Source organism: Toxotes jaculatrix, chromosome 13 (assembly GCF_017976425.1).
Source record: "Toxotes jaculatrix isolate fToxJac2 chromosome 13, fToxJac2.pri, whole genome shotgun sequence".
In the NCBI taxonomy this organism is placed as follows: Eukaryota; Metazoa; Chordata; class Actinopteri; family Toxotidae; genus Toxotes; species Toxotes jaculatrix.
Window position 1 is genome coordinate 11,654,655 of NC_054406.1, and position 133,630 is coordinate 11,788,284.

General features: G+C 43.3%; 9 protein-coding genes across 17 annotated transcripts; 6 read left to right on the forward strand and 3 right to left on the reverse strand.

The window, feature by feature from the left end:
• The first annotated feature begins 730 nt into the window (after positions 1-730).
• arpp21 (cAMP-regulated phosphoprotein, 21) lies at positions 731-11,770 on the forward strand. Of its 2 annotated transcripts, none has more exons than XM_041054110.1 (20): positions 731-881; positions 5,132-5,304; positions 5,442-5,607; positions 5,736-5,774; positions 5,877-5,942; positions 6,040-6,151; positions 6,345-6,483; positions 6,978-7,115; positions 7,212-7,311; positions 7,425-7,520; positions 7,612-7,649; positions 7,744-7,800; positions 8,132-8,322; positions 8,881-9,021; positions 9,119-9,237; positions 9,350-9,424; positions 9,570-9,725; positions 9,884-9,986; positions 10,982-11,088; positions 11,235-11,770. In XM_041054110.1, exons 3-20 carry the CDS (start codon positions 5,446-5,448, stop codon positions 11,391-11,393), a joined length of 1,998 nt encoding a protein of 665 aa, XP_040910044.1. In that variant the 5' UTR covers positions 731-881; positions 5,132-5,304; positions 5,442-5,445; the 3' UTR covers positions 11,394-11,770. The 2 variants fall into 2 exon arrangements, with proteins under 2 accessions (XP_040910044.1, XP_040910045.1); XM_041054111.1 differs by having other exon boundaries at positions 10,985-11,088.
• A 3,288-nt stretch (positions 11,771-15,058) lies between these two features.
• Positions 15,059-21,023, reverse strand: cyhr1 (cysteine/histidine-rich 1). 3 transcript variants are annotated; one of them, XM_041053966.1, is made up of 7 exons: positions 20,539-21,023; positions 19,943-20,263; positions 18,534-18,628; positions 17,873-18,016; positions 16,459-16,670; positions 16,156-16,334; positions 15,059-15,707 (listed from the first exon to the last, which is right to left on the reverse strand). In XM_041053966.1, exons 2-7 carry the CDS (start codon positions 20,228-20,230, stop codon positions 15,495-15,497), a joined length of 1,131 nt encoding a protein of 376 aa, XP_040909900.1. In that variant the 5' UTR covers positions 20,231-20,263; positions 20,539-21,023; the 3' UTR covers positions 15,059-15,494. The 3 variants fall into 3 exon arrangements, with proteins under 3 accessions (XP_040909900.1, XP_040909899.1, XP_040909898.1); XM_041053965.1 differs by having other exon boundaries at positions 19,943-20,386; XM_041053964.1 differs by having other exon boundaries at positions 19,943-21,023.
• Positions 21,024-22,684: 1,661 nt separating this feature from the next.
• On the reverse strand, positions 22,685-28,540 carry dclk3 (doublecortin-like kinase 3). Its single transcript, XM_041053756.1, has 7 exons — positions 28,474-28,540; positions 27,146-27,366; positions 26,706-26,837; positions 24,806-26,014; positions 23,927-24,059; positions 23,568-23,735; positions 22,685-23,421 (listed from the first exon to the last, which is right to left on the reverse strand). Exons 1-7 carry the CDS (start codon positions 28,538-28,540, stop codon positions 22,685-22,687), a joined length of 2,667 nt encoding a protein of 888 aa, XP_040909690.1.
• A 6,238-nt stretch (positions 28,541-34,778) lies between these two features.
• On the forward strand, positions 34,779-39,061 carry fabp3 (fatty acid binding protein 3, muscle and heart). Its single transcript, XM_041053050.1, has 4 exons — positions 34,779-35,005; positions 37,141-37,313; positions 38,381-38,482; positions 38,579-39,061. The coding sequence occupies exons 1-4, from the start codon at positions 34,933-34,935 to the stop codon at positions 38,630-38,632; spliced, it is 402 nt and encodes a 133-aa protein (XP_040908984.1). The 5' UTR covers positions 34,779-34,932; the 3' UTR covers positions 38,633-39,061.
• Positions 39,062-41,212: 2,151 nt separating this feature from the next.
• On the reverse strand, positions 41,213-44,531 carry zcchc17 (zinc finger, CCHC domain containing 17). Of its 2 annotated transcripts, none has more exons than XM_041053047.1 (6): positions 44,393-44,531; positions 43,225-43,325; positions 43,050-43,141; positions 42,863-42,963; positions 42,569-42,727; positions 41,213-42,210 (listed from the first exon to the last, which is right to left on the reverse strand). In XM_041053047.1, exons 1-6 carry the CDS (start codon positions 44,529-44,531, stop codon positions 42,140-42,142), a joined length of 663 nt encoding a protein of 220 aa, XP_040908981.1. In that variant the 3' UTR covers positions 41,213-42,139. The 2 variants fall into 2 exon arrangements, with proteins under 2 accessions (XP_040908981.1, XP_040908980.1); XM_041053046.1 differs by having other exon boundaries at positions 41,214-42,213; positions 42,573-42,727.
• Positions 44,532-44,951: 420 nt separating this feature from the next.
• On the forward strand, positions 44,952-70,510 carry snrnp40 (small nuclear ribonucleoprotein 40 (U5)). 3 transcript variants are annotated; one of them, XR_005895130.1, is made up of 11 exons: positions 44,952-45,509; positions 46,266-46,395; positions 46,512-46,605; positions 46,947-47,112; positions 47,340-47,462; positions 48,396-48,516; positions 48,615-48,697; positions 49,097-49,158; positions 50,443-50,546; positions 50,684-50,821; positions 70,459-70,510. XR_005895130.1 is itself a non-coding variant. In XM_041053045.1 (10 exons), exons 1-10 carry the CDS (start codon positions 45,399-45,401, stop codon positions 50,731-50,733), a joined length of 1,044 nt encoding a protein of 347 aa, XP_040908979.1. In that variant the 5' UTR covers positions 44,952-45,398; the 3' UTR covers positions 50,734-51,029. The 3 variants fall into 3 exon arrangements, 1 of the variants encoding a protein (XP_040908979.1); XR_005895131.1 differs by lacking the exon at positions 70,459-70,510 and adding an exon at positions 66,372-66,389 and having other exon boundaries at positions 50,684-50,820; XM_041053045.1 differs by lacking the exon at positions 70,459-70,510 and having other exon boundaries at positions 50,684-51,029.
• Positions 52,299-59,603, forward strand: nkain1 (sodium/potassium transporting ATPase interacting 1). 2 transcript variants are annotated; one of them, XM_041053048.1, is made up of 8 exons: positions 52,299-52,447; positions 52,773-53,179; positions 54,026-54,163; positions 54,285-54,365; positions 55,274-55,471; positions 55,636-55,696; positions 57,208-57,289; positions 57,728-59,603. In XM_041053048.1, exons 2-8 carry the CDS (start codon positions 53,126-53,128, stop codon positions 57,735-57,737), a joined length of 624 nt encoding a protein of 207 aa, XP_040908982.1. In that variant the 5' UTR covers positions 52,299-52,447; positions 52,773-53,125; the 3' UTR covers positions 57,738-59,603. The 2 variants fall into 2 exon arrangements, with proteins under 2 accessions (XP_040908982.1, XP_040908983.1); XM_041053049.1 differs by having other exon boundaries at positions 52,431-52,566.
• Positions 61,019-82,017, forward strand: pum1 (pumilio RNA-binding family member 1). 2 transcript variants are annotated; one of them, XM_041053043.1, is made up of 23 exons: positions 61,019-61,112; positions 64,505-64,677; positions 66,249-66,371; positions 66,777-66,845; positions 68,093-68,198; positions 69,111-69,304; positions 69,702-69,874; positions 69,996-70,260; positions 70,356-70,449; positions 71,288-71,386; positions 71,527-71,669; positions 72,098-72,236; positions 72,448-72,582; positions 72,955-73,254; positions 73,430-73,672; positions 75,186-75,456; positions 76,344-76,473; positions 76,731-76,865; positions 77,603-77,740; positions 78,846-78,971; positions 79,184-79,305; positions 79,473-79,665; positions 80,260-82,017. In XM_041053043.1, the coding sequence occupies exons 2-23, from the start codon at positions 64,516-64,518 to the stop codon at positions 80,389-80,391; spliced, it is 3,492 nt and encodes a 1,163-aa protein (XP_040908977.1). In that variant the 5' UTR covers positions 61,019-61,112; positions 64,505-64,515; the 3' UTR covers positions 80,392-82,017. The 2 variants fall into 2 exon arrangements, with proteins under 2 accessions (XP_040908977.1, XP_040908978.1); XM_041053044.1 differs by having other exon boundaries at positions 68,096-68,198.
• Positions 82,018-84,307: 2,290 nt separating this feature from the next.
• sdc3 (syndecan 3) lies at positions 84,308-119,191 on the forward strand. The gene is made up of 5 exons (XM_041053820.1): positions 84,308-84,773; positions 109,514-109,601; positions 111,967-112,793; positions 113,919-114,108; positions 116,200-119,191. The coding sequence occupies exons 1-5, from the start codon at positions 84,720-84,722 to the stop codon at positions 116,364-116,366; spliced, it is 1,326 nt and encodes a 441-aa protein (XP_040909754.1). The 5' UTR covers positions 84,308-84,719; the 3' UTR covers positions 116,367-119,191.
• The last annotated feature ends 14,439 nt before the right edge of the window (positions 119,192-133,630 follow it).

A 133,630-nucleotide genomic window follows, 5' to 3' on the forward strand; every position in this document is an offset into this window, starting at 1 on the left:
TTTACAGTTGTAGCTAGTGGAGGGTGTGCTAATTTTAACTACTTCATAAACTATATATCAGTGCGTCATAGGTTGTGTGTGTAAAATCTTAATGATAAGTATAAAGCCGTCAAATAGAGTGGAGTTTAAAAAAAAAAAAAAGAACAATTCCCTCTGAATTGTAATGGAGTACAAGTAAGGATGGATTACTGAACAGGCCTATCAACACTGAAAGTAACGCAAAACTACCACAAATGGGCATAAAATGACCACAGACTTTGTGTCTTTCAGACTTGGGGTCTGGCACCTATGTGGTGAGGGGGCCCTTTTCTTGTCTTGTGTTCCTGTTGTCTCATAATCCGTCCATGAGCACAACAGATTATGCAGTACAGTCGAATCTGCACTTAATTTAAAGGACAGCACTTGAGGAAACTACATCCCACCTCTAGAAGAAAAAGGAAGTATTTTTAGCTTTGATAGAGGCATAAGAGAGAGAATTTCTTTTCTGTGTCCTCACGTGTTGAAGTCGGTTATTGCAGTAGTAAAGGAACCTGAGCTGAAACGAGATGGAGGACAGAGAGAGAGAGAGAGAGAGACAGCACAGGAGCGAAAGACGGGGACAGAGATAGAGATGAGGGGGCTGTTGGAGCACTGGCTCTCGTGCATTCCTCGCGTGTGTGTGTGGGCGCGTGGCTCAGGGTTCAGAGCCCTCCTCCTCCTCCTCTTCTTCCCTCCCTCCCTCCCTCCCTCCGCCCTGCTCCTCCTGCTCCGACACAGACAGGCAAAAGGCGGAGGAGGAGGGACGGACTTCACAGTCAACAGACGCTGGGTGTACGGCAGTCCGTCGGTCGGTAGGCTACACCGGCAGAAGCCCCACGCAGGGAGGGAGACATCAGCTCACGGTAAGATAACGGACACTCTCACCGCGGTGACGGTTGGGTACATCACGTCGGTTAGCCTGATTAACGGTTACTCCGGCGGCTGACATCGACGCTCCTTGCTGTCTTTTGGTGGTGTTTTTTTTTCCCTCTCTCTCAACGCCGCGTTCCCTCTTGTTAGTACTTTTGCGATATTAGACACGCCGGATTATGAAGTAGAGTGATAAAAGGACACACTAGGTTAAGACATTTTGTGTAATCAAGCCGAAAGTCCACTGTGAAAACGGCTAAATTAGGAGATCCAACTAGCTAACTGCGCCCCGGAGCGCAGCTATCAGTCGCATTTCCCCCGGGTCGGTAACGTTAGCGACACCGCTGAATGAATGATAGCGGTCATTTACGAGCCCCTAAATGTGTTGTATAAATATATACTTTTTAGACTAAAATATTTCTTTACTTGGATGAAGAGGTTAGATAGGTTTTTACCTAGAAATTTTTAGATCGGCTGCTTCTTTCTTTATATTTCTGGTTGCTTGTTTGTGTTTGAGAGCAGAGATGTGAGTTTAAAGGCGATTTAAGTCGCCAATTCCTCCGTGTTTTTGTCAAAAGTCAAAAGTCCCTTTTTCTGTTAGCAGCTATAAAGCTGAAGTCATATCAGTCTTCCTGCTGTGTATCCTTCGTCCGCCGTCCTCCGCTCTCCACATGCAGCTGACAGCACGGTGAAGTCCCGTAGCAGGAGGTCCACTCCCTGCCCGTGTGTAAAAATAGACCGGTGTTTCAGCTTAGCCTGGGTCACGGTAATGCGACACACACACAAACACACACACATACATACACACACACCCAAGCACGGCTCCCACCAGCTTTCTGTTTTCAGTTATTCAAGACCCAGAGCGTCAGATCCCCAAAGTAGATCGCACATGCCCGATCGAGCACCGTTACTGGTCGGTCCCGTTATGTGGGTTAACAGGATGCAGCAAAGTTGTGCATAGCGATGCCACCTGTTAGTTTTAGCCTACTTACCGCATCCTCCCTTTAAACGTGAGAGCGGTGCTGCACAGTCGAGGTACCATCAGTTTTTTTTGTTTTTTGTTTTTTTTTAGCGTGAACTACGAGGAGTTACGAAGCGCCAATTTGTGTGAAGTAGCCCTTTAAGACCACCACCACCACTTTGTACTCTCACTGTGTTCATGTATGTGCAGGTATTTCCGCCGTCTCAGGTTTGAGTTCAGCTGCAGCGCAGCACAGCTGTCGCACCCACAAGTCACTTTGATAATAAGGCTTCTGTGGCTGCCCAGGTGCTCATGACTCAAAGGACGCTATAACCCGAATTTCACCAGTAGCCTACTTTCTGTTCTTTGCTTGTCTTATAGTGAAGGGTGAAATAATTCATCACCTGTTTTATTTGACTTAAATATGCTGCAGCAAGGAACTAAAATAAAACCTGCCCAGAGAGTAAAGATTTCAGCTGCAAATGTAAAATGTGCAAGCACAGAAGATGCAACTAACCAAAAAAATAAAAAAACTAAACTAAAAAAAGGTTTAAAAAAAAAACCTAAATACCCTATATAATGTAAAAGGGAAAACAAATCCAGCCCAATTAGAGGCTTGGGGGCAAACCCTGTGTACATATGGGTATACAAAGTGGTGGCGGCTTTGAGTTTGCCTCAAAATTCTCCATTATTGTTTTAAACCAGAGAGACCTGCTCTCTCGGTTTTTAGTCTCTTGCTGAATCATGTCCTAATGAGCTCCGAGTTGAGGGAGAGAAAACATAAAATCTCCTTTTAAATTCAGCTGCAACCTCAGAGACAAAACACAAACAGCAGCTTCTGTGACCATAGGCAATGATGTTTTCCAGTGTTTATCATGATTAGGTTTTCTCAAGATGGAAGGGTTAAAAAAAAAAAAAAACATAGCACACTGTCCTTAGAAATGGCAAAATGTGAAGTGAAGAGGGCAAGATTCTAAACACAATCATACTGCAGACAGTGGCAGACCTCAGTGTTAAACAATACAGCACCCACTGATAATTACAGTACTGGTATTCAAAAAGAGTTTTCAGTGGTCTTAATTACAAACTGGATTATTCTGGGCTTAAGGACTTAATATAACTTGCTTCAGCTGACAATGACCATCTAAAGTAGCTTTTGGATATTTTCCCACTGGCCTGCCTGTGTGTCAGTGTAGATGAGCCAGGCAGCTTTTGGCTGGAGAAGAAAGGTGTCCTGGTGAGTAAGTGGCTCCGAGGCTGGAGGCTTCAGGGAGAGCAGCAGATGGATGATGATGTAGCGGGTACTGGCGCTCCCTGCCTCCCGCCGCCATCCGTCACGCGCTAATGATCGTGTCACACCTTCTCCCCGGGCGGCCGGCCGCTTCTGCAGCGCTCAGCTCAAAAACTGGTAGCTCCACTCAAATCCCCTCTTCACGGCCGTCGGCTGAGAAGCCTGGAGACAGACTGTGCTGCAAGCCTCTCGATCACTAATTCCTCACTTTTTTCTTTCTCCATCGCCTTCCTTCACCCCTCTTCACCTTTAAAGTCCCCACAGACTGTTTCCTCATCTCTCCTCTTCCGCTGCTTCCCTTGCCTCCCATTCATCTTGTTTTCTCTGTAGTGAATCTGTCCCATGCCATTCTGTCCCTCTCTGTCTTCTTAAGCTGTGTTCCCATTCTACTCTGATTGCTGTAGATACACAGCTCAATACCAGCGTGCTCTCTTTTATTTTACACACATTTTTCTTTCATTGTAATGACCAAAGGACATGTTTTGGGGTTTTCCCCTCCCCCCTCCCCTCTTCTGTCTGAGGTCTGAGGTCAGCTACAGTGCAGCACATGTGGTGCTTGTCTGTTTGGTTAAAGGACACCTTAGCAAGAACCTGTCGACCTCACATTAGGGAGCCTCCCAAGTTATTATGTGCTTTTGAGTGTTTCTATGTCTCCGGACTGTTTCCTCTTCCCTGGGCTGCAGTAGACCACCATGCTAAGCCTGAGATGTACATTGTTCACAGCATCCTGCTCTAATGAACAGCAGAGCCACAACTAATGAGAAGTTTCATTATGTATGAAGCTGCTTATTGTTTTCTCGATAGATTTTCTTGTATATAAAATGCCAGCGAAGAGTGAAAAAATGCATCACGATTTACCAGAGCCTAAGGTAACTTCTTCAGCTGAACAAAAAGCTGAAAATTTTAACATTTGAGAAACTGGAACCAGGAAATGTTGTTAAATTTTTGCCTGAAAAATTACTGAAAATGATTAATCAACTATCAAAATAATTTTAGATGACTTTTCTGTCCATCACATCTTTTCATTTTATAGTGAGCAATGTCCCTTCCTATAATCCCTGATCTCAAACAGCTGTCACAGTGTGATTTAATTCCTTTATAAATGTAGTAATATTTACACCATCAAATTTTACAGCAACACATGCAAAGATTTCAGACGCCTCTCTTCCATAGTAAGAATATTTTTTCTGGGTGGAATCGCTGCTGTCGCGTATTGTGTTTCGTTGTGGCGGTATAGGAAGTAAACACCACTTTGGTCGTCCATGGACTGACGGCGATCTTTTTTTAAAAACTGCTATTATCTCCAGTCGGGTGTTAAATAACCATGTTATGGGACTCAGCATCCTCAGAGCTCGTTATTCTGTCCCAGGTGTTACAGGAATAAGTGTCCCCTTGAGGTCTGTGTTACAGCGGAATGTGTCCCCACTGAACACAGTTGGCCCTTTGGAAAAGACGGCGGAATGCCACTTCCTCTCGTGTGTGTGTCTATCTCTTTGGTCTCGGCAATATTCTCACCACAGGGATCACAGACTCAGCTTGGCATTCTGGGAATATCAGTGCTGGCGGATCGGATGATGCTCCCCACAGCTGCTGTTTCTAAGAAAAGCTCGAGGACACACACAAACACACACACACACCAGACATGCGTTTACATAAGCTACACACATGTAAATACACAAGCAAATACCACATCCAAGCACAGGCCTGTATGTTACCGTCACAGATGCACAGGCACAGTTACAGTAATACACTTAAAGCAGTAATTAACAGTCAAGCCTGGACAGCATTTGGGAAGCCTAGACAGAGGTTAACACACACACATACGCAGACACACACATAAGCTCAGCTACTTGATGTCGTTTCCAGCAGCCATTCTTTTATGGTCTGGCAACTGTTTGATATGAGTGTGTGTGTGTGTGCGAAATAGTGTAGTGATGTTTCTGTTCTACAATGACCACTAACACTGTTTTTTTTTCTCCTGTGTTTTTCAGTCTCTTCAGGCTATTTTCCATTGACCAGTAAAGAGCCAGCAAAGAGAGGAACAGTAGAGAAAGCGAGCACAGGCGGAGAGAGGATAATTGCATTTCTGGCTGCCCTGTGGGAACATGGGATATATGACCTCATCATTCACCTGTGAGGCTCTCCAGTAAACAAGTCCAGATAGGTAGGAGCAGCATACACACATACACAGACGCATGCAAATGCAGGCGAGGACATTTTCACACATAAAATATACAAATGCGGAAATTATTTAGGTAAACACACGCAGCAAACAGACAGTTCATGCTTTGTGTTGTTTAGAAGGATGACTGAAGCTGCTGCAGAAAGTGCTGATGTTCTCCTAAAAACCTGTGATGTGACGTCATCTGATGTCGTCAGCTGCTCCTCCCCATCGCCATGTCTGCCCCTCTGCAATCAGAGAGAGGATGAGGAGTGTCACCATGACAGCAAGAAGCTGGAGCAGCAGGTAAGTGACGCTAACATAGCTTCAGCTATGTGCCACATTAATGATATACCACTTTAAAATTATGCACCTTCCCCCCACCACCACTCCTCACGTGCTCACTTTATGACAAATTGTGTTCTCGCTTGCAGAAACATTGTAACCAGGTGCAACCAAAGAAAAAAGTTAAGGTAAGCTAAAATTATTCCGCCTCTCATTATTCATTCTTACTGAAATATCGATTGCATTACACTCTATGAATTCATAATATTGCTTGTGTGTGTGTATTTCAGGGTAAAAGAAAGTTAGTGCGCGGTACGGCTTTCTGCGAGGAATCCTCACCATTTGAAGAAACCGAGGTAACACACACGCACAGACACACACACATTATCATCCACCTCCTCTTCTCATCATCATCATCACACTCAAATTACTCTTTATTTTCCTCCCTCTCAGGCATCTCCAGACACAAACATCTCATCGAGCTGCCATGACAACGAAGGAACGTCCTGTAAGGAGGAAGATCAGGAGAGGAGCACAGATCCAAAGAAACATTCACTGTCCAAAGGTGTGTGTGTGTGTGTGTGTGACTGATGTCTCATAAAAGAGAGACAAGAGAAAGCAAATAAAATGTAATAAAATGGGATTCTGTGCCGCTATTTAGATGTAGTTCTCCTGGGGTGTTTAATATTGCCGTGTGCTTTTTGTACTTTTATTTTTATTGTCTCGTAATGCATCCCGCCTGCTCATGTTGCTCTCAGAGTCCAGCGTGGAGTACACCGACTCCACCGGCATAGACCTGCACCAGTTTATCGTGGACACCCTCAACAGCAACCCCAGAGACCGCATGATGCTGCTTAAACTGGAGCAGGACATGATCGACTTCATCCCCAGCAATAGGTCTGCATGTTTGTGTGTGTGTGTGAAGGAGAGTACATAACCTTGGGTTGTCATTGTGGTATCTACCTGTTTAAATGTGCTGAAATTAAACTTGTATGCAGGCTAAATCCTAAAAAAAGGTTAAAAAGATTGGAAGAAAGGTTTTATGCTAATTTAAAATATGTTTTTAGCTCATATATTATAATTCTGTCCATACAGCTCAGTTTGTGGACTCATCAATATATTGAGCCAGTTATGTTAGTGTGGGTGTGTTTGGACCACAGGGGATAAAACTGGCCTGAAGCCAAAAAATACAACCAGTCTCAATCTACATCCTCCGTCCCTCTCTGTCTCTTTCTCTCTTTCACCTTCCTCCCTCCCACTTTCTCTTGTCACTCCCTCGCTCCGTCGTTGTCTTCCTCTCTGCCTCCTTCCTTCTTTTCTCCCTTTCACTCACTTCTCTTTTATCCCACCTCTCTCTTCCCACATCTTTCCCCCGTCTCTACCTCTCTCAGCCCCTTTAAGAAGTTCCCTCACATGTCGTCCTACCACCGTATGCTGGTCCATCGGGTGGCGGCCTACTTTGGCATGGAGCACAATGTAGACCAGACAGGCAAGGCTGTCATCATCAACCGGACCAGCAGCACACGCATGTAAGCATGCCTAATGTGATTGTGAGTGTACGTATGTAAATCCTTGCCTTTTAGTGTGAGCTGGCTACAATGGCTGTTATTTGTTTGTCTACCAAGACCGGAGCGGCGTTTCTTGGATGAGGTGCAGAAGGACATGGCAGAAGACATCCACTGTTGGAAAATTATTTTGAAGAGAGACAGCAGCTCAGATGAACAGGTCTGTCTGTCCTCCTATATCTATAGCTGCCTGTCTCTCTGGAATTTCCTCTATAATTGACATTGATCGTATTCTATCAGCGATTTGACCTGTTCTCGTTTCTCTCTCTACAGACCCGGCTCCACCCCTTACGGGAGAAGCAAAGTAAGTCAATGGAGGAGAGAGAGGAGGAGTACCAAAGAGCACGAGACCGAATCTTTAACCAAGAGGTGAGACAGGGAGACAGAGGGAAGACAGACAGGCAGATATGACACAGAGACAGAGAGGAGACTCACTAATTTCTCTGCTGTTCTTTTACAGTCTCTCTGCACCCAGGAGATCGCCCATGCAGAAACCAGGTAACCTTGCCTGCAGTGTATTTTCTCCATGTGCCTTTTCAGCTTATTATATTTAGATGAGAACATTAATATATGTCTGTGTGTGTGTGTGCAGGGCTGTGGAGGAGTGCAATCCATATGCTGAGACCCAGAGGAGAAGGCAGCTCTTCAGGTAGAGCTCTGTCTGCACAGATATGTAGTCATTTATCATCTTAATCTGGTCAGCCTGGCTGGCACAGAGTCTGCAGAGGAAAAAGAAAGAGGACATAGATTTTTTTTGTGTGTGTGTGTGTGTGTCAGGGCATTGCAATCCTGAATGAAAATAACTCAAAGAAAGTCTTTCTAGATAATTTACTTCAATGAACGTGGCATAAAAGCTTCAGCGCTTCGTTCTGTGTGGCATATTAGCAGGTGTGGAAGCCACTTCTGTCGCCCATTCACATAAACGGCATGGCTCTCATGCAGTAATAAGGTTGTAGGATAATTCTGGATCTGCCTCACAGGGGGAGCCGTGACAGCTCGGGCTCCAGTTGGACAGGCAGCAGCAGGCAGAGCAGCACTGAGACCGACTGCCGCTATAGCAACGACCCCCGACCTTGGAGCAGCACCGACTCTGATTCCTCCTACCAGTGGACAAACCCTGCGCCGAAACCCCATCAGCCTGCCAACCACAGCTGGGAAACACGAGGATCAGGTGCCTCTTTTCAAACCTTGCGTCAGAATAACATTTAGTGACTTTTTAACACGTCTTATGTCACACCTTCGACGTGTAAATTCAGTCAGCGAGGGTGAGACACTTCACTCCTCTACACCTGTACGCAAACTTATTCCCAGACTTCATCACCACACCACACTTGGGGAAAATCACTGTTTATAAATTATCTGTTTTTAATTCAGTAGCATCTAATTAACAAAAAAAACAGTGGAAGTTCTTCTGGTGTGAAAATTTAACCCAATCCATGAATCTTCACACCATAGCTGTAAATTTTCACACAACACCTCCAGACTTCTTCGCATATTCAGGAGGAAAAATACATCATCGCCAAAACTCCGCCGAAGGGCTACACGCAGTATGTTTTTAGCACAGATGGGTGGAGTGTGTAGCTCTTTATCAGATTGAGATGTTGAAATGTGAATTTGTTATGTGCCGTGATAATAAAGCTGCCTTCTCTCCTCTCTACCTCCTCTGCTCTCACTCTTGATTTTCTCGTCTCTACTCCTTATTCCACATTTCACTCTCTCTCTGTCTCAGGCTCCATCTCTCTGTTCAGACTGCCATCCACTTGTCCCCACCCCTCCTCTCCTTCTGTCATAGAAGAGACGGCTCAGAGCTCTGCCTACATCATGGAGAACGGGATCCCACCGGGAAGCATATTAATGAACCCACATACTGGTACATAACACACACACACACACACACATATATATATACACTAGTGAGATTGCAGTACACATACACATTTATCATACTCAACCCTTCGACCTCTCAGGGCAGCCTTTCCTGAACCCTGATGGAACCCCTGCTGTGTACAACCCCCCGGACAGTCAGCAGCCAATCAGGAGCCAGACTCAGCTCCAGGGCCCTCCCTGTCAGCAGCAACAGCAGCAGGTAGCACACACACAGCAGGAAGCGTTTGACATCCAAGATATGTTCACACTGCCACACATACATGTCACTGTTTGCGTCTTTATCTCTGTCTCCATATGTATGTCTCTCACAGGTGGTTCAGTACCCGTCCGTCTCTTACACAGCTCCACAGATGTTGCCTGTCACTCCCTCACAGCCATACACAACAGTATGTATCGCCGCACAGTGTGGCAGCTGCTTTACATATGTGTGTTTACCGTATGTGTGTGTGTGTGTGAGTGAGTGAGTGTGTGTGCGTGTGTGTGTTTACCGTCACCCGTGTGCGTGTTGACCTTCTTTACCTCGGCCGACAGACTGAAGACCTCTCCTCGCAGTTTGCTCAGATGACAGTGAGCTGTCAGTCAGCGGGTGAAGCCCCACCTCTCTACTCTCCCAGTCAGGGTTACATCTATGCAGCTCCTCCCCCTCCCCCACCCAACCCCCCTAGCTACTGCCAACCCTCACCTCAGGTAGGGAAACACACGCAAATACACAATCATCTTGTGTCGGATGTGAAGCATTAAATGTTGCCGTTTTAAGATTTTGTCACCAAAATATTTAAAGTAAGAATTTAAGGAAAATGCTCAGAGGAAAAATAAATAGTATCTTGATTATTATTTTCCTGTAGGTGCCTGTGTATTATTACGGCCAGTACCCTACCTCAGCTCAGCATGGATGCAGGCCTGTCTCACCCAGCCAGCACATCCACAGCCAAGTAGCACAACCAACAGGTACCTACCACCTGTGTGTGTGTGTGTGTGTGTGTGTGTGTGTGTGTGTGTGTGTGTGTGTGTGTGTGTGTGTGTGTGTGTGTGTGTGTGTGTGTGTGTGTGTGTGTGTGTGTGTGTGTGTGCGTGTGAGATAGAGAGAGGGAGAGAGAAGGGCACAGACTGTGGCAGTAGAGGAGGGGGCCGTTACACTGTCAGAGATGTAGTCTGAGGGTCTCACAGTGAACCGGTCTCTTTTCCTGCTGCTTCTATTCAACACAGGGATAAAGACGACGCACACATTTCAACACTGTCGTGTGTTAGACTTCACACTATATCACACACCGCTGCATCCTCAGTTCTTAATGAGCAAACGCATTTGAAACAGCTGCGAACGATCAGTCAGCACCTTCTAGTCACCAGAGTCCGTTAATGAAATAAAGTAAAATTAATGTCTAAAATTAAACAAGACACAAAAAACAGCAAGACTGGAACAGAAATACAAATGGCTCCATCAACAGCTCTGCACGAATGATTTGAAATTTTAAAAAAAACGGTGAATATGTTTCTCAGGCAGGGTTTTTTGTTGTTTTGTCATGATATGCATCCAACCAAATCCACGAACACAGCTACTATTTTTATTTTTTTATATTAATCTTTAAAGTAAGTAATAATAAAAACTGAAAACAGAAAAATACCCAAGTTCTTATACAGCCACAAATGACACAACACAATAGGTTAATGAAATGTACAGTATATGTATAAATGTTGTTTTGTGGATGAATTTTTTTATTTATTTATAAACAAACAATTTGTCGAACATTTGCCTTCTCTTATTTCACAGTGGTTTGCTAATGCTCTGTGTAAACTTCACATTGTTCTTCACAACTCCTCCTTGCATGTTCTAAAATAACTATAGAGCTCTCTCGTGGCTTTTTTCTCATATCAGGCTTTTGCCAAACAAATTGCAGTGATGAAATATGTTGTTAATAATCTTTTATATACATATGTGTTTGCAGCAGGTTATGCCCCTACTGTGGGGGTGCAGCAGTCTTCCCACACCCAGGCTCAGGCTGTGCTGGGGACCTACTCATCAATGCCCTCTCATCAGTGTAGCATGGTTCAGGTAAACTCAGAGCACCCAAAGGTCTCGTCGTCAAACATCTCGACCCTCCCCCCCCCCCCAAAAAAAAAGCGTTTGGCAGTTAATAAAGTGCTTGCGGAAGCAAATTCTTTGCTCCATCCTTCTCTCTTTTCTCTCTCCCTCTGCAGGGAGGTGTTTCATTGTCCTACCCCCAGAGTAAAGTTGTGACCGGGGTCGGTGGGGAGGCGGGTTACTGCTGCATGGTGCCCCAACCCTCCCAACACAACAGCTGCCATCCTCCCAGCTGCACCAACCTCAGCGCTCCGCCCTGGAGCGTGCAGTACTGATGATGCCTCGGCGGACAGAGTGACGTTACTTCGGTTCCCGCGTGAACTCACCACACATACTTAACACAAACACCTTTTCTTCACTTCCCCTCTCGCCCCTCCCTTCTCACTTACACCCACCTTCTTTCTCGATGATGCCCACCGGGAGCACCGTTCACACAGACACACACACACACAACGAGCATGTACACACACACAACATACACCCACTCACGTACATAAATGTACCACTGTACCAAAGCTTAATAGTATATATCAGAGCTGCTGTATTGAATGCATAATTTATATACACAAATGGAGTTTTATATTCATATTAAATTATATATTGTGTTTTAAGGAAATGCACTGTGTGAAGAGAATAAAGTGCTTGAGCTGGATTGATGAGGTCACATTTCTATATCATCCTGGCTCTTTATGCCTCTGATGTTGATGTTGATGCTAATGGGAGTGGATGCAGCCGTGATGAGATGCATACATCAGGAGAGAAATTGATTATATGAGGATATGCTCTCTGTTCATAACATGAAATAGAAACCGTCATGGTTTGTGCGCTGTGGGAAAGCACGGATACGGATTGTTAACCTACCACTGAGTTTATAAATGGGAGATGAATGGCTGATCATTATGGGCGTTTAGTTTTTTAGGGTATCTTGGTTTTATTAGGAGACTTAAGACGTTCACACAAGAAAATGATGTTCGGATTTTTACATTTCAATTCACTGTGACATCTGTTAAAAATTATAGCAATAGCAAAAGAACATTTCCAGTTACCATACCCAACTGCGCTGCTGGAGGATGATCACATTAAGACTTTAGCGCCACCCCCTGTTCAAAGACTCTCAGTACATGGTCCTCACATGTAAAGCAATACAGGTAATTGTTTTTTCTATGTATAAAAGCAGCTACAATTGTTTCCCTTATTATTTAATCTGCTGATTATATTTAGAATTAATTCATTAATCACTTAGTCCACAAAATGTTTGCTTTGTCCAAAAAAATCCTCCCAGATCCCCCACCTTGTCCGTTTATTATCACAGAAAGCAAAGAAAAGCAGATTTTTTTTTTTTTTTTTTTTTTTTTTACAAATTTAGAAGCTATTTGACTAAGAATTCTTTCAGTCCTGTTTCTATTTGTCCAGTAGGTCTTTTTCACAGACACACACACATTTTGACTTTTCATAGTAGAAAAAGCACAGCTGTTATTAATAACATTAACAGATGCCTCAGTTCTACTGCAATTCAGTCATCATTCCTCTTTATTATTTACACCTGTGCTTTTTCTGCTATCACAAATATAAATGTCTAATCAACTATACAGATCAACATCCACCTAAATACAACTCCAAACTACATGAGTCTTCACAAATGTACAGGAGCACTGAATCGAATAAAACGCTTTCCCTTCTGAGTCATCTGGCAACCGACATTTTACACCACTGTGATAAAACTACTGTCACTTTCATGCGAGCATTAACTGATAAGCCAGTGTGTGTTATTGTTCTGATGCTGGGTAATTCATTTTGTACTGAAACTGATTCATTTTCTCCCCAATCAAATTCAATGAAACATATCCATCATCCACGCAAGGCTTTAAAATTAAATTTAGGTTTCATAACTGCGGTACTGAATGCATAATTTATACCGACCGGCGGTTTCACAAAGCTGGCTCTATTTTTGTCCTTTCTACATTCAGACACGCACAGACACACACACGAGAAGCAGTGCAGGTTCCATGATCTTTAATAAAAGGCACATGTACAGCCATAGTGAGATGAGTGAGTCCACTGGCATAGAGACGAAGCATTAAAACACAGAAATACAGGAAGTAGAGGTCAGGAGGAGAGAGATCTATCTGCTTTACAGTAGAATCTACGTAAGTAACATCTTCTCGTTCTTGTTCAAGTAAGTCTAACACTAATATGTCACTGTGGTAAGGTAAACGCCCCCAACCCCCCCCCCCCCCCCCCCTGCCACACACAGATACACACCATCCATCACCACCCAAAGTCTGATCTTCCAGGAAAGACCCTCTCCAGAGGGCTGTTAAACTCCGAGCACACAAAGAAGTCCAGATCGCCCTGAGACTCTGCGCTCACACTTTAGGTTCTGTTCCCTTGCTGTTGCTGAGTAGTCCCTGTGGCCGGATTAGCCTGTTTGAGAAAAAGAGTTACAGCTGGGTTCCTGTTGTCCTCAGCTTCTCATTAGCTTCATTATATTTCCACAAATACCCAGAATCCAACCAGTATTCCCATGCTGGAATACTACCTGGGCCCAGGTTTTCTGTATGTCACTGAAACACAAATTTATTTAGGAAAAATGCAACAAAAAAAGTAGGGTTTTTAACACGCGATGTTTAACACGAGATTTTTAAAACTGATTATTCAATCGTTCATAATGAAAGTGATAGTTCCAGTCATAACTAACTCATAACCTAGGAATTAAGAATGTCTGAGCAAAAAATTTAAATAAACACAAATTTATAGAAAAGAAGGAAAAATGCACCATGTGAGTAGAATATAAACGAAACAAATAAAGATGGTGGACCTAGATTTTGACACAGGGCGATAAGATTGCACTATTCTGACTATTCTGATAATGATAAATATGCCAAACATTTGCTTGTTCCAGCATTTCAAATATGAGGATTTGCTGCTCATCTTTGTCATTTATGATAGTAACTGAAATGTCATTTGGTTTTGGACTGTTGCTTGGACAAAACAAACAATTTAAAGATTTCACTTCAGGCTGTGCGAAGCAGTGAGGGGCGATTTACAGTACTTTTTGACATTTTATTCACTAGAGATAATTCGAGAAAATAATTTGCAGATTCATCGATAAAACAGTTGCAGTCTGACACACAGTGAACCTGGGGCCCCCTGAAGGTCTGTTGGTAAACCAGTCTTGCTGGTCCTGTCCTCTGAGGATTGTACTCTGGTTCACATCAGGACACGTTTACAGGGATCTCACAGTTATGATCCGTTTACACGCACACTCACACAGGCGGCCGTTCACACGCTAAAACCCAACTAAAAAGAAAAAAGTTCACAGATACTTAAATATTTAGGGTTAAGAAAAATAAAAACGATAGTAGTGTTGAAGGTTAAATATAACCACAGCTGGAGGAATAATTCGAAGAACTAAAATATGCATGCAGCCAGGCCATCTCTCCTCTAGTTGAAAGGTAAAAGAGGGTTAAAGTGGGGAAGCCGTCTTTTCGTCCATTCTGGCAAAGTCTGAGACGCAAATTGGGAAACGTTGGCCACAACAGGGGGACATTGGTGACGGAACTGTGCAGAGGGAGAGGAAAAAGACACACACACACACACACACATACACACAAACACACACACGACATCCTCGACATCCCTTCACATGTCCAAAGAACAGCTCAGTAGAGTCAGACACTCTATTTTCACATTATCACACGTGTGTGGGACATCGGAACATGCAGGCAGAGTGTGGGCCACACAGGATCCGTCACTCAACTCTCTCTCTCTCACACACAAACACGCATGTGACAAACGCACCAAGCAAATCCTGCTTTGGTTGGTGTGTGTGTGTGTGTGCTACCTTTGGCTGTGGGTGTCAGGGGTGAAAGGTCAGACACAACCTGACCTCAGGGAGCCTCTTCAGGTACACACCAACCATCTCACAACCCCCACCTCCCCCGCTCACTGTCCCCAACAACCCCCCACCTGTGCTGTCGCAGGTGTCACCCCACCCCTCCATCCCATATCAATGCCCACCCATCTCCATAGCAACTCACAGCTCCCCAAGCAAGGGGTCTCACTATCTTGTAAAAGGAGGTAAGTGTAATTAGTGATGTGTGTGTCTGTGAGTGTATGTATATATATGTGTATATGTGTGTGGAGGCGTGTGTACCCTGCATGATTGTGTGTGTCTGTGAAAGTGGGTATATACGTGTATTTGTGTGTGTGTGTGTGTGTGTGTGTGTAGGTGTTAAGAGGTATCAGTGGTTCAGTGGTGTCTCTCTTTAATCTTCATCACAGCCTCTCTTTCTCCCTCTGCCCCTCGTCCTCCATCACCCTTCTTCTTCCTTGTCCTTTCTATCCTCCTCCTCCTCCTCTTCTTCCCTCACTCTTTATTTTTGGACTTGGAAGATGAACAGGCGCAGGTTGATGTTTTTGGCGGCCAGCAGTTTGTTGCACTCCACCGAATCGGAGATGGGCAGAGGGACGTAGTCGGTCTCGTTGGCGTCGTTGCTGAAGGAGTGGTGGTGGATCACGGGCTTGATCCGCACGTCGTCGTACGGCCCCTTCAGCAGCAGGAAGGAGCACTCCAGGGCAGAGTTCACCTGCACATACAGAAACAGCGTTTATCAGCCAGAGCATCAGTTGAGTATAGAGCTCAATATTCATTTTTCCCCCCATAAACGCAAAATAATCTTTTGATGAACCTGTCAGTAATAATTAATTGTTGCGACCAAGATATGTATTATCTTGTAACTTGCTCACATGTTCCTTTCCCCAACCAGATTCCTCACTGTCATAATGTTAATTAATGTTGGTGATCTCAGATGTTACTGCTGTTCAGACACCGGCAGCACTGGAACTGGCAGGGCAGCAATGTCTTCCTGTTAAAATCACTGGCTTAAAACCCAGGACTTACCCTCATCTGTCACTTAACAGACAAACATGCTGCAAACTTTCAGAGACTGGTGCACAGTGACGCACCTTAAGCCCTGAAAACAAGCACCGAAAAACTTTAAAAATAAAAACAGGCAGACAGGGCGACGCACGTACCTTGCTCTTGAGGATGAGCTGGAAGGAGAGGGTGCGCTTGCAGGAGAGGTTGGGGTTGCGCTCGGAGTCGTTGACGCGGGCCTTCAGCACCCACGTCTGGTTGAGAACAGTGAAGCGCGGAGTTTCATAGTACAGACGAGTGATGAAGTCATCAGTGCGGTACGGCCTGAACTGCACCTCTGGATGGACACAAAAGCGGAAGACAAGTTTTGAAACAGAGAGAATGTTCCGACTTCATCCTCCAAACTTCAAGTTCAGGATCATCTCTTTGTTGTGTATATATATATATATATATATATTTACCTGTAAACCCGATCTTTTCGTAGCAGAGCAGGCTAAAGATGCTGTTGTAGAGCTGCATGTCTCTGCGGTGGTTCTGGTCCATCTCTCCCAGGATCCCCATCAGCTCTGTACCAGTCTTGGTGGGATGGGAGCACTCGCTCTCATGTGCTGGCAGCTCGTGGAACGGACCTTGCCAAGGGCAACCGATCCTCTTGTACTTACACTGTGTCACCCTGGCAACATAATGGCATGTGTGAGCTCAAAGACAAAACTCCAGGAAGGAAAGACGTGGCTTTATATAAATTAGTTCCTTCACAGAGGTGCTCTGTGATAAATACATGCTACTTTCTTGCAGCGAGTGGAAGGTACTAATAATATCAAAGGTGCTAATTAAACTCGGTTGTGGACCAGGGCTAATTAACAGTGTAATGATGATAAGTGTTCGCTTACAGCCAACCTCAAGGAGAGAAGGACTTAGATTCATATCAATTACATCCTGGATAGAGGTGCTTTTAAATGAATACCTGCTACTTTACTACAGTAAAAGTGAAGCATTAATAACTTGAAAGGTTGAAAAGAACCAATAATAATTAACACCACACTGACGTTTTAAGCTTTAAGTTTTATACATTTTACCCAGTAGCTGCAAGAGATTAAGCATTTTGCTGAGGTGTAAAACACCTGTAATCTCTAATCTATCTATCTAATCACTGATTGTAATTTCTGCACAATAAATGCTGAGGTTCATCTTCAGGAATCCCACCATCCTCACAGAAGCGATGGTGGGATTCCTGAAGATAACAGCATTACATTTATGCCAGGAGCAGCCAGATCCTCACAGGAGACCCGCACGTTTTTCTGTCTGACCTGACCGAAAACACCTGGTGACTGCCACCGCTGTTGTCGTGGCAACGGCAGCACAGGCACTGCTGTCCTGAGCAGGGTCACCCGTTGTTATAGCAACAACCCCACAGGATTTCACGCATGCAAATTCAAATGGCCCGAGCGTCACAGACAACAAACACACAGTCTGTAATCACATCAGCGGCTTTGCCTCCGCAGAAGTTGCGTGTCACACGCTCCTCCATCTTCCCCAAATTGACCCCACGTGACAGGCAACTGCAGGCACACAGCCGTGTATGTACAATCATTTATGTGTGTTAGGTATATGCACAGCTTTCACGTTTCATGTTTCTGTTTCACTTCTTTGCAGCTTCAAAGAGCCTGAAGTCAGTCAACAATGTAAGTGTCTGTAGATGTTTGATAGTTTTGGCACATTTGTTGAAAACTGATTGGAGTTCATTTTCCAGACACTTTCCATTCTTGTAATATTACGTGAATAGAAATATGGTAGCTTTCTTGTTTTGGAAAAAAAAAAGTGATTTTGTTTTTCAATGAATTTGTGAGCATGTGAGTGTGTGTATGTGCTGTATACCTGTCTTGACACTCCTCTTTCTGGTGTCTCTCTAAGCTGGAGCGTGGGAACTGTTTTAGGCAGAAGGTACATTCTGTCGGCAGCTCACTGACAGCCTTCTCCACTGCAAGGTTCCTGCAGCATAGGTTCTTGCTGATCTCACACCTACACAAACACAGAAAACCACGAATCATACCTCAGTGCTGCGGCATATATAGAATATGTTCATACAAGTTTGGGAACAATGAGCAACCATGAGGAGCTGTCAGGGCAGTGGAAAAGTTATATTATGCTTTTGCCAAACATTAATGATGAGTGGGAAACATGATTTTGGAAAATCATGATAGAGCATAATTTGTCATGTTAAGTAAAACCACTTTAATAATTGGCATCAACAAAAAACATGCATGTGTGTGTAAATGTCTAAAAACTTTGATTCTGAGAGTGGCATTAGATGTCACCTGCAGTCAACACTGCATTTTTGTTTTTCCTGCTGGAGATCACCAGGTATTACATGGTTCCTAATGCAGCACATACTGAAAGATTTAATCAATGTGATCAGTGTTATTTAATCTGACAAAATGTATACCATCTAAATTATTTAGCCACAAAAATAACTGTCTGATGTGTAGTTGTCTTAACACACTTTTCTGTGTTCATGCCTACAGTGAACTTGGTTTACCTGCAGTTGGGACACGTGGCCTGTTCCTCCTTCAGGCGGGAGTCAGCCAGGAGGTGGATGAAACAGCCTGCACACATCAGATGTCCATTGGTACACTGCAGTGGAGAAAAAACGTAAATGGGTCAATAAAAGCAAAATGTGTGGGGAAAGTGAAAAACATGATTAGTGAGGTTTTTAAATGGGACGAGGCACAGGGACTATGGCAAAAATATCTGAGCGGTGGAAAGGATTAAGCTGGAAAATCGGAATAAGATACTTCAACTTTCTCTGTCAAATCTTATGACAAAATGCCTAAATAATTTGTTACAGGGGCTGAGGTATATTTGAAGACTAGAAATTGGGGCCGCTTAAAAATTGGTATTTTAGGAAAATGTTTATGAAGAAACAGGGACTATTTTAAGATTTTAGACTTAAACTCAAATAAAAACACATAGTTTGGGGAAAATTATATTACACATGTTTGGCTAAAGCTAGTCATATCTCCTGAGAGTCTATTTTCAGCTAAGTAATAACAATGGATTGGCTTCAGTTGCCAACACAGTGGAGCAATGGCAAAAGAAAGACTGTCTGCACCTTTGGAAATATTACAGCATGATTACAACTTAATAAGTAAATGTTACTGAGGAGAGACCTGGAAGAGTGCACTTTTCTCTGTGAATAATGGCCAAGTTCTGCGGGATATATGGACTAAAAGGCCTAATGTTATTTATCAGTTGTATGTGACTTAATCAATATGGTTATATATATGTGTCTATGTGAACAGCAGAATACTGTGTGTATGGAAAGAATGTGAACTTGTGTTTACACTGTATTGTTAATTAACGTTAAATAATTGTTTAAAATATGTGTGTGATGTGTGGCACAGCAGGGCATGTAAATGTTTAGACTAACTGAACAATCATTAATTACAAATGTGTTCACTTGACATTGAGGAGACCAGTTTGAGGTCATTAAGGAGAATACTGGGGTGGGCTGGAGGGGTCAGAAATATATAATTACAATTTAGATATTTGTTGAATTCTGGATGTCTGAGTTCTGGGAGAGAGGGGCTGGGGATGTGGCTTTTGCTGAGGGTTGTTTGAGGATAATTCACAGTATAATGTTATGAACTTGAGCCTGCACAGCTGACCACCAGGCCTGGGTGTGTCTGGTCTCAGCCTCGTGGCTCAATTATCAGTATAGACACATGGGCCTCGGTTGGATCTAGTTTCACTAAAAATAAATGGAGCTGGCCAACACATTCAACAGGTTGACATTGGACGATTGGGCGTTGGGACACATGGGGGGGGGGGGGGGGGGGGGGGGGGGGGGGGGGGTCTTGTAGTATGAGGTCCGGTTGGTTTGCTGTTGTTTGACGGTAGGTTTAGGGGTTATGATGGGGGGAGGTTTATGATTGACACCACGTTTACCTGGTATACAGACGCCTTGGGCAAGTCTAGGCACACGGTGCAGCACAGCACTGAGTACAGTCTCTCCTCCAGCTTTCCTGACTCTCCCTCGGGCATTTTCACCCTCTTCTTGGGTGGCTCGTCTGGGTCAGGCTCGGGCCCTTCTCGTCGTATCCCAACCTCCTCCTGCATGGCAGCGACCCCGGCGACAGCCTCCACCGCTGCCCCCACGGCCCCGACCCCCAGGCCGGCCGAGGAGGAGCCAGGGGCGGCCGCAACGCCCACGTCTCTCTCTTCCAGTGAAGACATGGCGATGACTGTCTAGAAATGTCTGAGATGTACCTGCCGCGACCACGCCGAGTCCGAAATATTAGCAGGTTAGCTCAGGGCTAGCTCACAACCTGTCAAGCTAACGGTCAGCTGACAGCTAGCTAGCGTTAGCCAGGCTAACGCTTCGGCAGCAGGCTGTCAGAAAGGAATGCGGACGAACTTATTATTAATGCTACCCTACACTTAGGAACTTGAACATGTAACAAGCCAATGATTGTGTAATAACGAGATCATGTGCAAAATGTAATTACGACTCAACTGAATGTTGACTAGTTTTGTTGACTTACAGTGAGGCTAGCAGACTATGTGCTAGCTACGTTGACAAAAACACAGCAGTCCTCTCCCTTTGCCCAGGCAGAACAAAAACAACTCAGGCGTCCCTCAGCTGTTGTTGTGCTCTCGACGCCGTTATTCGCAATGACAGCAGATTACAACGATGTGCACCCCTGGCCCAGCTCGGCTGCTCGTCTAACGTCCCTGCTCCGGTACCGACTGACTGTCCTCGGGACCCACTGGACCTGTCGGTGATTAGAGCCGCGGCTAGAGACAGTTGTGTTGGGACTCGTCTCTCTGGCTACACAGCCATCTTTGTTTTTTTCCTGTCCGTCTCCCCCGACTTCACCCTGCACAGCCTTTACGACTCCGGGTCAAATTCGTTATTACTCGTGCAGGTTCTCGATCGTGGCTAATAATAGAAGTTGCGTATTTAAAAGTAAATATTTCTGAAACGGCCTCTGTGTGCCTGTAACTACCTGGGCACAGCCGTGAATTGGCTGACAGCGGAATGTTTTGTTGTGGCAGATGACTTGGGGTATTTAAAGAGTTTGTAAAGGCGCATGCGTAGTGAACACTTGCGGGTCAGTGTATGGCAGGACTTGAAAGGTGACCAAAACCTGATATGCGACAAATTTAGGCCAGTCCACCAAGGGACGCATCCTTTGTACATTTGCAATGTTTATGAGCCACGTCTAAGCATTATAACACCTTAGTAACGCTGTTACCTCTCTGTGACAACTTTCAACAAAACTTCCTAACAGAATTAACCTTATTTCTGCATCAGAGTGGTTCAACTGGTTGTAAGCTGGCAGTGTGTGTGAGTGTGTGTTAAGGATGCATAAATAATTCAGGCAGAAAAAGAGGGTGATCGAAGAAAGCCCTTGGCCAGTGATACTAGGTCAGAAACATTTATAAGCTATTTCATCCTTTCAATGACCCAGATTTATGGCTTAGCAGCCTCAATGGTTGGGAGGGGTGCCTGTGTGTACAGGACAGGGGGGTTGTGGGAATGTACTTGGGGGTAGGTGGGGCAGGATGTCAGAGTTTCAGCTGTCTGCAACTGGGAGGGACAGGGCTAACCACTCCCATTGGACGGACAGATATGCCTTATTTGGTCTGTGTGGAATGGCAAGGGAGCCATACCACCCTCAGCTATGTACACACGGTTTACCCAGGAGCTCTGTGTGGTCACACGCTGTGTCCTGAAGGCTGGGCTATTCCCATTATTAGCACCTGGATCTTAGCACATTCATTTCTCCAAATACAGCCACAGATTGAAAATTTCCTGGTTGTCTGTCATTGCACAGATATGGTCTTACCGTTATATTGAGAAAACAGTGATGTGTTACAGGCCCTTTACAAATTATGTATAAATATATATAATCAGAAAGCTGACACGCAAGAATGTGGTAACTATGGCAAACATTTACTATGACGAAAATAAAAAGCTCTTGGTACAGGTATTTTTAGTTTATGAATGTATAGTAAACAAATATTGCCAGAAAAATGATCCTAAGACAGACTTCTAGGAGTATAAAAGGAGAATGGGTCCGTGTCGCCATACAATTAATACAAGCAATCAAAAATATCTAGGACTAGGGATGGCAGACATGATAACATAATCATATCCTCAAAGTTAAACACAACTGGCTGTGAAAAACAGATGGTCAACCAAAACAAAAACACTTCAGAAATGTGCTAAAAAAGTATTTTTCATTAATACACAACAGTGTTAGAAACAAAACTGAAAATCTGTTTGAATCCAAATTTACTTCTACCTGATCAATTCTATTCCATTAATTTCAATATAGTCTTCTCAGGGATTCGCTACTTCCCATCCTCCTCTTACAATCCTAGATAGACACATACCTTGGTCATTACACAACATCTCATGATCAATTTGTGATTACAACATAAATGGATTACACACATTTATGAGATTTATCTAGCTCCATTAATCAGATGTTGCTCAATCCCAGGAGAGCCCTGAGCCATCTGTGGGTCATTTCAAGGATTCAGCTGCCAAGAAATAAGTGATATTGTCCGGAACAATGAACGTGATGACCCTGATCTAATCACACAGCTAAACAGGAGGATTGACAACGAGCTCAGGACTGTGTGGGTGGGTGGATGGTGGTGGTGTGAAGATTCGTCTTGTCACGGTTCTGCTGATGGAGAGTGAGGTGAAGAAGCTGCTGGGTTGGAGGATGGGGGGTGTTGCGTTGAGTGACCTGCTGTGGTTTGTTCAGCTGTATTGGTTGAAGGCGGTGATTCTGGAGGTGACTGCTGTTGGCTCTTTTGTTTTGACAGTGTCTTAATCTGGGATGGAGGTTCAGTTTGGGCTGCGGTGGCACCAAGTTGATTGAGCTCGCAGTCTGCATTTGACACCTTGGGACCTAGATCCTGTATTTCCTGTCTGCTGGGCTCCCTGCTGGGTGAGCCGCAGTCTGGAGAGGTGCACTCTGGTTTTTGTTGACCAGGTGTGTCCTCTGACGTTGTGTGCACTTTCATCTGTGTAGATATGTTGTGAACTGGACTTGTCTCCTTTGATTGTTGCTGTGGTGGTTTGTCCTCATATCGCTCTCCGTCTTTCTTCATCTCAGCCTGTCTCTCATCAGTTCTGCTGAGCTCTTTGTGTGCGATTTGTCCCTCGCTGCTGGTGTGTCCTGGTCTTTTGTCTGTCATTGTTTCTGCTGCATTGGTCTGAGCTGGTGTCTGAACTCTCTCTCGTTCTGCTCCAGTGTCCGCTGTGCTCCTCTGAGCTTTGTCTGTGAGCGTCCTCTGCCTGCAAATTGAAGCCATAGCCTTCACCCAGGGGTGCAGCAGGGTCTGCTCTGCTGTCAGCCTCACTGTGGGATCTGGCTGAAGCAGAGATCTGACAAGGCCTCTGGCTTCTGCACACATATACACACACACACACAAAATAGCATACAAAGTGGATTGTATATTTTTATGTGAATATATGTATTTGTATACAAAGCTATACATAGCTATACATAGCTATTTGTGTCAGCATATATTTTATTTCTGTGCTTCTCACCCTCTGAGATGGGGTCCCAGTAGGGGGACAGGAAGTGGAGTTGTCCCTGTTTTATTAACTGGAACAACTCTTCCTGGTCTCGATCCCGACTGCGGAACGGGGGGAAGCCACACAGCAGGATGTAGAGAATAACCCCCAGAGCCCACACATCCACTGCTACACCATAACCTGTTGGGTAAATGACAAATAATTCCTTTTCAGAATAAAAAATACTCTGCATATTCAGCCAACAAAGTGACAAAATAACCTCAAGGGGAGTGTTTGAATAAGAAAAACACCCTTATGATGTGTCAAAAAAGACATTTAAAAGTAAAAGAGAAGGTAAAGTAGTGTTTGACACTGCAGAAAACAGCACTAACCTGTCTCACAAAGAATCTCTGGGGCTACATATGTGGGTGTGCCACATATGGTAAAGACTGGTTCAGTCACAACCATGGCAAGACCAAAGTCTCCCAGCTTCAGCCTACAGATGTCAGCTGCCACACGCTCTATCTAGAGGAGAACAAGAAGGTACAGACAGAAACAGAGTCAGGCAGGGAGGCAGAGTCGAGATTATATTTTCAAAATCCAAACAATTCCAATTACACCCACATAGTTGCCACACAGATAGACTGAGAAACTTAAGTCACTGATATTTTTGTCTTGGATTTTGCAAAATACAGACCTGACTTTATATCAACAACTAATAACTGTATGCTCACATTATGTTAAATCATTTGAATTGGACTGTTTGATGATACCACAGCGTGGGAAACTGCAAGTATGCTACAAACTCACATACTTTTTGTCTTTGCCTATAATCAGTGATTAAGACAACCTGTATTACAATCAAATTTTATTCAGATCTTGTGTCTGGGGACAGAAGAGTACATATCTTTACTTTATAAAAGGAACAATCCAGAATAGGAGTTAATTGTGATTTTAGGTGAGAGTCACTGTTCAAAAATCTATAGATGTATGGATTGTCTTTCTTTAAAACATCCATGTTGGACGGGATATATCATTAGACAAAGAAATAAATTGGTAACCAATCTTTATTGTTTTATTTTATTTCAAAAATATTAAAGCTACTATGCAAAGAATTTTAGAGACTGTTCTTTGGATCCCCCTAGTGATAAGATAAAAAAGAGGCACAGCAGCAAAGACAGCAAAGTATGCGTATACCACAGATCTAATCAGGAGACACTGGGATTACTGGTTATTATCACATTTTTTACACATTACTCCCTTATACCCACCAGCAGGTTCTCTGGTTTGAGGTCTCGGTGGACAATGCTCTTGCAGTGCATATAATTCAGTGCTTCACTCACGTCCGACACCATCAGTCCCGCCTCTGCCTCTGAAAATTTCCCCCTCTCACTGATGGCCTCAAACAGATCCCCGCCGCTCACCAGCTCCATCACCAGGTAGGAGTGAGAGTGCGTGTGGTGGTGCGCAAACAGCCGCACTATGCGAGGGTGACACAGGCTACCCAGAAGGCTCAGCTCGTTCTGCATCATGTGCTCTCGGCCAATCAGCTTGGAGCGCTCGACTATCTTCACAGCAAGGGTTTGTCTGTTGTCACGACGGCAGCATTCTCGCACCACTGCAAAGTTCCCATCTCCAACCACACGTCCTATTTCATAGCAACGCTCAATTTCCGACAGAGTGACATCTCTGCCATCTGAAGGAAGGTCAAAGATTGTCCTATGCTGTATGTCTTTCTGTGCTGGACCAACGTCTGGAAGTGGTTTTAAAAGTTGTATCTGAGCAAGGCTCTTCTCTTCATTCCTGCTGACTGGCTGAGAAGGTGGAGGGCTGAGAGGCGCATCCAGCTTCCTCACCTCTTGTTCATAAGAACTACCTTTCTGTTTTCTCGACACAGGAGGAAGTGGGACCCTCCCTGTTAGGGGATTGACCCGTTCTGGACCCTGATGTTTAGCTCTTATTGCTAAGCAGTTTTCACACAGCGTAGCAGAGTTTATTTCTGCCTCTCTAAGACCCTCCTCATGTTTAAATGGACCAATGATAGAAGGCTGTCGCTCTCTGACCCCGCCCTTCACATGTAGTCTCTGCAGGTGGTTCGGAGGGTAAACCGCTTTTCTGCAAGAACTCTTTTTATGAGACTTGTGAACATCCGAGTTATGATTTTCAGGTTTGTGTGTGTCTATGTGGTGAGGTGTGTGTTTAGCAGTGTGATTTTTTACATGAGTAGTTGTGTCCAGGTTTGTCTCTTGGTTAGTCTCACTGCTGTCTCCCCCCTCACTGTAGCCACTGTCAGCCTTAGCAGCTTTGTCTGGTGCTGGACTAAGTCTTTTCTCCCAGGCCCGCAGTGCACCAGCCCGGTAATGGGAATGTTGTGGAAACAGCTCCTCCAGAGCCTCCTGCACAGTGCTCAGCTCTGGACGAGCCTTACCCAGTGCCAGGAAGGCCACCTCGCCTCGGAAGAAGTCGCATACACCTTTCACCTATGAACATAAAAGGCAAATAATGAGTATTTTAAGACAGGTATGGGGGACCAGATCCGGACCACAAGACAATTTCTGACATGTTTAAAATCAACTTCTACATCCAGTCCACAATGTTCATTTTTGGATTTTAACCTTTTTTTTAAAATTTCATTTTCTAGCAATGCTGAAAGCAAAGAAGATGCACAGTGGAGCACACAGAAGTTTCAAGACGTCGAGGAGGAGGAAAAAATCTCAAGCGGTGTTACACTTCTGACCATGTAGGGCAGTATGAAAGAGATGAGTAGCTCCCTTTATTTCACCTTCCTGCATGTACTTTTATTTTATCTGCCCCAGTCAATAGATGGCTGTCAACTCAAGATCAGCATCAGCTGTTTTGAGCCCAAGACTGAACTACCAGCTGCACAAGCCCATAACTACAGTGGCCTCGAAAGCGCCAGGTCTACCATGTATCAACTTGTTTGAGCTAATTCTTTTGAACATTTGTGTGGGAGTGCTGTAGAGCACACTAACTGACATGAAAAGGGCCTAAATGTGTGTCCCACCTTATTACCTAACCTTGAGGCCCTGTTATAAAGAGTGTCCTTGTGTCCAGCATGGAAAGAACTAGAGGGTAGTTAAAAGGGGCCCACTAATGTATTTATGCCCCGGGACTCCCTTGCAGGTTAACGTGTCTGTGTTTGAGCCTCACCTCTCGTGCGTGGGTCGTGTACAGCCGTGTGACTCTGGATCTGTGCCAGCGAGGAAACCCCAGTGCCTCTGAGATATCCAATAGCAGCTGCTCGAAGGACACCACACCCCTACGGTTCAACAGCACTGTTACCTATAGACACAAAAATGACAGTTAAGTTATGCAATTCTTTCCATGTAAATTACCACCTCGGGTACTGGTAATTTGGTACCATTTTCTAATAAGGAATCCTTTGGAAAAGGTTTATAAGATGTAACTAATGGCTTTATTTATGATTAATAAATCAGTTACTAATGTTTTAAAAATTTGCGAGAATATTGCGAGTGTATATGTATTATAAATGCATTATCACCAAATACAAAGGATTTTTCTCAGCCACTTCACAACATTAGTAAATTATTTATTAACCATTTAATTAAAATTATAAATACTGAATTCACCTTCCTCAATGTACTCTGACCACAGGGGCGGACGATGGTGACCAGATGGGGCCGCTCGGCGCTCTCTTCTGCATGGCGGGTGTGGAAAAAAGGCAGGTGAGGAGGAGGAGGAGGAGGAGGTAATAAGTGGGACCTGTGGACCTGTCCCGTAGGGTGGGGGTGGATGGGCCAGGGCTGGGGTATCCCACCAGCACGCTTCAACAAGGGGATATTAGGGGGAGCTGAAGCAGGGAGAGAGGAGGACAGGGGTGGAAGAACAAAGACAGAAAGCAAGAGCTGGATTATTTAAGGCGCACTTAACAACACTGACGTCATCACCCCATTGGTGCGTTTCTTGTAGACTTGTATAGAAAGCAAAACTCATAAGTAATACAACACCAGTTCCTCATCCCATGTGAATGTGTGTGTGTGTGTGTGTGTGTGTGTGTGTGTAAACAAATCCGGCTGATCAGATTTGAGTGTTTTCCATCACATGGAGTGCAAGGGCCATTTGAGATTCCTCAAGCACCTTGCCCCGCCAGCTGAATTATTTAGACTTCCTTAAGTCATGCAAACCCACACACACACACACCTAAACAAAAGCTTGCATGACCTGGTTAGAGCTCAGCTGAATCTGCATGATTAATGAAGCATTAGAGACACACAGCATCTTTGACGTTTCACTTTCTGGCACTGAGGGAGATAGGTAGATGTTATCAGTACAGTCAGTAAGGGTTTGTCTTTTGTTTTGTTTCCAGATGCAGAACAACAGACAGAAACACAAGACCTTAAACCTCTAACATGAACAGGGCCCCCCTTTTAACAAGACACCACTGGCCCCCTGTGAGTGAGGAAAAGCACACACACACACACACACACACACAATCACACACAGAGAGTCCCACACACTTAACAATAAGAGCTTTTCACAGTGGACACAGAAAACCTCAATGTCCTTTAGCTTAAACAGCTCATAAAGAGCCAGCTGTGGCCAGTCAAGAAAGACTGAATCAGCCTTTCTCTGGGGTCCTGGGACCTTCAAGGGCCAGTGTGTGTGTGTGTGTGTGTGTGTGTGTGTGTGGTGGGTTGATGGGGGACAGATTATAATTAATAGTAATAACGCGTCACGTAAATCATGATATTTAACATTTTTCACCTCTCAGATGGGGTTAGTCTTAGCAATCTTGTTTCTAGTGTAGCCAGCCTAATTACAGGCAATTTCATGATGCCAGTTTATTATTATTATTTGTAACGTATATCATTTGTAATTGACTCTAACACTCAGTAGAGTTTTTCATTATTTTAACTGTAGGTTGAGTAAAATCCGTTCAATCCCGCCCTCAACTCACCTGCCGTTCTCCATTTAGCGTTGCGCGCCGCTTCGCATCCATACCGTGCTCTCTGTGAGGGAGTCATGTCTTTCCAAAACAAAACATCAGAACTGGCGAAAAAAAATCAGCGACGCTTGTTTATTTATTTAGTTCGTTCACTTTTATTTCTCCATAAGATGCTGCTGTCATATCCTCGGCTGTTAGCTTCCAGGAAAGGTAACGGGATGCGCTGTGAGCTGAGCGGACCTGGTGTAGCTACAGGGGTTGCCATGGATACACGTCAAGTTGAAAGCCTGAAGAAAGAGAAATGCCGGAAGCTCAGCGATTTTACCATCGAAATAAAATACTTTCAATGGCTTTAAGATGTCCGATCGATTCAGTAGCACACTTTTCTGACCAAACCCGTTGTTGTCATCTACTTCAGATTTTTTATTAACGCACCTATGTTCACTCACTGACTTACTTTAAGCCACTAAATAGCCAACGATGTTGTAATGTGATTTTATTCTGAAAGAGTTGACCGGAAAAACTTGGTTTTATTTTGTGATAATCAACACTTATGAGAGGACAAGTCCCGTGTGTGAGGAGTTGCTGGAGAAAGTTTTCAGAGAAGTGAAAAGAAGCAAACGGCACCTCTACATTAAGGTTGCTGCTCTTACGTAATAAACACACCTGTTATCGGTAGGCGGGCTATAAGTGCCACGTGTCATTTGATGATAGTACAGTATATTAGTATAGTCTTCATCCAGCATACGATTACAAAGTAAATTTATCAGTTTGGTATTGCTACTGAAAGGGTTTTATGAAAACAAACCAACAAATAAATAAATAATTGGTTGCCATTTCTAGCAATGGAAAGTATACTATGTGATAAGAATTTGTAACCAGGATAAGATGTGACCACAAAAGCCCAGAAACCACATTGCCAAGATAAAGATATAGCTGACTGACAGGGATGGGTTTTGAGTGGAGGGTAAAAAAACAGTCCTGAGGCTAGGATTTGAGATGTGCTGAAGTCCAAATTCCCCAAAGAAACCCCACTCCCCTTCTACATTTCTGACTGTGCTGCCAGAGTTTTTTGTACATGAGTTTTGTATTTACATTGATCTATTTAAAAACTCTGCAAAGGTTTTGATGCTTTAAAAGAGAAAACATTCATCATGGGGCCAAATATTTTTGTTACAGGGCCAAATTTTGCCTACAGGCCTCTATTTTCCTACCACTGATCTAAAGGTTGTTTTAAAGCCCCCTGCTTATTGCCAGGAATGTATAAATACTAAATCAGTCAGATGTAATTATATGTAATGAGCTCATCAGTGGTATTTTATTTATTCATTCATTTAGTGTTTTAACCTAAAAACAATCACATTTATAAAGTCTCATCAATACGAAAACACCAGGCCTGAAGGAGCACTGCTGTCGGGTCTGGAACCTCACAAGGATAATAAAGATTGATTAAAGGGGCCTTAAGATGCTAAACAGTAGAGCAAAGGAAGAAAAGGGCCCTTGAGAGAAATTTGTGACTTTGATGTAATTCCTGTAAATTACTGGATATTATTTCTAATAAATGCTAGGAAAAAACTCAGGCCCTGGTTCATCTAGATTTAACTGTTAGACACATGCAACCATTGATGAGAGACTGCAAGAAGATGTTGCTTCATTTTACGTGGTCACAAGCCAAAGCGGTTTGGAAACATTGTTGAAACACTGATAAAGGCCTATAGGCTGACCATGTAATCGCATGTCATCATCTCTCACTTTCTCACTTTCTTCATTTCCCATCAGCTCTCTATTCTCATTATCTAACAAAGGTAAAAAAAAAAAAAAAATACCCTAAAATTTGTCAAAATGATTGAGCCTTACAAACCCAGAACATTACATAGTAATTGTGTGTTTGTAAAAAGTAAACTTCTCCTCAAGTCATTAACAACCAGTGAATTCCCAGAAACAGTACAGAGGACATGACCTCGGTTCTGTGGCCTCACTGGCAGCTACTTCCCTTGTTAAAGCCCTTCTCTGTTTGGACTCGGGAGATAGTGAAGGAGAAAAAAAAACCCTGAAGGCTCACACAAAACCTTTTATATCACAATGACTGGAGGAAAGTTATGGTTGAAAAATCACCCTGACAGTGGGGGCAGAGAAACTGCCAGTCTCGGGGGCAGTTACCATAGTTTCACTGATGGAATCCAATACTCTGCTATGGACACAGAAAAACACTCACAAGCACACACACAGTGTCCATTTGATCTTTTAATACGCTGCCCCCCCCCCCATGGCTCTGTCTCCAAGGATACTGTTAATATTGGATCAGGAAGCAACAACTCCTATTGCGACTCCATATCCTGGACTCACCACTGAGACTTAACACTGTGTTTTCTCCAGTGAAAACAAACATGCTGACAGTTGTTAATCCATAATCGTTCAATCATTTTTTTCCCCTTAAGTTTCCATTATTTGTGGTGTTTTTACATGTTGTTTAAAGGTATTTTCCAGGGGAATTTAAAGCACCTTAACTACAGAGGGATAGTTGGGGACTGGGAGGTACCAAGGAGAGGAAGGTCCATGTTTTCTTCTTTTAACATTATGGTGGAAACAAGCAGAGCTCCTGCTGGATTAATGTTGATTAGGCAACAGAAAACTTTAAGTACCCCTGAACTTTTATATCTGCTTAATTACATTATAGTGTGTTTTTTGTTTCTTCAGTTTACACACTGCTTATGAATGGTAAATAGGGGAACTTAAATGAAAGTGTTACCAGCAGCACTGAGATCATTACATACATACAATGGTGGAGATGTTGTGGCTGCAGTGTTTTGCCCACAAATGACAAATCAGTATGGTGCCGGCACCCCAGGGCTGATATGCTCACAGTGCACTACTGGTGTCTGACCAGCAGAGGAGGGAATTGTACCTATATTATGTCCCTGAAGCTCGAAAGAGTTGCACTCAGGCGTGGTGATTCAAGATAGGGCCACGTGGTTCCCTGGAAGAGCTATCCAGCTAGAAAAACATGAATCACTTTCACTTGTTCTTACCTCGTAGTAGTAAGTTTACATCTGGAGATTAAAATGTGAAATCAGTCAGCGGCATGCAGTGCTGCAATGCCTGCTCAATTCTGACGTCTTTGTGTATAGTATAGAAATTCCAAAGAAGAGGGAGGGAAATCTGCCACGCTGACTCAGAGGATTCATGAAACAAATCAAGGAATGCACTGTTGGACCCATCTGTAGAAGTATAGATGTATTGTTGTTAAAAAAAACTTTATTAGGAACTTGTTAACATTTAAATGTTGCTTTTTAAATTAGTTATTAGCCATTAACCATTGATAAAGCACTGAGGTACAGCTTATATTCTCTTTATTAAGGGAGCTTTATTGAAAGTTGGTTCCCAATAAATAAATGCTTTCTGTATTCTGAATTATGCACAGTCACGATGCTGTTCAAGCTTTCATTCTTCCATTCACGTAATTAACTTTATATCTTGTTACTCAAGCTCCGTATGGACAGGAAAGATAGAATGAGTGCAGATAAATGCAGCCTGAGACACAGAAGAGTAGCTAGCCAAATGAATGAATGAATGAACGAACAAGTGTATGTTAGAGAAGGGAGTGGCAATGTTTATTTAGCTGTATTGTTCACTCAGTCACACACAGATGCACAAGAAAGCTGGAACAAATATCAGCATTCCTTGGTTTATGGCTTTCCCAGTCTGCTTTAGCTGTTCGGGGATTGGACCCCGTTCAGCAGTCCAGGCCCATCAGCTTTCTGTTTATGTCACCTTGGTGTATATTTGCACACACACACCAATACGCGCACACTTACAGATGCGTACTTGGCTGAAGTCCTGTGTGTAAAGGCTAAACACGTTGTGGAGGATTTGCCTGGATAGTATACGGCCATAATCACGTCTTCACTCAACAACCTCAGCATCAGTCCAGCCTGAAGAATTGATTTTGTTACATACACACACAGTTCAAAGTTGAACCCAAAAGAAAGTAAAGTGAGATAATCACATTCTGCCCAAACAGGATAAAGATAGTGTTCATGTACTCATCAATGCAGATATTAGTCTACTATCTGTATTCATCTATGTGACAGATAATGCTTGTTTAGGACTCGAATGCATGGCTTTATCCTGCCTGGCTAAATCTTTGTGTTAGAAGCAATTATGAAGGGTGTGTGCAGGGAGTTTCTTGCCGGATCAGACTAAGCTTAATGTGAGCTACAACCACAGTGGCATCTCAGAGAACTATATCGTAGGATTACATAAGATCGAACATACACCCACAGACATGTTAAAATACACTCACACAGCCGAAGGAAGCCTGTGAACATATTGCGGGCCGGAGCTAAATGATTTCGACCTTTCACCTCCTCTCTCTCTCCCCCCTCTCTCCTTTTCCATGTGTCTGCCTCACACCTGTTTATGTCAAATGTTAGACCCACACACGCCACAGATTCATTCCAACACACACACACACACATGTGCTAGTTTAGACACAGTAATAGACAAGGGAGAAGGGAGGCCACTGGAGGACAAGGGCAGTGGGACAGGGTGTGTAACATGGTGTGATGTGATGTAATGGCATTGAGTATTGACTTTTTTCCCCCAATTCCCTCCTTCTGCTGTTTCAGAGCTGTGTGTGTGCGAGTGTGTGTGTGTGTGCATGTGATAGGATGGGGTGTTATAGTGTCTGTGTGTGTTTGTGATTACACAACTTCCAGAGATCATCTGACCATCTGCAAATAGGGGAATTTCATCAGACAGAGACAGACAAATGATAAGTTCACATTTATGCTTGTGAATGAGTACTGTTGTGTATATGTGTGTGTGTGTGTGTGTGTGTGTGTGTGAGGTGAGCTCTTGTACATCTGTCTTTGTGAGGAATGATTTGAATTTTAGCCTTGGGGAGTGAGGACATTTTGGGCAGGTAAGGACGCATTGGCCTGTCCTCGCATCTTTAAGTGACTTTTTGGGGGATTAGGACGTGGTTGTAGGGTTACAGTTAGAACTGGTTTTAAAGGAGAGTCTGAAGTACATTTGGTTCTGTAGTGGAAAGGTGGATTTTATTAACTTTCGACAGAGCCTCAAACACAGAGGCCACTGTCGTTTTTAGCGAGTGTTACTCAGACTCTAAGAAATGGTGCATTTATTTGCGACTATTTTTAGCCATGGATAAATGCACATTTGAACAACAACAATCTAGGTGTGTGGTGCAATGGAAAAACCAAAGGCTTTGGCAATAACACATTGATTGAGAAACACATTAGCAGGACTGACTCATTGTGTGTTTTAGCCTTTTCGTAGGATTTGTTGACTATAAGAAAAGTAAGTCTCCAGGGAATGATTTTAGCTTGATGCAGCATCCTCCTAAATATCAAAGACAACTTTCTGTGTGTGTGTGTTCAAAACAAGCTCTGTAGTAACACACCAACTTTCCAACACCCTTATCTTTGCACTCATGACTACAGCTCACTCTTCCATCACGTGCCAGTGAGCCTGTGTGTTTACAAGTGTGCACACAACACACACACAGACACAAACACACACTTTTGGTCACTGTGCTGTGTCAGTGGCAGGCCAGATTGAGGTCAGTAAAAGTCAAACAAGCACACAACCAGGTGGAAAACCAGAGGAAGAGGAATCAGAGAATAGTAGTGGGCCAAGAAGAAGAAGGGGGGACACAGAGGACTATCATGACATTCCTTTGAACCCCACACCCCTGGAAAAAAAAATCAATCATCCTCCCCTCCTCCCCTCAAGCTCAATCTGTTTTTCTTCTCTTTCTCTATTTCTGACAGCAGGGGGTTGCTCATCAACGCCTCCTCCCCCTCCACGCCCCTCTCTTTTCCTTACTCTGCCTATTATTCTCTTAAGCTTAAGCTTTTTTTTTCACAGTGCCCCTGTTGCTCTGTCTGATCCTTCCTCTCACACTCTTTCTTAAACATTTAAATTCAAATTTGCTTCACTGGCATAAACCCAAGTACTTTTTTAAATTAGTAAATGTAGGTTTTCTCATTCAGAATGTAAGAAAATACAACATACCTGTATACTACACTATGCTACACAATTAAGTACATTACTACACTACCTAGAATACAACACAGACAAAACAAACAAATCATTCACAAAAATTCTAATTCACATTCAGATAAACTTTATTTGCATGGTCGCCATTGGGGGTGCAGAAACGAATGCATCACACGTCCCTCTGTCTTTGTCTCTACACCCTCCCCTCCCCCATCCCTCCCTCCTCTGCTCTCTGCACAGTCTGATGACATCACGAACAGCCGGTATAAATCCAGCCAGTAAGATCGCAGCGCAGTCTGTGCCGCTGACTACACTGCCTCTCTCCCTCCTTTACCCCCTCACTCTGCTGCTTCTCTCTCTCACTCACTCACTCTCTCTCTCTCTCTCTCACACACACACGCCCTCACACCGTCTCTCGTACCCTCATTCCTCCACACCGCTGCAGACATGGCCGAGACTTTCGTTGGCACATGGAACCTGAAGGAGAGCGAGAACTTTGATGAATACATGAAGGAGCTGGGTAAGTGTGTGTGTGTATGTGTTCCGTGTGCACGGTAATGCGCGTGTGGGCGTGTGCGCATGCGTGTGCAACAGGAGAGGATGCAGTGCCGCCGCCGCTGCTGCATGTGAGCACATGTGGAGGGAAAAAGCTGCAGGAAGATAAAGGTGTGTGTTTGTGTTTGTGTTTAACCCGTTTAAGCTGCTGTTAATGCGGGCCGTGGGAAAAAAAAATTATAGAGGCAGAGGGAGGCAATGAAGAGGCGAATGAGGGAGGATTCAAAATGGAGAATGAAAAATTGAGGTAGTTGAAGATTAAGGGTGGAAAGGGAAGAGAGGAGCGAAAGAAAGAAAGCGAGAGAAGATGGGAACCAAAGGGGAATGGAGCAGATCAAGAGTGATTGACCACATGGCCTAAGTGCTGGAAACGAGGGTGGGGCTCTCTTCTAGTGGAGAAAAGAAAAACCAACCCCACTGTGAGAAACTCTGAATGGCAGGCAGCTGGCAGGCATTCACACACACACACACACACACACACACACACACACACAAAGTAGCCCATGAACATACACACTTGAGCCTAATGTGGCTGACCTTCACTGAAAGCTGTTCATTGTTTAAGGCTATGGGAAGAGTTGAATATTAAAATGGTGCAAATTCCAAGGAGCTAATGGGACGGGACGGTACAGATAAAGTGGACTTCAAAACGTCCCCCACACATATGGTTTTAGTGCTTTTGAGTGTGTGTGTGATGGGGGCAGGTGGCTTGACCTTTGCAGTTGTGAGGAATGACACTAAACTATTTGACTTTGTGTGTGTGTGTGTGTGTGTGTGTGTGTGTGTGTGTGTGTGTGTGTGTGTGTGTGTGTGTGAGAGAGAGAGAGAGAGAGAGTTTCATGCCCATTGACCTCAGAGCCATGTTACCATCGACCTGTCTGTTCTGGTCACCATAGAAACCAGAGACCCCTCAACCTCTAACCCCAATCTCTTTGATCAATGAGGCACACACACACACACACACACACAAAGTGCCTTTTTGTTGTATTGATTGTGGGAAAGTAGCTGTTTCAGCTCTTGGAGATGAACTGGATTGTCAGACTGAAAAATAACAGCTTTTCTCCTTTGGTAGCAAAGGGAGTGAGCCACTGTGTGCCAGTGAACCGAAGCCTTTTCATTCTCCATACAGTCTCACACATACACACACACACACACACACATACACACCCTAAAATGAAAGCAAGTAATCATTCGCACACATACATGCCCAGACAGGCAGTCAGGTCAATGGGACCCTGCAGTGTTTGAAGAACAGCAGCAGGTTTGGACAGTAGACAAATAGAGATTAGAGAGTATGTCAGATGAAGGAGACCCAAAGGGCAAATCCAAGCTACTGCTTCCAACTTTTATCAACACATTCCACTTAATATCCTCAGCCTGGTAATGGCAGTCATGGAAATGTTTACTTTATAAGTCAGTTAATATTTTCAACAATGTTTTAGCACATATAAATTCAGGACTCTGGGGATGGCAGTATCTATCAGATGGTCCACCACTTTGGTCCAGACTGAAATGTCTCTAACTACTGGATAGATTTGTACAGACATTCATGTTCCCCAGAGGATGAATCATCATCAAAATATGTTAGAGTTATACACTTGTTATCACAGGATGAAGCCTACTCACTGTGGTGATCCCTTGACTTTTCCTCTAGCGCCACCTGCAGGTTCACATTAGATTTTGAGTGAATTATTTCAGCATTTTTTTTATGGATTTGTATGAAATATTTAAAAAAAAATTTAGCGCCACCATCAGGTCAGACGTTTTACTCTGTTCAGGAATTTGGTTTATGACTTAATTACTTGCAACACTGGTGTCATTCCCATCAGCCTCAACTGTGTTTTGTGTTCACAGCTAATTTGCATGTGTCTGGCAAATGTTAGCATTTAGCCTAAAGCATGTTTGTGCCTACGCCCCCTCCCTGAGGGTGTTGTCTATTTGTTTGATCTGTGTCTCTGTGTGTTGAGTATTACAACCTCACAGAGCTGCTAGCATGCCTGTAGTCTTGTTCATGAATGTTTGTGTGTCAAGACAACAATGCTTTTTCATGCGTTATCACCCCCGGCAATTTACATTACCAAACTGCTTTTCTTTCTACAGGTGTGGGCTTTGCTACACGTAAGGTGGGCAACCTCACCAAGCCCACCACTATTATCTCGGTGGATGGCGACAAGGTGACAGTGAAGACCCAGAGCACCATCAAGAACACAGAGCTCTCCTTCAAGCTGGGAGAGGAGTTTGATGAGACCACCGCCGATGACAGGAAGGTTAAGGTGAGAGCTCAAAGGACAGGTTGCTCAGACAGGAGACTGTTGACAGGAGACTGTTGTAATAACACTCAAGGGCAGAACCTCAGTTGTGTTGTCGATGATTTTGCTCTGATAAAGAGTGGCTCTCTATGAGGTGAGAACAGTGTCTCTATGAATCTCACTACACACAACATGCTGAAGTATCCATAAATATGTGACGAGCAATGAGTGATAATTAAAGTCATGAGGATGATGGATGGCTCTACAAACAACTGTGGATTGTGACAGTTGGAAGTTTGTTTTAAATGTGAACATGAGAAGGGAGATCAGAGAGGTGAGAGGTGAGGGTCAGAGTCAGAGAAGATGACTTGGTCCTAATTCACAAAAGTAAAATTAGACCTGATCCACAGGGTAATGAACTGTGGTTAAAGGGTGCAGTTGAGAAATAAGTAGAGCTTAAAGGGAAAGTGTCTGGGGAATGGAAAGTCTGGGGGAAATATGTACTGTGGAGAGGAGGTCATATTTTAAAATAAAGATTCAGTGAGAAAGAGAAGCAAAGATAAAGAGACAGAAAAAAATGGTGTATTTGAACTGGGTGTGCAGAGTAGGGGAAAATTTACAAGAAATTAAACACACCCTTAAACAAAACAGTTTTGCTGCTACAACCTGTCTGTTGTGACCAGGAGCTTGTGGTGGCTAATGTTAGCAAATATCGGTAAACTTCAGATACTCCTGTAGGATATAACCGACAGTACCGAGCCAGTTTGCTGACTTTACGACTCATCTCTACTCACGCTACTTTTTTTAAACTATCATTTTGTAAAAGTTCGGCTAGCAATATAGGTGGAGGTGGGGCTAATTTGAAGTACCTTATATAGTTTGGGATAGCACGTCACATTTTATAAGCTCATCATATTGTTTGCATTTGAAAATCGGTAAAATTAAAGTACCTCAGAATTGTACTTAAAAAAATACACAGAATTTGATTATATTCAATGATCCAAACTCTCATTCATGGAATGATGGGATCCTGTTTGCACTCTTGTGTGCAGGTTGTATTAACTACCTCTGTTTGTCTCTGTTGCCTGCAGTCCATTGTAACAGTAGAGGATGGGAAGATGGTGCACATACAGAGGTGGGACGGCAAAGAGACCAGTCTGGTCAGGGAAGTCAACGGAAATGCCCTCACACTCGTGAGTGTTTACACAAAATGCATACGTTTAACATCAGTATGTGTGTGTGTGTGTTTGTTGTATCATATCTCATCTCTGTTTTTCTCTCCATCACAGACACTCAAACTGGGGGAAGTTGTCTGCACGCGTCGCTACGAGAAGGCACAGTAAAACCCAACACTGAGTCCCTGCATCATTGACTTGCATCAACTAAAGCCCTGCACCACAAACTCCTTAACACCACCTCAACCCAGGCCAAGTGGACCCCCAGTATGGCCGCCGCAGATACCCCTCAATGTCCCTTCATACTGTATGCTCAGTATTAACATTACTGATGACTGTGACCTCTGTTTATCCCTGTCCTTCTCTTTATACTGTTGTTCCTTCTACTGTAAGAAACACTGAATAAATTCCAATGATGTGTTGTTGTTTTTCTTCTCTAAAATTTCAGGTCTGCAGATTTTTTTTTTTAAGAAAATGTGTTATGCATGGTGCATATGATAAACCTGGAAAAGTGTTTGAAAAAAATTGAAAGTTTAACTTTTGAGACCTGAAAATAAAAATAAACAGTTCACACTGTTGGATGAACTGGTAAAACAATGAAATTCTTCTGTGATGTTTGTGTTCAAATGTGGCAGTTGGTAGGTCTACAAACAGAAACTTTACTTTCTAAACATGAAGTTTACTTAACTTGCCTGAACGAGCCTGAAGTCTATAAACACTCAAATGAGCAAATGTCCTGGAGGAAAATTTCACTTAATTCTCATTTGAATACTTTAGTATCATTGAAATAAATTTGTCAGCGGCCGCAATCAATAGATAATCATGCAAAGTTTCATTCAGCTCAAGGCCTCAGTAAACATTACAGTTGCCTATTGTGAATTCAGTGTGGTGAGTCTAACGTTACTCAGGTGTGAGCTGTTTTTAGTTTTGTCTCCAACCCAGAGGTGTCCAAACTGTTCCACAAAGGGCCGTGTGGCTGCAGGTTTTTGTTCCAACCAAGCAGCAGCACACCAGACTTCACTCGTTTAATCAACTGATCTCAGTCTTCAGACAGTTGATTGGTCAAACTGTGTGCTCTTCATTGGTTGGAACAAAAACCTGCAGCCACACCGGCCCTTTGTGGAACAGTTTGGACACCACTGCTCTAACCAAAGAGTGTGACCAGTTTCCTTCACAGCTGGTTGTACTGGGACTCATCAGGAATTTAATTATAACACCTGCTACTGTGTGTTTGTGTATGTACTAGTGTGTGTCTTGCCTTTGCCCTGGCTAGGTGAGAGGAAAGTTTTGTTAATACTATGTGAGTGTGTACTGTTATATCCTGGACTTGCACATAAGGTGTGAGTTTGTGTGTGTGTGTGTGTCTGTGCGCAATCTAAATTTGGATTATTCCATCACGCAGCAGATCGGTGTCATGGGTTTCAGACAGACTGCCAACTGGAAGCAAGGTGAAGGGGTGAAAGGGCCCAGGACAAGTCAGGTGACCCTCTGACACCACCTCCTATGGTGACCTGGAGCTGAAGAGTCCACAAAAAAGGATGAAACGTACTGCAGGCAATAATAGAAACTGTGAGTATAGCCTTCTTGTATCATATATTTAAATATAACCACATTTTATATTTAGGAGAAACGGTCATAGATGTTTAAATGGCAAAAATGTCCAGCTTTGTCACGCCAAGTGGTAGAACTACTATGCAGGGACTGTAGTAAGGCCATCCCATCTACAGTATATGAATGAATAGTATATCTGACAAAAGTGAGTTTTCACATCACCATCCATACATGGTGGTTTTGTCAGTTCAAAACATTAAACATCATGTCCGGATTTTATTAATAAAGTGATGACTAGTTTCCTCTATTTGTTTCCAAAGGACAGATCTCTGCCCTGCAATTATGCTGTTTTTTTTTATTTTTTACAAATCATTCCAGCACATTGTGCAAAGATAAATTGGTTATTCCCTTATGGAAGCAGAAATGTTACATATTTCAAGGACATCCTGTATGGGAAAGAAAAAAAGACCTCCAGATCCCCAAAGGTGAAGTTAAACCTTGAATAAATGGGAGGATTCCACTGTTTTACTTTTTTGGACAGCTGATTGTTGTCATTGTATTCAGAATTATGTGCGATAATGGAACATCGGCTCACACTTCTGGTTATGCGAGCTCTGGTTCACGCTAAATGTTTAACCAGCCATATGAAACTAATCTTGTACATCTGTTTGGTGCAAACATAAGAAAAGGAGGGGGTAAGAAAATGAAGAGGAGGACCGAGGCTGACCAATAAACTGGAGTCATTACCAGGGGAGTGCACTCGCTGGAGCTGTGTCAAACCACTGCAGCTGGAAACAATCTACCACTCCAAAATCTTTACATGTAGAAGCATGGAAACTAGGTCAAAAACAGCAAATAAGATACAAGATGATGATTTCCTCATGTCACCTCATCTTGTTTTACACTGACAATGGCTCATCTTTTTTAAAAGAGTAGAAAACATCATGGTGTTTTTGTGCAGCTTTTCACCTCACGGGACATGACCCAACCTGAGATCTATGTTGTGTAAATCCCTCAATCCAGCCCTGAGACACCTTACCTCACTTGAAAACATTAACTTAATATGACCCCAGGGTGGACCAGACCCAACCTGAAAATTTCTGCTGTTTGTGTGTGTGTTGTGTGTTTGTGTGCTTTGGTTCCCCAAGGACTGACATTAACCAGCAACATTATGAGTTCAAGGTCCAAGAACAAAGACATCAATAGGCATTTTTTTGTTTTCTACCTTTACAGATAAAAACACCTTTAATGAACTTAACAGTTGACATGCAGAAAGAGCGGTGTGTGAACTGTAAGCAGCTCCCTGGAGACAAGATACACAAACACACACGGATGTATACACAGATAATACAATAAGCAGCAAACAACCTCAGGAGATCCCCATAGCATGAGGTTCCTGTCACACTCATTTGTGCCACATTACATTTCCTGTTGTACTGTTACCTCTTCCTATGAGGGAGTGTGTGTGTGTGTACGGCTTTCTCTGTGTGGTTTAATATCAAATATTTTGATGTCAGACCCTTCCTGAGAGTTGGCTTTACTGTCTCATGTCTGCTTAATGGATTTCCCAGAGCATCAGAAACCGGATAGCCGTGAACAATATCTGGATTTCAAGAGGGATAGCCTCTTACTGCCATATTGCTTACACGTATCTGGTTTCGTATGATGTATAAACTCCTCCCTCTGTGGGTGAGCAAGAGGTTTCTTTAGGACAAGTGGAGCTTGCCATCTCATTTTTTGTATTTGCAGCACTTTCCTTCTTGACTATTTAGATTTTTTTGAACTTGATAGGAGGTCTAAATGTGCTTCCGATAACTTGGAGAGACTAACCCTAGGCAAAACGTTCCTTAACTTAAATGGATGAGGGTTTCTATAATAAGCTTTTGGTGGGGAAATTATTTAAAGATACACAGCTGGAAGTCTGTCACTCTGTCTGTTGCTCCCCACTTCCCCTTCTGCGTCTGTGTGAAAGCTGCAGCATGCGTGAATGTGTATGTGTCTGTGTGAATCTTGCTGTGTCAGCTGTGTTTATGAGATTTATGTTTCTTGTGTTTCTTCTTCTTTTTGTCCTCTCTGTCGCGACTGTGGTCGTGGCGCCTCCTCTTGGTTTTGCATTCGCTACTGTCACTGCTCCTGCTGCTGCTGTCGCTCTCTGACTCCTTCCTCTCCCTCTTCCTCTTCTTCTTCATTTTCTTCTCCTGGAGGATAAACAAGAAGAAGAAAATGTGTTCTCTGTGGCAATAAAAGGAACAGGAACAATGGCGATGAAGTAATTTTGTAAAAAGAAGGCAGCAGTTTCAATACCTCAAAACCAAATGTTTTTTCATTATATCAGCACTAAACCATACTGTAGGCTTTCAAACAACGCCACTAGCACTTCCCATGAAATTGCCTTGTATCTGTCAGTATATGCAACCACAGTCATGTATTGTCATACAGAGACGTGGTTTGTTGCATCAGATGACTCAATAGCTGAGGGACACAAAAAGAGAAGTGGAGGAGAGCCGGAATAAAAAGAGGTGACAGCCACGCTGAACATTAACTGTCACACACTCACCTTCTTTTTCTTCTTTTTGTCTGAGTCTTTCTGTAGAGTAGCCGTGGAGGTCTGCTGCTGTTGCTGCTGCTGCTGCTGTGGCTCTTCATCGTCCTCTTCAGGTAAAAGTGCGTATTGCAGGCCCGGAGCAGAGAAACAGTCCTTTGTAAAGTGACCTGAAAAAAGTAATCATTTGTTGAAATGGTTGTGTATCTTTTAAGTGATTTCAACCTGATTTCCCAGTAGGAAGTTGTAGCAAGCAAATGTTCTTTTAAGATGTGTGAGTGATTTTGTTGATGTTGTTGTCGTACCCTTGCAGCCGCACTTTGAACACGTAGTGTTGAGCACAGCCTCCAGTGTGATCCTGTTGCCAGTTTCGTCTCGAAAGTGCTTACGTCGTCTCGCATCCTGCCTACACATCCAATCACATGCAGGTGATAATGACACACACACGTACATGCACAGACACGCACATATCATATAACTGTTAGCACTTACTCTGCCATGACATTGTTGGGGTCTAAGTCCCGCCCCGTTCCCTGGTTGACAGCTTTCATGGAGAAGGACAACTTCACCTTGTCACCCTGAATCTGACAAGTAGAGGACAGAGCTTCAGTCATCCTGCCCTGACCTTGGGTTTTACATACAATACCGCGTGTGTGTGTGTTGTTACCTCTCTTCCAATTACTTTAATCCACACCTGTTCCCCAACATCGACAATCTCTGAGGCATTTTCAACCCGTGATGCTGACATTTCACTCACATGTACCAGGCCTGAGGAGTTTAGACGTTGAACACAGACATTTATTTCAAAGGATCTAGACACACAAATACATCTTTCTGTTGCTGATGACGAAAATTAGAGCCTGACCAATATATCAGCCGACTTTAACTCGTTACAAATAGACTGGTGTCTTCGTATATATGTCAGATGATAGATGACAATAAATTTAAGTTCAATTGTTTGTCCACCAGAAAGTACTGACAAGTTTATTTTTTTAAACTAAAATGTCTTGAACCTTACTCTTTTCACAGACTTTCAATTCATGCTTGGTGTCAGCAAGTAATTTCACACATTTCAAACATATTTGCTGCATTTTTGTTGGTTATGTGGTATGACAAAGTTAGAAACTACTGGTGCAGAATTTATCCCAGTAAACTTTGCTCAGTTCGCCCTCCAGTGGAGAAAATGAGCAGCTGGTGTTCAGTTTGACATGCAGGTCAAGGACAGCTGTGTCACAGTAACTCATTTGGTTAAAGAAAATGTAACCCTAGCGTAAATATAGATTTGAGACATTCCGTTCCATCAGTCTGTTGCTCTTCTCGGCAACCCTGTCCAACCCCAAACCCTTCCTACTCTTGCATTCTCTACATGCACATTATCTTATGTATTTTACTAGAAAGTCATAGAAAATTATTTGCAACAGTGGCTGTGCTAACATGTAAAAAAAATCTGTCAACATACTAAAACATGGGCTTGCATTGTAACATTTACTCTTCCTCATTGTCTGTTATATGTTGTGTCGCACCCTCAAATTACAGGATGCTGGCAACCTCACCTCCCTTGCAGTCTCCTCTCCTAACTCTGGCTGAGACATCACTGTTCACAGACTGACACACACTATGGATTAGACTTTGGGAACCAGGACCCTGCATCATATGCACCAATTCTGCATTGCTTTTGGCTCTACTGTGGCTCTGCAATATTTTCCTAATAAGGTTTTCTAATTTTTATTGCATTATCCTTTTCCTTTCTGCAACTGTTTTCTCTATGAGTAAGAAATCTTTGTCTGTAAATTCTTCCAGTAAAGATCTACACAGATACATGAACTTCCACCCACCTTCCTTCTTGTATCCTGGCAGACGGACAAAAGCTCCGTAGGTTTGCACAGAGACCACTTCTCCCTTGGAAATGCTGTACAGTGGCGGCAGACCATCCAGCCCAGCAGGCTCTGGTGGTGGACGATCCCTGTTGGACATCGTCTTAGTGGAGGCAGACCACAGTTTTCAATAAGTGGATCTAGAAGACGGATAATGACATATTAAATTACTTGTAGTGTCTTAAAATGGAGGAAAATGAATGAAGAAATTGCGTTCAAGTGTTCTGTGGTAAGAATTGTAGAAAACACACATAACATCTGTATTAACCTTAAATATTAGTATAGTGTGTGGATTAACTGGACAAATTCAAAAAACAAGTTTATAAGAAACCTCTTTACCCTTGCTTACATTACAGTATCTTTTTGGTGTGAGTAGTCTGAGTCCCCTCGCGTAAAATATAGCAGATTGCCTTGACTTGATTAATTTATGAGTTTCAGATTCAGAAAGTGTGCAGAACTCGACAGAATAAAAAAACTGTCGCAGACTGATTTTACATCTGCTATGAACAACGGCAGTGAGGCTAACGTTAGGCTAACGTTAAGCTAACGTTAGCTTGATATTAGTATAGTATTGTCTTCTACCAGGCTAACCCTGTTCAATCCGAAAAACACACAAACAGGACAATCTGTCGATGCATGAAGTATAAATCACAGTTTTTACAAGGACAGACTTACTCTTATTCAGGAAAAAACGTTAAAATAAAACATTACTACCTTTCGTATTAGCCGAGCTGATTCTGTTTCACATCCGGTGCAAATCATGCTGACAACAAGCAAAGCAACCAATCATCGCAGTCGGTTCAAACAAGACAGCCAATCACACAACTCAAGAGCGGCGGAAGTAGTTCCTCTGTTCTTCGTTGGTGTTACTCTACTGGACGTCCATGTATGGAAGACGTCCGTCCATTTTTGTAAATTAAAGCTTTGAAATTCAACGTTTTCGCTGTTTTTTGTTCTCTAACTCGGGATGATTGAACCTAAGAAGAGAGTGGCGGACATGGCGGTGGTTCCTGCTGCCGTGAAACGGCCCCGGACGGAGCTAGTGGCGGCGGCTCAGTCTCAGCAACTCGTGGCGATGGTACGGAGAGAATAACCTGGTGTGATCAGAGAAGTAGAGGAAGAGACCTGTTAGAGGTTTCATCAAAACAAATACACTGTCCCTTTTCCCTTTATAACTGCACAACTTCTTCTGAAGTGCACTAACTAGACTAGAAAGGTGTTTTATGTGTACAAATGGGACAGGGCTGCAAAGCTGCCCAAGGCCACCGGCTGTGTAACTAAGCAAGAAAATAAAGTAAGATTAACTAATGAAGCTTAAAAAGGTTCATTTTGTTATTGCTTTGTACACTGAGTTGCCAGTCTTAGGGACCACCAGCTTCAGACGCTTGGGCTCTTATACAAGCGTCTGAAGCTTATACAACATTTTTATGAGGGCTTAGTGTTCAGTTTTAATGAAACTGTTTTGGAGATTCTTTGATTTAATTTTCTGCTCATTTTGGATGCTGTGACTTTTGTTTGTACATAACATTGCTGTTTGAACTCTTATTACCGTGCAGTCCATTGTGATAAACATGAACTGGACAACGTTTCTAAACAGATAATATGAAACACTATTTAAACACAGTATAGCCAGTTGTGGATCTTTGTGGCCAGTATTGATATTGGAGAGCTAAAAACTTCTATGAGCTTATTTGTTTTCTGATATAACGTATTTGTGCTCTCTCCTGGACAAACTAAACTTGATATTTTTCCATATATAACCTTTATAAATCATCCAGCCCTAACTTCAGAGTCACACAACCACAATATTTGATCCCTGATGTGTCTCCCACAGGGCCCCCCACGAAGCTCCAGCATGCAAGCTCCTATCATGCTGATGTCTGGCCACGAGGGCGAGGTCTACTGCTGCAAGTTTCATCCCAACGGAGCCACGCTGGCTTCCTCAGGATTTGACAGGCTCATATGTAAGTTATTAACAACTAAGCTACTCTAAACAGTCGACAGCACATCTCTGTTAAAACATATTCATACTCCCGGTTACTGTGAATAAATTGTTGTACACTGTGTTTCTCTGTTGTAGTGCTGTGGAATGTGTATGGAGATTGTGAAAATTACGCCACTCTAAAGGGCCATAGTGGAGCAGTGATGGAGCTGCACTACAACACAGATGGCAGGTATGAACAATCATTGATGAAGTAAAACGGTATAATTAGCTACATTAATAAAATGAGGAGCACTAACTTGAAGTGAATTATTTTATATGCATGCAACAATTACAGCTATTCATCACTTAGATTGGTCTAAACCAAACTACCAAGCAAATGTGACAGTTAATTCTAGTGTCTGTAACCACTGAAGAGCAACACATATTTCCTATATTTCCTGAAAGATTACTAGCTGGTTGAGATAATTGGCAAGAGACCTGTCAAACTCATGTTTCTTAATTAATGGTTTAATCCACTGGGCTGATGAATGTGTCTTAGAAAGGACTATGTTTTCTTGCTGTGTATTTCAGCGTGCTGTTTTCAGCAAGCACAGACAAGACTGTAGGTGTGTGGGACAGTGAAACAGGCGAGAGGATCAAGCGTCTGAAGGGCCACACCTCCTTCGTTAACACCTGCTACCCGGCCCGCCGTGGGCCTCAGCTTGTCTGCACCGGCAGCGATGACGGGACAGTCAAGGTGAGATTTCCAGCTGCTAATTAGTGTAAATGAATTAAGTGACATGTTTGGAAATTGACATGTTATTGAGTTTTAGTGTTCAGATGTTTAACCTCATCACACTTGCTGGTCACAGTCTTGGGCCACAGTAATACCCCTCATCCTAAATTTGGGATATTGCTCTGTGGTCATGGTCCGATAGTGCCAGTGTTAATGTCTTTTTCTGTATGTGTTTGTCGCCACGATAGCTGTGGGACATTCGTAAGAAGGGGGCAATCCACACTTTCCAGAACACCTATCAGGTGCTGGCCGTCACCTTCAACGACACCAGCGATCAGATCCTGTCAGGAGGCATCGACAACGACATCAAGGTACTGGGTTTCAGAGTTGGCAGGGAACCTGGAAACGAAACAAAAATACTATGCACTGCAAAATCATGTGCCGTCACAATGATACACACATATAACTGTCACACATATACACATTATAAATATTGTAACAATACACTGACAGTGATAACTTCTTGGCTATAATTTTTGAAAGCACCTGAGAAATATTTTTACCCTACATCACACACATCCAGTTCCAGACAACAGTGTCGATAGATTTTGTTGCAGCTTGCAAGGATTGCTAAGGATTTAAAATTCTGTGATCGCAACAGAAACAAAGGATCTTTTAAATCTTTTAGTTTCTATCTCATGTTGCAGTTTTCTGCCCCCATGCCTCACCTCGAAACATCTGATGAAGGGGATGAGTTGGGTCATCTTGTATGTAAAAATAAGTTAGTAAAAAGCTGCGGATTTAAATCTGTAGTTGATGAAACACACTGCAAATTTAATACATTTGAAATAAGGTGCTTATTTAAAGCATTTAGGTTATTGTCTGTGTGGTGTGAAACTGCCTCCCCCAGGTGCTGCTAAGCCCATAAAACACTGAATTCAACACTTCCTCTTTTTTTGTGCTCTTGCATCTTTTATAATGATGTTCAAGAACCTCACTGGTGTTTTTGTGCATCTCTCTGTCCTACTTACAAACCCAGTTGCAGGCTCCTTTGTGATTTCTTTTTTTTTGTAGCTGATGTGTTGTGACGTTGTGTGTTCAAGTGTTGTAAGAACATCAGTTTCTCTATTCCTTTTCCCCCCTGGCTCGAGCCACAACTTTGACAACAGCTTTTTGTCCTCTGAATATGGATATGTATCTGCCGGTGACTTATCAGGTCAAGACAGTTCCCTGCTCTCTATCTATAGGCCTATATATTTCCTTTTGTAAAAACACTGTCAGGAGCTGTTGTTTCTGTTGTGCAGGTGTGGGACCTGAGGCAGAATAAGCTGATCTACAACATGCACGGCCATGGTGACTCAGTAACTGGACTCGCACTGAGCTCTGAGGGATCATACCTTCTCTCAAACTCCATGGACAACACAGGTAAAGGATGTGTATAAGAAAGTATATTTCTTTTTCGCAGGCCATGAAACTTCTGCCGCTGAAGCTTTTATGTGACTTTTGCCTTTGTTTCCATGCAGTGCGTATTTGGGATGTTCGACCATTTGCGCCCAAGGAGAGATGTGTGAAGATTTTCCAGGGAAATGTTCACAACTTTGAAAAGGTAACATGAATAACTTTTCAGCTATGGAAAGGGAACATGCCGTATGGTTGAATACAGAACTACTTTCCACTGTTGAACACACCCAGAGTGCCAAACAGAAAATACAGGGCAAATAGGGTTTTTTTTAACATCAAAACATGTCACTCTCTGGCTGATGATAAACAAAGCAGTCTGTATCTTTGTACATAAGTGACTAACATCTGCACTCCTGCTGGGAGAGTTTACATCTGCTGTCAACCACAGTTGCGTGACATTGCCTTTCATCCTGTCCTGCCTCTCTCATCACTCTCTGCTGTCCGTTCTAATAAAGAAAATCTCATCTGTCATCTAATTATGGTAATAGTAGCTCACATGTAGAATGGTTGTGTCATGCTGCTAACATCTGTTCCTGTCTTTCAGAATTTGCTGAGGTGCTCCTGGTCTACTGATGGCAGTAAGATAGCTGCAGGCTCAGCTGACAGGTGAGAAGAAACCACACACACACACACACATTAGCTGGAAGCCAGGGTATACTTCATTGTCAGGTCCAGGGAAATTCTTGTTGTCACAGTGACTGTAGAGAGCCAAAGTCACCTCAGGGCTTGCTCTCAGGTTCCACTAGCGCTCTCAGTGAGCACTTCTTTCATCTGCCTTTTTTTCTAAAAAAGTGAAGCTCGCTCTCAGGGGTTTCGGATCTATACTGGAAGATAAATGAGAATTTACTGCAGGACTGGCTGTATCTTATGATAGAATAGAATAAAATACAACTTTATTGTCCACCAGTGGGTAAAATTGTCTTTAGCTCACTAAAACATGTAAGCAGCACAAGAACGTGCAACATATAGAGCAAATGTGGCAACAAATACTGATTCATTTATTAATCGTTATTAATTTGTTACCAGACAACAAAACCCAACAGTTCCCATGAAAATGTACCCGTCCAATAATGCACTTACTTACATCATCACTGTAACTCAGTTATGTCCATTTCTGTAAAATCCATCAACGTTCTCATCTAAAGTAATTTTCCGGCCTTTTAGCTGTAATCTCTGCTGTCTCAAATGTCTTCACTCTTTGGCCTGTTATTACAGCCACATCTGACCTGTTTGTGGCCACTCGACTCGCTCATGGACTTTAAACCCACAATGGTCAAAGGCTTGAGGGAGATGGTCTTCATTAAAGGCAGCTGAAAACATAAATATTAGATGAAGAATGATTTTTTTAAAAAGAAAAACAAGGTTAGAGAAGCAGCTTGGGACCAAGAGGTCGCTGGTTTGATTCCCTGGACAGACATGAAACAATGCGGTAGGAGGTAGTGAATGAAAAAAAAAATAGCCACAGCTGATGTGTGTGTCAGTTCATTTCTCACCAATGGGTTAAATGAGTTAAATGAAAAAAACATACTTGGTGAATAAAGAATTCTTGTTCTTCTGTAGTTAAAAAAAATCACCCCTGTCTAGACAAATGTAATGATCTTAAACTTAATTGAAATGAACTTGAACTTAATTTAATGAACTAAATGACAAATGTTAGTTGACAAGGTTCTGTTCCAGGGCTGGATTTTCAGTAACTTGTCTTATTATAAGTGTTATTGCCATTAGGATGATTTTGAATTATTTCTGGAAAAACAACATTTAAGTTCTGATTTCTCTTTGGCTCTCACATTTTCTGTTTTAAACCACAAACAGCAGCATGTCTTCAAAGAAAAAGAAACTAAACATAATACCCATTCTGTTTCTTACTAATGACTTTATCTCTGTTCATAGATTTGTGTATATTTGGGACACCACATCACGTAGAATCCTGTACAAGCTGCCGGGCCACGCTGGCTCTGTCAATGAAGTGGTCTTCCACCCAGAGGAGCCTATAGGTGAGTCAAACAGCAGTTTTGTTTTTTTAACTTGAAGGACACACTTATTTTCTCACATCTGTTTGATTTCATTTCAGCTTAGTTACAAAGACATGATTTAACAATAAGGGTTTAACCATCTTCTCCTCTCTACACAGTGCTGTCTGGCTCCAGTGATAAACGACTCTACATGGGAGAGATTCAGTAGAGCTTTTATGTGTGTAAACTTGGATGAGTGAGTGTGAGGGTGTGTGTGTGTGTGTGTGTGTGTGTGTGTGTGTGTGTGTGTGTGTGTGTCCAGCAAGCGAGTGTCCTGCCTTGGAAGTGGATGGGTGGTGATAGACAGTGGGTCAGGAGTCTCTGTACTTTCATGTGCTTCAGTTTGTCTCAGAACAACCTCAGGACATGTTTAAAGTTTATTATGCTCAGTCACAACAACATCTATGATGACATGTTTTGTATTCTGATTTGTTTCTTTTTAATAAACTTGGGTTTTCTCTAAAACAATATTTGCCTGATTTTTTTGTCATTATGATGCTTTCCTGGGTTCACAGCAGTTTTTACATGTTACCGCTGGGATTATCCATCAAAGCTGAGTAAAAATGTAAAATGATTTAGTTTTTGTTTTGGCCAAAAAATCACACAAAAAGCAAAATCTATTTTATCCATTTTGGACCATCCTCTCCTAAAGAAATTTTACATTCTCTCTCTGGTCAGAGATCTGGGCTTCTGAAGGAAAATTAGGTGAAGAAAGTTCAAATTTAATTTATTCCAAGTGCAATAAATGTATTTGATTCAGATCTACCATCAAATCTCTCTAGGTTCCCCCACACAACCGAGCCATTATCCTGCACTATATCTTCTTATTTTCAGTTTTTTTGCAGTTTGCTCCAAACAGTTTCAAAAAGAATTTCTGCTTGTTGGACAGAACAGAAAGAGATTAACTTAACTGGTAATGTAAAATATAAAGGGATGGAGCAAAAAAAACGAAACAAAACTATAAAGTTTCATTGTCTTTTTTTCTCCATCTTGATATTGCCTGTTTAAGTGCAGGAAAAGCTGAATTGGTCCAGATGTGTAGTGTTATATGAAGTAGGTCAGTTTATTTAGCACTATGTAGTGGTTCTGGCATGTGACTGCAGATATTTCTATTTATGAGTTCAAACTGAATAAAATGAAGTCTAAATGGACAAATTACAATAGATATAGTGTGGTTATAGTGCAGGTGTAAGTTAATCAGTCAAAGGCACAGAAGAAAAGCAAAGTAGGGTCCATTAAAACAAAGGGTACAATGAATAACAATGTAAGGTGAGTTTGACTCAAACTGTTGAATCATTTTTGTTTTATAGTTTGTCGTAAACTGGTTATGACGTTAAATGGCTTTGTCATATAGCCCAGTGATAACCGCCTTGCGGTCGTTATCTGCCGTTTGATCAGTGGAAGCTGACTTTATTTATGTACCACGCTGTCGCACTGCTCGTGATAAGTAGCTGAGATTAAACATGGTTATTTGTGCTTTTTTCCGCCCGGAATAACCCGCGGGCTGAGGAGACGAGCAGTACCGCTGGCCAGTGCTCTCTCCTCGGTCTGTATCCGCTCTCCGGTGGCGGAGGGAGGCGGCAACAGATTTTGTTATTTTCGACTGTCTGAGCCTTCTCCACCACCACGAGCCCCCGTTTTCTTTTGTGCTCATTTTGAACGCCTCGCGGGGCTGCCGCTCGGCCGCGCGCACGCACGCGGGTCTGCAGAATCCATGCAGCTCCTCCTCGAGGGGGTCGCGGCGACTGAGAGCCCCCACCCCCTCGTCTCTCTCCCTGTCTCTCCCTCTCTCTCCCCCGCGGCTCCTCCTGCGCCCGCCCCGGCACCGATTGTTGACAAAAGACGCTGCTAGACGGAGCGAAGAAGTCCAGACCCCGGTACCGGTGAGCAAATCTGCCCGTTAACTTGACTTCTATCCCTGAACAGCTCGAGGAGGAGAAGAACGGGACGACGCTGGTGGGTGGGTGGGGGGAGGCGAGGACTCTTCCGCTCCTAGAAAACCGTGAGTCACAACGGGCTGCTTTGTGTCCGTAGCGGATTGCATGTAGCCAAACGTTAGCCGTAGTAGCACTGCGGGGTCGGTCCCCTCCTCCCCACCGCCCCCGTGTGATCCGGTATCATATGATGCTCATTTCTTTCTGTAGCCCGGGGCCGATTATGACAGCTTTCCGTCTCTCTTTGTGCCTTTGTGTGTCCCCTCTCCGGAAGGTGTGGCCGAGGTGATTCGGTTGTCGGTGGTGGTCGGACCGCAGCGGGCCGGCGTGAAGTGGACGCCACCCCCCACCCCTACCCCAGCCCCATCCTCCTCCCCTATCCTCTCTCCTTCTTGAAAACCACCCGCGACTGGTATTTACCGACAAAACCAGCGGCCAAGATGGGTCATTCACTGTGAGTGGAAGTGCCACACCAGCGTTGCAGGAGGAGGCGGCGGAGGGCCTTGGTCAGGTCTATTCAGCCGGGAATGGTGTGAGCTGAGACGGCCAGGCAGTCTGGATCTGACCGGGGACCCGTCATTCCCCCGGAGCCTCCGCGGCTCCAAGCCGCGTCCTGAGCCCTCCAAGATGGGGAAGTGCGACGGCAGATGCACGCTGCTGGTGATATGTTCACTGCAGCTGGTGAGTGTGTATATGTTTGTTGTTGTTGTTGTTGTTGTTGTGTGTGTGTGTGTGTGTACGCGCGCGGCCAAAGCTGCCTCTCTACTTACTCACCATGAAGATATAATTAGAGCAGTGTGCTACAGACTTCCAGCCTGTAGCACCAGCCGCTCTGTACAGTCACACTAAAAAAGCTTTGAGCTGCTGCAGCTGCTGGGGTTCCATGCCACATTACAGGCGAGGGTGTGTGCCTCTTTGAAGCAGAGGGAGCAGGGCAGGGGAGGGGGTACTTTGGTGTCAGGGTGGTCTGCATGTCTGTGGAGAGAGGGGTGATAGCCCCGTTCTGGCGAAACCATATGAATGTTAAGCACAAGAGGGACAAGGAGGCCCTGTTCACCATCTGGTCTCCATTCTGGAGTTAAAGTTAGCTGTTCTTTGTGCCCACAAATAGCTTGAGACTATTCCTCTAAAATGTAATAAGTGTGTAATATGAGACAGTATCATCTATTCCTGTAGTGAGCATGATGTAGTCAGGGACCACGGCAGTGTGAGGGCTGGTTGTCAGCGCTATTGTTTGCGCGGCTGATGAGTTGTTGTGTAGCAGGGGGATTCGGCCCATAGATTCTCATTAATTTGGGGGAGCTTTTAGGGGGTGCTCCTCTTTTACAGTCACTGGACTGGCTGGTGCTCCAGGCAGTTACCATGGAAACAACTGCGGCAGATCTGTGTATGTGTGTCCCTGTCACTGTGTGTGTGTGATTTTGTGTTTGTATGTGTGCTGTATTTGCATACACATCCTCATTTGACTGTGCGCATGTGGCCATTCCTATGTTTAATGTGTGTGTTTGTGTGACCCCTGTCCCCTAGGTGGCAGCCCTCCAGAGGCAGGTGTTTGATTTCCTGGGTTACCAGTGGGCTCCCATCCTGGCCAACTTCCTGCATATTATGGCCGTCATCCTGGGCATGTTCGGCACCGTGCAGTTTCGCTTCAGATACCTCATCTTTGTGAGTGTATCCCTCACCTTCTGATGATGCCACAGCTCCTCTTCACTTTTAATTGATAAAGCATGAGTCTGTGAGTGTAGTTACTTTCATTCAGAAACTGACCTCTGCGTCTGTTTGGCAGTATGCAGTGTGGCTGGTCCTTTGGGTGGGCTGGAACTCCTTCATCATCTGCTTCTACCTGGAGGTTGGAAACCTGTCTCAAGTAAGTTCTGTGTGATACTTGTGGTTATGTGTGGTGCCTTTAGGTTGACAGAAAATGAATTGCCAACGATTTTGATAATTATTAAAGGCACTGGTTCCCCAGGTTGGTCACCTCTTACAAAAATGCCATATAGATCTGAAGGAAGCAGTCAGTTGATCAATTGGTTGATCAACAGAAAATAATCAGTCCATCATTAAAGTCATTTGTAAGAAGAAATGTCAGATTACATTCTCCCTTCTTCTTGTGAAAAATGTGAATATTTTCATATTCATATTTTAGGCCTCTGCAATACTTAACTTAATATTTTTATGGTTTTTGGACTTTTGGTTGGACAAAACAAAATATTTGTAGATGTCATCTTGAACTCAGAGAAACCGCAATGGACGTTTCTTAGACCAAGCAATTGAGAAATATTGAGAAAATAATTGGCACATTAATTGATAATGAAAAGTTAGTAGCAGCCATAACTTGCAACTCATCACTGCACACATCTACACACACATCTGCTGTTATCAGTTTAACCTCAAAGGGTTTTTTCCTTTCCTCATGTTATATCAGATGAATACTTATCTGAGGCCTAAAGATGTAAAATTATTGAGTAATTCATATGAAATGCTGCTGTCTTTACGTAAGCCCTCAGATTTACTTAGCGACCCCAAGGTTGGGAACCCCCGGTAGACATATATCATGCAGAACTGTCAAACATTCTGTGTTTCTAGATTCTCAAATGTGAGAATTTGCTGCTTTTTTTTGTTTATATCATTGTAAATTGACATCACCTGGGGCTCAGGGAGATTGTGATTAGCATTTTTCACTATTTTCTTGACATTTCTTAGACTAAACAGTTAATGGATATTTTGAAAAGTTGTTGTCCTTCCTTTATGAACATATATATATGTGTGTTACAGGACAGGGACTTTCTCATGACGTTCAACACATCCCTCCATCGTTCGTGGTGGATGGAGCATGGTCCTGGTTGCCTGGTAACGGCAGTGCCAGACTCTCGCATGGCTCCTGATGACCACCATGTCATCACTGTCTCCGGGTGTCTCCTTGACTACCAGTACATCGAGGTGTTGAGTTCAGCCATTCAGATCCTGTTGGCTGTATGTATTACACACACACACACACAACACACTGTGCCCATAATTTTTCTGACCCTTCTGCTAAAGCATTTTTTATGAAACACTGTCCAGACACTCTTAAGTCAGCAGAGACACAGTCTATACAACAACAGTCATCTTATTTCTGACCATCTCTTCTCTAACAGCTCTTTGGCTTTGTATACGCCTGCTACGTGAGCAAAGTCTTCCAGGATGACGAGGACAGCTGTGAGTGCTTTTTTCTTCTCCTAAAAGCTTGTTGATCCTCTCCTAGCCCCTTGTTCAGTCGATTAGGTTCACTGTTTGTTAAACCGTGGAGAGGGCTTTAACGTTAGCGAGGCGTTGCCTTGGACGTGAGTGCCGTTAGCACGGTGTTTTCTCCTGCCTGAGCCATATCATCGCAGAGGATTCCCTCTGGGTGATCTTAGCGCTCCATCTGTGGGGCGTATTAGAGATGTCTGCCGGAATATTCCCACTGTCAGAGTGCTCGTCTGTCAGCCTGGGTGTGCCATCTGTGTGTCTGAACGGTTCTTCTTCTCATCTGTCTCTTGTGAGTGTTTTACGCTCACTCAGGGGAGGAAATTAAGTCCTCTAGTTACAATATGACACCATGGGTTTGATTTCCTGTAAAAGGAAAGGCATGCTGTGTCAGGTTTATATACATGTCATAACATAATGCTAATGATGAAATCACACTGATGTGCAGTATCGTTATTTTTTTATCGATACATGAATAATATATATTGGTATATTGGTATTGGTATTTGCCAGCTGAAAATATCTGATAATAGCATATTGATTTATGTTAATCCTTTTTTACATGAATAAAATATGTTTACATAATATAAACAAACATGGTTGACAATCATATTTTAGAATCCAATACATCTGCAGTTTTGCTAACAATGGCCAATATTTTGCCTTGGTTTATTTATCTGTCAAATTAAAACATGCACCAGTATATTGCATGATATGTGTGCGTATGTTATAAATTAAAAGAACTAATGCCACTTTTCTAACAAGTTCATCCCTTAACTTTAAAAAAAGAAAGACTTGCAACGATACAAATCGCGGGCAAAAATGAAAATGTTGCATCTTGCCACTTGAGAAAAAAATGTAGGTCATCTTTGTTCGCCTAACCCCAGCTGCTTGTGGTCTGTATCTCCACTGACGTAGAACATTTGTTTCTCCGAATCGATTGAGTAAGACTAGAACAATGTATCCATGACACAGAGGCGGTGAGAAAGATGATGTATAGGTGCATCTCTGTAGATTCTCATGTCACAGTGGCCTTACAGTGTTATAAAGGTACACTGAAAGCTTTATGATACCATTCATCTTATATGCCTCTTGATCCGTCAGGGTCGCGGGGGGCTGGAGCCTATCCCAGCTGACTATGGGCGAGAGGCGGGTTACGCCCTGGACTGGTTGCCAGTCAATCGCAGGGCCAGCACACAAAGACAGACAACCACACACGCACACACTCACACCTAAGGGCAATGTAGAGTAGCCAATTAACTTAATGTGCATGTTTTTGGGATTGTGGGAGGAAGCCGGAGTACCCGGACAAAACCCACGCAGGCGCAGACCGGCTGTGAGGCAACAGTGCTAACTTAATAGATTTTCATGTCAAAATAGAATCTGATAGTGAAACACAACACTTTTTAAATAAAAAAAAAGAAGATAATAATTTAAGGGACAGTGGAATGATGTCAGCTCTCCTCTTTCTCCTTTTGAAGTTGATTTCATTGGTGGCTTTGACTCTTACGGCTACCAGCCTCCTCAGAAGTCCTCTCATCTGCAACTGCAGCCTCTTTACACGTGAGTTACAAATATAACTTTCTCCATATTTCATCTTGTTTTTTTTTTTTTTGTTGTTCTTTTTATCTTATTCTTGAACATTTTTTTGTCAGGGGCCACTCCAGTAATTTTTGTATTGCACTTCTTCTATAAAGACAGGAGACTCATAAGAGACAGATTATAAAAAGCTCTAGAATCACTGGACCCTACATTTACATAAATGCTCTCATTTTCATCCCACACCTGCACTTTTTTACACTTGTTAAAGCTCCTTCAAGAGCCATAGAATATGTTACAAACTGTTTTCACAGGGTGAGCAGTACAATAATGAGTAAACTAAACTTCAGTGTAAAATCCATAGACTGCCCCTTTCATGCAGTTATATCAAAGTGTAGTATACTTTACAGTTAAAGTCTAACAATATGAATCCCCCTTGATCTCTTCCCCTCTGCATCCCAGGGCTGGTTAATTGTTGGTAGCGCCCCCTTCAGGCCAAACCCTGACGGCGTCACTGTGGATGGAAAGCAGCGGTCGCTCCGATTACACTCAACTCTGTGTGTCACAGTTTACCCGAGGAATGGACTTAACCCCACCCAGAGGGAGAGACGTCTGTGCGTGTGTGCATGTGTGCTTGTGTCTGAGAACCAGAAATACAGCCCTGATTAGAATGTACAGAGCTCAGGGAAGAACCAGCATGCCAGGGGGTGTGATAGGATGAGGGACGAGCAGGAGACAGAGGAGGGGAGATACAGAGAACAAGAAATAGAGACACCTCTGTCAAATCACCGAGGACACACTTCACTAAACTGCCAGCTCTCAACACTCCCACGTGTGTGTGTGTAATGTGTGTGTGAGACTGTGTAACTCCACAGGACTAGCTGGTGCTTTGTGGTTGCACCCTGGACTCTTACCACTCAGTGCCGTTGTGAATTTTGTTGTTTGGGGTGCTCGAGTGTGTGTGTGTGTGTGTGAGTGAGTGGGGGTGGGGATGTGGGTGGGGTCACATAATAAAAAGAGGCACGGCTCGTACCTGTTGTCGTTTTAGAATGTGGTGATGTCAAACTAGAGCAGTCTTATGGTTCCCGTTCCCAAAGCCATCTTTCCCTCCTTCCTGTGCCGTTACAATCACTGTTGACATTCAAGACGTTACAGCCCAGGCAGAGCAGGTGGAATGGAAAGGGTGAATTGTTAAAAGGATCAGCCTGGCAATATTTTATGTATTTTTTATTATTATTTAAAAAAATCCCATGAAAACGACCAAAACGAGTAATGTCTTTGTGTGCAAATCTTTGGAAAAAAAAAAAAAGACTTGCATCTCCAACTTTAATTTTTAAAAAAGGCTAAATAATCTCCTAAAACATCTGGGCACTGTAGTTTTAAGCAGCGCCACTCAAACAGCAGTAAATAGTGCATTTGTTGGGGACTGTTTTTAGCTGCGGATTCTGTCCTCTAGCGAGTACTTAGAACAGCAGAACAGTGCATGTGGATCTTCTCAAAATAAACTACAGTGCCCAACTCTCACTCATGTGTTTTTAATAGTGTCGGACAACGGAGGTAAAAGCTATGTCAGGCTTTGGCTATACAGACTTCTCTCATTTGTGGGATCAGTTCATTGCTGATTTCGGTCTTTTCATCAGATTTTAAGAAAAATTCGTCAAAAATATCGCCAGACACATCCTTTACATTTCTGGGATACAACAAAAATTTAGTCAAATGTCCAGTGCTAGGATATTTAGTTTTCAGGAAAATAAATTCAGCCTACTGTACATGTGACACTGTCAATTAGGGATACAGATGGCTTTGGGATCAGGCATTAGTGTGTCTATGGGGAGGGGGGGAGCAGTGGGGATACTGTGCATGTAAATAACCAGCCAATGATTGTTTTGTTGGTTTCATTTAGAAAAGGGGGGTTGCATTAGGGGGTGGGTGGGATTGGGGGAGAGGGGTACACATCAAAGTTTTCTTCATACCTGTTTCTCTTGTTCTCTCTTTTTGGGTATCCTCATGCTGCCCTCTTTTAACCCGTCTTCAGCTAATTCTGCCCATCATGTTGCTGACTAAATACATAATCCCCTGTAGCTCATTGACTGATCTCCACTGGGGCATGGTGATAAAGGAGAGGAAAATATGTCATGAACATTCATGGTTACATGCTCTGAGACAGGAAGAGGGAAGGAGGGGGACAGGTATGAGGCGAAGACCTTATAGGGTGTAAGGTGAAGTTTGAAATAATAAAAATACACTTTCTACATTAAATATGACTTCTGTTGTCATCTGTAGACACACATCTGTCTCATAGAGAGTGACTTCATGTTTAATAAACTGAATGCTTTCATTCCTCGCTTTGATTACAATTGCATTTATATTAGGATTATGAGGCACAGAATTACTTGTTTGCCAGATTAGTAGATTATACAGATGATGCACTCTGTTGAGCTGAAATTGTACAATGAGGATTTGATTTGTCAAGATAATTTGATGCACTTTATGGAGAGACAGCCCAACATTGCAAAACTGGCATTATGACACTCACAGAGGGACTTGTTTTATACCTGCAGGGCTAAGCAGTGAGCTAACTGTGACCCTTTAAGTTCAGTTCTTTTTAATGGTATTAAGTTGATATTCTACAGTGAAGATTTGATTTTCCAATATAATTTCATAGATCATGCAGTGTGACAAAAGTAGTACTGTGGCATTAATAAAGTGACTTATTGTTTATGATTTTAAAAATTAGCCATAGCCATGTGAAATATCATTGTGTATTCATATTTTACTAAGGGTTTGACACAGTAATAATTGTTTAGTTGGCTATAATTAGTGTGTAACATCTATTTTCTGCCAGCAACAAAACATAGTCAACAAATATCATTAACAATGAACAATACAGGAAAAAAACCCTAAATATATCTTAATAAACTTTTCTGTGAGTATAAATATATGACTATGACTTTCTGTGCAAACTTTGTACACTTCACGGCTGTTTAATCCAGTATCATGCGATCATATTAGTATGTTTATCCTATATCATCCCCATCATTTCCATATTATTGGCATAGATTTTCTTAACAGGGCAGCTGTAATCTATTGCATCCACATTACGTCATCCACACACCGGTTCAGGACTTCTCTCCGGTCGTGCAGCCTCGGGGTCACTGTTGGCACTTTTCCAAAAAGCCACCGAGGTATTTTTGTTATCTGGGCCACACGATCCCCTTTTCACACCGTCCACTTACATTCCGGAGGTGTAACGGAGCGACCAGCAGCCACACACTCGCTGACCGTGTGGCGCAGCACGTTGCCATGGCTGCCAAGCACCCTGTTACCGTAGAGACCTCGGTACATTGTGTACGGCCCCCCGCCCCCCCCCGTCAAAAATCACTTAACATATAATCGGAGACAACGACACTATTTATTTTAACTACCACTAATATCATGTGATAGAATTATGGTTTATTTTGTGATATTTGTTCTGCAGTTTATTTATTTTTTGTACTTTATTTTGGTGACGTCCGCTGTTAGTCACACAAGCGGCTGTACAACGAATGTCCGTTGATACAAATCATATTTTTTACTCCATTGACAAATATGTGAATGGGGTCAAAACGTTATAAATACACCCCACAATACCAACAGACTACACACACATATAACAAAGGGACCGGCCTGGTATGGCCCTCCCTCCCCTCCCGGTTGGCGCAATGAACCGCACGCTCTCTCTCATCCTTTCCCGTCATGCAGCGCTCTTGCCTGCTCCTCCGTCGAGCCGCCATGTTGTCGGAGTGAAAGCCTGGGGTGTCAGAGAGAAACTGGGGCCGAAATCCGCGACCATCCACCCTCTCCGCCGGTGAGTATCATCTATTCCGCGGTCGCAGCAGCACGGGACATTGTTTATTCGCGCATCGGTGCCGGTATTGTAGTAATGGCTTATTAGAGAAGGGTTATACGGGCGTATTTTGTGAGGCTGAAGCGGCTGTCTCCCTTTCTGCTGCCTGCCTCCTTCCTCCCGTTGTGTCGGTCTTCCGCTCCAGACAGCTCTCGGGCCTTTGTTAGCATCCGCGTCACGGGGACCCGTGGGGCTGCAGGCTCGGCAGACAGATAGAGACCTCCGGGTGTATATTTATAACAAGATAATGATGTTATGGAATCGTCACTGCTGTTAAAACATTGTGTGGAGCCAGTGTTTGGCCACCGGTTTGCCCGGGCTGAGCTTGTGTGGGGAGGCCGTGTTATTGTTGGTAGACATGGGCAGCGAACCCTCCATAACAGATCCGAGACTTGGCGTGAGTGGACGGAAACGCATGAAAATGAAACCCGCGGTAATTGTCACGACCCATTTCACGGAACGTATACATATTACTTTTCGTGTTGATCTGTCATGTCTGCTAGGGGAGAAATATTTGGTCCATGTTGAGACACCCTAACGTTGTCTCCCGCTAGCTGCAGGTTGCCTGCTCGTATTGTCACACCCCTGTCTGTGCCTGGTATGCGGTGGATTGATCCCCGGTATTGAATAATGATTAACCCAGTTAGATTATGGAACACAGTGCCTGTTTCCGGGTGCTGAGTTAAACTTGTAGCATAACAAGCCGCGTGCGCTTCGCTTTGGGGAATGGCCACACGGTTGTGGATTTCCGGGTGTTTCTCTACCTGACTTCGAGCTGTAGCAAAAGAATAAAGAGCTAACGTTTCCTAGTTGCTGAATGAGGAGTGGAGGAGGAAAACAAACACAAGACTACACATGTGAACGATCAGTTGGCAAGCTGGTTTGTTTTTATCTTTTGGGACTGTTCAGCTGGTCTGCTCGTGGTTTTTGTCTTTATGGAGGGGGTGTGTTGCAGAGTGGTTCCAGCAGACTTGAGAGAAAGCTTCATGTGTTTGAAGAGTCAGTGTCAAACAGTCTCTTGCAAAGGTAATTACTGTATATGGCTCAGTGTAAAAAGAACCGCTTGTAATTTCCTCATGGCCTGTAGGGACACTAATGTGAAACTGGTAATTTTAACAGAGATTAGCTTGTTGGGTAAGGAGAGGCTGTAAAATACAAATTATATCCCTCTGTCTGCTGAAAACCACAGAGGTTGTTGTGCCCACTGTTGACCACAACTACCAAAGAGACAGGGCCATACACATTACACATTTCTTGGGTTTATCACTGCACAGATAATGACAGCAGCAGGTTATATATTCTGGTTATATGACAGTGTTATATGTAATGCGATCTGTTCAAAATAAGGAACACCAGTTGGTCTCCATTTCTTGGCAAATAAAGTCAGTAACATCCTCCGTGCAAACTTTGTGATATGATGTTACTTCTAATGGGTGCACATATCTTAAAGTGATTGAGTCTAATACAGTTAATAACTGAGTTAAACCTTATTTAAACTTTTATTTGGCTGTAGTTTGTGGTTTTGTTGCTGTATTGTCTTATTCTGAGATCCAGTGTTAGAGAACCCTCTCAGTATAGTACAGTACATCTTAACAGCACCACAAACCCCAGTGGCAATAAAGTTTAAGGCCTCTCTTTTACAATTTACCTTCAAGGTTTATTGTAGCATTGTTGTATTATACTGTATTAGTTTTAGTTCGCATGTTCATAATAAACTGATTAATGAGTGTGTGCTGTATCAGCATGTAATGGTTTGAGCTTTTGCTATAACCGGTAGCAGTGATCTGCAACAATGTCCCTCATAAAGCCATGTCTGTACAGACTTTCATAACTACCAAATTCTGTGGGTACACACAGACCTTATGGTCCATTTGATTGGAGTTGGAACCAGTGTGTTTTGTTCCAAATAAATACAGAGGAACAGTAAAGTTTACAGTATGCCATGCTCACTACAGGTTGGCAGTTAAATTCACCTACCTCCCGGGCTTGCTTGTAAAGTGATTCCCTGGTTTATATCTATAGCTGTTGATCCCAGTTCTCGTTCTGATTATCTGCATCTGTTTGTTGGCAGGTTGCCACTTTGCCCGAAGACTGTTAACCCTACAGTGTGATTAATATTAGCACTGTCCCTTATGTGGCTGCAACCTACAAACTTCATGTGATTTGGGTTTTCCATGTTATTAATTTAATTAGGTTAATTTGATATTTACATTTAATTCAGTTTAGTTGTTGCTGTGCTGCAGAAGAATATGCAATTCTGCAGTCAAACTAGATGTTACACCAGTTAGTCTAACAAATTAGACCATTTTCAGCCAAATGAGGGCTGTTAGTACAGTGATCTGCTGTGGTGATAAGTTGGGATGAAAGCATTGCACTCTGCTATGACAGTCTTGCGCACAGCCGACTCAGAGGGAAAACTGTTCACTACACGGCACTGTGCAGTTCACCCTTTGTTGTTAGTTTTATTAGGTATACCAAGCGAAAACAAATACATCAGACCTGCAAGAAATCCTACCCTTTTATGACTCTTAAAAAGTTTGTTTTCAAGACTATTTTCAAGAGGTGTTTTTATGATTACTTTTGAGGCTGTAGTTTGTGGTGCTGCTGAAAAATATTGCGTTATATGCACACTGATATAAAAACGAAAGAACAAATTATTAGAAACACCTTTTAACCTCCATTAAGATAGGATTTATTGAAGTGCAGTTATATGAATTCATTTTAGGAAGGTGTACCAGAAAAACTGACAACTGAGAGTAGTTTGACGTGAAAACTAGCTCAAGCTACAGCTCTCGTTGGGCCTGTGGAAGTCCCCTTCCTAGTCTAAAGTGACTGAGAGATATTAGCCTCCTTTACGTTAGATCACATTGTTCTTATGTCTTTCATTCATGTAGGACTGATGTATTGACTTATAGGGGAGTGACACTGACTCTGGACTTTGATCATAAACCGTTTGACAGTCAAATGATTAGATGAGCATTTTGTTTTACTATGTCTGCTGTCACCGCAGTTTTTCATGAAGTATGGTTGCAGAACATGGACCATAGTTTTTCTTTGTTGTGATATAATTCCTGGAAACATTAGTTCTCACATCGCACCAGCAAAAGGACTTCAGAAAGTTGTCTACATGTTTTATTGTGGGATACAGTTACAAAGGCTTTATTAAACTGACTTGCTTCTTCACTGAGCATTAGTTTTAGTTTAGGTGTACCTAAAAATCTGGTAACTGAATGTAAGGTCCCCATTCTCAATGAGTAAATTCCAGTCAGAGCTTATCAAACATTTTATTTGTTCAACACATTGATCCAGTTTGCCACTGTTTGCATATGACAGATGTATTTCTCTCTGGACAGGCTGTGGTGGAATGAGCAGTGTGTGTGTGTTGAAGAGGAAAGCAGTGCTCTGGCAGGATTCATTCAGCCCCCACCATAGAACTACATCTCCCAGCATGCCCGTGGTGCTGAGCAGCGGAGGACATGCCCCTCCAACTGGGCAGACCCCTCAGGCCACACCCCCCAGCCAGCAGGTAATACCCACTGCATTTACACCTTTACATATTTAATTCATTCACAGGCAGATGTGTCTGTCTTAAAGAAACCCCTCACTGCTAACTATGTGGTCGTCCAGCCTGTGTTGGTGGTTGTTTAGTACTATAGCTATTATAGTGCTGTTCACATTGAAAGAGAAACTGGTATTCTGCCAGAGTAGTGGGTCAGATGGAGACTGTGTTCAGCAAAGCTGGTTAGAATTGTTTTTTGTTTTTAAACTAATGTCTTAAGCCATTTGCAATAGAAACACCTGAGGGTGGCTGTTAGCAAAAGTGATGCAAAGACAGACATGGATTGATCAATTGAAAAATAATTGATCATTTGAGAGAAAATTGTTTATTGCAGCTACAGGGAGGTTACAGTAGTTCCTAATAATCAGCTCCCCATTTCTCTGTCTTTAAATATCTTGGCTGATAGAGCTGCTGCTGTTAAGCAGAGTAGACGCTGGCCTATTCAGGGTTGCTGTTAGCCAGGCAGGCTAGCCATGCTGCTAAAAAATGTGTAGTAAAACTACTTGCAGTTTTTTGGCAGTCTGAAATGTCGTCCCCAACTCTGATACCAGACTGTACTTCAGTAGGCCTGAACACTGTCATGTCCCTGCCTCACCACCACAGTGTGTGTGTCTGCCGTAGTTGCACAGATAAGGATAAACTGTCCCACAATAGGCTCATCAGTTGAGTGTTACTACTTGAAAACAAGGCTGGTATTTTTCATGACTAATCCTGGGGGGGAAAAATCTGTCTCTCTGATAAATAACAGTTGCATGATTGAATGGTGTCTTGCTAACCTGTTCTGCTGCACGCTTTGCGTGTACAGCAGATGACCAAGCCCGGTTGTTTCCAGTACATGTTGAGTGGCGCTTTGATGACAGCATCTTGTGGGGAATTTTGTGTTTGCCCTCAAAATGGTTAAGAGAGGAAGTCAGCATGAACTTTGCCAATGAAAAGAAATGCTGCCTCCTACTTGGGTGTGTTTGTGTTTTACAAGGGAGGATGTGGTTCTGAATACCTCAACCTACAGTGCTGTTTGGACGACGATGATGAATTTTGATCATTCATATGATAAATTTGGACATGTAGTCATAAGTTTGAAACTGGTGTTCGGATGAAATTGTTTTCAGTGACTTGGCAGAAAACTTGAGATAATTTCCACCAAGACTAATTCCACCAGTATTAACAGAGATATTGAAGAGCCAGTTGCCATCCCACATTCTTTGTTAACAGACTAAAGAATGGTCTATATGCACAGGCAGAAAACATTCAATTATTTGACTTTGTTTTGTTGTTTGTTATTTGGATTCTGATGTATCTTCCTTTTTCACCTGTGATATTTCTGCTATAAGCAGTGTGTGTATTTGGCTACTCACAATACAATGTATTGTTTGTTTTGTTTGTATATGTTTATTTGTATGTTTGACATGTCATTAAGTGTAAGCATGCTCAAGTCTTTGTGTGTATGTATACCTGCGTGTCTCCAGTAGTTGCTCAGATACACTCTGCTTGTCACTGTTGCCAGTAATTTCAGGATAATGTGCATGTGTGTCTCTAAGGGTGTGGCGGGTGCTGGACGTTCCCAGGATGATGCCATGGTAGACTATTTCTTCCAGAGGCAGCACGGTGAACAGCCCGGCAAACATCGCTGGCCCACTGGAGACAACATCCATGACAGCCAGGTGTGTGTGTGTTTGTGTTCGTGTTGCAGAAGACACTATTGCAGCACTGGTGCTGTTATTGTGTGTCATGTCATATTTACTACTGTTTTGTAGACATAAAATCATGCCTTAAACGTTGAGATAATGACATTCTCTGTCTGCAAAATACTGTATTTGCTATGATTGGAAAGCATGGGGGATAAGAGATACAAATGTTTTTCATAGTTTCAGTTCTACGTTTCAGAACGCCAGTGTTAGGGTGATGCCAATTTGAACAGACAGTTTTGGGTTTGGCTGCTTTTAATTTTTGTGGCAAATCATTGATCAAATTCATTACTAATTAACACAGGTAAAGTTTGGTTTATGTTTGTACTGTGACACATAAATGTCACGCTCTTCATGTCTCACTGGGCTTTCTGTCTTCAGGTGCGGTCCATGGACGAGCTGAACCATGACTTTCAGGCTCTGGCTCTGGAGGGACGTGCCATGGGGGAGGTGAGACGTCAGGGTTGACAGATGTGGTAGCGTATTGTACAGAGGAAGGTGACTTAGTTGACTATGTAGCTGAAATACCTCTCCTGATGATGTGGCATTTGTGTGTGTGTGATGTGATTTCTCATGATGTGTCGGTACAGTTTTTATGACTAAATTTGGATTAAAACAAATGGATTTGGATGAGGTCAGATGCTGGATGTCTACACTTGACATAAAAATGGCTGCCCTGTATTTTGTCACTTGGGCACCTGGCTGAATAGACTCGTGATGGATTACTATGAGAGAGTCAAACTTGAATAACAGGAAATCTAAGGAAAAAGAAATGCATCTGCTGCTTGGTAAAAAGCCTTTGGGACAAAAGTAGCGTGGACTTGTGGTTGCATTGTTTTTTCCAGAATGAAAAGCTCTGAAAAATGAGAAGAGACTGAGCAGAGATGCTTTTTATTTTGAGCCGGTTGGACTGGGTGTTGGCATTTATTAAACACAATCTACCCTCAGTAACTGTTAATGTTTGGACCAGTGCCTGCAATTAGTTTTGGCTTGTTGAACATAGTGATGATGTACATCAGGTTTTGTAAGTCTTGTTTGCATTTTATGCTTGTTGAGTGTTCGAGTATTGTTTCTGCACTGTAATACATTTGTAATGTAAATAGAAATTATAGAGATTGTTTTCACTTAGAAATAAATGTTTCTTCAAAGCACCAGATTTGTTTCTATAGGTTCTAAAATACTCAGATGGGAAGATACTGATCATACTGACCTTTGTTTACAGGAACAGGGTCTTTTTATAGCGCAAAAGTAGCTGACTGTAATAGAAAGCGAAAAGAAAGATGGAGAGAAAAAACAAATGAGCTACTGATAAGGTGCTAGAGTCTCTTTAGAGTAAGCGCATACGTTTAGAATTAGTTCAAACTATCCAAAATAATTAATGACTTTTTAAAATGAACATGATGAGCCCTAATTGTTTAATGGTTGCTCTTATACAGATTCAGTTTTGGTATTTTGTTTTTCATTCACTCAGAATGACTCGTACTAATTTTGGGTGCAGTCAGGGGTCAGTGTGCTTCAACAGATGTGTGAAATGGGGCAGTGACTGCTTTTGAGGAAGTTTCTGCTCAGTTGACCAGTTCTACAAATTAATACGTTGTGTATAGAATTTTATTTTGCCTATTATTTCATGTGCTTGCAATATCTGTGTAACCATTTTTACCTTCTTGTCTCCTCTCTGTTTCCCTGTGTCTCTGCAGCAGCTGCTAACTGGTAAGAAGTTCTGGGAGACAGATGACTCTGGGAAGGATGGACCAAAAGGGATCTTCTTGGACCAGTGGAGGGACAGTGCATGGGGTGCCTCAGGTATACACCAGCCTGTCTTACATTTGTGATTCAGCGGCAGACGGCAGGGTGTTATCAATGCAGGAACTTTGTGAAACATGGCAGTTCTTATTTTTCACAAGCACATCAAGAAACCACCAGAATACTTAGTGTGTAGTTCTCAAAAATATATATTTAGGTACTTGTCAGGCTCAAAAGCTGATGTCAAAGTGAAATCACCCTGATGTTCTCCCAGATGATGTGATGAGATTTGAAATTTCTGCTGTATCATGTCAGTGCAGTTATTTCTCTAGGCATGATGACAAAAGAAAAATCCCTGCATTTCTGAAGCAGTCTGACACCTTTCTCATGGATCACTTAGTTACTGTGCAGAAATTGGTGCATAAGAGCTGATTAGTAGAATAAAAAGCTTCTGGCAGTTTTGACTGTTAAAGGTGAAGTTGTTTTCGACCTTCCCTTTTACGTTAAACAGGGAGAGTATTAGAAACACCTCTCAGTATTGTGCAGTCCGGTGCAAACACCATCAGTATCTATGACCTTAAGGCAAAAACAATATAATTAAATTAACAACCTAATGACAATGTCATCAAACACTGAGAATTATAAGCATCATAAAAGTAGACTTTATGGCAAAAGAGTTGTATTGGATTGCATGCGATACTACAGGTGTACAAAAAAAGGTTACATCCATTAAAGCTTTTTGTTCAGTACAGCTGTAAGTGGCGGAGGTGTCATCCCATGAGACCTTCTCAGTAAATACATGCTGTCTTGTTAGGATGCTAAAATTTGCAGCAATGTACGGGCTCAGTCTGCTGTTACTGCTCTGTGTGATAAGTGCTTCTGAAGTTAGAAGAAAACCCCAACTTGAACTGTATTGTCCTATTAAAGGCGCTAACGTGTTATGCTATCACTTTCCCGTTCCGCCCTTTGCAGATCACTCAGTGTCTCAGCCAATCATGGTGTCCCGTCGGCCAGGGCAGGGTTTCCACGGCGGAGGTGAAGTTGGGGTGGGCTCGGTGATGTCGCCACGGTCCGAGAGTGGAGGGTTGGGAGTTAGCATGGTGGAGTACGTCCTCTCCTCCTCGCCAGCTGACAAACTGGATTCCTGCCTCCGAAAAGGACCCTACGTAAGTCTGAAAGTCTTGTCCCTCTCTTTCTGTCCATAAGTAATATAATGGTCTGTCGTTACTCACATTGCACATTTGCATTTCCTGTAATCGGTTTCATTCTCTGCTGCATGACAATTTAACAATCTTGACTTTTCATGTACCTACTTGAGGAACCATCAGACCTTCGATAACCTTGACTGCACACCTCATCTGCCACTCTCCTCTCACTGTTTGTCCCTTGTCAGCTAGCGGTTGTCAAAGTGGCACAGGTGTCGTTTCTCACCTTGTCCATGTCAGTCTGTCCTCCCCTCACTGCACCTTTGTGTGCTTACCATCTGTCACTGTCATGTTGTCAGCACCTATTTCTGTATTTCACTTTATCGGTTATATCTCTCATCTGCCTGTTCTCACACAGGGGCAGAGGGATGGAGAGGTGGAGGAGGAGAAGAGGGAGAAGCCAAAGGCAGCGTTTGAGGGAGAGAAACTGAAAGAGTTGACAGAAGGTGAAGCTGATGTTATCAGCGACGTCATCAACCCCAATGGGCTGCCTGTGCAGAACGGCCTCGACGTGGACGTTAAAGAGTTTGGGTAGGGACTTAGTGGGACAGAGGGACGCATACGCTCATGGCTTGTTGGAGAAATGCTTACCTTGCTCTACAGCCAACCTTCGGACGTATACTTAACAAGCTCTCTTTTCTTACCCTTGCAGTCGTCCCCCAGGCAACATGCCAGCCCCTGGCCCCGAGGGTGACCTGCTTGGGGGTCCCGGGGGTGTAGGGGCTGAGGGCCTGACACCCCTGGGAGGTGGAGGAGGCCCCAAGCCCCCTGAGGACTTCTCCGGTGTAGAACAGGGTGGTGTCACCATGGACCCCATGGAGTCAGTGATGGAGCCGCTTCAGTTTGACTACAATTCCCAGATGCCCATGGACTCTGCTCCCACTGTGGGTCTGTTTGATTACACTAACCAGCAGCAGGTAAGAGAGAGGAGTATAAAAGCCTTTGTAGAGCTCGCAGAGAGACTTTGCTCCAGTGACATTTAAATGTGATTTACCCGTTGTTCTGTGTTCAGCTGTTTCAGAGAAACAATGCCCTTGCGGTGCAGCAGTTAACAGCAGCCCAGCAGCAGCAGTACGCCTTGGCAGCAGCACAGCAGCCTCACATTGGTAAGATTCTGTGTGTGTGTGTGTGTGTGTGTGTGTGTGTGTGTGTGTGTGTGTGTGTGTGTGTGTGTGTGTGTGTGTGTGTGTGTGTGTGTGTGTATAGAGATACACAGACGGGCATTTGCACAGGAAAAATAAACGTAAACATCTCAGTTATTATTTGAGATGTATGTTTTTTTTTTTTTTCATCAATATCAATCAATAACATACAACTTTTGTAGTGAGGCGAGGGATAACTACATACATTATACACCACTAACACCACTATGCACAGCAACAGAATGGAAAGTGCAAGCACATGATTTTAAAGAGGACCCCATATTATCTATTTATTTGGAAATTAAAAAAAAAAAAAAAATTTAACTTTAGCTGAAACATCAGACCAAAAGTAAAAGTTATATTTTTTCGTAGGTTGCATAAATATGTGTGAATGTTCTTCATTTTGTGGGCAGTGTCAGTGACTCAAGAGCAGTGATGCAATGGGTGCTGCAATTACCATTTTTTTCATTTTGGAGCAAAAGTACACAGCGGTTACAAAATACAACATGTTGTTGCAGTCCTGTGGCACCTAATTAATGTGGAGTTAAAATATCTCAGATTTACTCAAAGGCTACTAATGCTGAACAAGCCCAAAGAATCTTTTAGAAATATTGCACCAACCTCAAAAAGGTCTTGAATCTGGAGATGTTTATTTGATTTAGTTTCTAGAGTCTTAGTTACAGATTTGCTACAGTGGGTATAATGTGTTGAAGCTTCATTCCAGGAGTTTCCATGACTTTACTCCATGTGTTATGTAAAACTTTTTGGCCCTGGTTCACCTTTTCCCTCCATGTGCTGTCAGGTCTGGCCCCAGCATTTGTGCCCAATCCTTACATCATCAGTGCTGCACCACCTGGGACAGACCCCTACGCAGCCGGACTAGCAGCAGCAGCTACACTCGGTAAGACACTCTTATTTTGAAACGGACCCTGAGCTCTGTTTAAATTCTGTTGAATTGCTGTTGGATCCATTTAAAACATGCATAAACTCAGACACAGTGGTCCCATCTCACCAGTATGTTGCATATTTGCGTGCGCCTAGGTCCGGCAGTGATGCCTCCCCAGTACTACGGTGTGACCCCCTGGGGGGTCTACCCTGCCAACCTTTTCCAGCAGCAAGCTGCTGCAGCCAACAGCTCGGCCAATCAGCAGGCAGCAGGCCAGGGCCAGCAGAACCAACAGCAGGTCAGTCGGGTGCTCGCCAAAAAAACTGGCGTGCTGATTGCCACTGGCTCAAGATGTTTCTGTCAGAGCTCTCCGTATGTGCCAGCAGAAATGTGCATCCTGTCTTACTGCTGCGCTACTTGGCTCTATTAACAGAAAACTCACTGTAGACCCTGTAGATTATGAGCCCACCAACAGGAGACTGCTGTTCATCATTTACTTATGCTAATAAAGAGCGTCCTCTTATCATAGCTGTTTATTACATGCCACCCTGTATCGCATTCTGTGTGGCTGCACACAAGAATGTGGCTCTGTGTGTAGGCACATTCTTGTAAACATTAACTTCAATAGCTATTCATGATACAAACTCAAATCTACGGTACATCACAGATTCTCAGCTTTGGAACAGATTCCAATTGCATTCTCTCGTCTTTCTTACTTTTGTAAAGGTGATGCGTGCTGGGGGCAGCCAGCGACCTCTGACCCCCAGCCAAGGTCAGCAGGGTCAGCAGAATGACCAGCTGGTTGCAGCAGCAGCAGTGAACTCAGCCTTGGCCTTTGGGCAGGGTTTAGCAGCAGGAGTCCCTGGTAAGTATGACACTCTGCACAATGGTTTTATTACTTTAGTAATAAAACTCCCAACAAACCCTTTTACATTTGCTATTACAGAACTGTTTCCTGTAAAAACCAATGCTAAAATGGAAATAGCCAAGCTCTGTAAAGCCTACAGAAAACACAGCGCACTAAAAACAGTTTAGGCACTCTCTAAATATTCCTTTTGTTGCTATTTCTTTTTCAGGGTACCCAGTCTTGGCCCCTGCAGCCTACTATGATCAGACAGGGGCCCTGGTGGTCAACACTGGAGCTAGGAGTGGCCCTGTCCGTCTCATGGCCCCTGCTTCTGTCATCATATCTCCTTCCGCAGCACAAGCAGGTAACACAGTAATGCATGTAAAGCCACAGTCAGAGTGTGGGCTGCCTTTGTTTTTCCACTGTGGGCGACAGGACAGAGATTGAGTGCATGCACACAAAACAAGGATTACACATTGTGGCCTTTAAAAACACGTTCTTAATGTTCCATCTAACCAGAATGTGCAATTAAGAGATTATGAGACTGTACCTGTGAGTTTAGCCTTTTTCTTACATGAAGTTCCCATGAGTCTGTGTGTTGAGTATCAACGGGAGTTTGGGTTTCTATGACAGTTTGTGTGATTATTTACTCAGTGGTTGAAAAGGACACTTAACTGAACCAGAAGGAAAATCCTTAAACACTGTACGCTCTCCTCCCCCTCTGTCTCTCCTCCAGTTGCAGCAGCAGCAGCATCTGCAGGTGGTGCCAACGGTGGTCTTGGCGGTGGGGCCAACGGTCCGTTCCGTGCCATGACGTCCCAGCAGCCTCAGCAGCAAGGCGGCCCTGGTGGCGCTCTGGGAGGGAGCTCCTTCTACGGATCCTCCTCCCTCAGCTCCTCCTCCCAGAGCTCCTCTCTTTTCTCACAAGGCTCTGCCCAGCCTGGACCCGGGTCTGCCTCCTTGGGCTTCAGCCAGCCCGCCTCCTCTTCCCTCGGTGCCACTCTCGGGGCCACACTGGGAGGCTTCGGCACTGCAGGTAAGAGCACACTTTTTCACCATTTTGGCTGGAATTTTTTGGTGTTTTAAATACACTGAAGTGGCTTACACTAAAACGTAGCTGTTAATAGTTTAAGAAACAAAAGAACAGTTGATTAACAGTTCACAATTTCTGTAGACACCATGACCTAATCTATGTCTTTGTCTCCCTCTAGTGGCCAACTCAAGTGGTGGCAGTGGGTCCAGACGGGACTCCCTGACAGGCAACAATGAGCTGTACAAGCGCACGCCCTCCAGTCTCACCCCAATCGGCCATGGAGGCTTCTATAACGGCACCTTGGGCTTCAGTCCTTCTCCTGGCCCCGTGGGCATGCCCCTGCCCAACCAGGGCCCCTCCCACTCCCTCACACCCCCACCTTCCCTCTCCAATCACAGCTCCTCGTCCAACCTCAATCTTGGTAAGTGTCTCTTTTGATTTAAGTGATTGATAACTTCTTGAAAAGGTGTTTTGGTGATTGACTCTATGGAAACGGTACAGTTCTGTCAGACAAAACAGGAAACAAGACTCTGCGTCTTCTGACCCTGCCAGAATATAACACTCAGTGTTGTGCATTTAAAACCACAGTGACAGAGATTTAGGTATAATGTGTTGGACACACCTTAACTATAAAGACTCCATGAGCCTGACTGCTTTAGTTTGTTGAGGCTTAACGCACATTGTGTGTTTTGATCCTATTTAGGACATTGACCTATCTGTATTTTTAGTTTAGGCAGGTAGTTTACATGCATAATGTAATTTTTCAACACTAGGTTGAACGGAAACTTTTTGTACATGCCGTTGTGTTGTCTTGTATCCCATAAATGTAATGTTCACTTATCTACATTTCACTTTAACATTAACACACAAAAAATTCCCAATGTACTAAATGTTTGGACTGTAGCTCACAGTAAACTACTGTTGCAGTTAACAAGATTTTCCAAAGCAAAGCTGCTGTCACTAAAAAGTGACAGCAGCTTTGTAAGACGGCATGTTCTGAGGAATTAATTACCAGCTGAGACTTAAGTTGGTTCGTGTGTGTTTTCCATGATTGACGGTTGGCAGAGTGAGGTGTAATGTAAACATTCAAGTCCAGTGTGAAAGAAGAAGGAACAACAATCAAACAAACCGACAGAGCCAAGTTGAGGCTTTGTAAGAACTGTTATAGATTACCAAGCTTTGTCAGTTTTCAAGTCTTTAGGGGTGTCATACTGTACAAATATAAACGGTCACCTCTTTTTTTTTTTTTTTTTTTTTTTTTTTTTGAAGGGAGGAAAGTGAGCTCTGATATCTTCGACTACACTGTGTAAAGACACTAACTGAAATACCTAAATACTCTGTCAAGTTTGAATTCATGCCTCAGCAAAATATCTACCACCTGGTACAGATGGTGTTTGAGAATACAGTCAGTTTTATATAGATTGTAACACCTTTAATTGAATTCAATGTTATTAACACTTCTCTGTAAGACGTTCTTTAAAAACCCGCAACAAAAACTACAGAGCCTCTCCTCAGTTTTTGTTAAGTTCGTATCAGAGCGGCAGTATTTCTTTTTGGTTTCTGAGACAATAGTTTATGACGCCTCTTACTTGGAGTGGAATACTTTTTATAGGCACAAGAGATGAGTCTTTTTTCAGAGAAGTTTATTTTCATGTTTTAGGCAGTGCTGCCATCCAGTGCTGTGTTTCTGTGTTGCAGAGCTAAAATGTAAATTTTATGATGCTGTCTGAAATTCAAGTTTGTGTGCTTGAAAAAACAAAGCTTATTTAAAATATCTTTCTGCAAGTATGACTTGACCACCACCCTGGATATATGCATGTATATTTATGGGAAGAAAAACTATTCCATTTTATGTTAATCTTGTATTTCCGCAATATTTACTATAATCTGAATTATTTGTAAGAATCGTCTCCCTCTTCTCTCTGATCCCCCAGGAGGCCTGACCAATGGCAGTGGGCGTTTCATCTCTGCTGCCCCCGGAGCTGAGGCCAAATACCGCAGCGCCGCCAGCTCAGGCTCCTCCCTCTTTTCACCCAGCAGCCAGCTGTTCCCGTCGTCACGGCTACGCTACGGCATGTCGGACGTGATGCCGTCGGGCCGGAGCCGCCTGCTGGAGGACTTCAGGAACAACCGCTACCCCAACCTGCAGCTCAGAGACATCGCTGGCCACATCATGGAGTTCAGCCAGGACCAGCACGGCAGCAGGTACACGCAAACAAAAATCACTCCAGCTTCAAATACACAGGAGTGCGTGCGTGCGTCTGTGTGTCCTCCACAGATGACACTGTACTGTCACATTTCAGGTTCATGCTCAGTTTACACTGTTATGGACTCTAAATAGGCATGAGGGTGTAAACACAATGAATGTGACATGAATATTTCAGACACTGCCTCCTTTTACAAACAGTTTGGTCTGATGCTTTGGCCTGTATATCCTCATCAGTGATCAAGTGGCATTGATCTCTTACCAGATGGTAACAGATAAGCGCTAATTTGGGAGCAGGGGGCCCTGGAGGCCACTCTGGGGTCCTGGTTTCTGGGTCTGTCTGGGTTGAACCAGCAGAGGGTCAAATGCAGACTTTTCCACTGAAATGATCTATTAATACACCATGACGTCCAGTCTGCACATTCCAGACATTTTTTTTTCCCCTCAGCCTCTTCAGCATCACTGTCCTTTTTATCTCTGCTTTTTGCCTGGCATCCATCACTTCACCTCACAGGCTGCTTGGTTCCTTCAACTCCCTTTTTGTGTTTTCTCCACTCTGAATTTCATCCTTTTGTCTGACTGTTCCCTCAGGTTGAAGATACAGGAGCAGCTCTCTCACTGTCTTTGTACATCTGTCTCACTTTATTGCTCTGTCACTCTCTGACGTGTTTATTTGTCTTTGTCTTCCAGTTCATCCAAACTTTGTAGATCCCCTTTATATACTAAGTGGGTCTTAGGAATACAGGCTGTACACTTCCTCATGAGGCTTGAACATGCTAACAAAAATGAAGAATAACAAAGCAAGCGAGTATAAAATATATCTGCGGAACTTAATATAAAAGATATTTGTGGATAATGCAATACTTATCCTCTCTGTCTCTTAAAGGTTTATCCAGTTGAAATTGGAGCGAGCCAGTTCCGCAGAGCGCCAGCTTGTCTTCAGTGAGATACTGCAGGCTGCCTACCAGCTTATGGTGGACGTCTTTGGAAATTATGTCATCCAGAAGTTCTTTGAGGTGTGTATGAGGAGCCGGACATTATCACCTAAGTGGGTGCTATGTGTAATCTGGGTCACCAAGATTGACTTCATGGGAAAATCTAAATTTTCAACTATTCTTTCAAACTGCACCTGATTTTTTTTTTTTTTGTTAATACGCTTTGACGCCTGTGTGAATGTGTTACGTACATGGTATTGTGTCATGTATTATTAAAAGGATTAGAGGGTTTATAGGCTTATTTTGTGTGTGTGTGTGTGTGTGTGTGTGTGTTTTAGTTTGGCAGCCTGGACCAGAAGCTGGCTCTGGCAGAGAGGATCCGAGGTCATGTGCTGTCTCTGGCCCTACAGATGTACGGATGCAGGGTCATTCAGAAAGCTCTGGAGTTCATCCCCTCGGATCAGCAGGTCATTGTAAGTAAACTACTTCTCACTGGACTGTGTGAGTGTCTAAGCAAGAGAAACAGACCGTTCCTTTGCCCTAAAATGACCTTAATTAAACTCTGCCTTAACCTTGCTGTGATTTCTTGGTTACCTTCCTAAATAAAACAGCAAAATATCCCAGTGTCCCAGTTTCAAAGAATATCTACTATGTGCCCTTTTTTTTTTACTTGTGAATGAGAGTACATTCCTCAAGCATTACTAATTTGTATTTATATAGCAGAACACTGTATCCATAAAGAGGTGCGCCTCTCACAGTGAAATGGCATTTTTCATCTACATTATGGGTTTTATGTTGGAGCTGCCTAGTGTAGCAGCAGGTTCCTCGCAGGCACTCTATCATCAACGACGAATGAAGCTAATGATACCACGGTTTATATGCAAATGTTGAACTGCAGGTGTTAAGATAAATCTCGCTGAATATCAACAGGAAATAATTTTGCTTAAATTCAGTGGTTTTTGAAAAGGGTTTATGTGAGAGGGAGAAAGGTATCCATCTCTCTTTAATGGAGCTCAGTAGATTTCTTCAGGGAAACTGTTTAAAGCCCAGTGTTACTTGTTGGGCTGTGAGCCACTGTGAAAAATGAAGGAGAGCTTGGAAAATGCTCTCAGGCAATATTTGATTTCTCGCAAACAATTACATGTCCCTCTCCACATTCTGCCTCCCTCATGCTCCGCTCTCCTCCTCCTCCTCTTCCTCCTCCCTGCAGAGCGAGATGGTGCGAGAGCTGGACGGCCATGTGTTAAAGTGTGTGAAGGACCAGAACGGTAACCACGTGGTGCAGAAGTGTATCGAGTGTGTCCAGCCTCACGCGCTGCACTTCATCATCGACGCCTTTAAGGGACAGGTGGGTCCCACTCTGTGCACGCACACACACAACATTTCCACATTCAATCACTGAAGCCTGCCGGTGCTTGGCTGACATCCACACACACACACACACTGTCACCTGCCTCGAGGCAGCAAGCATATTGTCACCGCCAAAGTACATAGACACACATACTCAGTCCCTTCCAGGGACGGGGTACGTTGCCGTGGCAACCAAAACCTCAGCCCAATAGCAACAGCCATCTTCTATCCACCAGCTAAATGTTACATTAGCATAAAGTGTTAAAAGGAAGATTTTGTGTGTTCATGCATGTTGCTTTTGTCAAATACAAACGAAAGGTTTCACTTTTGAGATTTCGCTCAGGATGTTTTGGCAGCAAGTCTCACTGATGTGTGCGTGTTTTTCTTCGCATACATTTGCATGTTGTGTCACTGCATGTTTTCTACATAGTGGCTCAGATTTGTTTGTGTAGCTGAAAGCGTGTCAGGAATTTGCTTTCACTTTCCCTGCAGGGGAGGGCTGGGTGCACGAAAGTATGCCTATGATCATTTGGTGCTATAATTCAAGGGACTTTGTGCACCGTCCAAAAAAATAATGTAGCCAATATAAAAAGGTCATTGATCTTCAACCTTTTTGACTGCAGTCATAATCCTGGTCTTATTTGAAAGGTAACTCTTTAAATTTCACCACAAAATCCAAAAAACAAAAAAGTCAAAATGAGTGTAAGAGATACTGAACCAAAGTTATGGAGGTAGAAACACTGCTGAAATGCAAGGTTTGTTTTGTTTTGCCTATTTTTGGTATAAAATGCCTGTAGCGACAAGTCTCAACCAATTATGTGTCAACAGCTGTTGCAGTCATATGGGGATCTGTAAATGCTTTGCACAGGTAGAGTCGGGAAACTTGGAGCTTTCCGACAATGTATAATTTGTCAGGGTTTGTGAAAACTGGGTCCAATACAGCTAAAGTATTACTACCCCGGGCCAAGCCTCCCACGGGGGAGGGACAGTGTCTTATTAAAGGTTAAGTTACGGTGCTTCAGGACTGCATGGTGTGTGTGTGTGTGAATGTATGTGTGTAAGTGTGTAATGGCTAACAATGTATAATTACATATGTCTTTCAGGTTTTTGCCCTCTCCACTCACCCTTACGGCTGCCGAGTCATCCAGCGCATTCTCGAACACTGCCTTCCTGAACAGACGCTGCCAATACTAGAGGAGCTCCATCAACACACAGAGCAGCTAGTGCAGGTAACACACACACACACACTAGCACTCACTGCTGTTTTTTCACTTCCACCAGTTATGTTTTTCAGAATAACGACACCTCAAGTCGGCTTATATAAAGCTCCACTCAGAGCCTCCAGATTTTTGAAGTTGGCTGTGTTTGATTGTGACGTCAGAGGCACCAGCTGTCCTCCTCGCTTTTTAGCTAATGTGTCTGTGTGGCTTGTTTTATTTAGGACCAGTATGGCAACTACGTGATCCAGCACGTTTTGGAGCACGGCCGAGCTGAGGATAAGAGCAAGATAGTGGCAGAGATCAGAGGCAATGTACTGGGACTCAGCCAGCACAAGTTTGCCAGGTAAAACCCAAACACACACACAAACACGAGGCTCCAGTCTTTTCTTCCCTCGTTCTTTGAAAAAGGTTTTTCCTTTGGTTTTTCAGCCAGACTTTGAAGTGAGTTTTCATTTCTCCTCCTCTTTATTTAAACTCGCCGTAACGCTCATCCCTTCTTTCTTTGTCCAGTAATGTGGTGGAGAAGTGTGTGACCCATGCGTCGCGGGCAGAACGGGCGGTACTGATAGACGAGGTGTGCAGCCTGACCGAGGGCCCCCACAGTGCCTTATACACCATGATGAAGGACCAGTACGCCAATTACGTGGTGCAGAAGATGATCGATGTGGCTGAGCCCACCCAGCGCAAGATCGTAATGCACAAGGTAGGTGGAAAAGCCGGGGTCGTCATATGTGTTTGCATGATGGAGAGCAGCTTTCAGGTGTGTGGACTCATCAGTCTTACAGTTTATGTCCCATTTTCCCTTCATATCAATCCAAGGCAGTATGTGATTGAAGGGATGAGAACACAATCAAATTTATTATGTAGTTATTGTTAAATTTTCAGATTTCAGAACCTGTGAATGGAAAATGAAACAATGATTATCACATTTGTCCTGTATTTATTTTGTTTTTATTAATTGCTTCATTATGAAACTTCTGACTCAAAAACCCATCAATATATCAGTGAAAGGGGAAAAAACAGTATGTGTTTATCAACGCAGCCCCTCTCATTTACCTATACATCAATAGGCTCTTGCTCAGGTCACTGGGGTCAGTGGTTTCTAAGGCAACGACAGTGGCTGACTTAAGCTCAAGTGAGATCATTGATTTTTGGGTGTTGGCGTTTGATGTTGACGTTATTTTTGTTGCTGGGAAACAAACAAAAATAGCACAGACAAAGAGAAAACACACAGAAAATGATGTGTTTGAAAAGTACGTTGGACATGTCAAATATCTGTGTTCCTGTCTCTGTACAGATCCGGCCCCATATCTCCACCCTGAGGAAGTATACCTATGGGAAACACATCCTGGCCAAGCTGGAGAAGTACTACATGAAGAATGGCGTTGACCTGGGTCCTCTCTGCGGCCCACCTAACGGCATCATGTAAACCAGTCCCCCTTCTCCTTGCCTGAAATCATGTCTACCGCCTGAAATACCCAACCCCTCAACTCACCCTCCCAAGGCAGTCATGTCTGCCAGTCCCAACCCTCCTGTCCTTGTCTGACCCTTCAAAAGGCATCATGCCCACCTTCCCCCTCCTAAACCTTCTCACCGAGGACGTTGAGTACCCCTCGTTCCCCTGTTTCCATGACAACCCTTCGGGAGGAGCCTGTTGCTACAGGCAGCCTTAGTTTTTTTTTTTTTTTTTTTTGTCCGATTTTGTCACTCCTCCCCCACCCGAGCTCACTGAGGGAGGGAGGGTGGGTAGGAGGGCAGGGAGTGGAGAGAGAGTTGATACCTGTTCTATTAATCGCTCCACTCCCTTCAGTTTCGTTTGTTTTTCCATTCGCTTTTCTCTGTTCATCGTTTCTTATAGACTGAAAAAAAAATCATTTCACTTTTTGCTACTGCTGCATACACAATCCTAGTGTCCCCTCCTCCTCCCATCCTAGCTATTTACCACTATGAGATGGAACGAGTATTTAATTTGTCTGACGTCACAGAATCATAGACGAACACACACACACATGCCATCAGCTAACCAGCAGACAGATCATTTAGCATGGGAGATTCGTTTTCTGGTCTTGCTTCTATAAATATAACGTGTATACTTGGTGTAGACCTTTGCATATATATATAAATATATATATAAAACTTTGTAGTTTTCTGGTTTTTGATGTTGAATCTGTATCTATAATGTATCCTAGTAGTGACCACATACTTCTGACTGTATAATTGTACATTTGTAAACCCTTGTAATGTAAAAGTGCTTTACCACCCTTTTTGGTATGAGAAGAAAAAAGAAAAAAGTTCACTCTGGAAAAAAAAAAACTTAGAAAAAAAAACCTGTGCATTTCAGTGTATATTCTCACCTCCTTGGTTGTGACATATGAGTTGTTGTATATTGTAAATTGTAATATCAAATTTTTGTTTTGAAAAGCCCTTTCTATACAGCGTAGTACTTGTACAAAGATTCGCCACGCTTGGTTTTATCTTTATCTTGTCACTGCTTAACTTAAGACGTCAATCTCCCACTGGCTCCCAATTGGACACGTTCTGTTAGACTTAGTGGTGTCTTCTGGATTATGTTGAAGTTTTTTTTTGACCTTTTTTTTTTTTTTTAAGATCTTTTTATAAGAATGCATTACCCCATGAAATGTGTCATGTGTATGGGTATGCTGGCTGGGTGGGAGAAGAATCTTTTACTCATTTAAACAACCCCCCCCCCAAAACCCCTCCATTATCCATGACTGTTTTCAAGGGGTAAACCCATGGATTGTACAGAGGATATTCTTGTGTTTTTTGGCATTTCTCTAGTGCTGTAAGTGCTGTATCATACTGTCCATGTCCTTTTGGGTGAGAGAGGCAGCCCGCCACAGTGCGGTGTACATTTGGAGCAGCCTTGTGTATATTTACTACGAGCACACCTGTAACCATATGTGTATAGTTAACAGAACCTGTGTATGCTTATTGCCTGGGCAACTATTTTTTGTAACTCCTGTTGTAGATTGTCTCTAAACAATTGTGTGATCTTTATTTTGAAACCAAACTGAAAAAAAAAACTTTGAAAATTTAACTGTCTCGAGTGTGCTTCATTATATGTTTGTTCCACTCGCAGAGCAGACAGACTTTAAGTGCCTCAGAAACTGTGCCATAGTATCTGTTCCATTTATCTGAATGAACATGTCTGCAGTGATACAACTGCGACTAAACACAGCATGAGTCAGTTAGGGGAGCAGGGAGCTCGCTCCTGATGCTCTAGCTTCTCCATAAATGAGACTGACTCTTTAACATGGCATGGCTCTGACTAATGACAGCTAACAATGTCGATCAGTTGCAGTAATGACTGCTCTAGGTAAAGAATGACTTAAGTTTCAGTAATGGATACTACTAATAAAGGCTATTACTTAGACTCAAAACCTATCCCTTCCAGATATTTATGTGATAACAGCTGGGTAAGAAATAGTGTAAGCCTTCCTATTGTCACACCAGGCAAAGGTGAAAGTCTACTGTTGTTTGAGGGGACAACAAAGGAAAAGTATATCCAACAGTAGTCTAACACACTGATAATTCTTCTGAAATGAGTAATGAGCCCAAGGTTTGCAACAAGAGATTATGAGACTACACTGCGGAGTTGAACAGGTATCTTATCTAAACACACCATCTCTCATGGGGTGTTTTCAGTTTTATCTTTTATAGAGGCAGGAGGACAAAATAAACCTGCTCATACCTGTGTAGCTTTTGTTTGGAGCATGCTGGGCCTGAGTGGAAACAGCAAGGATGTTACTTTGAAAAACAAGTCTGACTGGGTTGTGATGTTGGTGGCAGTAGTCCCATGACTTTGCTGATTTCTTAAAGGAGATAATAATAAAGCCCCAAGAAGTGATGTTGCATTATCTTCAGTAATTTCAAAACTCCTGGAAGGTTAGGCTGTGAGGAAGGTTCATTTGGCCTGCAGTCATTTTATGCAGGGCTGAATTACCAACTGGATAAAAGTGGACAGCTACCTTTGGGCTCTAACACAGGGGAACCTCAAGGGCCTGTATTTATTGTATGTCGGCTGGTTTGTGGTCATTTGATTTATTGCGTAAGTTATTTGGGAATACACAGCAATCAAGTGCAAAGCCTCAGGGTGGGTCATGTATTACTTTTGTTGTCTACCTGTCTTGCAGAGGGGCCCTATGTCAAACTTTGCCCCTGATGCATCCAGTATTTATAAATAAACTCGTGTTAAACCAAATTACAAACAGGCTCAAAAGAGGCACCTAAAGGGGTTAACTTGGTTTTATGAAACAGCAGCACACAATGAAACAGAAAGTCAGTGGTAGGCTGTAAACAAGACTAGATTTTTGAATTCACAGTAAAGCATTTTGCTCACAGGTTTTAGATATAGCCAGCTAAATGACATGGTGAATAGTTGTAGATGAAAATGAGCATTAGTCTGTCTCAAAGGATTAGATAGACTGTTAATTAAAAGTATTTTACTACTAGCTGTAAAATCACCAGAATAGGTCCACTGGTAGCTTTTTCGGATCTTTCAGCAGCATGTCACGGTCTCAGTGTAGTTTTAAAACAAAACTGAGAAAGCTTCATCCACTACTGCAGACCGTGAGTGGACCTTGAGTCGAGACTTTTTTGTCCAGCTGCTGTTTCCAAAGTCAGGACTGAAGTTTCGAGCTTAATTTAAAACGTGTTAGTTGTTGAATTAGCTAACATATGTCAATCAGTTTAAGGCGTTAGCAGGTTTCAGCGTTGATTTGGGACAGGTGTTAGCCAGCTCGTTTACAGATTGTGCTTTTAAATGATCATTAAATACAGTTTTTTCGCCCAGCAATAGTCGTTGAGCAGAAACGGTTAGCCCAACTGTATGGTTGCTAGGCGACACAAGTAGGCTACAGCGCGAGGAGCGTATAAATATTAATTCTTGTTACGTAGGCACAGGTGTGAGCTCATCTCGGTTTAAAAAAAAACGGTTTGACAGTGACTCAGCCAATCACAGCGTTGGACCAGAGCTTACCGGTGAAGGTGTGTAATGGCGTGCAGCCAACCAGAACCACCTCAGCGCAAAACAAAAGGCACATCCTGGGAGCAGCCATGAATGCTCTGCGGTGCGCAATGTGCCCCGCACCCTGCACACGTGTGTGTGCGTGCGTGTGTGTGTGTGCGTTCGTGTGTGTGTGTTTAAAGGGCTGCTATGGGGCTGCGGGTGCCTAAACGAGCTGCAGGGGGCATCCTCGCCCTTGCTCGCGGAGATCCCCCCACCTCTCCCTAAACACACACACGTATATTCACTCATACACACACCCCTCCTTCTGCCAGACTCCTAGGCCAAGCAGCGTCGCCATACGGAACATCCTGCCCTCAGCGGAGAGGGGGAGGAGAGAGAGAGAGAGGGTAGAGAGAGCCTGTGAGTGTGCTGTGAGAGAGAAAGAGAGAAAGACGAGGTCTGGCGTCTCCCGGTAGTAAATCTATCAGGGCTCGAGCACAAGAACTCGGAGAAACAGACAGAGAAGAGGCCTCGCGGAAATCCCACTGCTTTACTGGTGACCGGGAGCAGCAGCAGTAGCAGCAGCAGCGCGTGAAGCCTTGGATTAAAAAAACCCGACTACAAGGACGGATGGTCGCGCGGACGGGCGGCGCGCTCTGAAGTTGGACAGACTACCGAGACACCGAGAGCAAGCAGCAGCGGCAGCAGCAGCTTTTTGTTCACCCCACCTCCCCGAACCCCGTGAAGGCAGCGGCGGCACCGGGAGGCTGTGCCCGCGCACCCAGACCATGAAGCTGCCTTGGCTGTTGGCGCTCACGGCGCTGCTTGCTCACGCCGCCACGGTAAGAACGAGCCTCAGATCCTTTGTTAACCGGGCAGCTTTTGTACACACACACAGAAGCCAGGGCATTTTGTGCATGCGTGTGCGTGCGGGCATGTGTGCTTGTGTGAGTGCGGTGCCCTGCCGTTAATTAGACAGTGATGGTCGGTGAGCGGTAGGAAATCCTCCACTCGACCTACATAGGCGACTAGCCCTCATTGGTTCGACCGTGACTCCCGTTAGGGGGGCTGGCGACTCCCGTGCACCCCTACCCCCCGCTTTTACGCACACACGTACAGACACACAACACACACACCAGCCTTTGTGTCTCAGTGTCGGGGTTTATTGTGGCCTGCGTCCCCTCCAGTCAGGAGGTGTGTGTGCGCCGTCATGTGTGTCTCTGAGTGCGTGTGTGTGTGTGTGTGTGTCGATAATTAGCGGGTAATCTCTAATTGAGCTTGATTAGGGTCTTTGTGCAGTGCCTCGTTATGTGGTGTCTGTGTCACCAGCTCACATCCTGCCGTTAATTTGAGGGGCTCCAGCCATACTGCGGCTTTAACGACTTTATTACCGGGTAGTCGCACTGTAGGACGTGTGTGTTTGTGTGAGGAGATGACTGGATGTCCGATTTCCACCTGTGAGGTGCACACTCCTTTAATTGCCAGATATCGACGGTCTTATTGTCCGGATGCCAGAATCCGACCGGGGGCATCCTCCCGTTACAGCCGGAGTTGTGTATGAGTGTGAGTGTGTTTGGCGATGTGTGTTTGTGGCAAAAAAAAAAAAAAAAAGTGGGTGGGGTAACGGGGAAGTTAACGGCGATGCGGTGCGCGAACGAAGGCTTGGATGGAATGATGTCATCGGGAATTGCGAGGGGTGGGGGGGGGGCTGATTAGGAATGCGCGAGCCCCCAGGACACACACACACACACACACACACCTCCTCTCCGGAACCATCCACGCCGAGTTTCACGCGCCCCCCATTGCGCGCCCACACCTTCCGTTACCGATTAATCCAGATTTATCCTATGAGTAGGAGGAAGTGGAGGAAAAGGAGGGGGGAGCTCATTGAATCATTGAGAGAAAAGGAAGCAAGGACCAAAAATAATCAAAACGCAGATCTGCTTTTGTATGTAAATTGTAGAGAAAACACATTTATAACATTGCCCTAGACTGTGACACAGGAGCTAGATATTGAGTTTAAATTATTCTTTATAAAACTACCAAATGTTTGTCTCCTTTATTGAGCTGTTGGGCCCCCCACCCACCTATGTACCATGTTGTCTCCGAGTTCCCTTTAAGTCCTGTGCTACCAGTGCTCCTCTCCTGGAATGATACTTAAAGATCATGTAAAGACATGTTTTATGACATTTTTCCACCAAAAAAAAAGTTCAATTAGATGGTTTGAATTCTTTAAATTCTCATCTCATTGAAAAATTAAATGTCTGTGAACATGTGAATGTTACTCATTTCAAAAGTTTAACCACTGTAGGCAACATGTCTCCTGTGTCACTGTGAAGTCCCTTCTCAGCGTCTACAGTATGTGCTGGAGGTCTCAGGTTTCCACATAACACTTCTGTATATGTGCACCATGACTGTGCAATGTTACCATATCACATTTGTGTGTACATGTCTCAAACTCAGTTTTAAGGCGAGCTTAGGCAGGCTTTTCAGTTTCAGTAGATGACCGTGAAAGCAACCCCCCAGCTTCAAAATCTGCACATACATCGTGCTGCAGTGCAAAGTCAAACATCCAAGTAAAATCACAATGAACAAAACACATTTTTGAATGGAGAAGATGCTTTAATTAATGTTTGTTTGTGGAAATCCCATTGGACACAACTTAATTTAGGATTACCATCTGAGTACAATACAAATTTAAACAGTAAACAGGACTTTAAACCAGATATTGACACAAGACAACCGCAGAATTACCTATAAATGTATTATAGTATTTCAGTGCTGCAGATTCCAAACACATTTTCAAATTGTCAAACTACCTTAACCACCTGACATGCACTGAACCTGAGGCTTTTTTTGGGGCCCCCTGAGGTTTGGGGCCTCAGGGCAGTTGATTGCCTTGTCTTGCCTAATTCTGCTTTGCTTTCCTTTCCTCTCTTTGACGCAATATTTGTATTGTCAACATCTTGGAGTGCTGTGATACTGCGCCGGTTTTGGCAGGGTTTTAAAGCACTACACTGCACACACACACACACACACACACACACACACACACACACACACACACACACACACACACACACACACACACACACACACAGGCGCACTGATTCTTACTAGGTCAGTCAGTTGCAGTCTTTGCCAAAGATCCTTGGCCTCCAGCTGACCTAATCTGTGTTTAAGTGTACAGATGGAGACAGGTGTGACACATATATACACACGCACACACAGACTTAAATATACACTGCGGTAGGAGTGTACAGATGGATGCAGGTGCTGCTCACATAGGTAACACACACACACACATATGTCAACAGTCTAATAATTGCAAGACTTACCTCAAACAACCCAGGCTTTAAATGCACACACACACACGACCCACTGTCACATGCATTTGCTGACAGGATCTTTCTTTAGACGCCTCTTGGCTTGAAACCAAGGGACTTCTGTGTCTGTGTGTGTTTCTTGTGATGAGTGGTCCCTAGTGTTGTGTCTCTGTGGGTATTTCCTGTTATCGAAGTGGTGACATCATATCCGGGTGACTGTATTTTACATGGGAGACCAATTTTCCCACAGAAATCCGTTGTGTCCCACAGATAGCCAGTGTGTATGTGTGTGTGTGTGTGCGTGCATCCGTCTGCCTTCATGAGAGCACTGACTGTCCATCTGTCTGTGTGTGGGCTCAAAAATAGTGAATCTCCACTGCCAAAAACTTGTTCTCGCCAGCCCTCGCTACTTGAAAAGTGTGTGTTATAGCGTGTGTGTCTGTGGCGGAAAAGCGTCGTGTTCTTGAGGATCATGTTTAACTCGTGGAATGAATCAGTGTTTTGTGCCTCTGACAGCAGACAAAGCCCCCCATAGAGAGATGAAGAAAGAGAGAAGGAGCAAGAAAGAGGAAAAAATAGCCTGAACGAGGCGGATTGAGGGAGAGTGTGGAATGTGAGAAGCAATTTGACACAGGAAGTGGGTCTTTTCTCACCCTCTTGGAGGACAAAGTCCTCTCACACACTCACACACAAGCTGGCAGGTAGAAAACACTCCAGGGGTGGAGGAAGTATTTCAGGTGTGTGTGTTAAAGGGTGGGTGAGGTTATGGGGGTCACCTTGCAGTGGATAGAGGAAATGAAAAGGATCACGGTTCATATCCGGAGCTGCATTCAGAGGCCCGAGGTCTGGGGGTAAGCATGGACACAGAAGGAGAGAGAGAATAATGATAGCCTTCAGTGAAAAAAACATCTCGTCCCCCTTTCCTATCCCTGTCTCCTCCCTTTGGCTATTTGTGTGTGTGTTGGATGTATGCACATGCTGCTCACTCATATCTGAAGGACTGGCTTGGCAGATGTGCTGCATTTAACTAAAATTAGTTTTTCTTTCTTGTGGAGAAAGTATTGGTGTTTGATTCAACTCAACAGGAATGGAATTTCCCATTTACTATTAGGGTGATAACTGTGTGCAGGCACTGAGAAACCTGCTTTCACAATACCTGTCATTTCAGTGTGTCACCCTTTGATCTGAGGGGTGTGACATGTGACATGGGGTTTCGAGGGGGTGAGTATAACCCAGGTTGTTTTCTGGAGCTGCAATTTACAGACATCCCCTAAACACCTCACATGCAGGCTGTTAGTAGACACTAACCTGGCATCTGTGCACAAAGAAGCCTCTAGACCTCACTCTGTTACTGTAGCACATGCAACCCAGACAAGCATGTGGCCAAAAATTCATTTGAATAGAGTGAAATAAGGTGTTCTGATGTGAGACTTACCTAAGTTGAAAGCCAGTGATTATATTGACCTGGGCGGGTCTTAATCTACCTGGGCAGGCCACTCAAGTAGAGCCTAAGGTATGGGAAACACTGCTGTATAGAAAACTCTATCAGTTTAAGTGAGGATAAAACAGAGGGCCTCATTATTAGCCCCAAGAGAGCTCAAAAGTCTTTGCAGCCATCTCCCTTTAACCTCCAGTGTCATGCTGCATACTAATAATTTAGGTGTCAAATTCGAGTCGTGTCGGGGCAAAAAGAAGTCCAGAGGGTACTCACTGCTACTCATTGCTGCCTCTAACTCCTAATTGCTGTGAGCTCATGGTAACAAATGAAGGCAACCCAGATGAGCGTTTGAGTTGAAAGTGCTGAGAAATGAATCCGAGCTTTTGCATCTTCATGGCTAAATGATTGATGATTGATAACTGATTACGCTCCTGCTTTAGCTGATGTAGCTTGTCTGCAGAGGCTTCAAAATTTTGCAGCTCGTCCTCCAACAAAGTCAAAATCCAGTGAGTGCATTGCTCCAGTGTTGGCTCCTCTCCTTTGGCTGCCAGTGTATTTTAAAATTCAAAATAAAACTTTACCTTCTACACAGTGAAACCCCAAGTGTATGTCTGGATTGCTGTACTGGTATAGTAACTTAAAGCAGCGGGGGCAAGCAGCACTTCATAAAGCTTTCTAAATAAACCTAAATTTTGCCCAGATAATTTCAAACAATTGTCCCAGGGTCCATACAAAAGTAAGCATAGAAACCTTAACTTTGGATTAGCTGTGGATAACTGCATAGCCTTCGTCCAGTTTGAAAAATACCAGAATTTTCCTTTATATCATCCTATTGAACTGATAGGATTCAACTCTTAAGACTTACTTATATATTTGCTTATATTTTCTGCTGTTTTACTTTTTTGTTGTAATTTCTGTTTGGTTATTTTTGCTATATCATGCCCACTTTTAAATTGATAAACACCTTTATAGTGAAACACTTAGTAGCTTTTGTTTTAGAAAGTGCTTGGCTACATAACTAAATCCTTACATATACCTATGCTAAGGTGTTGTGCTTTATCAGCTGACTGGATCTCTGTTTACTCTGCCAGTCGCAGTTTAGAAAGTATTTGATTTCTTCAGTCATCTGGCTCCACAACATTGTGCAACGCTAAACTTTCCCTGTGTAACGTGTTCAAGTCATCCCACGTATTATAGACAGAATGCTATTTCAGCCTCAGTTCAGCCGGCCGGAAACTTTGGCTCCTCTCACTGTGACCAGTAACTCACTCACTCACACACACAAGTACAGACATGCCAGCTCACATATATGCACCGATGCACATTAACATTAAACTCCTGATTATCTTACACCCACTGCATTCGTACACACACACTTGCAGTGCTAGTGAATAGTTGCGGTGGTGTTTATTCAGTGAGTCAGAGGGAGACGGAGAACGCTGGAGGTGTTTTAGGTAGGTCAAAACAGACTAGAAACACAGGTTGTCTAGATACTAAACACACACGCGCAGATTCTCCCTTGCAGTAATTGGGCAGCACTGCGCACAACTCACATACATATTCTCTGGAGAGGGGAGTTATGTGAATATAGAGACAAGGGGAGGGAGGAGGAGAGGAATGGAAAAAAGGGAGGTGTACAGACCACAAGATAATGAGAAAGAGGGAGAGAGGGGAGGAAATAAAATGGAGAGAGGTAAGGACGGAAAAAGAGTTAAGGTAATGGAGAGATGGGGATGCTAGATAGCAGCGGAAAGGCGTGAGAGAGGGAAAGAAAAAAGGGAGACAGATCGAGTACTGAGAGATCAAAAGAGGATGAAAAAAAGAAGGAGTCCAGAAACTGAGGGAAGGAAAGGGATCAGGAGTGGAAAGAAAGAATGGGAGGCAAAGGATAGAGTGATGGAGGATGTGAACGAAAGAAGATGGTGAAGGGGGGGGGGGCGAAGAGAGAGGGGCGAAATGAGGGCTGGATGATGGGGATGACAGGGAGGGGATGGAGTGAGGCCAGAAAGATGGGAGATGGAGCCAGGATGGAGGGATGTCGAGAGAGCGAGGGTGGGGGAGGGAGGCGTGCGCTGCTCATTCCCAGGAGACCGTGCTCTACCTGCTCTCCACGGCCGTCGCCATGACAACCGGCATGGCTGCTGCTGTCACAGCTTTATTGCCCCTCTCTCTCCTCTCTTTCTCCCCTCACTTCCCTCTTTTTCTCTCCTTCATTCTCATTTCGTCTCTTCTTTTTTTTTTCTTGTCGCCTCTGTTGCTTCTCTCATTCACAGCTTTTTGTGTCTCATTCTTACTCCACTCTTCATTTTTTCATTTTCCTTTGTCTTCTTTTTTCTCTTCTTCCTCCTCTGTCCTTTCTCATCCTGTCTTTTCCATTTGTTCCTCTACAATAAAAAAAAAAAAAAGAGAAGGGTAGAGACGGCAGTTATGTTTCACCTTTACAGTAGTGTGCGTGTGTGTGTGTGTGTGTGTATATATATGTGTTTGTGCTATTATAGGACTCTAAATTAGAGAGCATAAACGCAGTGCCGTCTCCCAAAACCACAAAGCATTCTGGGATCTCTGTGTCTTAGAGCTTTCGCTATAAATAAAAATCCCAGAAACAGGGCGCCTCCTTACCACTAACAAACCTTTGTGTGTGTGCATGTGTGTGTGTGTGTGTGTCAGAGTGAGAATCACAGATGCCTTCCACTAGCATATTAACGCTGCTAAGAGAGCATTATCATTTCCCCTCATATCATTCATGTGTATATTTGTAGCCCTTCAGTACTACTCTTTTTCCTCACACATTTCCGTAACGACGGCGTAATTAGGTTAACAAAGGGCCGGATGGGCGGAGTCATGCAGAGCTGAAACCCAGTGTGGTCCAATGGGACTGCTGGAATGTGTATTTCCTGGCAGACGGCTGATAAGAGCGGGCTGAGGCCGTGATAAGGCCGGCCTTCACACTCCCGACCGGACCCTGAGTGTTGTCTCTGTGAGTCTGGCCTCGATCTGACCTCCAACACTCAACTCCCCCCCGATCGCCCTCTCCATCTGTTGGCCCATTTGTTTGTCTGATGGTAATTTTGTCAGCAACTTTAGATTCACTTTGTCACTTGAATTTGTGCACACTGCAGTCATGGTTTAGTTAACTATTTTGGAGTTTTCTTAATTGAAGTATGAACATTGCAGTCCAGCTAAATCTGAAAACGTGTGCGTTATTGATCTTGGAAATGGTGGCCTGACAAATGTCTGCTTACTGGCTTTTTCTGGAGCTCTCAACTTTAACACATGGCCTTCATCAGATGGTCATCCGATGATGGAATTTGGTCACATTTCATGGAGATGGATCTGTGGATATGTGGGCTCAGTAACTGTGACGGTTTCATAGTCTGTCAGCGTCACAGTATTCAAAGGATCCTCATCTCATGTTTATCTTTGGTGACAAGGAGATTTTGTTTTAATTTACAGATATCCATTTCTGACGCATGTTTATCATCAAGGCAGACAGAGAATGAATCACAGTTTTTAAATTTGATATCAATTGAGTGTTATCTGTTGTCATCCTCATTGAAATTAGGTTTCTGATGGTAATATTTCATCACAGTTTGATTAAAATTCAGAGTGCGACTGAGATCTACTTGTTTGCATACTGATAAAAACAACCTGTGAGTGTGTTTTTGTGTTTAATTGCTCATGGGGTTTTAGGATGGACACAGGAAGCTGAGTATTTATAGGTCTAGCCTTCAAGCTTCAAATCAGGAGGGAGCTTCCTGAGTGGTGCACAAAGGGGGGCGTTTATATAGGTGTGTGTTTTTACATGTGCGTGTTTACATGTGAAGCAGAGGCAGAGGAAGTGATGAAGGAGCACAGGGAGGCTGCTTGTGCGAACGAGAGCGAGAAATACTGTGTGCGAAAGGCATGTGACTGTGTATGTGTGTGTTTGAATTATTTAGCCCAGCGTCCCGACAGAGGAGTGAACGAGGTCAGGAGCTCATTGCTGCAACGTTTTTCCTCTCTCCATCCATCCATCTCTACACCATCCACCCACCCACCCACCCTCTCTTCCTCCTCCTCCTCCACTGTCGTTGTTCTAGAGCTCCTCGTTTATTCTGCCTGTCTTAATAAACAGGAACTTAGAAACAAAAGGCTTCCCACATGTTACTCACGTCCCCTCAATTATCGGCAAGCCATGAGGGGAGAACATCGATCCAATTAAATACAGACACTGAAACCCACTGTGTGTGTGAGTATAAATGTGTGTGTGTTTGTGTGTGTGTGGACCCTCTGATGTAAACCTTTGAACTCTGTTGCTTTAAAGGGCTCTTTCAAAGGCGTTTGCAGTCTGAATGAGCCACTGAAGCTAATGAGCAGTGTGTGTATGAAGTATGCGTGTGTGGGTGTGTGTGTGTGTGTGTGTGTGTGTGTGTGTGGTTGGGAGGGTAGGGATTCTGCAATGTTGCTTGGTGGTTGCAGCAGGTTTCTTTCCCATAGGGCCTTTCTATAAACGCCTCCACGCGCATTCACACACGCACACACACTTTTGCGGCAGCAGGTGATTCATTCTTAATCTTTCATTCCAACAGTTGTGGATTAGCCCTAATCTTAGCCAGCAGAGACCCAGGTCTGAAAGGCTGATTGACACTGAGAGAATTTGTGCGTGTGTGTATTGTTTATTTATCTGTGTGTGTGTGTGTGTGTGTGTGTGTGTGTGTGGTTGTGGTTGTGTGTGTGTGTGTGTGTGTGTGTGTGTGTGTGTGTGAGACGTGATAATTGTTTTCCTTGTTGGACTGAGTGGGGTGTCTGTATGACAGGACATGATATGACTGAGGCAGATACACATGGCAGATTGACAGGTCACACAACACTGAAACATTAGATGCAGCAGCAGCAGCAGGAGGAGGAGGAGGCTCTCATGGAGGAGAGGCATTTCCTTTTGACATTAATTCCTCTTTTGACACTTTAGAATTAGCTCAGTCAACCCCAGTGTGAGTTGCAGTTGTTTTTAATTGGGTTATAGTTTACTTAAGGGCTGTAACTAACAATTATTTTCAGAATTGATTAGCAAGCAGTTAATCGCCTAAAACAAACAAACAAATAAATGCTCATCAAACTTTCTCAGAGCCCAAGGTGACATTATCAGATGCCGTGTTTAAAAGCTCCTCAGTTTACCGTGATGTCAAGACAAGAAAAAGCAGCTGATTCTCACAGGTTTTTTTACATTTTTGCTTGAAAAATTACTTTTACTGCTTAATTGATTATCAGAATAGTTGCCAATTACTTACTCGCACTGATGGTGAGTAGGGCTGAGTTACAGTTGATGTTTTTTGATACTAGTGCAGATATGACACCTGACATTTGGTGCCAGTCTCAAAACAAACCTCACTTTGAGAGATAAAAACGTGTACAAAATCCTTTTTTCATGTCACAATAGAAGCCAGAGTTCTCAAATGTTAAATGTTGTTCTAATACCAGCAGTAGCACAAGAACTAAAGATTATTTTCATTACTGATAAAACTGTTGATGAGAAGTTTAGAATATAAAATGTCAGCAAGTAGAGAAAACTTCCATCACAGTTTCCCAGAGTCTGAGCTAAACGAGGTTCACATTGCTTGTTTTGTTCTATCATCAGCTCAAATCCGAAAGAAGTTCAGTTTACAAAAACAGAAGGAAACAACAGATCCTTACATTCAAAAAGCTTGAACCAAAAAATCTTTGGCAATTTTGTTTGCAAAATTACTGAAATGATTAACTGATTATCAAAATAGTTTCTGATAAATTTTACTTTTTGTTTCAGCAGTAAGCTCCAGTCTATAATTGGCAAAATTAGGATTTGAATCCATAAATATTTGATTAGAGAATGAGTAAACACATTTACAACACATTGGTTGGGGTACTGAAAACTGAGGGTCAGTTCCCAGGTGTAATCGCAAGACTGTTACAACATAGAAAATAAAACTAAAAATACATTTTCCGTTTTTCTTGTGAAGTCTTTGTTGCGCGTCTTTCCTCCTGTCTGTCACCTCATTTCGTGTCATTGCCCAAGAATAATACGCAATAGAAAGATAATGAGGTTCAAAATCCAACCCTAACTGTGACAAGAAATATTTGGCTTAGTTATTGTTGAGCATAAATTGTATCTTAACACCCGATAACTTGTGGGAAATGTTGATGGTTGAATTCTCCCCCAAAAATCTGAACAAAGCAGCAAGGTGTTGCGACAGATTTGAACGTGATTAGATATTGTGTGGAGATGGAGGGAGAGCAGATTTGAAGAGAATGAGAGGGGAATGAGGTCAGAAGCAATCACAGACAAAAGTGATATGAAAGGACGTGGTGGGGGCTAAAGTGAAGAGAAGAAGGGGGTGGGGTGGGGTGGCGGGGTGGAAGCAGATTGGAGAGGAGAAGAAAATGCAGCAGATTTGGAGAGGAAAGGTGAGGTAGAGAACAGAATTTGTTAATATGTAAAAGTGGTAAAAAGATATGAGAAGCCAGTAAGAAAACAGATAAAGAACAGGGGAAGGATTGGCTTTAGGTGGATGGAAATGATGAAGGAGCAGAGGAGCTGATGAGGAATAAAAAGAAAAAAGGGAGAAAATAGAGGAGATAGATGGGGCGGATTGGTGTCCAGGTTGCAGCAAGGAGTGAGAGAGGGAGAGGAAGAAAGAGACTGGTGGTTAACGCAGGCCTGTAAAGAGCTTAGAGCAGCTGAGACGGATTGAATGGAGAGAACAACCTGGACAGGATTAGACCGAGACAGAAGAGAGGAGGGCTGTGAGAGCAAGATCGTATCATAACCCACATATTTCCCTGTCCTTGAGTAACACATTTCCTCTGGTTTACACCGGCAGCGACCACTCTCTGCCACTTGCAAGCCTCCCCAGTCACACTTTAATTAAACCGAACCAACGGTACCAAGGAATTAATGATCACTGATTGTTATACCAAGCACTCAGGAGCTAATCTATGCGTTAGACAATCATTCACGAGCCGTTAGTTACTTAAATCCACCTCTTAATTAATTAGTCAGTGAGTAATGTTGCCTGTTGAGGGATGAAGCTATCTTTAACTGTACCGCTTAAGAAAAATTGGAGAACAATGAACATGCTCTCACATAGAGCTTGTGATTATATTTATTTTTGAGCTGAGGTGATTCAGTGGAGGCTGAAGGAAGATAACGCTATCTGAGTGACAACAAGGGACTTCCAAAGGAATAATAATGAATATAGTTCTGTACGTTTTACCCGTTAATCCTCGTCACCACCATCAAGCCATTTTGTTAACACAATCTGTTTCGTGGCTGCACAGTACTTCTATGCAGCATCTCCCACTATAGTGTGGGTTGTCAGATATGGTTGGTTCACTCAGGTTTTGGTTTTGTCTCTCAACAGGCATGCAGTTACCAAACCTGGCAACCTCACTGTGATAACAAGACTGTATTTCCCACAAATGTTGAACTGTTCTTATAAAATGTGAGGCCTTGTTACAGGTTGCAGACCTGAGTTGCAATGAGTTCAACCAAACAGTTATTTCCCCTCATTTTTGGGAGCCTGAAGCTTTTTTCCAAGAAAAAATTGGAGAAAAAGGATAAATTAACCACATTTTCTGCTTTTTTTCCTATTTCTTCCAAAATAAACCACTGTTCTGCCTTGCGAACACTAACACAATTGCCATTTTCATTTATGAATTTTGGACGGAGGACCAGGTCCGGACGTTGTTGGGAGTTGCCGTTTCACACATACAGCACACAACCGGAGATTGTCCTTGTGTGTGACGCTTACTCACCTCCTGGAAATACCCTGTTTGGTTTAGGCAAGTGGTGGCATCTGGGTAGAGCACGCAGGGGGCAGGATGGGAACGCCATCAACACGCCCACTCGCTCGCTGTGAATGACCTGCTCTGTTCACACCGCGGCTCAATCAGACTTTACATGGACTTTGTACTAGGGAGCTGGCAAGGTATAGCCCATTTATTGTCCGGTTCAACTGATTCAGACATTTGCGTTCACACATACAGATCCTCCGGGTAATGACTCAAAAAGTTCAGGGTTCCAGTGCATGTGTGAAAGCAGCTCATATTGAAACTGATCACAGGACCCACCAAATGTGGCGATGTGAGATGATGGAAAATATTAACTACCGTCTGTACGTCTGCTGAGAAAACACAAGAGCCATTCATTGGGGAAAAAAAAAAACAGGACAAAGCAAATGTCTGATTTTGTTGGCTTGTTTCTCATATTGCCTCATGAGCGGTTGAAGTCTTCTGACATTGATTCGTTAGAGTTAATCAGTATCTCATGATGAATATCTTATCAGGTCACAAGCATTCAGTCTGTGCGACCCATTAAGACCAAGACCATATGCTGCTCTTGCCTTATCTGGGGTTTTCTCCGTCGCCAGATCTCACAACCTGCGTAATTAGTGTTCGATACCAGGGGCTGTTATGATACATGAAGAATCAATTGCCTATCTGGCTACGCTGACAGTCACTTGGCCTGCAGTCACTGGTAGAAAACAGCTCCGAGGCTTGCGATCGGCTGCACCTTTGCCAAAGTCAGTCGACCAATAAGTGGGAGCTGGGAAAGCATAGCAAGGTCAGCTGCTCGGGATGCCCCCGGAGCAGCAATTTGTTTACCTCCTCTCTCTGTGTGTGTGTGTGTGTGTGTGTGTGTGTTTGGGAGGTATGGCATGATAATAATACACATCATACCCTCTGCACACACACTTGCAAAGGTGCATCTTTCCATTCCAGATTGAATTACACAAGGCTGATTGGATTTTTCTCCCCTGCATCAAAGACAAAAACACTCCTCTCCCGTTCTCCACCCCCCCTTTGCCTCTGGGTCCACCATCCCACCATCCCTCTCCTTTCAAGTGTTCTCCATTTGTACCTTTCCTCATCAAAAATCTGCCTTTTTATGCATTGATTTTTATCCTTCTCCTTGTCATTCCTTCCTTGGGGTCTGTATATTCGCATGACTGTCATTAGCTTGATTACACAGGCTGTAATTATGTGAACACACACACGCAGATGCTGCCTTGTGACTCACATCACTGTATATGGGCAGAAATGTGATTCTCATCATCGTCTGCTTGTGCGTGCATTTTCTTGTGAATGCGTTAAGGTTTTTCGATTCGGGGGCTGAGAAGAGACCATTGATTACCATTTTTGAGTGTGCTCTGAGTGCCCCACTCTCTCGCTCTCTGCCACACAAAGGCATCATGGTCCGCGGGGTGCTCTCTCTCACACGCAGCCACATTTCTGAGCCCTTTTGAAAAGTGCCTTAGAAACACGAGAAAAGATCCAGCCACAGGCGCCACGCCCTCCCACTGGCCCTGCAGAAATAGGCCCATTGAGCCAGGCTATAATCACACACACATACACACACACACACATATATAAATCCGCATTCAGCCTCGTTCCTTCTCCTCTCTCTCTCCAGCACTTCATAGACGCAGCCACAAAAACGCAGTTATTGACCCACCAGCCAACCAGCAGCATTCACTGCTCGCAGCAACGTTTCTCTGCTAAACATCACTACACTCACCAACACACGCTGGCGCTCCCTGAATGCCACGGACAAAACTTCAAACACACACACACCCTCATGAGCACGCAGATACACGGCAGCGTATTGTTGAGTGTGGGAGCGGCAGTTGTGTCAGAATCTCAAGGCATTTCTGGCAGCAGGACAGTGACACACACACACACACACACACACAGAGATGCATCTTTCATAAGGTCATATATAATGGAAGAGGATTCCACACAGAGAGGCCTCGTGTGTGTCTATGTGTTTGTGAGTGTGTGTGTGTGCTAGCCTTGAGATGTGGTCTTTAATCCTGCTGGATTGTCAGATTAGTGTAACAGCTGGGTCCTACATACAGATATACATCTCTGTGCCTCTCTGTGTCTGTATCACCCCTCCTCCCATCATACTGCTCCTCTATACTCGGCCAAGAGCTGAGTGGCTCTATGCATTAGTGTGTGTGTGTGTGTGTGTGTGTGTGTGTGTGTGGCAGTCTCACAGCTCCAGTCCATTACATGGTTTCAGGCCAGCTGATGTGTCACTACACGATCACGTGACCTCTACTGAGTCTGCAGCAAGTTTCAGTGTCAGGTGCTCATTTTGTCGGTGAAACTGAGACATTACAGGTTAAACACACTCAGCCTCTGAGGGCCCAAGTCGCTGCTCTTTCAGCCCTTCCCAGCTGATCGTGCCCACTGCGAACATAAACAGAATGTTCCTTTTCAGTGTTGAAGCATTTTATTTCTTCATTTATCCCTGTTTGAATTTATAATCTTTAAGTTGATTTGGTGACACCGGTTTAATACGACAGCAAAAACCTGTTAAGCAGCTGCTTTGTCAGTTTACAGTGCAGCCAAACGAACTCGAATTAGTTTTATGAAGAAGTCAGTCAGTAATAATTACAACCCACGAACTGACTTTATGCTGTACACGGAGTTGGCATAAACCTCTGTGACTGTTTCATAATAGAAGCCACCCCTTGCCTTGGCAGTAATGTGATGCAGTTTTGATTTGGCTGTAGGAGTTAACAGTAAACAGTGAGGCTGAAATCAATGAGACAAAATTACTGGTTTTCATTTACGAATAGTTTCTCGTGACTCCCTCACACATAGGTTGGCAGTCTGAACCCTGCACAGGAATGGCACACCCTGCCAATAACAATGAAAACTAATTTTTCTATGGAGGTAATTACTGAAAAACAGTGGGAAAGAGGTCATCATCCCTGCCTGCATCTCTCATCATCTGATACAAGACTGAAAGGAATGACAAAGGGGAACCGTATTCTGTTGTATTTTTTTAGGTGACTAATTAAAATGAACCTCATTTTCTCAGTTTGAAGAGCTCAATAATCAGTTGCATAAAAGATCCCTCTTTTATGCAACTGATCAGGGAGCGCTCCACCTAATGAGGATTAATCGCGAAGCTAACAATGAAGCAAAAGCTTTAGTGACTGATATAGAGTAATGTTGAAGGTACAGTAGTCTATTTTGTAACAGATATGTAAGATAAATATTAAAAGACGTGTGTGAAAATGAATTTAAATAAGCTTTCACTGATCCAGATGCATGCTTTTTTTCCCCCCTCTCCACTGTGCACCTGTTCTGTCCCTGCAAGCTCTCTGACCAAGCCATTCACTGTACCACATACCATATTTAGCAAAAGCATGACTTTCCATAAGGGCATTCATCACTTAGATCATCTTTGTCCTTATAACTCGTGGAGAAAGATAATATTAGTGCCTGGATGCTTTTCAGCTGTGGTTTGGTGCTGCTCTGAGACAGCTTTAGGGCCCGAGCGAGCTGGAATAACAAACTAGAGCCGGTGTAATGCCATCCTCCCACAGGTTTTGTACGGGGAATTAATACGGCCAACGTGGCCGCGATTTGGATCGGCTACAGTAGCGCCATCAGGAATTTGATCGGCCGAAAGGACTAAAAATAGTGGAAGGAGAAAAAGTGTTTCACTCATTTCCTGGCTGTCGTACATGGGCATGTTTACAGCTTTTGCTCGATGGTTCACATTCATTGGTCGCGGAGAGCACTCGTGTGTGAAAAACTGAGACAAACATGCGGGAAGAGATCAGAAATGTGTTTGGCAGGGGACTAAATGAGCGTTTCTACCTTCCCACTCAGTGCTACAACAGCATCATGTCCACAAAGATCTTTTTGGCACTGAATAGCAGTTTTAGATTTTTACATGTTTAAAAATACCACAAGCAGCTATGAATGTCAACTTTATTTTTGTTTTAAACCTCAAATTAGTCTAAACACTGACATCTAACATACTTTTTCTAATAATCTCCATGTAGCCTGATTTTAGAACCACTTCCCATCTTTTAAACAGCTAATCAGCGTAAAATTGCTCAGCAGGTTCCTTCTCGCAAACACAGGGTGATGCCAGCTGATGACCCCCTGCTGCAGCTGTTACTGTAAAGAATCTCTTGACATTAAATGATAAATTAACTTTAAAAAATTTGGAGCTATTTTACTTGGCTCACTTCCAAAAAAAAAAAGAAAGAAAGAAAGAAAGAGGCCTGGGGGACTGCAAAAAGTGATCATTTCACAGAAGGAGACATTCATTACAGACATTAAAACCATGACGGGGAATGTATGTATTAATAATATAGCTGGGGGAGTCGTTTTGACAGATGCTGAATGGTGACGACCCACGGGGTGAGCGTTGCTGATATAAGGCTTGACAGCTTATATTGTGTGAAAAATTCTTGCATTATTCTTCATTGAAAGTACAGTGCAACCCCCGATTTTTAAATATTGCCTAATATCTTTTCAGTTCATAGCTGAATTTCAACATCAAACATCAACAGTGAGCTCGGAGGAAACTTTACGGGGAGCCGTGACCCCTTGGCCCCCCAGGCCCAAAGCCAGAGCCTCTGTTTGAAGTTTTGAGGCTGTTTATTGGTAAGCTAAGTAAGAAGAAAAATAGTCTGATGTCCTGATCACTTTTTTTTTTTACATTAATATCAAGTATCTGTTGATACCAAGTCTGATCAGTTATAAATTTCCATTAAAATTTTGGAGCGGTGTGAAGATGTTTGGCAGCAGAATTATCCTGCTTTAAGTAAATTCCTTAAATGGCTTAGTATTTGGTTTGCATGCTGTAGTATTTTGAATAATATCTGCAGAGAGGAGTGTCGGTAGTTCATTTCCATCCATTTGTTTTAACGCATTTTCAATTTGTGCATTAAAAAAAACTGAGGGGAAAATGCTGAAAATTTTAGCAAAAAAAACTTGAAATATCACAAGAAAAAGTTTTAATGCTTGGCTGAACTAGAAAAGTTTGTGTATTTCATGTAGACATAATTTCCATTTTTCCAAATTTGTGTTGCATTTGGATGGCTTGTGTGGATCTGCTGTGGCAGGAAGCTTTGGAGGGGATTTAGACGCCCTCTCTTCATCCCAAACATAACTTTAGAGTTAACCTGTGAAGTACATGCAAAACAACTGAGACCAGTGTTTTAGGGTGCCCTTGAAGGTATCAAGCATCATTGTTATAAGATACTGTCTCGACATCCACACGTGTGTGTGTGTGTGTGTTAAAAGGTGTCATCAACTGTGTGAACAGTGTGACTGTGCAGAGGCTTTCTGTGCTAATCTCTGCTGAAGGTGGCAGGTGTCTTAACCAGGCCATCACCTGGTAACCTACTCACACACACACACACACACACACACACACTGGCCACACACACTGCCCTCTATCTCTCCCACATCTCCTTGTCTGACTGTAAGTGTGTTAGCGTCCAGGTTGGCTGCCGTCCAACCTGCCCCAGCTGGTAAGAGAGGAAGAGCAGGGCGGAGAGTGAGACGAGGCGGAAAAGCAAAAGATGGAGAGAGATTAGAGGTCAGTACTGACAGGGTCGGGGATCCACGCCGGAAAGAAAAGATGGGCGTGGAACAGCACAAACAATAAACAGGCTGCAGTTTTTCCTGTAAGTGTGCAAGTAGTCAGAGGGCATGTGCCAACAGGAGTGACCTGTTCCAGGTAGAGAGCTATCAGTGGTCCACTTCTGTCAGAGAGCAGCACGGCTCAAACTCTCCAGCTCTTATCAGTGTGGGTCAGACTGCTCTGGAGAGGAGCAGACACAGAGACGGCCGTGAATCAGCAGCTGCTTTACGAAGCGTGGGCGCTCCACCTGCAGCGAATTAAACTGCAGGGGATGCTGGAAATGTGGCCCATAAAGATCACTTTACCTGGTGTGTCGGCCTGATCTGGGTCTCAAATTTCCTGCCAGACAATGATTGTTTTTCAGCCATAACTGTAATGATATGTTCATGATGTGTTGACAGGTTTGGCATCCAGCACTTTAGCGCAGTCAGGACACCCACATCGAGGTTTAAAACATTCATTGCGACAATGATACACATTTAGTTTGGTGATGTGGCTCTGCTCATGCTTTGGGACAGATCTCAGAAAGCTTGACACAGACTGTCTGTAAGTGGAGCCTGAAGTACAGACCATTAATGAGCATTAACGCTAAAGCTAATACAGGATGAGGCTCCGGAGGTAACTTGCTGAAGGAAGGCAGTGATGGATGCAGAGCTCAGCCTTGTCGTATACTGATAGAATGAGCATCAAATGTTTACATGGACCACCTAGTGTTAGAGATGTGTCATCACCATATATCAGTGGATGGTGCACCGAACATATGATCACACGAAGAACCATGAGGCTCCACGACCGATTAACTGATTTATCATACAGTGGTTCCCTCCAGTGGGTCACAAGATAAGTCTGAGTCACTGCAAGATGTTTAATGGATTAGGAAAGAAGAAAAAAACATTGCTTTCACAGGCAATTTATCATCATTCTTTTTGACTTGTCTTTATCTTGGCTTTTTTTTTCTTGTGGAATGCCACTTTGTTTTTACTGGTCACTAACAATAATAAAATTACAGTGAAACGGAAGCTAGCGCTTCTTTATCTTCAGTAATGTGATGTGTGCCCTAGTGAAACTTAATATATGGCTGGGATTTAGTTACGGATTTAAATCATATCCTTCAGTGCAAGAGTGAGTACTACTATGAAAGTTTTTTGCTTCAGTTGAGATGTTAATGACTACTTTTAGAAGTGGTAGGATCGGAGACAAGGGCTCTTTGGAAATGCAAGCAAAGTTTTTGCCAACTTAAATCCAAAATCTAAACACACACACCTCCGTCTATGATACTGCTTTTCTAGCTGCTATAACCCACGGGCTAATGATCTAGTGTGATTTTGTACGATAGGCAGGGTTCATTATATTGGAAAATGATATGTATATAATCTCCAGTTCAAGATGAGTCATCAAAAATGAAGAAATTAAAAATTAAAAGAAGAACAGAGCTGGATTTTGACATAAAATATGGGGGGAAAAAACAACTAACAGAACCGAGAAATTGTGTTTTGAATTTCACAGCGTCTGTCAAAGGAAACAGTCAGAGCTTTTAGTGAAACTGCTCACAGCTCACAGACTTATACAACCAGTGACACAAGTGGACACTTCTTAAGTGGAACCACTGTTGTGTAGTGATATAATCGGATCTTGAAACTTACTGAGCTGAATTTTTTCATGGGACACACTGCGGCTTGCTGAGGTTCAGACTATAAAAGACCTTTTTTGCCTTAATTTGGTCATTTGATTGAATTTTAGGATGCAATGTCTGTAATGCCTCTGGATCATGAGAAAATATCCCTTCCTAAATGAACCACGTGGTGGAAAAAATGGGCATGAAAAAAAGACTACAATGGACATAACCCGAGTGTCTCTTCCTTCAACACTGTGGATGCAGTAAACGGAGGGACAGATAGAGGAGTGGGACTCACAGATGGTGCCAGAAAGCAGAGGGAGTATTCAAATTATTCTTCACAGTTTGAGAGCTCAGAGATGCTGCAGCAGTCGAGAACATTTGCGCCGATAAAAATCTCACATATTAAAAAGCACAATTAATGATTATTTCTCCAAAAGCAGAGCAGCGTTGCATCTACTGTATCAGGAGCTTAAAATGCGTGTCTGTGTGTGTCTGTGTGTATGTGTGTGTGCGTGTGCGCGCCAGGCATTGTGCAGCAGCAGCCGCAGCCTCTCGGGTTACTGAGGAATGCATTTGAAGTCAATCACAATGAAGCTCTCTATCTGCCCAACTTGCCTGAAGGGGATCTCGGAACTGAGCTAAACTGAACTGGACTGGACCAGCCAGAAAAACAACCACAAAAAATCATCTTTGAATCACACACATCTTCCAGCTTATCCTCTCGTGTGCGTGTGTGTGTGAGAGAGAGAGATAATCCTGGTTTTGTGAATCAGTGTGTCTATATTAACAACCTCCACCTCCTGTTGTTATCTGACTTCCTGCATCTTGGTGAACTGCAAACGCCCATTGTTCCTACAGACACCTTCTCATTGTCAGGTTGCTGCAGTGTTGCTGCTTTAGTATCAGACACTCACACACCTATAATCTTGCATTTTTTTTTCAGTCTCATCCTAAATTAAAATCTGGAACAAATCATCTCCAGTGGAATATTAATATGTGTGAAACCGCAGCATTGTCAGCTCAGGTATAAAACCCAGGCTCTGTGGCTGTAAAACGAGCTGACACACACACACACACACACACACACACACTCACAGAGCAGCTACAGTGTATAGGATGAAATGTATAGCACAAAGCCTGATGTCAGCTTCAGATCAGGTTTCTACCTGTCACCCCCCAGAGGACACACCTGTGTTTGCTTTGTCAGAACATGACATTGCCTTAACATGACATTAACAAAACACCAGTTCCTTTACTGCTTGTCTTTTTTTTTTGTCCCTCAATTTTATGTTTTCCCCTTCTCTTTTTTTACGCACATATACGTAATTATATATTCCACGTCCCCAGATCGTTTTAAAATGACTCCAACTGGCACCGCATGTCTCACAATGGCACTGCTTCATACACTGCCAAAAACCAGGATTGCATTTACTCGGCAGAATCCAGCGGAATATGGCTGTCATCTTACAGTTTCCATTTATAACAAATGGGAACAAAATGCAGTGGTGGAGGGAAATTGAGGGCAACGTACAGATGATTTTGGCCCCGGGTTATGCGTGTGGTGGAGGAGAGCTCGTTGCATCTCGTTGTGGTTAGTTAGCAATGTGGTGCAGACTAAAAGTACAGCTGTTTATAGCTCCTGAAACGGAGGCAAAATGCAGAGCTGGCCCTATTCGACTCCCTCAAAATCACATAAAACACACACACACACGCCCACACAGATAGGTCTGAGGGGTTTTTGTGTGCGCATGTACACACACACACACCACAAACAAAACCTGTGATTATACCCATTCAGACACTCACACACACACACACACTGTAATTACGTACAGTGACGCACTACTGCCCACCATACCATGAATTCACGCGTATAATATTGGCTCATAAATAAAACATGTCGAGGCACAGAGGGTGAGTATACATCACCATTAAAGGTTAGGGTAAACATAGATGATGCACATTTAAACACACATGCGGCACACACCAGTTCCAAAAACTGAAAACAGACAAACAGCAGACTTGCAACTCTGCAGCTACAGTGTGTCCTGGAGGTTGTTGTTGTGTGTGTGTGTGTGTGTGTGTGTGTATGTGTAGGGGACTAGTAAAAAGGGCCCCTGGGGTGAGCTCTGGTGCCGCCTTGGGGGTGGGGTGTGTGTTTATTTAAGTATGTGTGTGTGTGTTTTTCAGGAGTCATGCTGAACTTAGGGGGGCTAGCCTCAAGATAAGGAACAGCGTTTAAGATGAAAGGAAAATGGGGCGAGGACGGGGATACACTGGCACAGAGTTTATGGATCCTGGGGGGGGGGTGGGCGAAGGGAGGCAGAGAGGGAGGGACAGACAGAGGGAGGTGGGGGGAGCCGGAGGAGCAGACTGTTTTGATGTTGATTTTTAGGTTGTTTATTTGCAGTTACATAACACCTTTGGTTATATAGTTAGAGCTCTTATACTGTATGTGAGTCTGAGTGTGTGTGTGTGCTGATGTGTGTGTCTGTGTGTGTCTGGTAGCTTCTCACTGGGAGATGGGAATTTCTGTGAACGGCAAAGGTTTCCCATAGCAACGGCCTTCATTGTAAAACCGATCCTTGGAATACAGCACATACACACATACACACACACACACACACACATTCGCACCATGTTCACACTGAGACGTCTTTTCAGTACTTTTCGGCACTCTCAGGGTTTGAGCTCACCAGACCTTCACACACACACACACACACTCTCTCTTTCTCACACACATTTTGACTCAGAGCGTGAAGCACACACACACACACACTCTCAGCCTTCCACTTTGTGAAGCCCATATCCTCAGTGTGTCGAGGCTCCAAACAACTTCAAGTCTATTTCATTTTCAGGAGGTACATATAGTGTTTCAGATCCACCTCATGCTGAGATGTGATGGACTGAGATGCTCGGGTTTCTAGATTCCATTATGCTTTTATTGGCTTTTAAAGGCATCAGGTTTCCTCTGTCTGGAGCCGGGGAGGAGCTTGTGTTTGTGTGTGTTTGTGTGTGTGTGTGTGTGTACAATTAGCATTACACAGGCTAGCAGATACACAACTCTGCAGGGCCTCAGGATGGGCTTAAGATTGCTGAGGAGATAAGTTTGCTTTGGTCACATTTTCAGCAGTGGACTGACTGTTTTCCAATACCTGGAGCAAAACTCAGCCCTTTGTTTTTTTGGCACTGGAGCGCTGTGCTTCTGAATCTAGGTACAAACTGCAGTGATGAAAGAACGAGGGATTCAGCTCCTTTTCTGAAGTAAAAGAAGCAAGTTACAATGTTCTGCATTCAAAATTTAACTGAAGTATAAGTACAAGCCACAGATTTTGGTTTTATGTTTGGTAGGAACATTTTTTGTCAGATGGCCATAATAACATGAGATCTGTGCTCTATCTGTTTTTTCTCATTCATATGAATGAATTGAATTTTACAAGAACCCTGTGGGTTGTGAGCTACTGCTGTGAACCATTTTCAAGCCTGTCCTTCTTTCATTTTGTTGATTTGAGCGCAAGAGTTTCATGACAGAGTCACAGTGATGCTCAAACTCATCTTTAAATTATATCAAAAACTTCTTCTTGGATTACTTTTCGTTCAGCTCCTGAACTTATGAACAGGATCTTTCACTAGGACATCAGTTCTCCCCTGAGAGCCTGCAGCTCACCTGTCTGGATGTATCTGTGCCTCCGGCTGCTGCTGACGGGATTGTCAGAATAAAATGGTTCCTGACATTAACAAGCAAATCAGCTAGACTGTGGCTAATTTGCTTAATAAATAATGTTCATGTCTTAATGATCCTCTTAAAGTAAGAACTCCGCTTTTGATCCAGTCATGGAAAAGGGGGAGGTAGTCATTAAATAGTAAATATTTCTTCAACTAGTCTCAAAGAAGACACATGTTAGGGTTCATTAAAGAACTTTCTTATTGGCTAAGCTCAGCTGTTACTAACACTTCAGCTCTTTAAAAAGGACCTGATGTCTTAATTTGCTTGGGCATTTTCACCTCACAAATTTATCCAACACTTAACCACTGAAATTTAAATATATCAGCTAAAGTTAATTTTGTCCAGTGAAGACATTTTCAGTTCTGTAACATTAGAAGCCTCTAAACTATAAATACTTACTGTTTCAGATTCACCTCTGCTACTGCAGGGCTCCAGCTGGTCAACAATATGTAATGCAGTTTGACACTGAGGGTTGCCAGATCATGGTCGAGTATCCCCCACATCCCAGTCTTTCACTCTTTATCACAAAAGAACAGTATTTCCATGTTCAGTTTAGAGGAGTTGAAGTGTAATGGAAGTGAAATAATACTCAAGTAAAGGTCAAGTACCTCAAAGTTGTCATGACAAAAATAAGAGTAAAAAACATTGAACATGGTGGAAATCAAAAGAATTAGCACACAGTGTATAGTGTTTGTTTTTTAATATATTTGTTTCTGCAAATACTAGAAATGAAGTGAATGAATGGAGTCTGCAAATACAAGTTCCACTAATCTTTGAAACTGATCTTGAAACAAACTGTGATGTGTTCTGGAGTTTGAAATGTATCATTGCACTGCAGTATGGGTGGTGTCTCTTAAGTGCATGCATTTGATAACAGTATTAGTTGACCCTGTGTGATGGGAAAAGCCTCTGAGTGCTAAAGTGTGTGTTTAAACATCGCAGCAATGTGGGATTGAGGTCAAGAGAGAGAGAGATGAATGGAGAGAGAGAGAGAGGAGGGATCGACCTCAAAGTGACCGGAGGCTCCAGGTCATCCACTTCAAAGGTTCAGCCCCCGGACAATACACAACTAATCTCTCCTATCTGACCCTGACGGAGGTCCCCGGCCAAGCTCGTGCTTTCCCCTCACAGTCGTACATAAACCAGGGCTAGATTAAGGTGAAGTGATGAGCTGGGGAGGGGATGCTGTGAAGTGATCCATGTGAGAGAGTTACAGGCGTATTACAGGCAGAGAGAATTCAGAGTGCTGCTGTATAACTCAGATGTACAGCAGGGGTCATTTAAAAGAAACTCAAGGAGTTCAAAATAGACCCTCAACAATTTACTGACAACAACAGTGATCACACATAAATCATTTATCAAGCAGAACATTTGCTTCTCAAATGTGAGGATTTGTATATTTTTGTAAACTGAACATTTTCGACTGACTAATTAGCTTATTGACAACTGATAAACTGATTGAGGAAATATTTCGGTCTCCTGTTTCAGCTTCTCATATATGACGATTTGCTGCTTTACTGCAGCGACCTGGGTTCGAATCTGGCCTGGGATTGTTTGCTGAATCTCAAACCCCTCTCTCCCCGCTGTAGCTGTTAAAAATAAAAGCAGAAATGCAAAAAAAGTCTCAATAAATAGATAAATAATTAACCTGTTAAGAGATACTGGAAAAAACTGTTGCAGTCTGAGTTCAAAAGTTAACTGCTTTCCTATGCTGCGCTACTTTAAAGTCTGAGCATCACTTGCAATTGACACATAAGCAGACTAAATGAAACCCCTCTCTCCTTAAAGGCTTTGATGTTCCTCTGCCAAAATCCCAGCTTTAGATCAACTCATTAACTATGCTCCTCCATAGAGTCGCAGACAGACAGATGTTAGCCCGTCCACCATAATTCTGCCTGCACCTCCCCTCAGACAGTTGTGTGCGTGTCTGTGTGTGCATGTAATCTGCCAGAGTGGTTTGTCTTTCAAATGAAATGACAAACAGCTCAGTCATTCATGATGAATAACTCTAATCTCTATCATCTGCATCCTGCCCCCTCCTTCTCTGTGTCTCTAACAGGGACAGACGTGGTCTATTGATGACGAAGGCTCGACGAGAGACGACTTCTACGACGATGAGGACCTCTACTCGGGCTCTGGCTCTGGCTGTAAGTGTGTGTGTGTGTTTGTGTTTGTGTTTGTGTGTGTGTGTGTGTGCGTGTGCGTGTGTGTGAGGTTACACATTCACACCCTGGTTCTTTAAAACGCGACAGCTGCTGGGTTTCAATCTGCTGACCCCAAAGACCCCACCACCACCCCCTCCCTGTTCTCCAGTTATGGTCGCTCTATTCATCGGGCTTATGTGCATGCACACCACGGACACGCAATCACATAATTCACACATGCCGTTTGACTTGACATCCAGGTTTTGATACAGACTTATTGAAAACTCCTTTAAACACAGACACACCCTTGCAAACAAGAAGTAACCCAGGCTTGATTCCTCCAGATCTTATTTACTCTAATAAGATTACAGTCCACACAGATTAGACCATCACACGCATACCAGCAGTTAGTTGTGTACATCTATCTGCGAGCGTACAGTATATCTGCGTTTGAGTGAGCTGGCCGCCTGCGTGTGTAGGAATTACCTACTTAACGTAAATCACGTTGGTGTAATTCAGGCTGATTTTCTGATTTGGCTGCTGAAGCTTGAGCACGGCTCTCCTTATTAAGCATGACTCATTGAGGGCTGCCCTCGGTTCAGGCACTGCGCTAGTAGCGAGCGCGCTCAAAACAAATTACAATTCAGAGCAGGAGAGTGCAGCAGAGGCACCCCCTGTGGTTGAAACAGCAGCCCAGCAAATTGCTTTATCTCGAGCCGTGATACAGAGCCGTCTGATTCCGAGGAAAAGGCTCATTTTCAACAGACGGATGTGCATTTCGTGCCGCTGCAGCTTCAGAACGTGGCATTTTGTGGCGTCTGATATGTTTAACAGTAGCGGCATTGTTCGAGCCCATATTTCGATATCCTCTCCAGCTCCTCTGTCAGCTTTCATGTCTTTGTGCCTGTAAATTCAATTTGTTTCTCTTTCAACTCAGGGAGCTTCACTGTTATAACAAAATGAAAGGTGGTATAATACTATTATGAGATTTAAGAAGAAAATGAATCACTCAGCACTATTGCCTTCTCTTCTCTTCTCTTCTCCTTTTTTTAGCTCTCAGGCTATGTCTGCACTTTCCTGGCTAATTTTGAAAATGCAGTTAATGAGCAAAACCGACATGCATCCACGCCAGCATTTTCAGGTCATTTCTCTAAAGATCTCCATCTGCACTCAAAGCGCCAAAACAAAAGGAACATGATTAGATCTTCTCTCCTGCTGTCGTTCTTCAGTCGGCCAACAGCAAAGCAAAACATCACAGTCAACATCTGGTCCGGAGAGATAGACAGACAGTCCTGTCTCAGTTGGTTAACCCTCCGTTCCGTCCCCTCCTGCTTTTTGTGTTTTAACACAGCCGAACTCACAATTCGCTGTTGTTATTCTCATTTACATGTTTGCTTGTGTCTGTTGTCAGACGAATAAATGAGCAGAAAATAGCATTTTGATTGCAGCTCTGATTGCTGCGCTGAGTCGTCAATAAAAACCCTATTTTATGGGCCAGAAGCCATTTGACAAAACAAACATAGCTGTGTATGTGTGATTGGGTATACTGACATTTAAAATATGTGATCACAGAGAAAACTGGAGCAGTCTAACAGTTTTAATACACACAAAAACCAGTGCATGACGGCGTTGTCTTGGTTTGGGTGTGGAAACCTGAAATGTATGTAACAGAAGGCCAGATTACAAACTGGTGATGTGGAGTTTGAATGACAGGGGCATTCATCAGGCAGGGAGTGTCTGATGAAAACATGCTATCAAGTCGTATTATGGGAAATGTAGGACCCAGTATTTTGGAGACGCGACCTATTATTGGGACTAAAGTTTTGACAACTTCATAAAAATGCAGTACTAAGTTGCTTTGGTTCTTCTTTCATTTCACTTCTACACTAGAGGCCTAAGATATATACCAAGTAACCACAGCATCCCAGGTTTGAATCCAGCCAGAGCCCTTGTATGTTCTCATCTTTCCATCTTCCAATGTCCTGTCTCATTCTCTACTGTGCCCTGTAAAATAAAAACAAAAATGCCCCAATGATAGAATGATAAAAGCACTTTATGTTAACAATCCCACAATGCAATGAGCTGCATTTCATAGATGTGAAAAGACACTTGCAAAATGATGATGATTTTGTAAGTGTCTGAAATGTTGAATTTACTGCTGAATAGAGAACAAAGTACCGTGTGTCAAGTGCTGTGGTTTCAGTTTCTGACTGTTATCTGTGAGTGTGTGGGCAGGTGGGTTGAGTGGTTTTGTTCTACACTAAATTACAAAATGTGTGAGAGTGATGTTGGAATTATTTCTGCTTTTCTTATTATTGAGGAATTAAATCATTTTTAAATTCATAATCTTCTCTCCTCTGCTCTTTAGTTCCTGAGGTCAGTATGAGGCCAACATTGGCGGGCGTGTCCTTCACCACAGAAGAGCCCCTCCTCCTCTCCACCACCCAGGCCACTAGCCCCGCCCCCTCCGCCTCACCCGCGGCCGAGCCCAGCCCCAACCCCGAGGACCCCACCGCCACCCCTCTGCCCACCGAGGCCGACGGAGAGAGTGGTGCATTTTGGGAGAGAGAGCTAGAGAAGGAGAAAGAGAGGGAGCTGGAGAGAGACAGACAGAGGGAACTGGAAAGGGAGAAACAGTTGGAGAGGGAGAGAGAGAGGGAAAGAGAGAGGGAACGGGTCAGAGAGATGGAGAGAGAGAGGGAGAGGGAGAGAGAGCGCGAGCGAGAGAGGGAACGTGAGAGAGAGCGAGAGAAGGAGAGAGAGAGGCAGAGAGAGCGTGAGCTTGAAAGAGAGCGAGAGCTGGAGAGAATCAGGGCCGCCGCTGCCGCCCAGACCACCTCCGCCCCGAAGTCATCCGCTGCCGTTCCTGTGGTGACCACCAACCCTGCAACCAGCCCTGCAGAAAGTGCAGCGCCCTCTGCTGGTTCGGATGACCTGAGCACCACAGAAGAAGAGGATGTCTACCTGTCACCTGAGCCCACCTCGTTTTACCCGGGCTTCGACATGGAAACCACCACAGAAGAAGACACACCCGCCACAGAAGAGACCACACCTGAAGTCACGACAGCTGCTCCTACCACCACCACCACTGTCAGGACCAGGGTCCCCTTCAGGCCCAGGGTTCCCATGACAACAGCCACTCAGGTGATGCCGACAGAGAGAACGACCCGCCCACAGCAGCCCACAACTACGCAGGTATATTTCAAAATATCACCACCACCCCCTGACAACAGCTAAGATACTGTTTTAAATGTTTCTGTACTGTTCCCAGTATGATTCTGGTTCTGATACTAAAAGGATACCCTACTTAAAGTTTCACCTCAAGGAAATGTGCCTGATTTGGGAAGTATTCTTGTCCACTTTCTTACCAACAGTTAGACGAGCAGATCGATACCACTCTCGCTTCTGTCAGTTAAGGATGAAGCTTAAGGCTGGAGTCAATCAGCTTAACTTAGCATAAAGACTGAAGGCAGGGGGAAACAGCAAGCCTGGCTCTGTCCACAGTTCAAAAATACATTCAACAGTGCCTGTAAAGTCACCAGTTAACATGTAATATCTCCGTATACAAACAGAAATGTAAAACGTTGTGGTTTAGGGTTTTACTCCATAAATGTTGAGTTTTAGACTTGCTGGTAAGTGTGTTTTTGAACTCGGGGCGGGGCGAGCTGTTCTGCTCTGTTTTAAGTCCTTTTGGACCATGATAGACTTCTTTGGATATATTAGGCTTTGGCTGCACAGACAGTACTTGTCAGTGGGATCCATTCGTTGTTTATTTTGGTCTTTTGATGGGATGAGTTGACGACAAGAAAAATACAGTACGAGAACTGAGTTTGGCAAGATGATGATTTAAATCAGAAGCTATCTGATCAAAGAATAAGATCCCACGTCTGACCAGGGATTCACATACCAGCTGTTTCAGTACTCTGTAGTAATAAATTAATTTCTTTTGGTACCAACAAACTATTAAGGTGTGATACTCAGCCCAGTTTCTGACTGCCTCTCTAACACTGACACTCTAATTATTTACAGACCAGAGTGATTTCTATGATCGGCGTCCTTTTGTTTATTTGATTTCCCTGGTTTTCTACATTATAATTAAGCTGCCGGGTTTTATGAAGTGTGTATACGTGTTGGACAATATGCAACTTTCCAGCAGTCAGAACATACAGAGGCTCATTGTTTCAAATGGGAACATTTGCCTTATGGAAAGCTCTCTATTTGTGTTGGATAGGTTTCAGTGTAACCACTACATGAGACAAATGCGATTACATCAAATACAAATTTCCTGTCGTTGGTTTAACTTTTCTGTCCTTGTATCAGGAGGCTAACAACGAGGTGGGCGCTGCAGGACCAAGTGGAGATTTTGAGATCCGTGAGGATCGCCGCAATGATCTTGGTCGGGGTATAATGCCAGTGGATCCTGATCTGATCGGCAACACGGTGGATGGAGGAAGCTCTGCCGCCCAGCTGCCACAGAAGAACATCTTGGAGAGAAAAGAGGTCTTGATAGGTAAGAATATGTCTCAGGAAAGCTGTGATGTCTAAATTGTTGTCCTGGTTGTTCAGCTCTGTCAGTCAGTCAGTCTGTCTGTCTCACTGCTTGTCTGTCTGATCCTGTCCCCTCTGTTATTCTGCCTTTCGGTCAAGTAAACCTCTTGGTAATCACCTCGTAGATTGACAGATTACATTTCCCCATTGCCTCCTGCACTCTTTTCCTGCTTTCTGGGAGCTGCAAAGATAAACTGGCATTACCTCGCATTCACGTAGTGCAGATTCATCACCCTAAGTGAATGTGCTACTTAGCCCCATTTGACCCATTGAGAACAAGCAGTCCCCTTCTTGGGTTATCCAACGCCTCCTTTCCCCCCTCTTTTTCTCATCATTTTCCCTCTGGGTAAATCCAATTTCTTTTCAAGTGCCCCCTCTCCTCATCCCAAAGAGCTGTTGTAGAAAGTGAGGGAGCAGCCAACTTGCCTGACCTGACTGGCTCTCTGTCTCTCCTTCAGCTGTTCTGATTGGTGGACTGCTGGCGGTGGTTTTCGCTGATTTCCTGGTCATCGGTAAAGAGCAGGAGGCAACAGACTTTAGACTAGACTGTCTGTGTGATAGAATCAAATTACAACTACATGCCAGACTCATACATTCATATACAGTGCTGTACATACATACTCATGCCATTCATTTTGGATCTTCTAGTAGATTAACATCCTAAAGAAGATGCAAGTATCTTTGACTTTTCACACAGATTCAGGGGACTTTTTTTTCTCTAAGATTATGACAGGGTTTGATAATTAGGATCATTATGGTAAAATAGAAATTCTGTAATTTCTTGTAAGTTTTTATAAAAGAGGCAATAAAATTTCCATTTCAATCAGGATTGTTTTTGCCCCAGCATATTTCCGATCATATTTGATTGCAGTTGTTTCCTTCATATAGTTTTTCACAAAAAAAAAAAAAAAATCTGTATTTCACCTCCAAAATCTATACAATGCCTCCCGGTGCTGTAGTGGGTGCATCAATATTTTAACAAGAGTAACAGCTGACAGGCGAGGCACTGTGAGGCTGCTCTGAGGCTCAGTGGGAGCTTTGAGCTAAATGCTAATGTTAGTATACAAAACCTGGCAGCATTCTCACAGTGATAATGCTAAAATAATGATGTTTAGCAGGCGTAGCGTTTACCATGTTCACCATATTAGTTTAACATGTTATCCCAACAATTGCTAATAAGCACTTAATACAAAGTACAGCTGAGGCTGATGGGAATGTCATCAGTTTTGCAGGTATTTAATCAGTCTGTTTTAATTAAAAACTGCAAGTGGTACCTTAAAATGTTATTTCAGTTGTCTTCCACATTAAATACAGAGATAGGAAATGTACATATTTATATACAGTATAAGACAAAAACTGCATGATCTGACTAAAAATAAACTAATTTCAATTATGTTTTAAAAAGGTTCAAGTACAAGAAATGGTGCATCAGAAAGATTCAGTGCTTTTGCAGTTCTCCGTGACAGTGCTGGGTATTTTAAATACCTCAACCAGTAATGGAATAAACAAACACCTCCCACACAATGAATGGAAACAAAGCGTTCCTCAAGCATTTAGGAAAATAACAAACAGTTTGTTCTCCATTTTGGCACCGATAGCAATTACTTTAACGAGGGAAAGTTTTTTTTTTTTCCTACATGATAACCACACATTAATCTATCACACGCAGCAAGAGTTCATTAGTGATGTGAGCGGTGGAAGGTGGAAAAATGCAGCTGCTGCGGATTGGTTACACCAGCCCCATCAGGCTAAACTACTATGTAGCACTGCAGGGCTGCAATTTAGCACAAAGCTGTTGGCAACACAGAACGTATGTTGGCACATTCAGGCTCATCAGTCTTCACTTAGCAGCTAGGTGATAGTGATGCTGTGGTAGCTTCGCTCTGCTTCCAGACTAAGAGTGTTTCTTAAGCAGCGCATGTTTGTAGTGATGTAGTCGGCTGCAGGATGTAACAGTGGCTCTAATGGTATTTTAGTGTTTGTTTGTGTGTATTTCTGTGTCTTCTGGAAACGGTTTTAAGATATCTACTCCTGTCTTTCTGTCTCTCTCTAGCGGTGATAGTGGGAGGCGTGGTGGGCGCCTTGTTCGCCGCCTTCCTGGTGATGCTGCTGGTGTACAGGATGAAGAAGAAGGATGAGGGCAGCTACACGCTGGAGGAACCCAAACAGGCCACGGTCACCTACCAGAAACCAGACAAGCAGGAAGAGTTTTACGCATAACACTCGTATGCCAGAGAGACACCCCACAGCGAGGGAGAGAGAAAGATGGAGAGAGAGAAGAGAGAAAGATACTCTAAGCCCCAGTCCTCCTCCTCCTCTTCTTCGTCGCTCCCCCCTCATCTGCTCGCCTCTCCTCATCCCTCTCTCCTCTCGTCTCCAAAACACTTGAGAGCGCCTTTCTCTCAGCGGACTTGGAACTTTCTTTTCAATGAAAACGAAAAAGAGGACAAAAAAAAAATAAATCCAAATATATTCTGAAAAAATAACACATACACACGAGATGTTTTTAAAGTAAATGTTGTTATTAATATTCTACAGATTCTCTTGTTCTGTATGTAATGATATTATTATTTTGTAAAAAAAAGAAACAAAACAAAACACAAGCGCTTAACCTGTGTTTTCCAGCACAAAAAAAAAGTTCCTCTTCTGTTTTTATGGAGCAAATGAAAAGGCTTAAAAGAAAGAGGAGAGGAGAGGGGTGGAGCGAGCTGAGCGAGACACAAAAGAAAAAAAAAAAGGATAAAGAGCGGTGGGCTCGACTCTGCCCCTCAACCCCCAAAAAACACACAGAGCATCTGGTTGGCCGCACAGAGCCCAGGGTCAAAGGTGAGAGGAAAGGTCTCTTTTGTGCCTTCCGTCCCTCTGGTGCTCAAAGACATGCAAACGCACATCCATGCAGCCACAGAGACACACGCACATGCGCATGCACACACACACACTTGTATCTGCTTGAAGGTGGCTCTGACCTCTCTCTCTGTGCTCGGCCAACCAGAAAACAGTTCTCAACCCTTGGCGTGTTCCACAGCGTCGAGGAGCCGCTGTGGAGACGGTGGCTGGTCGCATCGAGGTTTGCTCCGCGGCCCGTCTGCTCCTCTAAGCTGTACAAAGACTAGTTACGGATAGTAATAATAATCAATAATATATCATTGTTTTGGGCTGGATGGTTAACAATAATAATAATAATACCATAATAATAATAATGATAATAATACTTAAACAGGAGGATGTGTATTTAGCAGTTTAAAAAAAAAAAAGTTTATATGTAAATATTGTATTCTTTCTCGCATCACTAACCATCTGCATGATCATGAAGAGTTTTTATTCATCACGTCCATCATCACTTTAGATGAGCTGTGCTCTCGTCAACCACATGCACACAAACACACACACAAACACACACACACATACACACACACAAACACACACAGAGACATACTTTCTGTGCATTTAAACACACCACACGGACTATAAATATACTGTAGATCATATCATTCAGACACATATCAAACCCCATCGTCATTGTCATCATCATCATCATTGTGATAGTCATCACTTTTGATACGAGCGAGATCAGGTGGTTTCAATATGTTATTGATTAGTTATCGATCAGTTGCTGGTTGGTTTAGAGTTTGGTCTGTTTGTGTAAAAGCACAACTATGTGTCCAATCATAATGTCATCTGACCCCCCCACCCCCCCCACTCTGCCCTTTCCCATGACATCATCTGATATCCCCCACCCACACTCCCCTTGCATGCCTCACCTTGTTTTTCTTCCACCATTGGCTCTCTGTTTGGGGATGGGAGGGGCCTCTGGGAAGCATGAGGGGCTTTAATGAAAAACAGGAAGTGTGAATCTGCACAGGAAGTTGCTCCCACATGCACTAATTCAGTCCAAATTATAACTTAATTCATAATTAAAGCATTGGTAATGAAAGGAAAAAGACTTTGAATCAGTGTTTATGGTGTCAACTTTAGCCTGCGGGGCCATTTTGGGGACTGGGACATGGGTAATGGGTTTAGGATTCGGTTTGGGAAGGGGAATGTGAGGAGACAGGAGGGCTGTGCTTCTATCTAAGAGATTGTAACAATAACCACACCAGTGAGACTGGGCTAGTAGCTTCTATTATACTCAGTACTGTAGAACAAAAATGCATGGGAGTCAAAACTATACTAGTCTGGGTGTGTGTGGATGCCTGTGTGTGTTTTTGTCTGTGTGTATGTTCGAAAGAAAAAAGAGGGGTGAGTTCAAGTTGGAATGTACTGTGGTCGAGTGTGTGTTTACCTACTCCAGCAGTTCTCACGCTCTTCCACAGACAGGTAACACACCTCCTCCACTCCTGTGTGTGTACGTCGCCTGCCCCCTCGCCAGTGTGAGAATACGTATGTGTGTGTCTACACCTCATCTAAATCCGCCACCTGTATGTATGTGTGTGTGTATGTGTGTGTGCCTGAGTGCTTCACCTTGGTATTTCACAGCAGACTCTTGTGTACACTGACTAGCCTGTCGATGTGTGTGTCTGCGTGTGTTTAGTCTGTTCACTGCTGAATGTGGGGCAGCTGGTCCCTCACAGTGGCTTTCACACACACTGACTGTGTCTTTTCACTGTCTGTCTGACTCTGTCTGTCTGTCTCTCTGCCGCAGGACAGACGGACAGACAACACGCCACTTTCTCACAGGCAGGAATGATCTTAACACGTACTGTCTTTTCTAAAGTGACTGTCAAAGTGTAAACATGTGCGTTTGTACCCATATAAGCCTGCGTAGCCAAATAAGATGTGTGTGTGTGTGTGAGAGAGAGGGACAGAGAGAGGTTGAATTTGTATGTGTGTGAGTGTAGGTATGCATGTGTGAGTGAATGTGTGTGTGAAGCCTGATGGAGGCTACACTATATGTTTGCTGTTCCCATTCCTGTTTTTATACATTTGCATTTTTTTAAGGCTGAGTTTCTGTCATTGGCTGAGTGAGCGAGAGGAGGCGAATCCTCCACGCCACCGCCCTGTCACTAATCTGCCACTCTGTTCCAAATAAAAAACCTGATTGGGTAGATCTGTTCTCTCTTGTCTTTTTTAATTAGCGAAATGGTCTGTGAAAAAAAACCCCCCAAAAAACGGAAATGCCTCCATTCTGCTGTCAGTGTCCAGTCTGGCCTCAAGATTACATGTTGGACTTGACAGTACTTAGTTTGATCAATATGCTAATAAGAACAGTCACATGACACTCCCAAAATGCACTTTATTTTACACATTTTTCCCCCCATTGTTAATACCAGCAGTGGAAAGTATCTAATTACAACTACTCTTCGTCTCCCTAATGATGCCACATACAGCTACAGCCCTCTGTCACCTCCAAGTTTCCATTATGTACAGTGCACAGAGCAAACTGCACCTATTAGCATCATTATTTTCCCAGAGACACAGACACCAACCACTACTGTCTCACAAAAATATATAATGTAGCCCCATTTTTTTTTCTGGGGTTCAGTTTGAATACTTTAATTAAACACAACTTGGTTTAGGAATGTACACCATGTGAGTCCAATATAAACTAAAATAAACACTGACTTATAACCAATTTACATGCAATGACCCTGGGAATTTTCTAGCTTCCCAGGGTCAAGGTAATCCAGCTTTGTTCATTAACATAATTATACTTAAAATACTTAATATACTTTTGAGGACATTCCAAAATCAGCAATGTCATTTTCACTGTTTGATGAAATATTATAGCAGGAGGGTTGTGAGTTTGAATATGGAGCAGGTCGATAGATAATAGATGGAAGGACTTGTAGAACAGCAGCAGTGAAGCTATGCTGTAGAGAACCAGAGAAATGAAATTATATGAAATCAAAATATTGTCAGAATGCCCTGTTGGCTTACTTTAATTTTCAACACAATCATTGACGTATAAAATATGTTTTTAATACAGAGAACAGATTGTCAATATTACAACTCTTGGTAGGAAGTGAGTTCCTGAAAAGAAAGGAAGGAAGAAACCTCAGAGACACGTCTCAAAACCAGGACAAATAACGTCAAAACTATCTGCACAGCTGAGGTTAGTGAGGAGACATGTTTTATTTGTTATTTGAGTGAACTGACTCCCTAAATTCTTGATCCTTGCTGTGACTCAACTCCCCTCTGGTGCTGGATTCAGCTCAAATTTGAGTCTCAGGTTTCATTCATTGGTTCACTCAGGACTCGGCAGTGAGTGGTTAAACCAGTGGATAAAACAGGCTGCACAGACTGGAAATATATTTCAGTAACATAAATTCAAAGGAACTCACACACAGACATGAAGTCTCGCTCCAGTGTTATCGCACACCAGCATTAGCTTGGCCTACATACCATTTCTAACCCACTGACATTACATGCAGCCCCGTATGCCTCTACGCTACATCTGACACTGCTACTGTGTATGTTTAAGTACGATCACAGCCTCTTAACAGCCCATTTGTACATGCTGAACTCAGTAAACCCTCAAGGGAGAAACAGCCAGAGATGTTATAATTCTTAAGTCATCACATAAAAATGCACTTATGAAATAATTAGATAAACTGTCCTTGGGGATTTGTGAGCACAGGAAAGGGCATTATTCTAAATTGGTCTACATTGGTTTACATTCTTAGCATCAAACCAGATGAAACCAAGGTCACTGGAAGTGGAGGAGTACCCATGTCTCTGCAGATGGCCTTGCCTAGATCCAGAGAAGACAACAAGCTGTCGTGGCCTTGGGTGGTGGGCTGCTGATATGGAAATATTTCTTTACACGGAGGGTGGAGGGGAGCGGTGGCTGGGCTGGAGGGGGGGCATGTGAGCCTTCTTCTGCTAGGGAGGGGTGGAACAGAAGAATAAAAGCTCTACCCCTGAGTTGGGGTAAACAGAAGCTGGGGTCCAGGCAGTACCCCATCTGGTGGGTAATGGAGGAACAACTGCAGTAAAAACAAACTGACCAAGGACCTGATTTTAACCTGGATTTTTCACAACTGACATGTCATGGTTAGGACTGGGAGCTACATGTACATGTGACTGGAAAATAGACTGTGAGCTGTTCTGTGTTTACTTTATTTTACCAAGACTCAGCTGGCACGTTTTGGGCTTTTACAGAATAAGAAGCTTAAAGGATCAGCGTTGTTGCAACTGGTGACAATGGGTTGCCTTAAGATTGTTTTGTTTTCAGGGGTCACAAGCCAAAAGGTGTTGATGTTCCTCAGCCACAAAACCCTTACTTCAGGTTTCTAGGCTTGTATTTAGATTGTAGGACACATATATGTCAGTATTAAAGACAATTTTGTGCTCTGAAGCCTTGTCAATGTTTAACAGTTGAGTCAACCCTGTACATATTATAATCCATTAAAATAGCTCGAGTTCCACAATAACCTTGTCTTTAACAATCTGTAATATAATTTTTTGGTGTTTTGATTCACAGGAGTATGATCATTTTTAAGTATAGCCTACACATATTTTTATTTTAGATACCCAGTCCCTTTAAAGAAGCTTTTATACTACAATAGTCAATTTTAGAAAGATACTAAACATATGATTCCCGCCATCATTGTTGTGTATTGTTGTGATACAGTGAAAGTTATGGAGAGATAATTAAGATCTATTTCTGGGCATAGATGCAGTATGTTTCAAATCTTTTTTCAAAACACAGAGGCCTAACTTGTGTTCATGAGCACAGAAGGTTTGATTTCTTGCTTGTTAATGTTGATTAGTGAATATAAACTTTGGTCATTGGCATTACAAATACGTTAATCAGGCGAAACACAGAGTCAGAAATCACATCACTGTCAGTCAATCCAAAATAATGTCATCTGCGATTAAAAATATTGTTTATATTTATATAATGTGTCTCCGCATTTCATCTGCTTTTGACTGGGCCTGTTCTGGTCGCTGATTGGCTGGTTCACGTTCACCCTTCACGCGATAATTCTCCGTCACACTGTTTGTGGGAGGTAATCAATCAATCAACCTCGTTAGCCTCCAGTCCAGGAGCAATTCGCTTCGTGACCCTACGCGACTTAATTGATTATTAGTGCACGTTTATTAGTTTTGACACTGGCGTGAACCGCTGATATGGATGAAGATTTTGGTAAGGACACCGAGGCTGACATTTAATTGCTTTATTATGTATTGGCTTGTTTCGTCAACGCTCACCACCAAACCGAAAACAGACTATACTCCTGTTAATCTTTTCGAGAGCTTTGAAAGACTTTTCTAAAAACTTTCTGGATGTTATTTAAAGCTCATAATCCTTCCTGTGAGGCGCACCTCCCCGTGCTGCTCGCCTCCACAGAGACAATTTAAGAATTTAAATCGGTCATTAACATTCACGACCCGGTGTTTGTAGATGGGGACAGGTTAGCTGGGTTAGCGGCAGCTAGCCGGCCCGAGTTAATTAACGGTCAGGTGAGGTGGCACGAGGCGCTGCACAGCTGGGACACTAATTAAGTCACTACAGGCTGCAGCTCCTCGTGAGGATGATGTTTATCAGGTTCTAGTCAACCTGCAGGTCACCACATGACTCATGAAATATGAAGGAAACAACTCCTCCAACATTATCAAGTTATTTCTTACAAGGCAGTTTAGACAGTTTCTATGGTGAAATAGTGAATATGTATGGCCTCCAGGGGGTGATTAAATCTATTTAAAATGAAATGGAATAAACATATATCTTACCTTTATGTGGCCTAAACCAGAATTCTAGATAATCAGAGGCTGCGGCTGCTTCATGAAGTTTCTAATGTGTTTTAAAAACAGTTGATTAATTGATTAGTTTGTTTACAAAACAAATAATAAAAAATAAAGAATGCCAAAAATTCTCTTATCCCATTGAATATTTTCCTGGTTCGCTATGATAGGAAACAGTATGTTGCCGACAGTTGCCAGTACTGTGTGATTTTAGAGACCGGAACATTCTTCAGCTAATGAAGTAAATGCATAATGATAAAGTTGTTCAGGTGCTGGCCTAATTCACAGCCTTCTACACACTTATGATCATGTCCTTCGTAGTAAAAAATAAAAACTATTGAGCCTCAAACTACTGGCATCAGCTTATGACGGTTTCTCTCTTTTTTTGGTGGTAATTCTTGCATTTGATTCACCAAACTGCTTTATTTCCTTATTCCTTGTTTAAAAAATCTGGCTGTGGCCTTCAGGCATAGGTTACAAAATTATGTAAAGTATGTCTCTCTGTGTCTGGTTTTGATCAAAGTTAGGAGTTTTAGAGACAAAGTTCAGGTGACTTACCACAAATTACCTCAGTGGAAGTGGTCCAGGCTAAACATAAGTCTGCACAAAAGTAAACAACCTCTCACTTCTTTCTGTTTCAGACTGTCCAAGCCTTCTGTGTGAGGAACTGGAGGATCTGGAAACAAAGAATGATCGAGGGAGGATGAGGAGGAGGAGTGAAGGCGAGGAGAAAGTGTTTAATCAGAGGGAGGATGAAGAGGCAGGAGAGGATACCAAGCGAGAAGCGGAGGAGGAGGAAGAGGAGGAGAAAGAAAAGAAGGTGTCTGAAAGGGAACTGATGGCGACAGAGGGAGAAGAGGAGGAGCAGGTGAACCCAGAGAGTGGGCTGGAAGTGGAGGAGGCACAGGAGGTGCAGACAGAAGCCCTTGAGAATGAGAACAACAAGGAAACAGTTTCTGATAAGCAACAGAATAAAGAAACAAAAAGCTCAGAAGTGAAAGATGTGCAGAAAAGGAGTAGAAAGAGGCGAGGCAAGAAACAAAGCGAACGAGTGAGAAACAGGAGAGGAGTAAAAGATGTCAGTGAGAGGTCTGAGGAGGAAAAGAAGAGTCACATACAGGAGGTGTCGGCGATGAGCTCGGAGGAGAGCTCGGCTCTGTCGGAGCCTCCCTTCGGACTGATGAACAGCTGTGACTTGTCCGACCCCATCTACCTGGGGTGTGGCGGGACAGGGCTGTATTGCCCCCCAGTTCCCATCCCCCTGCTTTACTCTTCACAACCTCCAGTCCCGATTCAGCCTGCACCACCAGCACCACAGCCCCATGGGACAAAAAGACCTCACAGTCCCCTTCTGTCTCACACTCTCCCCCAGCAGGGCCCACAGCCTCTCGAGGTGAGAATAGAACAGAAAAAAATAGTTAGTGTTGTATTTCCATAACATGGTCAGACTCACGATTGAGAAGGATGAAAATCGATGCAGCAGAAATAGAAATCGTTTTTATTTCACACATTCTTGCTGCTGGTTACATTACCCACAATGCAACATAACCTCAACAAGCTGTGAGAGATTTAGTTGTGTCATGCCAGTAGTAGCTAATGGAGCCTTGATACTTCATAAAGTTTATTATGTTCAGTTTTTGTTGATATTGAGAGAGGTATGAACTCAATTATGTGTTTGTTATTGAAGTTAATAGTGTTGTACTGGACATTATATTGGTGTTTTTCAAGTTTTTATCCTCCCTTTTTCCATACACGGGGGTGATCTTTGGAAGCTTTGGAAGGCTATAGAATAAAGACCTGAGGTTTTAAATCATGTGTGGCTGTGGAGCATGAAGTGTAACCTCTTCAGCCCAACAGACACTTTTGAATGTTCTAGTAATTATCTCCAGGTTTCTAAAAACTAATTTGTTGTGTATAATTACAGTCTAGCGTATATGAAATAATTCACACCTACATCTTTCTGGAGTTTTAATGATGCAGCTGTGAAAATAGCATCCTGCATTTGAATATTTGGCTCAGCGTGTGATTGTAGTGTTATATTATTAAGGCAACAGTGCTTCACTGAAGCATTGGAACAAGCGTGTGCAGAAATTGATAACGTCAGACTGTGGCAGATCATTTCATCTAGCTGTGCAGCTATGTGAGTGGAAGTGCGGAAAACTGATTATATTTTATCATTATTTGACAGTATGACATGCTGTTATCGACACTATGAAATTTGTCTGTGTTTTGTAGGAAGGCTTTGTTCATCACGCAGAGTCAGAAATAATCACAGATAAAGTTGTGGGTTGAGCAACGGCAAGAAATTTCAATTCCCCCGATTTTAGGTCTGAGCGGCACTCCTTACAAAATAAAAGTAAAGAAAATCTAAACCTTATAATCTGAAAAACTGCTTGTTTTGCTACAGCTTTGCCTGCGAATCCATCTTGTTAGATTTGAACTAGTGCGGAGAGCCTTCTTAACAGATACAGAGAGAAACAATTAGCAGATTAATCAACTGATTGACAGGAAATTAATCTTCTGCTATTTTGACAATTGATTAATTGTTTCAGCCTTTTTCATCAGGCACAAATGTGATTACCCCAGCTTTCCCAAATGTGAGGTGCTGCTTTTTTTTTTTTTTGTCATATATTACAATAAACTGTTTCTGGGTTTTAAATTTCGTGTCAGACATAAGTATTTGAAAAAAGTACCTTGGGCTCTTTGAATTTGCAATAGGCATTTTTCCACATTTTCTGATGTTTGATAGACCAAACAATTAAGAAACTAATGACAGATTAATTAAAGATGGAAAAAAAAAATCATTACTTGCAGATATTACAGAATCAGTGTCACACGTTGGGGGCACATATACAGAACTGGAAATTAATTACTTGGTCCTTGTAGATCTGAACTAGTTGCATTTTGTTTTGTGGGCTGAAACATTAAACTTTGCAGTTCTTGGCACACCTCAGGGCCATATTGCCCCCTGATAGCTTTTGGTCTTCACCTCACTTTTTTTTTTTTTTTTTGACATCCTCCAAAACTGTGTTCAGCTTTAAAGAAATGTGATTATTGACACTTGACAATGAGAAAATTCTCTTTTTAGATGAAAGACACAGTAAATCAGACAATTTTTAACTGGTTGAATCTGGCTGAGATGATGCGTGCAGAGGTAATGTTTGGCGGCTTCATGGCAGATGGAGATAACCCAGGTGTACTCCACCCGACGCTCCATCCGCTACAGCACCAGGGGTCGAGGTCGGGCCCTCAGCTTTCCTCTGCTGCCGGGGCTCGAGGCTGTGGACAGCTGCCTCCTGCCGCCTGCACCAAAGAAAAAAACAAGAACACTCTACAGTACTGGTAACCAGATTGTCTGTCTGTTCAGGTGTGTTCAAATTTGACTATGCAGATTCTTAACCTGCATTTTCTGTGTGTGTGTGTGTGTGTCTGCGCGTGTGCATATGCAAATGCGTGCAGATCAGTTAGAGCATTTAGAGGCCCTGTTCCAGGAGGACCACTATCCTGATGCAGAGAAGAGGAAAGTCATTGCAGCCTCAGTTGGTGTCACACCTCAGAGAATTATGGTTAGATGGCCATCTCTCTGTATCTTACTTGATCTTCTCTTATTACTCCTTTTCATTGTTAATTTGATAATCTACTTTAAAGAAAGAATAATGGGTCAAAAAAAACTTGACTTACTCTGTCTGAGACCTTCCATCTTCTTTCTTGATCACTTCACCATCTGTATGATCTGTTTCTGTGTCCCAGGTCTGGTTTCAGAACCGCAGGGCGAAGTGGAGGAAAGTGGAGCGCTCCATCACAGCCAAGGCTGAACACAGACAGAGCAGAGCTGGATGCAGCAGCAGCCCCCCACATCACCCAGTCAATCCCAGCCTGCCCACACTGGCACCTAACAGGTCAGTAAACTCCTTTAGTTACAGTCTGTTCTGACAGCTCTTTTTTGGGATTTATTTTTTCCTAGCACAGTGCAGAAATACTTGTATTTAAGCTTAGTTTAATGCGTGACTTATTGTTAGTCATGTTTTCTCTTTTTCAGTAAGGGAGCTCCCACTTTTCCTGGCCACTTTGCCACCAAACTGCCCCAGCTTGCCCCTGTGGCACCTTCTTTCCCCACCCCATCAAACCAAACCCCACCTTCCTACAACAACCTGCTGGATGGCCTCAACAGTCCAGGTATGAAATCCATACCTTCTTACTTGCTGTTCAGTTCCTGCAGCAATGTCTCCACTTCAGAACTACAGAAGTTTCTCTGATGTCTGGAGTCCAGTGCTCCACTGTCTTTAGATTTTTGTTCGGGCATTCTGGACTGTTCTCTCAACTTTTCTTTTCAATTTGTGTGTGTGTGATTTCTCTGTGCACACTGCCCTGCAGTCTCATGCTCTTTTATGTGGCTTGGTGAGGCGTTTACCTACGCTAATTAGGAACAACTGGCACACGTTTTCAGTGTACGAGGACAATGAGATTCATCAGAGTTGCCCTGCAAAAATGCTGCTAGTAGCTCTGTTTTTATTTTGATGCCACAGAAACACATGATTTGAATGTTTGAGCAAAGTTCAAGCTCATTGCTCAGTGGACCTTCAACCTGCATGCTGAGATAGTAAAATTCCCCCGAAACCAAACTACAGTATGTCTTTAATCTGTGTCTTTGATCTCCAAGGTCAGTCCAGAGGGAGAGATGGGGGCCAGCACCAGCTTTCAACACAGGGAGGGTTGACAGAGTACCACCCCCGTCCCATGCACAGCCCTCCCCCCTTGCGGCGAGCCAGTCTCCCACTGTTCACGACGACGTACAACCCCTCCAATCCCACTCCACCTCTCCTTAACACCCCAGCTAACACCCCACCTCTGTTTCTGGATGCTCTGGAGGGCGGCTCCACCTTGGCCCATCGTGACACCCAGCCTCTGCAGACTGACACCAGGTCAGCCCGGCTCACAGCAGACTGTGACATGAATACTAGACGATGATTTGAACAGGAACAACGGGTACGAGAAATGACAGGAGGACAGACTGCAGACACTGGCAGGGATTCTGTGAAGTACTGATATAATGATGGCTCACACAGTGCCTGTGGTAGAAGGGAGTCAGTTTCAGCTGGTGCTCTGAAATATTTCAGAAGTCATGCTGAGAGCCTTCTCAGTTAGTAATTGCCTTGTGCAAAATTATTGTTTGTTTGACTGCAATTATGTATCACAGCACTAAAAAAATCCCCCAATTCAAACCCATACTAAAACAAACAATGAAAGTCAATAAATTCCCCAGTCTTGCTGTTAAGAGACTTAAACACTCCGTTTAACCAAATTATAAAATAACATATTTTCACCAGAACTACTTTCTACAAACATAATAGTTCCTTTAAAATTGGTTGATGTTGTTTTCTGAACAGTAATTGGGACACCCTGTCTTGAAAACACTGTGCTTTTGATGTGAAATATTTTCAAAACTTAGAGCAAGTACAATCATCTCCTCTGTATATATGTGGTGGCATAAACTTTCAGAAAAATAATCAGAGAACCTAGGCATGTAAAAATCAACCTACATGGCAGGCAAGTGAGGCAAATGACAGTATTTGTTTTTAGCTGTGCTAGTAGCGCCATCACCAGGTCAGAATTTTAATTTGTCCAATACTTTGTTTCAAAACTTTGTCCACAACCCAAACACCTGAAAAACTAAAGGCACTCCCATCAGTCTTACTAAAACCAAGAGGGTAATATAGCGCTTGTTGAACATCAACAAGTTAGTGCTGTCATTGTGAGCATCATTGCATGTAGGTGGACCTAACTGTGCCTGAATACAACCTCACAGGGCTCTGTCTGTGGGGACCCTTTAGCAGATAAAAAATACTGATAGTCATTTTGCTCAACCCATTCACCGCTTTTACAGCAGTGCAGTATTCCGCCTTCACTGAACACCCCCTGGTGTAACTCCTTGCCCTGTAGTTTTGGAACAGAGCTGTAAAAAAGACAGCTGCACTGTATCAGATATATGGAGTTTTAGAGTTTAGGACCATATAGGTAACTCTGACTGTATATATTTATGGTTGTGGGTTTGTGACTGAATTTTTCTGTGTTTCCCCAGTTCTCTGTTTGACTTGGGGGAGAAGCTTGACTACCTGACGTCCAGCCAGCAAAACAACAGTCTCTCCTACCAGCTTCAGACCTCCTACCCCACCAGCCAGCCCCAACACCAACCTCAAGCATCTCTAACCCGCATGGCCTACCTCACTCCCTCCCCCTATCTCACACCCAACCCTCCAGATTCCAACCCTACCTCCTACCTGACCTTTGGACCCGGAGGAAACTCAACTGGCGTGGTGACGTACTCCACTGGAGGCCACGCCTACTTCCAGTCTCAGAGTGCTGGACAAATCCTGCTGCAGTCCACTGGTCATCATGGTAATTCACTTAGATGAGATTTGATTTGGTGTATTTTAATGTATCCACAAAAGGCGTAAGAAAAGGCTGAAGGTCTTTGGCTGTTTCTTGGACATCTCTCCTTCTGGACAATGCGATTATGTGGTGGAGTTCAGCACACTTACGCTCCCACTGCCCCCTTTTCCCCATCTCCCCGCTTCTCTTCTTCTTTCCCTTGTCCTGTGCACAGACACGAATGTCACTGACGGGCAGCTCAGGTCAGTAGAGTTGTGTTGCTCTGCCTGAGTCACTATTGGTTTCCCATTTACGGAACCAGGCTGTGAATGAACACCATTTTTTTTCAGTGCATTCACAGAATGGACAGCTGGCAGACCAAATTGGATTAGATTCCATGACTATACCTTTAATTGAGTATGAATTGTTTTAGCAAAGATTGGTAGATGAGAGTGGTGGAGCAGGATGATGGCTGTGTGGAGGGGAAGGCTTAGCGGAAGCTGATTCCCAGGGCATACCAGTGAGAGAAGGATGGAGTCATGGTGGGGCACAGAAAATTAAACAAACATATTTGCAGGACAGGTAGGCATTTTAAGTGTTTGAGGGATGGCCCTGCTCCTGAGCCTCAGCTAAATTGTCTCTCAGAAAGCTGAATTGGATCTGTGTGTGTTTCCTTACAGGTGGGATCACAGCGTACCAGTCTTACCCATGGGGTAACATGTATAGTCAGCCAGCCATGCACCAGCGTACTCAGTGCCCTCCAACTTACCCTGCCAGCTTGGGTACTGCTAGAGACCACCAGCCGCCCTCCTCCACCTCCCTGCCTCCCCCCTCGTTCTACCCCCGGGGGGATCTTGGGCTCTCGCATGCAAACTCCCAGCGCTCATCACACACCCAGACACACACCACCACCAGCAGCACCACCACCCTCCTCCCACCTGTGTCCACCCTGCGGCCCTCACACCTCAGAGCGGAGAGCACTCCAACCAAGGTTGCATCTCTGTTGCCTTCTCAGGTCAGCCCTTCCTCTCCAGAAAGCCCTCCAGTGCCCCCTTGTGTCAAGATTGAGTATGACAGCCCCCGAGAGATTCATAGCCACTTCCACTGTGACTTCTCCCCAATACATTTTTGACTAAATGTTAATGTGTGTGTTTAAAGTATGTGTGTAAATATATCCTACGTATTTGAGAGTGTTTATGTTCTGTGATTTCTATATTCTCTATTTGTATTGTAATTATTAAGATGTTCGAAGTATTTATATTAATGACAACAAGCTAGGTTGGGCTGCATTTAGCTGGGCTGCAATAAATGCTCACTGTTCTGTTAATCCTTTATAGCTGCATTTCATTTAATTTGTCTTGATGTCAATCAGGGATTCCCGACCTTCTTTGTCCTGTGGACTGTTTTGATTACATTTTGGTTGTGGTGGGAGGTGGTGGAGTAATGTAATTGTTCTCCTTACCCCTTCAGAGTATACATGGATGTTCACAAATCATGTGCATTTCTATTGAGGCATGATCACCTCCGAACACACAGATAAACCTTGATACCGATTAGAGAATGAGATCGAGGTAACGTCGGACAGAAAAGAGAGTGCACACTTTATTTTAAACCCCCCATTTAGCATTTATGAGAAGAATGTAACATGGTAACATTTAATAAATGGTTTAAAACACACTATAGTGTTGAAAGCAGATATAAGTTTGTTTATCCACTGTGGTAACAACTAACAGCTAACAGCTAACTTTGTGTGAGTGGAAGCTATTATATAAACTAATGAATGACGTGATGGCAAAATACAGTTCTAATCATATAAAATATGACTTCACTGAAGTAAGAATTGTCAACTAATATTGTACATTAAAAAGGGGGATTTAAAGTAAAGCATTACCCAGGAACTCAACTTTATGTGGCTCATGTCTTTAACTACACATAGAGCTAGACTTCTCAAGATTAGTCAGGTCAGATTTCATGTACTGGTGAATGATGTAAAGGACTAGTTTCCATGTGTACTAATGATATGCTGTAGCTAAAAATCAGTATATTATTGGCAGTGTATTGCTGGGCATGACAGTGATAAGGAAAAATGCAACACAGACTGTCTTAAGTTGAGGATAATTACACACAATTGCACAAGATAGATATATAGATATTTTTGTCAATCTCAGGGCAAATTCAAGTAGAAACTATAATAACCTCCAAAGTCATATAATTACAGCTGAGCCTTGTTTGCTCATTCATGTGGTTTGGTCACGGCCCTTTTACAAGTGTTCCAGGCCCTAGTAACAGTCCACAGACCAGGTGTTGGGAACCTTTGATTGACATGAGATATGCTGCTTATATGAGTCATTTCAGATGTGTCTCTAGGCCACATGAGGGCAGTGTTCTTTTGAGTCAGACCACTGCATACCGAGATGTATATAATAGCATAATATTTGGCAGACGTCCCTCTTTGGTGGTGGTAGGGGGTAGGGGGTATGTGTCAGTCTCTAATCCGATGGAGGAGAATAAGGACAGTTGTTTCTGGGTTAGCTGGATCCCAGACGATCACTGATTCAGCCCAAATCCTTAATCTGTGTTGCCATCTGCTGTGTTCACACATTTACTGCACTTTCTGCTCAGTGTATTCTTAGTATGAAAGTCAGATGCAGGGGCTAGTGGAAACCAAATCCCTGAACGAAACTCCGCCTCTGAAAGAGCTGAAGGCATTTTCCTGAGACTAGAAAAGACTTGTGGGACCACTGTATCGTTTTTGCTCTCAGTAGTCGAAGTAAAACAAAAAAGTTTCCTGTTTTAACTGTAGTTAATATTCCTGGTTCGTAGTCCTGGTGTATATGAAAGTAAAGTTTGAAGTGGAGCTCGGATGATGTGGGAGTAAGAGAAGGAAGTGTTTGATGAGAATGAGGAGGAGGTGGCAGGGACCAGGGGAGCAGATGAAGGAGGAGAGGGACGGAGGAGTAAGGCAGTGTGTTGGTCGGGGAACAAGGGAGGAGAGTTGAGATGAGCTGTTGCTATGGGAGGAGGAGAGGATGATGGGTGGGCTCTGCCAGCAGGCGTGGGAGGGAGAAGAAGATGGGGATGAAGGAGGGAGTGTGTTTGTAGCACAGGGGGTTCTGGGATGAACAGAACTGTTGGTTATGTAACTGCTGTATTTGGGTTTTTAATGAACCTCTCTCTTCCTGCTCACTGGCTACTGAGCTGTTACTGTTGGCAGGAGGAGCGCAGTATAAACACGCGCACACACACAAATTCACACATAAAAACGCCATTTGCAGTGCAGAAATTTGTCAAGCACTCTTGCATAAAGAAACACACAACACATTCATTTCAGGGATGAAACCCTAAGCGAGAGCATTATTCAAACTTTTTTTCTCTGGATTTTTAGTTATGTTTAGTGTATAGGTGAAGTCTGTCTCTGTGTATCTGTCTCTGTGTCTTTCACGTGTTTCAGGTTTCCTCATTTTCATGTGCCAGTGAGCTTTCATGTGTTACTGAGGAGGGTTTCATGTAGGTTTAAGTTAGCAATCAATTTTTCCAGGACTTCCCTGGAGTGAACAGAGAGTGCTCAGAGCCCAGCTGGAGGACACCAATGTGTGTGTGTGTCTCTGTAAGCATGTGTGTGTGTTAATGTATGTTCATATGTGAGAGTGTTTAAGTACAGGTATGGGATGCTCCAGTCCGCCCCGATCCCACTGTGTCAATATTTACTCAGTATTCTGAGATTTGAAGAAAGGGAACTTGTTTCAATATTTATGGATGTGGTCAAACACGAAATCCTTGCAGTCTTTCCAAACGCTGTGACAGCGTGTACGCGCACACGCGCACACACGCACACACACGCACGCACACACACACAGACTGAGGAAAAAAAGTGAAAGAAAACCTTGCGTTTCTTGGATTCAGTCAAGTAATGGAGTTTATTGATATAACTGATTGAAAGTAATAATGTTGGTTGTGGGACAAAACTGAGACATGGTTTGGAGATCCTCCAGTCCTCTCGTTCAAACACCATCAGGGTGTTGATTTTTAGTTTGTTTTGAGAAGATAAGGGAAACAGACTTGTGTAGATTGGACGAAGAGGGAACACCAGGGAGAGTGGCTGGGGAACACAACAACTTATTGGGTAAAATAAATAGGTTTGCCTGTGAAAATGATGTTTAAAAATGAGGACAAACAGTGGGGACCATTTTTGACATACATAAAATACCTCACCTAACCATGCAGATATTAAATACGTGCACTAAAAGTGGTGTTATTTGAATGTGGTCTTGTATAAAAATGCCCAATGGCATGCAGTGTGGCTGAAATGGAGGTACTGGTTTGTTATAAACTTGTTTCCATTTACTCTATCGGTCTGGCAGCGCTATTGTGATGAATATGCTCTAAATTGAGCTCCCAGGAGCGGTTTGGCTGTTGGCAGTAAAAGA

What these genes read in the sequence shown, in the direction of transcription:
- fabp3 (XM_041053050.1), top strand. Translation starts at nt 34,933, where the DNA reads ATGGCCGAGACTTTCGTTGGCACATGGAACCTGAAGGAGAGCGAGAAC. An exon ending in CCGATGACAGGAAGGTTAAG is followed by an intron (nt 37,314 to 38,380) that starts GTGAGAGCTCAA and finishes TGTTGCCTGCAG; the next exon opens with TCCATTGTAACAGTAGAGGA. An exon ending in ACGGAAATGCCCTCACACTC is followed by an intron (nt 38,483 to 38,578) that starts GTGAGTGTTTAC and finishes TCTCCATCACAG; the next exon opens with ACACTCAAACTGGGGGAAGT.
- arpp21 (XM_041054110.1), top strand. Translation starts at nt 5,446, where the DNA reads ATGACTGAAGCTGCTGCAGAAAGTGCTGATGTTCTCCTAAAAACCTGT. An exon ending in GCAAGAAGCTGGAGCAGCAG is followed by an intron (nt 5,608 to 5,735) that starts GTAAGTGACGCT and finishes TCTCGCTTGCAG; the next exon opens with AAACATTGTAACCAGGTGCA. An exon ending in ATCAGTGTAGCATGGTTCAG is followed by an intron (nt 11,089 to 11,234) that starts GTAAACTCAGAG and finishes CTCCCTCTGCAG; the next exon opens with GGAGGTGTTTCATTGTCCTA.
- dclk3 (XM_041053756.1), bottom strand. Translation starts at nt 28,540, where the DNA reads ATGACTCCCTCACAGAGAGCACGGTATGGATGCGAAGCGGCGCGCAAC. An exon ending in CGCTAAATGGAGAACGGCAG is followed by an intron (nt 27,367 to 28,473) that starts GTGAGTTGAGGG and finishes TCCCTGCTTCAG; the next exon opens with CTCCCCCTAATATCCCCTTG. An exon ending in CTGGGACCCCATCTCAGAGG is followed by an intron (nt 23,422 to 23,567) that starts GTGAGAAGCACA and finishes ATATGTGTGCAG; the next exon opens with AAGCCAGAGGCCTTGTCAGA.
- nkain1 (XM_041053048.1), top strand. Translation starts at nt 53,126, where the DNA reads ATGGGGAAGTGCGACGGCAGATGCACGCTGCTGGTGATATGTTCACTG. An exon ending in TGATATGTTCACTGCAGCTG is followed by an intron (nt 53,180 to 54,025) that starts GTGAGTGTGTAT and finishes CCTGTCCCCTAG; the next exon opens with GTGGCAGCCCTCCAGAGGCA. An exon ending in GCTTCAGATACCTCATCTTT is followed by an intron (nt 54,164 to 54,284) that starts GTGAGTGTATCC and finishes TCTGTTTGGCAG; the next exon opens with TATGCAGTGTGGCTGGTCCT.
- cyhr1 (XM_041053966.1), bottom strand. Translation starts at nt 20,230, where the DNA reads ATGTCTTCACTGGAAGAGAGAGACGTGGGCGTTGCGGCCGCCCCTGGC. An exon ending in GCCACGTGTCCCAACTGCAG is followed by an intron (nt 18,017 to 18,533) that starts GTAAACCAAGTT and finishes GTGTTTGTGTAG; the next exon opens with GTGTGAGATCAGCAAGAACC. An exon ending in AGCTCATCCTCAAGAGCAAG is followed by an intron (nt 15,708 to 16,155) that starts GTACGTGCGTCG and finishes CTGTATGTGCAG; the next exon opens with GTGAACTCTGCCCTGGAGTG.
- snrnp40 (XM_041053045.1), top strand. Translation starts at nt 45,399, where the DNA reads ATGATTGAACCTAAGAAGAGAGTGGCGGACATGGCGGTGGTTCCTGCT. An exon ending in CTCAGCAACTCGTGGCGATG is followed by an intron (nt 45,510 to 46,265) that starts GTACGGAGAGAA and finishes TGTCTCCCACAG; the next exon opens with GGCCCCCCACGAAGCTCCAG. An exon ending in AAACTCCATGGACAACACAG is followed by an intron (nt 48,517 to 48,614) that starts GTAAAGGATGTG and finishes GTTTCCATGCAG; the next exon opens with TGCGTATTTGGGATGTTCGA.
- pum1 (XM_041053043.1), top strand. Translation starts at nt 64,516, where the DNA reads ATGAGCAGTGTGTGTGTGTTGAAGAGGAAAGCAGTGCTCTGGCAGGAT. An exon ending in ACAACATCCATGACAGCCAG is followed by an intron (nt 66,372 to 66,776) that starts GTGTGTGTGTGT and finishes TTCTGTCTTCAG; the next exon opens with GTGCGGTCCATGGACGAGCT. An exon ending in AGCAGCAGCAGCTACACTCG is followed by an intron (nt 71,387 to 71,526) that starts GTAAGACACTCT and finishes GCGTGCGCCTAG; the next exon opens with GTCCGGCAGTGATGCCTCCC.
- zcchc17 (XM_041053046.1), bottom strand. Translation starts at nt 44,531, where the DNA reads ATGTCCAACAGGGATCGTCCACCACCAGAGCCTGCTGGGCTGGATGGT. An exon ending in GCCAGGATACAAGAAGGAAG is followed by an intron (nt 43,326 to 44,392) that starts GTGGGTGGAAGT and finishes TAAACTCCTCAG; the next exon opens with GCCTGGTACATGTGAGTGAA. An exon ending in ACAAAAAGAAGAAAAAGAAG is followed by an intron (nt 42,214 to 42,572) that starts GTGAGTGTGTGA and finishes TTTATCCTCCAG; the next exon opens with GAGAAGAAAATGAAGAAGAA.
- sdc3 (XM_041053820.1), top strand. Translation starts at nt 84,720, where the DNA reads ATGAAGCTGCCTTGGCTGTTGGCGCTCACGGCGCTGCTTGCTCACGCC. An exon ending in TGCTTGCTCACGCCGCCACG is followed by an intron (nt 84,774 to 109,513) that starts GTAAGAACGAGC and finishes TGTCTCTAACAG; the next exon opens with GGACAGACGTGGTCTATTGA. An exon ending in CTCGGGCTCTGGCTCTGGCT is followed by an intron (nt 109,602 to 111,966) that starts GTAAGTGTGTGT and finishes TCTGCTCTTTAG; the next exon opens with TTCCTGAGGTCAGTATGAGG.